This window comes from Beta vulgaris, chromosome 1, assembly GCF_026745355.1.
Source record: "Beta vulgaris subsp. vulgaris cultivar EL10 chromosome 1, EL10.2, whole genome shotgun sequence".
Classification (NCBI taxonomy): domain Eukaryota; kingdom Viridiplantae; phylum Streptophyta; class Magnoliopsida; order Caryophyllales; family Amaranthaceae; genus Beta; species Beta vulgaris.
Window position 1 is genome coordinate 62,257,978 of NC_079202.1, and position 120,100 is coordinate 62,378,077.

At 35.8% G+C, this 120,100-nt stretch overlaps 13 protein-coding genes and 4 non-coding genes across 26 annotated transcripts; 9 read left to right on the top strand and 8 right to left on the bottom strand.

The window, feature by feature from the left end:
• The first annotated feature begins 7,328 nt into the window (after positions 1-7,328).
• On the top strand, positions 7,329-7,435 carry LOC125494489 (small nucleolar RNA R71). Its single transcript, XR_007270737.1, has one exon. It is a non-coding gene; the product is annotated as a small nucleolar RNA R71 (small nucleolar RNA).
• Positions 7,436-14,351: 6,916 nt separating this feature from the next.
• On the top strand, positions 14,352-14,458 carry LOC125494488 (small nucleolar RNA R71). The gene has a single exon (XR_007270736.1). It is a non-coding gene; the product is annotated as a small nucleolar RNA R71 (small nucleolar RNA).
• Positions 14,459-18,151: 3,693 nt separating this feature from the next.
• LOC104900864 (probably inactive receptor-like protein kinase At2g46850) lies at positions 18,152-21,490 on the top strand. The gene is made up of 3 exons (XM_010688414.4): positions 18,152-19,283; positions 20,001-20,084; positions 20,314-21,490. Exons 1-3 carry the CDS (start codon positions 18,470-18,472, stop codon positions 21,348-21,350), a joined length of 1,935 nt encoding a protein of 644 aa, XP_010686716.1. The 5' UTR covers positions 18,152-18,469; the 3' UTR covers positions 21,351-21,490.
• Positions 21,491-23,770: 2,280 nt separating this feature from the next.
• On the top strand, positions 23,771-26,524 carry LOC104900786 (soluble inorganic pyrophosphatase 3). Its single transcript, XM_010688339.3, has 8 exons — positions 23,771-23,914; positions 24,113-24,141; positions 24,651-24,716; positions 24,879-24,986; positions 25,433-25,498; positions 25,591-25,711; positions 25,926-26,007; positions 26,290-26,524. The coding sequence occupies exons 1-8, from the start codon at positions 23,776-23,778 to the stop codon at positions 26,330-26,332; spliced, it is 654 nt and encodes a 217-aa protein (XP_010686641.1). The 5' UTR covers positions 23,771-23,775; the 3' UTR covers positions 26,333-26,524.
• Positions 26,525-28,036: 1,512 nt separating this feature from the next.
• Positions 28,037-41,587, bottom strand: LOC104900702 (endoribonuclease Dicer homolog 1). The gene is made up of 20 exons (XM_010688228.4): positions 39,933-41,587; positions 39,738-39,851; positions 36,647-36,857; positions 36,082-36,476; positions 35,754-35,985; positions 34,950-35,122; positions 34,744-34,866; positions 33,944-34,104; positions 33,604-33,837; positions 33,345-33,495; positions 33,053-33,235; positions 32,424-32,585; positions 32,248-32,343; positions 31,496-32,121; positions 31,050-31,150; positions 30,781-30,980; positions 29,763-30,683; positions 29,406-29,570; positions 28,935-29,308; positions 28,037-28,497 (listed from the first exon to the last, which is right to left on the bottom strand). The coding sequence occupies exons 1-20, from the start codon at positions 41,049-41,051 to the stop codon at positions 28,320-28,322; spliced, it is 5,919 nt and encodes a 1,972-aa protein (XP_010686530.1). The 5' UTR covers positions 41,052-41,587; the 3' UTR covers positions 28,037-28,319.
• Positions 41,588-48,246: 6,659 nt separating this feature from the next.
• On the top strand, positions 48,247-49,331 carry LOC104900556 (hypothetical protein). The gene is made up of 2 exons (XM_010688035.4): positions 48,247-48,791; positions 48,879-49,331. The coding sequence occupies exons 1-2, from the start codon at positions 48,287-48,289 to the stop codon at positions 49,244-49,246; spliced, it is 873 nt and encodes a 290-aa protein (XP_010686337.1). The 5' UTR covers positions 48,247-48,286; the 3' UTR covers positions 49,247-49,331.
• Positions 49,277-54,157, bottom strand: LOC104900633 (uncharacterized). Its single transcript, XM_010688145.4, has 11 exons — positions 53,777-54,157; positions 53,597-53,677; positions 53,402-53,497; positions 51,839-51,922; positions 51,668-51,737; positions 51,374-51,456; positions 50,783-50,862; positions 50,280-50,378; positions 50,089-50,191; positions 49,622-49,711; positions 49,277-49,495 (listed from the first exon to the last, which is right to left on the bottom strand). The coding sequence occupies exons 1-11, from the start codon at positions 54,014-54,016 to the stop codon at positions 49,457-49,459; spliced, it is 1,065 nt and encodes a 354-aa protein (XP_010686447.1). The 5' UTR covers positions 54,017-54,157; the 3' UTR covers positions 49,277-49,456.
• Positions 54,158-55,548: 1,391 nt separating this feature from the next.
• On the bottom strand, positions 55,549-58,898 carry LOC104900225 (WAT1-related protein At3g30340). Its single transcript, XM_010687636.4, has 6 exons — positions 58,712-58,898; positions 58,558-58,620; positions 58,318-58,434; positions 56,969-57,386; positions 56,333-56,484; positions 55,549-55,940 (listed from the first exon to the last, which is right to left on the bottom strand). Exons 1-6 carry the CDS (start codon positions 58,891-58,893, stop codon positions 55,766-55,768), a joined length of 1,107 nt encoding a protein of 368 aa, XP_010685938.1. The 5' UTR covers positions 58,894-58,898; the 3' UTR covers positions 55,549-55,765.
• On the bottom strand, positions 58,877-64,657 carry LOC104900316 (WAT1-related protein At3g30340). Of its 3 annotated transcripts, none has more exons than XM_010687808.4 (7): positions 63,850-64,657; positions 62,867-63,092; positions 62,720-62,788; positions 62,470-62,586; positions 61,977-62,391; positions 61,527-61,678; positions 58,877-60,930 (listed from the first exon to the last, which is right to left on the bottom strand). In XM_010687808.4, the coding sequence occupies exons 2-7, from the start codon at positions 63,046-63,048 to the stop codon at positions 60,816-60,818; spliced, it is 1,050 nt and encodes a 349-aa protein (XP_010686110.1). In that variant the 5' UTR covers positions 63,049-63,092; positions 63,850-64,657; the 3' UTR covers positions 58,877-60,815. The 3 variants fall into 3 exon arrangements, with proteins under 3 accessions (XP_010686110.1, XP_019106425.1, XP_019106407.1); XM_019250880.3 differs by having other exon boundaries at positions 62,470-62,523; positions 62,867-63,106; XM_019250862.3 differs by having other exon boundaries at positions 62,867-63,106.
• A 148-nt stretch (positions 64,658-64,805) lies between these two features.
• LOC104900480 (hypothetical protein) lies at positions 64,806-67,429 on the bottom strand. Its single transcript, XM_010687923.4, has 3 exons — positions 67,075-67,429; positions 65,929-66,192; positions 64,806-65,549 (listed from the first exon to the last, which is right to left on the bottom strand). Exons 1-3 carry the CDS (start codon positions 67,312-67,314, stop codon positions 65,067-65,069), a joined length of 987 nt encoding a protein of 328 aa, XP_010686225.1. The 5' UTR covers positions 67,315-67,429; the 3' UTR covers positions 64,806-65,066.
• Positions 67,430-74,419: 6,990 nt separating this feature from the next.
• Positions 74,420-78,232, bottom strand: LOC104900078 (hypothetical protein). Of its 2 annotated transcripts, XM_010687527.4 has the most exons (5): positions 77,490-78,232; positions 76,153-76,205; positions 75,486-75,677; positions 74,722-74,961; positions 74,420-74,635 (listed from the first exon to the last, which is right to left on the bottom strand). In XM_010687527.4, the coding sequence occupies exons 1-4, from the start codon at positions 77,943-77,945 to the stop codon at positions 74,748-74,750; spliced, it is 915 nt and encodes a 304-aa protein (XP_010685829.2). In that variant the 5' UTR covers positions 77,946-78,232; the 3' UTR covers positions 74,420-74,635; positions 74,722-74,747. The 2 variants fall into 2 exon arrangements, with proteins under 2 accessions (XP_010685829.2, XP_048500871.1); XM_048644914.2 differs by having other exon boundaries at positions 74,420-74,961.
• Positions 75,523-89,002, bottom strand: LOC104898078 (uncharacterized). 7 transcript variants are annotated; one of them, XR_007274481.2, is made up of 11 exons: positions 88,822-89,001; positions 88,448-88,563; positions 87,490-87,634; positions 87,231-87,358; positions 86,950-87,021; positions 86,069-86,272; positions 85,938-85,979; positions 85,527-85,739; positions 85,045-85,136; positions 76,153-76,205; positions 75,523-75,657 (listed from the first exon to the last, which is right to left on the bottom strand). XR_007274481.2 is itself a non-coding variant. In XM_048644721.2 (10 exons), the coding sequence occupies exons 1-9, from the start codon at positions 88,922-88,924 to the stop codon at positions 85,068-85,070; spliced, it is 1,092 nt and encodes a 363-aa protein (XP_048500678.1). In that variant the 5' UTR covers positions 88,925-89,001; the 3' UTR covers positions 80,039-80,608; positions 85,045-85,067. The 7 variants fall into 7 exon arrangements, 6 of the variants coding, with proteins under 6 accessions (XP_048500678.1, XP_048500710.1, XP_057251793.1 ...); XM_048644721.2 differs by lacking the exons at positions 75,523-75,657; positions 76,153-76,205 and adding an exon at positions 80,039-80,608; XM_048644753.2 differs by lacking the exons at positions 75,523-75,657; positions 76,153-76,205 and adding an exon at positions 81,346-81,754.
• Positions 80,567-84,638, top strand: LOC104890047 (stromal 70 kDa heat shock-related protein, chloroplastic-like). The gene is made up of 8 exons (XM_057395806.1): positions 80,567-81,095; positions 81,590-81,847; positions 82,159-82,238; positions 82,328-82,470; positions 82,599-82,697; positions 82,782-82,971; positions 83,507-83,905; positions 83,994-84,638. Exons 1-8 carry the CDS (start codon positions 80,567-80,569, stop codon positions 84,396-84,398), a joined length of 2,103 nt encoding a protein of 700 aa, XP_057251789.1. The 3' UTR covers positions 84,399-84,638.
• A 4,448-nt stretch (positions 89,003-93,450) lies between the features above and the next one.
• On the top strand, positions 93,451-96,476 carry LOC104898325 (F-box protein At1g30790). The gene is made up of 3 exons (XM_010685492.4): positions 93,451-93,656; positions 94,121-95,414; positions 96,033-96,476. Exons 2-3 carry the CDS (start codon positions 94,198-94,200, stop codon positions 96,034-96,036), a joined length of 1,221 nt encoding a protein of 406 aa, XP_010683794.2. The 5' UTR covers positions 93,451-93,656; positions 94,121-94,197; the 3' UTR covers positions 96,037-96,476.
• Positions 96,477-99,401: 2,925 nt separating this feature from the next.
• TRNAK-CUU (transfer RNA lysine (anticodon CUU)) lies at positions 99,402-99,474 on the top strand. The gene has a single exon. It is a non-coding gene; the product is annotated as a tRNA-Lys (tRNA).
• Positions 99,475-114,602: 15,128 nt separating this feature from the next.
• On the top strand, positions 114,603-114,675 carry TRNAK-CUU (transfer RNA lysine (anticodon CUU)). The gene has a single exon. It is a non-coding gene; the product is annotated as a tRNA-Lys (tRNA).
• Positions 114,676-114,754: 79 nt separating this feature from the next.
• Positions 114,755-118,520, bottom strand: LOC104890058 (amino acid permease 1). Its single transcript, XM_048644542.2, is given in 7 exon segments — positions 114,755-115,268; positions 115,649-115,870; positions 115,955-116,149; positions 116,151-116,325; positions 116,449-116,542; positions 116,632-116,865; positions 118,370-118,520. Coding segments are annotated over 7 exon segments (1,386 nt in total). The 5' UTR covers positions 118,404-118,520; the 3' UTR covers positions 114,755-114,836.
• Positions 118,521-120,100: the final 1,580 nt, after the last annotated feature.

Consider the following 120,100-nt stretch of genomic DNA (forward strand, 5'->3'; position numbering starts at 1 on the left):
TAAAGGGATCATTTATTCATTTTATAGTTCTATATTAGTGAGCCAATTAGAGCATATAATAAAATAAATTATTGAACATCCATCTGATTGAATATTTTGTGTAAAAACGAAGAAAATAGAACCCAAAAAAGACAAAATGAAAAGTGGAGACCTGGAGTGTAGAGGAAGCTTATATTCTGTAAGTCATACACAATCCAAAATCTCATTTTTTTGGGCAATTATCTTACATGCATTCCAAGATACTTCGTTTTTAGTATTAAACTTATCAAATAAATCTCGGAAACCATGCAAATACAAGTATTGGGTCAGACGGTCTGACCCAATACTAACGTATTGTGTCGGACTCGTCCGACCATAATCTTGGTCGGACGACTTTCAGGTGGTTCCAATTTTTTTTCAGGTAGTCTTCATTTTTTTTCAGGTAGTTCCAATTTTTTTTCCAGGTAGTCTTCATTTTGTTTTCAGTTAGTCTTCTTTGTTTTTCAGTGGGTTTTTGTGCTTCAGTTAGACTTACTTGGGTTTCAGTTGGTCTTTTATTTCTTTTTCAGGTAGTCTACATTTTTCTTCAGGTAGTCTTCATTTTGTTTCAGTTAGTCCATTATTTCTTTCAGTTGGTCCAACTGAAAGAAAAGAAAGTCTCAACTGAAAGAAAAAGAAAGTCCAACTGAAAGAAAAGAAAGTCCAACTGAAAGAAAAGAAAGTTCTAACTGAAAGAAAAGAAAGTCCAACTGAAAGAAAACAAAGTCTAACTAAAAGAAAAGAAAGTCTAACTGAAAGAAAAGAAAGTCCAACTGAAAGAAAAACAACACAAGCTGAAAGATTTAACACACCAACTGAAAGTCAACAGAAGACCAAATGAAAGAAAAATAACACAACCTGAAAGAATATACACACCAAACAAACTGAATAATCTTGCAAGTTAAACAAATTAATTTAAGAAATGGGGAAATGACAAACCAATCAATAATTATGGGTTGAGAATTTTCTTCAACTTGTTGTAGAATCTGATTCAGATGATCACAATCTTTAATGGGTTCCATTCCAACAGTATTGGGTTGGGACAAAAATCTAGCCATGAAGCATGTGCCTTAATCTCTCTGACAGGCTAAAGTCGTATCGCCTTATCAAAAGTAATCCTAAGTCCTCTAACAAACAGTAGTCAGGGAAGTAGGGTCGAATCCACAGAGAAACAGTGTTCTTTTCCTAATTGTCAGTCAAATCTAGAGTATAGGAACGAGCGTTTGTGTGTAATTATACTAAACTAAACTATAACTAATTCAAGAATTATCAATAATAAAAAGTCTAGGGCATAGGTTCACCAATGATCAATATTTCGGGATGAAACACTAAAATCAACAATTAATAATGCAGTTAAACAGATTGATTCGCTCTCTCAAGTCTAAATCAAGCATAGAACGATATTAACAGGCTCTCGCAATTTATTAACACCAATTCTACCTATTGAAACTAGCCTTAATATCAAGTTTATACCTCTCGGCGCATAACCTAATATTGCAACACTATAAACAATCAATCTGGCCAAATTGGATTGAATAGAATATAAAACATTCAATAGGAATCAACATGCATAATAAAAATCAATACTTTAATAAACATCCCTTCCTAATTGATCATGGATCCCCTAAACCCTAGAAATAGACTACTCAATCATAATTGGGGAAAACATATTCATAATAAATAAGCAAACATGAATTAATATAAAGGATTGAATAGGAATAAGAAGAGAAGAGAAATAATACCAATTGTAGAACCAATCTTGCAAAAATCAAAGCTTCTATTGAAAATTAATGTAAATGGGAGAAAAAGCAAAACTAGGGTTCTTCAATAATTGAGAGAAAAGAAAAATAATCTTTAATGAATTAATGACGGAAAAAACAAAATAGAAAATAAGATGGAAATAATAATATTCCCTTGAGTCTTTATACCTTTCTATTTCCTAAAACAACTAGAAAAATAGAGTCTAATTCGTCAAAAGATAAAGCCTTATCGACTAGGAAACCCGGAATAATCCGCGGCCGCGGATTTTCGGGCTGCAAAACAGCGTCAACTTGCAAAGACCATATCTCCCAAACTAGAAGTCGTATCGGGGCGTGTAATATACCGTTGGAAAGCTCTTCAAGTCTAGTTTCCAACCCCACTGGAATCACTGAATTCCGATCTCTGGATAATAATTATGATCAAAAGAGTGCACATGACTCAATTTCCATACTTCTTTTAATACGTTTCCGCTATGTTTGAGTTGCAATCCGACTTGAAGATGCCCTTTGGACTTCTCATTTGACTTAGCTCCTTCCTAGATGCTTCTCATGCTTAAGCTTGTCCAATAATACTCCAATTGTGTTCTCAATACCTGAAAACTATCAAAAACACCGAAAACACACACAGAGTAATATCTTCTCAACTTAAGTAATTATGCAATTATGGACTAAGAATGCAACTAAATGATCCTAAAATGCAACCTAAATGCATCATGAAATGCCTATATTAATATGACTCATCAAACTCCCCCAAGCTAAACTGTTGCTTGTCCTCAAGCAATCAAACAATAGACACGGGAAGAAAATGATAACCTACAATATGGGACTAAAACAGGGTCAAGCACACAATCCAAAACACGGAGATATCAATCCTACATGAACCAAGCATCGAGTATCAATGAAACAAAGCCGCATAGCACGTCATGTGACCAATCAACTCAACAATCTTACCACAGACCCTTTCCCCCAAGCTGGACTTAACAACACTTGACAGACCTCACTATAGGTATGTGAACTAATACTCTCTTGTGTTTAGGGCGAAAATCAATGACACTCAACGATCTCAACCTATATATATCAACTCAGAAGAAGCATACTCTTTAACTTTGACCTTTTGACTCACTTTCAACACGAAAAATGTAACACACAAAGATCAAGAGGACTTTAAGGGTTGTAATGAGGCTAGGGTTAAGGGTATGGATCATATTTTGGGAAATGTGGTGGAAAAGCCAAGAAGGGGAGCAAATATCAATGTAAAACGGCCTAACAAGGCATTCATACAACTTCATATAACACCATCATTACCACAATATCACCACAATATTTTCATGCATAGTAACCCATATATAACCTTTTCACTTTTCTTTCAAAATATGTTCACTTTCTTTGTTCTTTCATTTCTTTTTCTTCATTCTTTTTCATATTGCCAAAATCTCTTTGCACCACATTCAAATTCGATGATAAAGCTCATTAATAACACTTTCCTTCAACATAACCATGCATTAACTACATCCATGTAATACAGTATGACCAAAACTAACACTTGCTCCCCCAAGCTAGGCTTGGGACAATAATCAAATGAGGTTAAGGGTTGTAATATGGGTGTAAGTAGCAAGCAAGGGTCAAGAAAGCTCAGCGGGGCTAGAGACGGGAAATATGTAAACAAATAGAACTCTGGAGCTAAAATCATGAAATGAACGCCTCAATCATATCAAATAGTGTACACAATCAAGTATCAAGGATGTACCAGGTCAAAATCAAGATCAATACATCAACTGAGGAACTAATCACTCATGAAAGAACATAACTGACACAGATTCGTCAGTTTATTAGGCACAGAAGCTCACATGGGTCAATTTTGTCTGCACAGTAAAGTTAAAGCCAGCCAGAGAGATCAAATAGTCTTACCACATCCAATCAATCGTATCACAATTATGCTATGAAGAATCATGAAACCACTGTACAACAAAGCTGTAGAGCTGTAGTAGAGATATCCACAAAATTCTCGAAGGTGTGCCAACAATAGTCCCATAGATGAAAACTATAATGAAATGAGCTATCTAAAATGCAACTATGATGCAACTAAGAAAGCAGTACATTTTTTTGGTTACACGTAAACTCCCACTCCTAATAAGCAGTACAAACCGTGCAACATCCTATGAAAGCAATGAAATCTACACTAAAAAGCCATAAAAGATAGAATATTCCTCCCCCAAGCTAGAATTTGCAGTGTCCTCACTGCATAAACTAGTTTAGAAAAAGAATCAGAACCAACCCCGACAATCATCCAACACCAAAGTCTCCCACAAACACCGCAATCCACCACAAAAACCACACACAAATCCTGACAATCCGATGAACTAACAATTCAGTCAATGTGTAAGATTCTCAGCGAGATGGGAACAAAATAATCCAAGCAAAAATGCGAGATGAACATTAACAACAATTATAAGTGAGAAAAGATGCTTACTACCCAATGAATTGGGGAGAAGAGTCAAAATACTCAAAAATCATGTCATACTGCTTCACAAACGCGAACTTAGACTAATTTGATGCCTTCAAGAAGAAACCCCAATTCAATGAGAAAGGTTAGGGTTGGAAGTGTAGGTGAATGAGGAAAAAAAGGAAAAGGTGGCTTTGTGGTGGTTTTGTGTCAAGTGGCCGAGGGTGGCTCGTCGCTGGCGGGCGGAAACCGGTCGGACGCCCGCCGAAGAGGCGGTAGAGAAGAGAGGGGTCGAGTGGGGCGATGGGTGCTGGAGAAGGGCGAAGGGCGAGAGGGCCTGAAGGGTTTTAGGGTCGCCGCGTGGTCGGGATGGTCGGACGCCCGCCGGTCGTCGGGGCTGGTGCGGGGCAAGTGTGGGGGAAAGGAGTGGGTTGAGGGTTTGAGGGTGTGGGGTTGGTGGTTGGTTGTTTTTTTTTTTTTTTTGTGTAGGTTTTGTGTTGGGTCGCGATGGGGTGGGGAGATCGAAAACCCGCGGCCGCGGGGTATATCCCGCGGGCGGACGGGAGGGGTGGGCTGTTAGGGGTGTTGGGGTCTGCGGGCGCGGGTGGGAGAGAGTGCGGGGCGCGGGCTGGAGATCCCGCGGGCGCGGGTTGGACCCCGCGGGTGGACAGATGCGTGGGATGTGGGGGGAAATTGGTGCTGCGGGCGCGGGATATCGGGTAGGGGCGCGGGTTGTACCCCGCGGGCGCGGGTTTTACCCCGCGGGCTGGCAGAACATTGGTGAGGGAGGGGTCGTGGCTGGCCGCGGGCGCGTGTTTTACCCCGCGGGCTGGAGGAAAAAGGGTGATAGTGGAGCCAAATTCCCGCGGGCGCATGTTGGAGCTTGTGCTTTCACCTATAGTAAAAAATTATACACCAAAACCACTAAACAACACTTTTGCATGGTTAGTCTAATAAAAAAATGAAGCTTGAATTCAAGTGAATTCAAAAACTAAAAGAAACTACGAAAAGAAACTAAACTAAAAAAAAAAAAAAAGAAACGAATTCAAGTGAATTCAAAAACACAAAAAAAATAAAAATAGATTGAATTCAAGTGAATTCAATATGCAAATATTTTTGTGCTTTTTTTTTTATTTTTTTTTTTTGAAAGTTAGGAATAAAAGAAAAAGGAAGAGTTAGAGATTCGGGTTGCCTCCCGAATAGCGCTGGTTTATGTAGGTCCCGCACGACCGTTTACCGCTACATTGCACACAGATCGATCAAACCTCTTTACCTGTTGGCATCCATCAAGGTCAAATTCTTCACTTGCTAGCATCTTCTCTATAGCATCCACTTCATTGCTCCATATACTGCCATCACCTATGGAAGACTCAAGACAAAGTACCGCCTCCAAGGGGTCTCTATAGAGAGCTTGGGGCATGTTATCATGGCAAATTACATCAACCACATCAATACTCCAACACTTTTCCTCTAGCATAGGACTTTTCAAAGCAGTGCTCAGATTAAAAGTGACCTCATCATCCCAACAGATAGTGTAAGCTTACCATTTTTCACATCAATGACAGCACCAGCAGTATGAAGGAATGGCCTACCCAAAATGATTGGAATCTGCCTATCTTCCTCCATATCAAGTACAACAAAGTCCACGGGAATAAAAAATTTACCTACTCTAACAGGTACATCCTCTAAAATACTAGGGGGTATTTAACAGAACGGTCGCCATTTGTAGAGTAATATTGGTAACTTTCAAACTTCCCATATTCAATTTTGAGGAAACAGACAATGGCATAACACTCACACTAGCCCCAAATCACATAAAGCCTTATCAATGAACAAACTACCAATGTGACAAGGTATAGAGAAACTACCAGGGTCTTTTAATTTTGGTGGAGATTTATTTTGTAAAATGGCACTACATTCTTCAGTAAAAGCAACTGTCTCCACCTCGTTAAAAGCCCTTTTCCTAGTCAAGATATCTTTCATAAATTTAGCATAAGCAGGCACTTGAGTAATTAATTCCGTGAAAGGAACTGTTACCTGAAGATTCTTGACGACTTCCAAAAACTTACCAAATTGCTTGTCCAGCTTACTCTTGAGGTGACGATTGGGGAAAGGAAGTTTGATAGGAGGAACCTCAATAGCAGGCTTTTTGGCTTCATTGATCTCTTCATGTTCAGTGGCGCGCTTAGAGTTCTCCTTGTCATTTTTAGCTTCAGCTGGGACCTGTTCCTTATCATTTTCCACACTCAAAGTATCATCAATTGGCATGGGTGGTCCATTATAGTGAGAACCACTCGGAGAGTGATGGCATTTGCCGAATCTGTAGGCTGAACAGGTTGTGCTGGAAGAGCACCTTGTTGGCGAGTAGAGTTCGAAGTAGCCAATTGTGCCAACTGATTCTCCAACATCTTATTGTGAGCTAGAATGGACTCAATTTGTGCCTTGTCAGCTTGTCGATCCTTTTGCATTTGTAGCATCATGTTTCTCATCTCAACCATCATTGGATCGGCAGGAGGTGCTTGTTGAGATGGATTAAAAGGTGGTCTAGAGAAACCAGGAGGGTGTTGGGAAGGTGGTTGGTAGTACCTTTGGTTCAATTGTTGTGCTTGTGGTTGTGGTGCAGGAGGATTCAGGACATTAGTGCTCTTGTAAGACAAGTTAGGATGATTTCTCAACCTGGATTGTATGTGTTGGAGTATGGGTTGTTCGGCTGATATGTTTGAAAAGCATTAACTTGTTCGAGAGAACTCCGACACTCTTGTGCCCAATGTCCAACTATGCCACAATTATCACACAAAATCACGGATGTAGTACCCAAAGCAGCAACACTTGCAGGAGAGGAGAGTTGCATATTGTCAAGCTTATTGCTGATTGCATTCATTTGTGCAGCTAATAGGGATATATAATCGATCTCATGCTTTCCACCCTTGTTAGCTAGTCCTCGAGGATTACCATATTGAGAGTTGTGGATAGCCATCTCCTCGATCAAATCATGTGCAGCATCAATTTCTAGTTTCATGAATCTCCCATTTGCTGCAGAGTCAAGGATAAGTCGCGAGTTGTTCCCCAAACCATTATAGAACCCTTGAACTAGGAACCATTTTTGTAGACCATGATGGGGACATTCTCTCTGAAGATCTTTAAATCTTTCCCATGCCTCATGTAAAGACTCATCAGTCCCTTGGGTGAAGTTTGTAATCTGACTACGCAACCTAGCAGTCTTCTCTGGAGGGTAGTACTTTCTGTAGAAAGCTAGAGCCAAGGTATTCCAATCAGTGATCCCAAGAGTGGCTCGATTAATCCCATTGTACCACATCTTTGCCTTGTCTCGAAGTGAAAATGGGAAAAGAATCTCCCGAATCTGATCTTGTGTCACTCCCTGCTGCTTAATGGTAGAGCAATATTGGCAGAAATCTTGATAATGAAGATTGGGGTCTTCATTAGGTCCACCACCAAATTGTTTTCTTTCGATCATGTTTAGCAATGCAGGTTTGATCTCGAAATTTACAGCTTCGATTTCAGGCATTTGATTGCTTTTGGGAAGTTCAGCCAAAGAGGGTTGGGAAAAATCAGTAAGCCTCCGAGCCATCTCTGATTCTGGTGAAGCAACAGAGCAATGCTGGTAGAATCAGAGTCAGAATCCAAAGGATTACTTCCCTTGGATTATCTCGCAACTGTCTGGAAAAGTTCTTCTGTCTATGAAGGATCTTTCGATTTCAGGATCAAATTGTAGGCAATCTGAACTCAAACTCCTGCGCATAGAAGAACTAAAGAACAAACAATTAAGAGATTTTGTCCCAAAGAACAAGTGTTCTCTGAGACGAGAGTTATAATCTAGACTCTAAAACAATTAAAGAAAATGGAACAAAACCGTTTCCCCGGCAACGGCGCCAAATTTTGACAGGCTAAAGTCGTATCCCTTATCAAAAGTAATCCTAAGTCCTCTAACAAAGTAGTCAGGGAAGTAGGGTCGAATCCACAGAGAAACAGTGTTCTTTTCCTAATTGTCAGTCAAATCTAGAGTATAGGAACGAGGTTTGTGTGTAATTATACTAAACTAAACTATAACTAATAAGAATTATCAATAATAAAAAGTCTAGGGCATAGGTTCACCAATGATCAATATTTCGGGATGAAACACTAAAACAACAATTAATAATGCAGTTAAACAGATTGATTCGCTCTCTCAAGTCTAAATCAAGCATAGAACGATATTAACAGGCTCTCGCAATTTATTAACACCAATTCTACCTATTGAAACTAGCCTTAATATCAAGTTTATACCTCTCGGCGCATAACCTAATATTGCAACACTATAACAATCAAATCTGGCCAAATTGGATTGAATAGACTATAAAAACATTCAATAGGAATCAACATGCATCAATAAAAATCAATACTTTAATAAACATCCCTTCCTAATTGATCATGGATCCCCTAAACCCTAGAAATAGACTACTCAATCATAATTGGGGAAAACATATTCATAATTAAATAAGCAAACATGAATTAATACTAAAGGATTGAATAGGAATAAGAAGAGAAGAGAAATAATACCAATTGTAGAACCAATCTTGCAAAAATCAAAGCTTCTATTGAAAATTCAATGTAAAATGGAGAAAAAGCAAAACTAGGGTTCTTCAATAATTGAGAGAAAAAGAAAAATAATCTCCAATCAATTAATGACGGAAAAAAACCAAATAGAAAATAAGATAGGAAATAATAATATTCCCTTGAGTCTTTATACCTTTCTATTTCCTAAAACAACTAGAAAAATAGAGTCTAATTCGTCAAAAGATAAAGCCTTATTCGACTAGGAAACCCGGAATAATCCGCGGCCGCGGATTTTCGGGCTGCAAAACAGCGTCAACTTGCAAAGACCATATCTCCCAAACTAGAAGTCGTATCGGGGCGTGTAATATACCGTTGGAAAGCTCTTCAAGTCTAGTTTCCAACCCACTGGAATCACTGAATTCCGATCTCTGGATAATAATTATGATCAAAAGAGTGCACATGACTCAATTTCCATACTTCTTTTAATACGTTTCCGCTATGTTTGAGTTGCAATCCGACTTGAAGATGCCCTTTGGACTTCTCATTTGACTTAGCTCCTTCCTAGATGCTTCTCATGCTTAAGCTTGTCCAATAATACTCCAATTGTGTTCTCAATACCTGAAAACTATCAAAAACACCGAAAACACACAAGAGTAATATCTTCTCAACTTAAGTAACTTATGCAATTATGGACTAAGAATGCAACTAAATGATCCTAAAATGCAACCTAAATGCATCATGAAATCCTATATTAATATGACTCATCAAACTCCCCCAAGCTAAACTGTTGCTTGTCCTCAAGCAATCAAACAATAGACACGGGAAGAAAATGATAACCTACAATATGGGACTAAAACAGGGTCAAGCACACCATCCAAAACACGGGAGATATCGATCCTACATGAACCAAGCATCGAGTATAAATGAAACAAAGCCGCATAGCACGTCATGTGACCAATCAACTCAACAATCTTACCACAGACCCTTTCCCAAGCTGGACTTAACAACACTTGACAGACCTCACTATAGGTATGTGAACTAATACTCTCTTGTGTTTAGGGCGAAAATCAATGACACTCAACGATCTCAACCTATATATATCAACTCAGAAGAAGCATTACTCTTTAACTTTGACCTTTTGACTCACTTTCAACACGAAAAATGTAACACACAAAGATCAAGAGGACTTTAAGGGTTGTAATGAGGCTAGGGTTAAGGGTATGGATCATATTTTGGGAAATGTGGTGGAAAAGCCAAGAAGGGGAGCAAATATCAATGTAAAACGGCTAACAAGGCATTCATCAACTTCATATAACACCATCATTACCAACAATATCACCACAATATTTTCATGCATAGTAACCCATATTTAACCTTTTCACTTATCTTTCAAAACATGTTCACTTTCTTTGTTCTTTCATTTCTTTTTCTTCATCTTTTTCATATTCCAAAATCTCTTTGAACCACATTCGAAATCGATGATGAAGCTCATTAATAACACTTTCCTTCAACATAACCATGCATTAACTACATCCATGTAATACAGTATGACCAAAACTAACACTTGCTCCCCCAAGCTAGGCTTGGGACAATAATCAAATGAGGTTAAGGGTTGTAATATGGGTGTAAGTAGCAAGCAAGGGTCAAGAAAGCTCAGCGGGGCTAGAGACGGGAAATATGTAAACAAATAGAACTCTGGAGCTAAAATCATGAAATGAACGCCTCAATCATATCAAATAGTGTACACAATCAAGTATCAAGGATGTACCAGGTCAAAATCAAGATCAATACATCAACTGAGGAACTAATCACTCATGAAAGAACATAACTGACACAGATTCGTCAGTTTATTAGGCACAGAAGCTCACATGGGTCAATTTTGTCTGCACAGTAAAGTTAAAGCCAGCCAGAGAGATCAAATAGTCTTACCACATCCAATCAATCGTATCACAATTATGCTATGAAGAATCATGAAACCACTGTACACAAAGCTGTTAAAGCTGTAGTAGAGATATCCACAAAATTCTCGAAGGTGTGCCAACAATAGTCCCATAGATGAAAACTATAATGAAATGAGCTATCTAAAATGCAACTATGATGCACTAAGAAAGCAGTACATTTTTTTTGGTTACACGTAAACTCCCACTCCTAATAAGCAGTACAAACCGTGCAACATCCTATGAAAGCAATGAAATCTACACTAAAAAGCCATAAAAGATAGAATATTCCTCCCCCAAGCTAGAATTTGCAGTGTCCTCACTGCATAAACTAGTTTAGAAAAAGAATCGAACCAACCCCGACAATCATCCAACACCAAAGTCTCCCACAAACACCGCAATCCACCACAAAAACCACCACAAATCCTGACAATCCGATGAACTAACAATTTGCAGTCGATGTGTAAGATTCTCAGCGAGATGGGAACAAAATAATCCAAGCAAAAATGCGAGATGAACATTAACAACAATTATAAGTGAGAAAAGATGCTTACTACCCAATGAATTGGGGAGAAGAGTCAAATATACTCAAAAATCATGTCATACTGCTTCACAAACGCGAACTTAGACTAATTTGATGCCTTCAAGAAGAAACCCCAAGTCAATGAGAAAGGTAGGGTTGGAAGTGTATGTGAATGAGGAAAAAAAGGAAAAGGTGGCTTTGTGGTGGTTTTGTGTCAAGTGGCCGAGGGTGGCTCGTCGCTGGCGGGCGGAAACCGGTCGGACGCCCGCCGAAGAGGCGGTAGAGAAGAGAGGGGTCGAGTGGGGACGATGGGTGCTCGGAGAAGGGCGAAGGGCGCGCGAGAGGGCACTGAAGGGTTTTAGGGTCGCCAGCGTGGTCGGGATGGTCGGACGCCCGCCGGTCGTCGGGGCTGGTGCGGGGCAAGTGTGGGGGAAAGGAGTGGGTTGAGGGTTTGAGGGTGTGGGGTTGGTGGTTGGTTGTTTTTTTTTTTTTTTGTAGTGTTTGTGTTGGGTCGCGATGGGGTGGGGAGATCGAAAACCCGCGGCCGCGGGGTATATCCGCGGGCGGACGGGAGGGGTGGGCTGTTAGGGGTGTTGGGGTCTGCGGGCGCGGGTGGGAGAGAGTGCGGGGCGCGGGCTGGAGATCCCGCGGGCGCGGGTTGGACCCCGCGGGTGGACAGATGCGTGGATGTGGGGGGAAATTGGTGCTGCGGGCGCGGATATCGGGTAGGGGCGCGGGTTGTACCCGCGGGCGCGGGTTTTACCCCGCGGGCTGGCAGAACATTGGTGAGGGAGGGGTCGTGGCTGGCCGCGGGCGCGTGTTTTACCCCGCGGGCTGGAGGAAAAAGGGTGATAGTGGAGCCAAAGTCCCGCGGGCGCATGTTGGAGCTTGTGCTTTCACCTATAGTAAAAAATTATACACCAAAACCACTGAACAACACTTGTTTGCATGGTTAGTCTAATAAAAAATGAAGCTTGAATTCAAGTGAATTCAAAAACTAAAAGAAACTACGAAAAGAAACTAACTAAACTAAAAAAAAAAAAAAAGAAACGAATTCAAGTGAATTCAAAAACACAAAAAAAATAAAAATAGATTGAATTCAAGTGAATTCAATATGCAAATATTTTTGTGCTTTTTTTTTATTTTTTTTTTTGAAAGTTAGGAATAAAAGAAAAAGGAAGAGTTAGAGATTCGGGTTGCCTCCCGAATAGCGCTGGTTTATGTAGGTCCCGCACGACCGTTTACCGCTACATTGCACACAGATCGATCAAACCTCTTTACCTGTTGGCATCCATCAAGGTCAAATTCTTCACTTGCTAGCATCTTCTCTATAGCATCCACTTCATTGCTCCATATACTGCCATCACCTATGGAAGACTCAAGACAAAGTACCGCCTCCAAGGGGTCTCATAGAGAGCTTGGGGCATGTTATCATGGCAAATTACATCAACCACATCAATACTCCAACACTTTTCCTCTAGCATAGGACTTTTCAAAGCAGTGCTCAGATTAAAAGTGACCTCATCATCCCCAACAGATAGTGTAAGCTTACCATTTTTCACATCAATGACAGCACCAGCAGTATGAAGGAATGGCCTACCCAAAATGATTGGAATTTCTCCTATCTTCCTCCATATCAAGTACAACAAAGTCCACGGGAATAAAAAATTTACCTACTCTAACAGGTACATCCTCTAAAATACCTAGGGGGTATTTAACAGAACGGTCGCGCCATTTGTAGAGTAATATTGGTAACTTTCAAACTTCCCATATTCAATTTTGAGGAAACAGACAATGGCATAACACTCACACTAGCCCCCAAATCACATAAAGCTTTATCAATGAACAAACTACCAATGTGACAAGGTATAGAGAAACTACCAGGGTCTTTTAATTTTGGTGGAGATTTATTTTGTAAAATGGCACTACATTCTTCAGTAAAAGCAACTGTCTCCACCTCGTTAAAAGCCCTTTTCCTAGTCAAGATATCTTTCATAAATTTAGCATAAGCAGGCACTTGAGTAATTAATTCCGTGAAAGGAACTGTTACCTGAAGATTCTTGACGACTTCCAAAAACTTACCAAATTGCTTGTCCAGCTTACTCTTGAGGTGACGATTGGGGAAAGGAAGTTTGATAGGAGGAACCTCAATAGCAGGCTTTTTGGCTTCATTGTCTCTTCATGTTCAGTGGCGCGCTTAGAGTTCTCCTTGTCATTTTTAGCTTCAGCTGGGACCTGTTCCTTATCATTTTCACACTCAAAGTATCATCAATGGCATGGGTGGTCCATTATAGTGAGAACCACTCGGAGAGTGATGGCATTTGCCGAATCTGTAGGCTGAACAGGTTGTGCTGGAAGAGCACCTTGTTGGCGAGTAGAGTTCGAAGTAGCCAATTGTGCCAATTGATTCTCCAACATCTTATTGTGAGCTAGAATGGACTCAATTTGTGCCTTGTCAGCTTGTCGATCCTTTTGCATTTGTAGCATCATGTTTCTCATCTCAACCATCATTGGATCGGCAGGAGGTGCTTGTTGAGATGGATTAAAAGGTGGTCTAGAGAAACCAGGAGGGTGTTGGGAAGGTGGTTGGTAGTACCTTTGGTTCAATTGTTGTGCTTGTGGTTGTGGTGCAGGAGGATTCAGGACATTAGTGCTCTTGTAAGACAAGTTAGGATGATTTCTCAACCTGGATTGTATGTGTTGGAGTATGGGTTGTTCGGCTGATATGTTTGAAAAGCATTAACTTGTTCGAGAGAACTCCGACACTCTTGTGCCCAATGTCCAACTATGCCACAATTATCACACAAAATCACGGATGTAGTACCCAAAGCAGCAACACTTGCAGGAGAGGAGAGTTGCATATTGTCAAGCTTATTGCTGATTGCATTCATTTGTGCAGCTAATAGGGATATAAATCATCTCATGCTTTCCACCCTTGTTAGCTAGTCCTCGAGGATTACCATATTGAGAGTTGTGGATAGCCATCTCCTCGATCAAATCATGTGCAGCATCAATTTCTAGTTTCATGAATCTCCCATTTGCTGCAGAGTCAAGGATAAGTCGCGAGTTGTTCCCCAAACCATTATAGAACCCCTTGAACTAGGAACCATTTTTGTAGACCATGATGGGGACATTCTCTCTGAAGATCTTTAAATCTTTCCCATGCCTCATGTAAAGACTCATCAGTCCCTTGGGTGAAGTTTGTAATCTGACTACGCAACCTAGCAGTCTTCTCTGGAGGGTAGTACTTTCTGTAGAAAGCAGAGCCAAGGTATTCCAATCAGTGATCCCAAGAGTGGCTCGATTAATCCCATTGTACCACACTTTTGCCTTGTCTCGAAGTGAAAATGGGAAAAGAATCTCCCGAATCTGATCTTGTGTCACTCCCTGCTGCTTAATGGTAGAGCAATATTGGCAGAAATCTTGATAATGAAGATTGGGGTCTTCATTAGGTCCACCACCAAATTGTTTTCTTTCGATCATGTTTAGCAATGCAGGTTTGATCTCGAAATTTACAGCTTCGATTTCAGGCATTTGATTGCTTTTGGGAAGTTCAGCCAAAGAAGGTTGGGAAAAATCAGTAAGCCTCCGAGCCATCTCTGATTCTGGTGAAGCAACAGAGCAATGCTGGTAGAATCAGAGTCAGAATCCAAAGGATTAACTTCCCTTGGATTATCTCGCAACTGTCTGGAAAAGTTCTTCTGTCTATGAAGGATCTTTCGATTTCAGGATCAAATTGTAGGCAATCTGAACTCAAACTCCTGCGCATAGAAGAACTAAAGAACAAACAATTAAGAGATTTTGTCCCAAAGAACAAGTGTTCTCTGAGACGAGAGTGTATAATCTAGACTCTAAAACAATTAAAGAAAATGGAACAAAACCGTTTCCCCGGCAACGGCGCCAAATTTTGACAGGCTAAAGTCGTATCCCTTATCAAAAGTAATCCTAAGTCCTCTAACAAAAGTAGTCAGGGAAGTAGGGTCGAATCCACAGAGAAACAGTGTTCTTTTCCTAATTGTCAGTCAAATCTAGAGTATAGGAACGAGGTTTGTGTGTAATTATACTAAACTAAACTATAACTAATTCAAGAATTATCAATAATAAAAAGTCTAGGGCATAGGTTCACCAATGATCAATATTTCGGGATGAAACACTAAAATCAACAATTAATAATGCAGTTAAACAGATTGATTCGCTCTCTCAAGTCTAAATCAAGCATAGAACGATATTAACAGGCTCTCGCAATTTATTAACACCAATTCTACCTATTGAAACTAGCCTTAATATCAAGTTTATACCTCTCGGCGCATAACCTAATATTGCAACACTATAACAATCAAATCTGGCCAAATTGGATTGAATAGATATAAAAACATTCAATAGGAATCAACATGCATTAATAAAAATCAATACTTTAACTAAACATCCCTTCCTAATTGATCATGGATCCCCCTAAACCCTAGAAATAGACTACTCAATCATAATTGGGGAAAACATATTCATAAATAAATAAGCAAACATGAATTAATACTAAAGGACTGAATAGGAATAAGAAGAGAAGAGAAATAATACCAATTGTAGAACCAATCTTGCCAAAATCAAAGCTTCTATTGAAAATTAAATGTAAAATGGAGAAAAAGCAAAACTAGGGTTCTTCAATAATTGAGAGAAAAAGAAAAATAATCTCTAATCAATTCATGACGGAAAAAACCAAATAGAAAATAAGATAGGAAATAATAATATTCCCTTGAGTCTTTATACCTTTCTATTTCCTAAAACAACTAGAAAAATAGAGTCTAATTCGTCAAAAGATAAAGCTTTATCCGACTAGGAAACCCGGAATAATCCGCGGCCGCGGATTTTCGGGCTGCAAAACAGCGTCAACTTGCAAAGACCATATCTCCCAAACTAGAAGTCGTATCGGGGCGTGTAATATACCGTTGGAAAGCTCTTCAAGTCTAGTTTCCAACCCCACTGGAATCACTGAATTCCGATCTCTGGATAATAATTTATGATCAATAGAGTGCACATGACTCAATTTCCATACTTCTTTTAATACGTTTCCGCTATGTTTGAGTTGCAATCCGACTTGAAGATGCCCTTTGGACTTCTCATTTGACTTAGCTCCTTCCTAGATGCTTCTCATGCTTAAGCTTGTCCAATAATACTCCAATTGTGTTCTCAATACCTGAAAACTATCAAAAACACCGAAAACACACACTAGAGTAATATCTTCTCAACTTAAGTAACTTTATGCAATTATGGACTAAGAATGCAACTAAATGATCCTAAAATGCAACCTAAATGCATCATGAAATACCTATATTAATATGACTCATCACTCTCCCCTCTTAACTCTTCTGTAACTTCTGCTGCTGTTATTTCTGTCTTCTAATCTAAACCGAGATGGTTTTAGAAGAAACAAACACCACCCATTATTCCATTTTTGCGAAAACTGATCATTTTCGAATCTTAGCTCCTTCGAACTCGATAAATCAAGGATGTTACATGCTATGTGTATGCTTATCAAAAGCTCAACGATAGTAAGGCATTCTGAGTAAATAAATCGAAGTTGTAAACAGAACTTGGTCATCTTTCTACAATGACAGCATCGTTATATCTTGATATCAGTTCATTAGAGCACATATGGAGCAGAGGAAGTGTTGGAATGGTTATAAATTTTCATTGCCGTGTTTTTGTAAGGTCGTCCGACGGAAAGTATTGGGTCAGACGGTCTGACCCAATACTTTCACACACACACACACACACACACACACACACACACACACACACACACACACACACACACACACACACACACACACACCACACACACACACACACACACACACACACACACACACACACACACACACACACACACACACACACAGATATATATATATATATATATATATATATATATATATAATATATATATATATATATATATATATATCACTATTTTACTCCACTATGATAAAATTGATAATAATTACAATATGCATAATAATAAGGACTCTTAATCGAAATTTTATGATATAAATTTTGGCCTAAATAAGATTCATAAGTCCGTTTACGTTGTATGAATATTCTCAAAATAAGTGTTCTAGCTATAAATGTGTCACTATTTATCTAAAATGAATCATTTTTCTTTCACTAGTTTTCAGTTGGCCTATTTTACTCAATTCGTAATATAATACATTATTTTTGTAAATCAACTATATATTGCGAGTTTGCGACCTATGCAATTTGTACACTTCTTGAGACCGTCCTACAGTTCATGCCCTTTCTCCGCCAATCTTTGCTTACTCATAGGCCTTCCATTATCACTTTTGGAGCTCGCACCGTCGAGTTTTATTCATAGTTGATCCACTTTTTATTTCACTAGCTTTCAATTGATCTATTTTGCTCAATTCGTAAAATAAGACAATCTTTTTTTTTTCTTTGATTCGATAATTAACTAGCCACTCATGAGCTAGTAGATAAGAAGGGGATCCTAACCTATAAGAAAACTGAGGATTTATATCCAGAAGCAAATATCTACACAAATACCCCAAACATAGAGACGATGAAAGTCGAACTCCCCAACATAATGTTGAGAGGTAGGAGTTCCAACCATTAGGCTCCCACATAATTCTCTAAGACGGTCTTTTATGGTGGTTGTATAGATTGTTTTTTTTTTTTGATCCATATGAGCCACGAAAGGCAATACAAAGTACAAAGAAGAGAAGAGGGATTCGAACCTGTAGCCTATCGTTCACAACACCTCAGTCTTAACCACTAGGCTAAGACATCCTTGATTTGGTTGTATAGACTATAGTATACAATAATAAGAGTATAAAACTTAGAATGTATAATGAACTAACAAAACTTATACGACCCTCCAAATTAGTACACCCCACGAGGGGGTGAAATGCACAAACCCAGATAGTATTTGTAGGCCAAAACTGAGACAAACAGTCTTTCTTTCCCTAATTTCAAAGGGTTAAACTCCAAATGCAATTCTCTCTCCTCTCCAAAACACCAATCTCCATGGCCTCTTCCCACTCTTCAACACTTGCTACTATTCCCACCTACAACTACAAGGATAATACCTGGTTTTTCACTCACTACTTTGCAAAATCACATACTACTACTACTACTACTATATTACCATTACTAACTTTCAACAACTCTTTCTTTTTCCCTCATTTTCTTCTTCATCTTTCTTCATTAGTGGTAAAAATTAAAGATGCCCTTTTTAAGTTATGCACTATTTTTCACTTTCTTTCTCACTTTTAAACAATTGGGTGGATTACCCATCTCTCAATTTCTCCAAAAATCACACTTTTATCTTAAAGATGAAATCTTTAATCATCATCAATATTGCAATGAAAGTTGTGGTACATTAAAAGTATCTTTCCCATTTTACATAAATAATTCTTCATGTGGGTGGTTTAATCCTCATTTATCTGATTCATTTAAACTCACTTGCCTTAATTCAACTTCTCTTTTCTTAAACATTGATTCCCAAAACTATAGAGTAATTGAATTCTTTTCTGATGGAGTTTTGGTGGATTTTCCTGGGATTTCCAACACTTGTAGATCTTATAATGACTTAAATTCATTTGGGTTTGGTGGAAATGATTGTTTTGGGATTTCAAATGATAATGTGATTGGATTATATGATTGTGAGGATTCTTCTTTGTGTAAGGCTAATTGTGAAGCTAATGATTTGCCTGGATGTGATAAAAATGGGAATGAAAATGGGCCTGTTTGTTGTTACCCTTTATCTGATCATAGTGTATGGCATATTGGAGATAAATTTAATGTGTTTTCTAAGTTTGAATGCAGGGGATTTTCTTCTTGGGTTGTACCAAGAGGGATGAATTCTGGGAAAAGAGGGGTTAAATTAGAATGGGGTTTACCTATGAATTCATCTCAAGAAGTTTGTGTTGTTAATGCATATAAAGTTAATGCTACTACTGTGAAGCATGGAATAAGATGCATTTGTGATGGTGGTTTTGTTGGTGATGGATATGTCAATGGAACTGGGTGCTTGAAATGTGAGTTGTTTTACCTACCTATATGATTGTTTGTCGATTTACTTACTTCCTCCGTTCCAAAATAAATGAAACGCTTTTCTTTTTCATGTGAGCTTTTTGCTCTTTTAGAAAATTATATTTTTTGTTCTTTTCCTTGTTTGTGTGTATAGTTGGAGTCTACTCAAGTAAACTTTCTTTTTATTATACCTTTGTATTCTTTTATTATGAATCGTATGTTATTTTATAAACGAACATGACATGTGTTATTTATTATGAACGGTGTATGATTTTAAGGGGTGCATTTTTTGGGAGGGATTGAAATTCTTTTTAATAATTGGACCGTCTATTCATATCTCTGATAGTAATTTCTTTTTCTTTCTATATCTTATTTATGAAAGTATATTTTGGGTCTTTACTATACGTTCATGTTCTTTTATCATACTATAGTATGTTACATCACTGTTGATCTTTTATTATAATGTGTATTATTTTATAGATGAATATGAGATATTTTTTTGGATTTTGATGTATGTGCTTTTAGAAGCATGATGCCATGTGTGAACATTGGTGTTGAATAGAATTGCAGGAATTTGTTTCTGAAAGAACATTTTGGTGTAAATTACATGGATTCTTCTGTTGCTCATTGTTTTTTCTAAAATCATTCTTAACCTTAGAACATCTGTTCCTATAATGGAAGGTATAATTAGTTTCCTGAGGTAAAAATTTTATTTTTTGTAGCATGTTTCAAAGATGGAAAGGAAGAATTTGGCAAAGACTGTGAACCAAGGAGGCACAGTAAAAAGAAGATGATAATATTAGCTGGTAATACTCTGACTTCCATTATTCGAATTTTGGATGATTCCTTATTCATAATGATTGTAGACTCGTACTTTAAAATCATTCTGAACTACTAGATATTCCATGGTCCGTCAAGATGATCACCTAAGAATTTTTACCTTAGAATTTACTAAAAGATTTTCCCTCAGAAAAACTGATACTTTTCTACATTAGTATTCTTCTGAGAACAAACTTCTTCTGTTGTAAATTGCAGGAGTTCTGACATCAGCTTTAGCCACTGCCTCATTGCTTGCCCTTCTTTGTCTGATAAAAAGGTCAGTGAAATCTACCGCGTATGGCTCTTCCCACAAGCCGCAATTTCGCAGCACATTATCATTCCGAAAATCTTGTAACACGAGGCTTTTCACCTTAAATGAACTAGACGAAGCCACCGATGGATTCAGCGAGGGCCAGAAAGTGATGGACAGTACTTGTGGTGGCAGTGTCTTCACAGGAACTCTTAAGGATGGTTCTCAGATTGCAGTACAGAGGGTCAAATGTGAGAACGAGAAGGATCTGATGCAAGTTTTAGCCCGGGTTGAACTTTTATCTACAATTATGCACCGTAATTTGGCTCATATCTTTGGATGTTGTATCGATTCAGGTTACACTCCTATGATAGTTTATGAATTTCCTGAGAATGGAACCCTTGAAGATCATCTACACAAAGGAAAAGGAGAAAAAATCAGCCTTGATTGGTACAAAAGATTAAGCATTGCTGCTCAAACAGCTAGTTTACTTGCATTTTTACAACATGAAGTTTCTCCTCCTATTTCCCATCATAATCTCAAGACTAGTACCATATTCTTAGACCAAGAATATAATGTCAAAGTTTCTTGTTTTGGGTTGTTTAGTAGTGTAGAATTGTATAATAGTGATGTTTATGAATTGGGAGTGTTTCTTTTAGAGATAGTCTCAGGCTCGATGCACGAAGATTTGCCTACAATCGCGTTACAGAAGATCCGGGATGGTAAATTAGAAGAGATAATTGATCCACTACTTTACTACCATGAACAACCTCCTTTCAGAAGGGAGCAGATTGATAGAGTTACTGATATTGCTACAAGATGCATTCTATTTGGTGGAAATGGCAAGCTTAGGATGTTGGATGTTGCAAGAGAACTTGTGCATATCACTAAAGACAGCATTGATGGTGGTAGTAGAAGAGGGCCAGCATTGGAGGAAACCTTCTCAAATTCTAGTCTTCTTCAGATGATTTCTGTGTCTCCTGATTCAATTTATGTCCCATAAATCTTAACCTTTTATTAAACTACCTATTATAACTAAAAAATGGTGTATGATCTCTTGTGTGCTTATGTCTGTTTCTATATCTTGGTAAACTTGTATTATGTATATGCTTTTAAATAGGGAAATGATGTGTTCATTCTATATACATCTCAAGAAGCTACTACTATGATATAGTACTATGGTTGTTTTCTCTGCTAATATGAGTAAAGCTATTTACCTAATCGTTTTCTCCAAAGCAAAGAGGTATATTGACATTCTTACTACTGGCTTTATCGTAGTTCATGAAACAAAAGGGTGAGAATGTTAATATAAGTCTTGTTTTGCTGGAGAAAAATTGTCGAAATAATATTTTTCTTGTATGCATATGACGACCCTTTTATAAACCACATACGCATTAGTAAGTTAGAATTTAGATAAGGTATTAGTAAGTTATATTAAACCTTTTTTGTTCTAATTCCATAGTTTGATTCAGCGGGAGAAGAGGCAAAAATTAGAACAAAAATATTATTTGATTCATCGATCCTCAAAAAAAGAAATAAGCAAAGTAGCATCGTTGAGTACTAAATGGAAAATTCATAGAAAGTTACAATCTCTACCACGTAATTAGCGTCTTAGGGACTACACTAGAGACCTAAGTTTAATTTGGAACTTGTCCACATCAATAAGTTTTTATATTTATGTAGTACCTTCTATGCACAAAAAAAGGGGAGAATCATGCAAGAAAGGGGTAAAAATAACTTGTGAAGAGTCCTACAAATAAATTGTTGCAACTTTAAGCAAAGTTTTTCCTGATATTTCTCTCCATGTACTATGTTTATTATTTGTCACAATTGTGTATTTAGACACTTTGAACTCTGGTGAAGTGGTGATTGCCTGCATTTGCAAGTTTGGACCACAAAAAGGTTGGAAAATTCCAATGTTCATCAAATTTAATGATCCTAGATCATTGTATCAAGGAATGACCCCTAAGTAGCCCAAAATTCAGTAGTCATCGGCATTAAAAATAGCATCTAAATTTCAAAGATTTAAACTTTATACAGGATTTAAGAAAACAGAGCAAAAGTTGATTATTTTGAAGTATTTTGGTTTATTGTAGAGTCTTTTGTCCCTTTTTCTTCTTATTCTACCTTTTTGGATGTAGGCATAGTTACTACACTATTTTAGGGCCGGTTCGTTATCGTTTTTTGTTTTTAGTTTTAAGTTTTTCTGAAAATTAAAGACAAAAAACAAGAAATTAAAAAAAGTGGTTTTGACTTTTTAGTTGTCAGTTTTCAAAATTATCATGTTTCTAATAAGTTTGACCAATTTTTAATCCATTATATGACACATATCATATGACTTTTAAATACATAAAAACCCAAAAACTGAAAACCACGGTGATACCGAACGAGCCCATTCGATGAACATATATTTTCTACTAATAAGAAAAATAATATGTATCTAAAAAGAAATTTTCATGACTCCAAGCTTGTAAACTAAAGTCTTAACTAACAAACCAAACGATGTTTGGTGTCATTATTTTAAACTAAAATATTAATAAATGAAAAATATAATTACTCGAGACATACCGCCCTGAATCGTTCAAGCCGAACCTAAAAACTAGTAAAATTATTAAAATTGAAAAGAGAAAGGAAGAAGAAAATTTAATGCAGTGCAATAGTGCATGGGTGGAAAGTAGAAACCCACTAAACATATGACTAAAATTGCAAAGCATTCAGAAAAAATTGCACGCATCAACAAACTTAGCATACTCCAAAGATTTTGACATAGTCATATTTATTAACAAGATGAGAGGTGTTACCTTATTTCTATGGCCTATAATTTCTCGTGTGATTCCACATTTGATTCAACTACTCTATTAAGCTTTCTTTAACCATTAATTAATCACCATTGTTTTCCTTGCTTATCTCTTTTTCTCTCTACATAAAATCTCATTTTTAACATCAAAATATTAATCATCCTAACATTTTCTCCATTTGAATTTTCTAAGTTTGCAGGTAATCATTTTTTTTCTTTATGTTTTAACATTATGCAAGTTCTTTTTCATGTTAGTATATGATCATTGATCAAGTTTTCCTTACGACGATTTAAGTCATAATGTTTATTCTTAAGCTAGGTACATTTTATTTTAGTGGAAACTAAATCTCGGCCACATTAACGTGTTGCAATGAGCTCACACCAGACACCAAGTATTGATATAAGCCAAATACACCAATTTTAAATAGCATATTAAAGATTATAAATCCCGACTCTTATAATAATCTTGAAAATCTATTCATAATATCTTTTAAGTCTAAGGACACATAGTTTTTGATGTAATTAGATTCAAAAATAAAATAGAATAATCACACTAAAAATTTACTTAATCCACAAATTATAGAAATATAATGAAAAACTTTAACAAGGTTGTTATTGTTGTTTATTAGAGATGAGTGAAGAAGCACCAAATGAAAATGAAGAGATGGTGACACAATCACCAAGGCGACCTGCCAAATTGAACGAGCGAATCCTTTCATCCTTGTCTAGGAGATCTGTCGCAGCACATCCATGGCATGATCTTGATGTTGGTAAATTTTTCTTTGCATGTGCAAATAATAGCTAGAGTTAGAGAAATGTGGTTGCTCCGTTCTGAAATAAGTGAAATACGTTTCTCAAAAAACTTTCACATAAATTGATAAAAGAGATAAGCGTTTCACTCATTTAAGAATGGAGGAGGTATATGTAAAAGGAAAACTAATTGAATGATGCAAATTTTCTGATTGCAGGACCTGAAGCACCAAACATTGTCAATTGTGTAAGTTTTAATAAAATAGGTCACTTTTATTAAATGGTTAAGATGCAAAAAATAGTCATATAGACATCTGTTCATTTTTCAAAAGTATGGCATGACCCATATCAGCCCTTGTTTTGGCAGAATTTTGGCTCACCAGGATATTCTGTAGACCATTTTGATTTTAAACCCGTTGATCCAAATTTTTTATCATACATCTGGGTATAATGTGAGTATGGTACATCCAAGACTATATTTTTGCTCATTTTGGTAAATGAGCAAAATGTATTACAAAAGGAGAGTTCCAAATAAGGAAATAAGCAAAAATTAGTTTTAGGTGTACCATACTCAAGATATATCCGGGTGTATGATGAATGAGCTCTACGCTGATCCTATTTCTTTCGGGTCTGGACAAAAATATTCTACCAACAAATTGTTGCTTTTGTATTTTAAGTGATACCATCGTAAAGTGAATTGATTGTTAAGCACATTTATGCTGTTTTCTCTTATATGAAGGGTTTATTTGTACACAGGTTATTGAGATCACAAAAGGAAGTAAGGTCAAATATGAACTTGACAAGAAGACAGGAATGATAAAGGTAGTAATAGTTTAAACAAAAAATGACGGTCTAGATTTAATATAAAAGTAAATGGATTAAACTAATTACCGATGACGTATCATAATGTGGACTTTTCACTTTTCACTACACCTTTATGATTTATGAACTCCTTAAATTTGTTACTTTCTCAAACTTTAACAGGTTGATCGTATCCTATATTCATCAGTGGTTTACCCTCACAACTACGGTTTTATCCCTCGCACATTATGCGATGACAATGATCCCCTCGATGTCTTGGTCCTCATGCAGGTAGTTCGATCTGCTTGGTATAGGCTTTAATTGTTCATGCATTGTCCTAATTCCTATATACCAACATTACCTAGTCTATACCTCCGAAATTACATGACTCGACCTGACCCAAAAAGGTTACGTGACTATGGACTAATATTGATTAGTTTTTTTTCATGGTAAACTAATTGAAGATTTATAACCGAATATTACATGACACGACACGAAAATAAAACTGAATATGAATAACTCGAACTAAACGTCCCATTTGCCATCAATAATCAACAAAACTTCTTATAAGTAAATAACCATGAGTGCATTACCTTTTAGCATGTTAAAGCATAACACTTAGAACATGTTTTGATGAAATTTCGCCAATGTTTTTTTATGCATACATAAGAAGAATCATGTTTGCATTGGTAAAATTTTGCCAGCATTTATCAGCTATGGATTTTGATTATGAACAGGAACCAGTTCTTCCTGCTTGTTTTCTGAGAATAAAGGCCATTGGGTTAATGCCAATGATTGATCAGGTACTAATATGAACTCAAATAAACTCAGAAATGCCTCAGCTAATTCTGACTAAATTCTAGTAGTGTTAATTAACATTACCTTAATGCTGCAGGGTGAGGCAGATGATAAAATTATAGCAGTTTGTGCTGATGATCCTGAGTACAAATTTTACTCAGACATCAAGGAACTCCCTCCCCATAGACTTGCAGAAATTCGCCGTTTCTTTGAGGACTGTATCCTTTTGAACTGGCCAACGATTTTTTTTCATTGTCAGATGGTCTAACACAAACATTATAATTAAAGCAAAATATGTTGAAGTTACCAGATTTCAAAACAAAGAGTAATTAGTGTGACCTAATACTTATGTTAGATGGTCTAACAGGAGACAAACTGTTTCTTATCTAAGATTTCTTTGCTATGTTTTCTCAACTATATGTTGCAATATAGACAAGAAGAATGAGAACAAAGAAGTTGCTGTCAACGACTTTCTTCCTAAGGAGGCGGCCTATGAGGCTATCCAGCACTCAATGTAAGCACTAACACACCCTACTAGATTGTTTGCTAAAAGTTTACATTTCTGGTTAGCTGATCATGGGACAAGCCAGGCCACATCTCAGGCTGAAAATACATCATCAGTCCAGTAAAATCAGGTTGGCCAGATTGCTCAAAGATGAACGCGGTCTAATGGGGTAACATGCCCAAATTATGGCACACACTGCGAGTGGCCTGGGCCAAAGTGATCAGCTCTTTCTCTCTTCTTTTCCTCCTTTATTTCACCTCGCTCACGAGCTTTTGTATTGGCTGCAAGCAGGGATCTGTATGCTGAATACATTATGCACACTCTGAAGCGGTAGATCATACAAGTTCTTCTACAAAGTTCAGCAAATAGTGTAGATGTTGGGTTAAAAGGCGAAGGAGCTGATAGTTTCTTCCTCCCAAAATGTTAGAAGAATGCTTAGATACTCCTCTGCTTGTCGACTTCCAGAAATCAGACGTCAGATATCAGAGTCTACGAGTTCTTTCTATATATATATATTTTGTGTATCTTTATCGTCCCATTATTTTTGAGGATAAGTATTTAGGATTTGGAAGCAGAACTTATTAAAACTATACTAATTTGGTGAGAGCTAGATTTTCGTTCTCGTGTTATGCTTGCTTCATCCATGCTATTTGCCATAAGGGCAGGCTGCAGGAGATGATTTTTCCAATCATCCATGTAATATATAATGCTTTCTAATTTTTTTTGCCGAGTATAAGGAAATCATAGGTATTTTCTAAACTAAATATGGGGATGTTTTGAAAAGAAAAATGGCATATGAGCGGACTCAACTAAGGAGTCCACATATAAAAATGACCAAAATTTATTTGATTTCAGGACAACTCAAATATGATGTGAAATGCATATCAATTAATAGTTTTGGGATTATGATTCATTTGTTTCTCAAGATATTGTTCATAGTATAGACTATAGACCAATAACGAGCGTGTTGTAGGCTTGTAGCAATGGCCATTGTCATGTATATACGTGTTTGTATGTCTAATTGATGCAAAAACAAATCAGACATTTGACCTTCTGTTAACGTTAGACTTATCTTATACTACCTCTATTTTTATTTAATTGCAATATTCACCTTTTTGCACAAACTTTAAGAAATGAGAAAAGAGGGTATAATTCACCCACTTGCCCATGCTACTAGTACTGTAATTAAATGGGGACTGGGGAGAGTAGGTAAAGTAAGGGTAATATAGTCAAATTATCCCAAAAGCTTTCCTAAAAAGGGAAATGTTGCAACTAATAAAAAACACCTAAAAGTAGAAATTGTTGCAACTAAATAAAAACAGAGGTAGTTCTTCCTCTATATAGAAATAGTTGCACCATTTTTATTTTGTGCATTATTCACATCTTACACTTAGATTGTCTTTAGCAATTCATATTTTAGGAAAAACATGGTCATATGAGACCTTGTTAGATATGTCTCGATGTAAATTTTTTTTAGTATAAACTTTTTATAATTTTTACTTATTGAAAATTAAAGATATTAATGGTTGAAATTATACATCGACATGCGAGAAAGTTAGAAATGGTGCAACTATTTTTAAACGGAGGAAGTATAACGTAATTCCTACTTGCTTACATGAAATCAACACATATAATGGACATTGAAGGGCATGAATAAAAAGTTACACGTGAAAAAACATATTATTTGAACATACTGGGTCTTCCAAAAGGCTTAAGTAACTACAGCCAATGCAGCGAATACAAAACATAGTTTTAGGAAGGTGATTGCTTTCCTAATTGACTAAACTAGTAGGCCAAAAATTATACTACAAAACAGCTAAAATTATAACCCATTTATAACCAACCATTTCGATCTCTTTCCGGCAGGACATTGCAAATTTCCAATGTTTATTCCAAATTCTTCGAGTCTTGCAGCAATCTAAATTGAGATTGAATATGATTTGGATAGATCTTGTAATATATATATCTTCAGATATAAATGGAGTGAAACAATTAGTACAGTTTTTCTAAAGCATAATGAAGATGATAACCATCTGAGTGAAAATGTGAAACTACGAAAATGTGTGTATATATATATACATATATCCCAAATACCCGAAAGAATATTAGAGGTGAGGTTGATCCAATTTGGATTCATTCATAAAAATGAAACCATAACCTATTCATTTTCTGTGAACTAAATTAACTTTGACAATAGGTTACATCGAGGTTTGATGCATTACAAAATAGTAACAATTCGTTTACCTAAGGTAATTGACGCCTAATCAAGGTAATTATTAGCTCCAATACTATGCTTTCTTTAGTGCAATATGCATCAAAAATCATGAATACCATTTGTTCAGGAGTTCTAACAGCAGTGTGGCAGCAGAATCTTTGGCTTTCTTAACACTTGGCATAGGCTCTCCGATGCATTCGTCCGTCCAACCTTTATCACTGGTATTCACCCGAACTGCAAATGTAAACCTCTTGGCATGTGCAGGACCACCTTCACTCACACACCTACATGTGCCAAGGATTATACTATCCCTTAGTTCTCAATTTTATGATTCTTTTGGAAATATTGACACCAACATCCCTAACTATTGATTATTTAACTCAGAGTAGTCTCAATATTGGGAGTATCTTCCTCAAGCAGTAATATAGACTTATAACCAGTTGAGCATGTAAAGCAATTATATTCTATCTTAGAGAAATTTGATTCTCTCTCTCCTTTCTTTCCTCCTATGGTTATCACTGCATTTTTATTACCTGTTGAACAGGTTTGAAGTTATGCAAGACTGCTTCAGGAAGACGACCCCAAAGTTCAATCAATAGTTGGGACTTAAGATTAAAGACCATAAAAAGAAGTGGGGGCGTAGTTAGGACTCTCGGTCCAACTTTTCTATCTCTTTTTTGTTTCTATGGGTCTGGGAGAGGAAGGAGGGACTGAAGTTTACCTGTAGAGTGGCATGGGCCAATTCCTGCGCAAGCAAATATCATTTAATGTCTGCCTAGTGAATGTTTGTCCACTGTTCCTTTTCTTTTTCTCGCCCTCCTCGGTTTTATCCAAGGCTTCAGCAGTCTCTTTTTCCTTCAAAGCAAGAAGGGCATTCCGAGCAGCCAACTTTTGTGCCATCTTTTTCTGAGGATTTTGAGCCACCCCAATCTGGACTCCATCAACATAAACTTCAACAGTCGCCACATTCGCATCTCGAGTAGCCTTGTATTCCAAACCTTCAGCCTGCTGCTGACATCGTTCTTGTAGCTCTCTTACGGGATGCATTGGAAGTGTTTCAGGAGTAACCATTGGTTGCAATAAAGGCTCAAAAACCTGAGGATTGTACAAAATGAAAATTAAAAACTTCAAGTCTTTAAACACCCCAAAGTGAGTTAAATGATCATGAAATATGTTTATAAATTGAACTTACTCTCCAAACAACTGCAGTATCATGTCCACTATCAAGAAAAATGGCACCTGCAATAGATTCAACAATATCACCAAGAACTTTTGGGGCCTTGCAATCTCCTAATCCAAAGGAATTAAATCCAGGTTTTAACAACTCATTTTGAGCTTCCTTTACGAAATCCCGTATCTGAAACAGAAGGCCAAAGATGACCCAGAAAAGGAAAAGGGTGAGGATTGAGAAAGACCAAAAAGCCTTAATAATATTAAATCAGTAAGGCGGAAGAAAAGAGAAAGGCTAAACATCTAATTATAGAGATCCAAATGTGAAATAGAAAACGATGGGGTATAAAGTTGCAAACAGAAATTTGAAAATGAAAACCTGCTTCTCCAAGGCAGTAGATCCATGTCGTAAATGGACATGAAGCCTATGTTTAACAGCAACCCGTGCAAAATTTTCATTGTTAACAGCTGCAGCACGCAAATCTGTCAAACGGCCAGGGGGGAGATCTGTATACCTGAAGAACAGATGCCTAGTTATAAGATGATCCAAGACAGCATCACCCACAAACTCTAGCCGCTGGTAGCAGGCAACTCCAGAAGAGGGACGCGAAGCATGAGTGATTGCTTCAATCAAAAAGGTCCTATCTCTGAATTTGATGTTTAAAGCACCTTCTAGTGTATCAAAATCCACACTTCTAAGAACACCTTCTGGAACATTACTTGGCCTCTTTGGACGATCAATATCTTCAGGATTGAACTCTATATCGATTCCAATCCATTTCATAAAGTGGTTGGCAGCAAGCTTTCCACCTTCAACATAATGAATTCCTATGAGTGCTTCAACAACATCTGCCAATGTCTTGCTAGAGAGGACCCTGTAAGAACTTGAATCACTTTCAACTTCACCATCTTCCATCTCATCATCATCATCATCATAATTCTTGACGTCTCTTTCAGGACCAATTTTTCCATTAGCTTTTGCAAGATCAAATAAAGATGATTCCTCTTCTTTGACGTCCTCATCAAAAACTGGAAGAACACCAGGCGCAGCCCACCTGGAGGGTGCAAACCGGTCCGCCTGGATATATGACTGAAGCCCCTTTTCCAGTGCATGGTGGTATAAGACCATATTGCTTACCATTTTCTGTCTCATTCGTGTGAGCTGACCCTCGTGTTTTTGGGGATATTTCAGAAAAAGAAATCTACTCACAACCCATTTCAAATAAGCATCTCCCAGGAGCTCGGCTCTTTCATAGCAAAATGTCTCTTGACAAGAGGCTGCAGTCAAAGCTTCCAGAATCTGTAAATTTGCAAACTGGTTAAATGGATACACATAATAATCAATTTTGGGTGAATCATAAAGGAAAAGAGTGAAAGAAGCCTGAGAAAGAAATGACCTTAGAAGCAGGGACAGGATAGTTGATTATATTCTTAAGTTCGATTGCAAGTAACATGCTTTCAACCCGTCTCATTATTGACGGCAGTCTTTGGGCCCCTCGAACCAGCTCTCCAGGAAGCGGGTGTACAAAACATAATTCAGCAGGTAGAAACACATAGTAAGTTTTGTCAAGGATCTCCTCAGACTCACCCTCATATTCTACACCAAAGTAAACCAGTTAGTCCAGACATATGGATAAAATAGAGGAGTACAGAGAAATCAACATACCTTCAGAATGTTCAAATCTCGGGGAAAGGAGATTCTTGCAATATGAAACACCACGACCTCTAAGCAATGGCTGTTTCTTATAGACCAATTCAACTCCATACCTATTGACAGAGATGAAAACACAGAGCACCAAATGCACCCTGTTGTGCTGGACGAAGCAAAAGCTTATCCAATTTATTAGAAGGAATACAAACTACTGTCACATATAGCTCCAACATCTGAGAGTAGTCAAGTATTCCTTCATAAATTGGGTAAGGAATTCTGCTTCTCCGAGCACAGCTCCAGGTACATTGTGGCATTCAATCACAGCTCTCCATTAGAATAACAGACAATGATTAGAATAATGACGTTAAAATAGGAAGACCAAAAGATAAAGAGCTTATATGTAATAGAAGTTCTTGGTCAAAAAGGGGTTTGGAAGACGAAGATGTTAGTATGGACCATACTTCTGCTTGTAATAGTCTGCATATGAACTATACTCCAGCGGACCAAGATACCCTTCTTTCCTTGGGAATGAGTTATCTGCAGTCATATCATAACGTACAGAATCTACATAAAACCTCTTTCCAGAGTGAGCAGCAGTCACAATTTTTCCCACCAAGTCTTCTGCACTAATGTAGATATCTGCCAACATCAATTTTCCTTTAGGGAGTTCGATGTCAACATGTGAACCGCAGTCTCGGTCAGGAACCAATCCAGAAGCCTTCACAACATCATACTGTGCAACTGCTCCTCTGATACCATAAGTAGGATGAGCTTTTTGACCAAAAGCCATCCCATAACGCAATTTCCCAAACCCATACTCTCTTCTATCCCCACCCAGACTCCGCTCATTTGTTCCCAAGTAAACATCTGGCCGAGCTCTTTGTAAGGGATTGTTCCACACATCTGCCATTGTAATTCTCTTAATCAGTTCCCAGTCAATTTCCTTTAAAGGATCTACTGATTTATCGCCAACCATAGGGACAAATAGATAAGCCTTTGCAGGATCCCACGGAGTTGTTGAGGGTTCAACATCCACATCCAGTATGATGCTCATCATCCTCACGTGGAAACTCTTCAGGGATGCTAGCTACACATGACCACAAATGAAAATTACTCAAAGCACCACTAACTTCAAGCTTTGACCATAAGTTTAATTTACATGAAGGCAGAAGAAACACTATGACTTATAGATCCAAAAACACATGAAACACACCTGGCTTTCTGAGACATCTATTATACCCCTAAAAACAAGAGATGTCTTAATCTTCATGGTTCGAGCGATAAAGAGATCCATCGACATCGATAACACCTGATTTCCGAAGATACGTTATCTAATGCAACTCAAACTACAATTTATGCACCAATGAAAAAAGAACTTCAAGGAAGTACCTCTGCATCCAGCTCACTGCCAAAAACTACCGAAAAATCTGACACTTGGGTTAAGAATGGATCCTTTGAGAATCCTACATGTTCCCATTTCACAACATACATATGAAGGTGAACATATTTTGAGTCATCACAAACATCTCTACCAGACAAGATCCATTCCCCCTGCACAGCCAGAAACAACAATTACATCGTGTACAAATTCCAAACCAAACAGCAAGAGTTACATGCAACAAAGAAAGAAGGCATATAATCAAACAAATTGGGCATATAACTATAGTAAAGGCAGCAAAGAAAACCATGCAGCATCGTTCTAAGAGGATAAAACCCTAAAATGATAAAATGCAAACAACCATATGGACTGAAGTAAATTATAGTTTCTGCTCCACTTCAGTTTGTCAAATTACTTTGCGGGGGACTCTGACAGAACATGTCTTAGCTGCCATGGAGTTTTTACACTACCATGTAACCATTTCATCGTGTGATAGCATATATGAAATAGATATGAAGGAATTACCAAATGGTGCATTCTAAAGAGAACAGCACAAGGCTAAACAAGACACTGTTGATCAAACGAATATGACTTCAAAACAAAAATACAACCGCATATGAGTTACGCTGGAAGTACTAACCCGAAGGATCGAGGCTATGCCTTCAGGATAGAATTCTCTGTGTCTGGCAGTTCCTGGAATTGGATCACCTTCATCATTTGGCTCAACCTTTTCTCCATCTTCACCACTTCCCTTGTCAGGCAAGAGCATGTCAGTAAACGCCCCCATCTCGTGGAGCTTCTTGCAAGCAGCCAAACAAACAGCCTGCACACGAAGTCCATAGACAAACAAATAAACAATAGATGCGTTCAGCATGACGGCAGAATACAGTCAGTGATACATATACTTTCGAGAGCACCTAAGTACCACTAACCTGTTGTGCAAGACGCATTGAACTGCAAACTGGGCCCTCAAGCTTTTCAAAAGGAGCATTACAAGGGAGTTGAAGCCTACAAGAATATTCTGTGGATCCACCTGGCTTCTCATGCCGCTCCATGATAAATTCTGGACGGAGGATTGAATATCTGGATCGAAGATGATGTCAACATATTATGATTTTCAATTCAACATCAGAAAATGATCATAATAAAAGGAGACCGAAAGCACCACAAGTCAGAGGAGGAAATCTGCACCTATCACTGGGCAGCTGCGAACAGTAAAAATGGACAAGGCCTACAGCAGAATTCAAGCTCACAGTAGCACCAGTTGAAGCTACCTGGTACACAGAGCCAGGAACAGTATCTGCTGAAAGTAATCTTGAATTACCCTTAAGATGACTTATATCAGTCCTCTCAATTGCTTCTTTCCGTAAAGTTTCTTCACTATTCCTCGCATTTTTTAGGAACGTTTCATGTGACAAATTTCCCCTGATCAGAGTAGAACGGAATTTAAGTATCTCTTTTCCTTTGACCTTTCTGTATACATCTACTCTCTAGAAAATAGTAAAAAGAAACATGAAAAGGGCGTAGATACCTCTCAACCATCAAGATATAATCTGACCCTGGCTTTCTTGCACGACCCCTGGATTGGATGTAGGCCAAAACAGTTTTTGCAAGGTCAAAGCGAATCACCACATTACATTGCCGAATATCCAGGCCTTCCTCAGCAACACTAGTGGCAACTAGCAAAGTCACCTGGAGAAAATTCCACGGGATAAAAGTGAGGTCATTTTAAATATATATACGAAAAAAGAATCCACGAATTTCTATAATGGAGAAAAGGTCCAACGTATACTAAAACAAAATTTTCAAGTTCTCATTCCAATCTGACTTCCCTGTTAGAAACAACCATTTGATCATTATTCTAGTCTTACTATTACATGTGCAACTATAAAACACTTAAATTTGCAAGCTTGACAAATATAATATTCAATTATATCATGAATCAATGTCTCCTTGCACTAAGCATTAGAGCTGGATATCAGAGGCAAAATACTTTAGAAGACATTTACAATAAAAACAGACCTTAAGCCGAAAACCAGTTAAATCAGATCATAGTTATAGAAGAATAGAACCACGTCTAACAAGACCCTTAACATAGTTTTGAAATCTATCTAAAAAACTATATATAAAAAAAAGAACACTGAAAACTTCCCTGAATGGTATAGAACTATTAGAAGTGAATGCTTAGACCAATATTACCAGATAAACCCACCTGAAACCCCTAATTCCCCCCCCCCCTACCGGCTCGGTGACAGAGGCAAAGTGTGTTGGAAGAGATTTCTTAATCACGTCAAAGACAAATTCTCAGGTCTAAGCAAGGTAGAAACATACACGACCATCTCGGAATTTAGCAATTGCATCCTGCATTTGTGATGTTCGCATTTCCTGACTATTATTATGTCCAATCAAACTTGCACACTTGATAAAACCTAGAGATGGAAGCTCAGCAAAAACCTGCGTATTGCACAAGCCATAAACATTATAGACGAGAAGAGAGAATATTCATAACTGAAAGGGACATTTACGAAAAGATGAACCTTAGGTAGAACCAAGGCAGCCACAACTCTCTCAACAAAGATGATTGCACGAAAGTCATCCGTGTGCTGATACTTCATCAATACTTTTATCAGCGACTGCACCTTGGGTGTGACCTTCCCATCAGCCACAGCAGCTCCAATGACGATATCAACATGCTCTCCACCCGAGACAACTGTAAACAAGACAATTGCATAAAGATCAATGCCAGGAGGGTATATTCCACAGTTCCCTAAGAGTCATGGAAATTTCTGTTTTAACATTGCTCTAGTGCCTGATATCAGAACTCATAACTGATTACCATGAAAAGAAGCTGGATATACAGATTACACACATCAGTTCAGACATTAATTTTGTACCATACCAAGACACCAGTGTATATTTATGTTATATCAATTATAGAAATAAATTCGACACTGTTTACTGTAAGGTTATCTAAATCTTGATCACTTGTTATTGCACAAAAGTCTAAATTTGGATTATATCAAGATATCCGAAATTAGAAAAATAGCAAATAAATTGATATAGAAGACACTTTCACAAGGAAGAATTCTCTAACTTAACCCAATATAAACATTTATCACAAACATTTTCTAGCCACCACAGCAATTTATCACATATACAAAGATAACAGAAACTTAATAGAGCCAGAAAAGCCATATTGCCTCCCCAAACAGAGATGAAAACAAGTGTATGGGATACGATAATGGGAAATTGTTGCCCATTGCTAGTACTTAGTAGGTCACTCTGTCTCCGTCACTGGCATCTTGACCAGATTACTAGGACACATTGACCATAATACTTACCATGACAATCCGGAAGCTCACCCTCCTCGATCTCATCAATACTGCCATTATCTTGACCAAGGCCACTATCTTCTTCTGCACTACCGGGATCCTTGTTCGAAGCCGCTCCCTCTGATAGCTGACACTGTAAAAGTGCAACGACTTTGCTCAAATAGGATTCTTGAAACTTGACATCAAGCTGGTAGTTTGCCCTCTCATCATTTTGCAAGGCTACCAAAAAATTGTGTGCAACCTGCAGGCAGCACAAACAATCCATGGGTGATTAGTTGCATAGAGAATCAAAAATAGAACACCGACAACAGATGTTTGCAGATTGCATATCAATAACCTTGTAAGCACACCACTGTCCCAGTTCACTAAGTGCATAGTTAACAGCCCTTAATTTTTGAATCAAATTAGCAGCACCATCACTCTCAGTTCTTTCTGAGACACCATAGACTTGGCGTAGCTCTTCCTTGGCTCCTGCATCTCTAGCTCCCATAAACTGCCATTTGCTTTTTCTTGAACTTGCTCGTGCAGCTTCTTCAACTGCTAATTCCATTTGTTTGATTTGTTCATGTAGATACAACAAGGACGCAGCTTTGTCATATTCCACAACAATTTCTGATGGCATTGGAACATGTTTCTCCAGCTCTCTTCGGTCTTTTATTGTACAAACTACGGAATCCAACTTAGTCTCGAGATTACGTATTTTAATTGCACAATCCACTTGGCTGGAAACACCTGCATCACCAGAAAAAACAAAGAGCAAAACGAAATATTAAAGACATCCCATCAACATTTGTCAAAGTAAACATAGTTGTCATTGTACATGGAACTTAGACACGACATTCCGTAAGGAGATTTATACATTCCATTTTTACTACATAAAAAAGAAATTGTTAGCTATTCACCCTTCAAGTTAACTGGGGAAGCAGTCATGCCAAAAACAGCAGGTCTTTTCTCCTTCGGAGTTGTGTGATAAAATTCAGACATCACTAGCGAATATGGATGTTTCTTGACCGCATGGTGACACTCATCAAGAATAAGGAGATGTATACATTCCATTTTTATTATGCTATGCCTTAGAATGTTCAACAAGATCTGAGCGGTCATGACTAAAACCTGCAGAAAGGAAAATTCCAAAGCTTATCATGGAGAGCAACCTAAATGTAGCAAACAAAAATACACAGAATCACTCAAGCAGAAGAATTCAATCATTCATAACAGGCATAAACTACAAATGCACTTCCCCGGAAAAGGTAAGTAGTACATACTAGAAAAGCTAGCACAAATTCCATGACAACTTCTGATACTGATGTAGTTTTTGTTGGCGGTTTCAAACTCTTCTTGTGTTTGATAATTTTATGGACGAACAACAGTGAAAATAAAGGGATAGTACTCCTAAATCTAGGTTTAAGAGGGTCTGTTATAAGTCTACGCTCCCAGATCACACAATAACTTGTGTATTTTGAACACTCAGTTTCATGCAAAGCACAAACGCTTAAAACTTCAATTCTTTATACTCAAAAGTGATTTTTATTAATGAAAACATAGCCTTATATAGGCGTGTAATGATAAATCCTAAACATACTAGAGTTAGGAAACTAACAAGATAACAATGAAATAACTAAGTTCTAACCAAGTGGAACAAGCTCCAACTTGGGCGGCAGGCAGCCTACAGAATCACTCAAGCAGAAGAATTCAATCATTCATAACAGGCATAGACTACAAATGCACTTCCTCAGAAAAGGTAAGTAGTACATACAAGAAAAGTTAGCACAAATTCCATGACAACTTCTGATACTGATGTGATTTTTGTTGGCGGTTTCAAACTCTTCTTGTGTTTTATAAGTTTATGGACGAACAGCAGTGAAAATAAAGGGATAATACTCCTAAATCTAGGTTTAAGAGGGTCTCTTATAAGTCTAGGCTCCCAGATCACACAATAACTTGTGTATTTTGAACACTCAATTTGATGCAAAGCACAAACGCTTAACACTTCAATTCTTCATACTCAAAAGTGATTTTTATTAATGAAAACAAAGCCTTATATAGGCGTGTAATGATAAATCCTAAACATACTAGAGCTAGGAAACTAACAAGATAACAATGAAATAACTAAGTTCTAACCAAGTGGAACAAGCTCCAACTTGGGCGGCAGGCAGCCTACACAGGTACTATGCTTATTCTCCTATTATCATTAAACTCATAATGCTACTATAATCCTACTCCAATTAGGAATCCTAATCCAACTAGGATTTGGATTTCTAACTCAACTAAAATTACAAACAAACTAAAACTTTTAGACTCCTAACAGAACTAGGAGTTCTAATCCTACTAGAATTAGGATTTAAAGAGTCTCATTCCTACTAAAATTAGGAAAACAACACAAATCCTAATAGAACTAGGATTTGTAGTAAATAACAACACAAATCCTAACAGAACTGGGATTTTGTAGAAATGACAACACAAATCCTAAAAGAACTAGGATTTTGTAGAAACGACAACACAAATCCTATCAGAAATAGGATTTTGTAGAGATGACCATTTCTCATATGGATCAGATACATGATATATAAAGGCTCTTTTCCATCATTGCTTTTGACATGGATGATGTCTCAATAGCTAATATGCATGAGCACCCATCCAAATGAAAGGCAAACATCAGAACAAAGGAGACAAAGGATAAGGCTTGGAGCAAAGACCAGAAGTATTGGAATCCAAGGGGTTTCAGCGTACAAGCATATATGCAGGTACAGAAACAGAATCCAACTTAGGGTGCCCTCTCTTCACATTGAAAAAGTTAAGGAAGAATAGGTTCGGATAAAGTTCAGTGAATTCCAATAAGTTTCAATTAATAATAAATTCCAACAAAGTCAGATAAGTTCTGTAATTATAAGGTAAAGAGAACACAAACTTAATCCTGGGACCTTTTCTTCATTTGTCTCACTTCCCATATAAGTCTAATTTACTGTCTCTATATAATTACACCTGCTTAAGTTTTAATGTCACATTTCTACCAAAGAGATGGTTGAGGTAAGCTTAAGTGAAAACTAAAAACTTTAGTCCATTTGCATACAGGCAGAGTTAGACCAAACTTATGTCTAATAGACTCTCCTCTGTCCTTACAGACTTCACCTAGAGGCTAAAGCGCCTTAAACGGCATGCTTATTTTTGTAAAAACACAAATATATCTCTATTCAATAAGGGCAGAGGGGGCACCCAGAAAAAAATGCAAACAAACTAACTACTTTATTAAGGAAATACTTTATGTGGAAGTCAGTGACTTCTAAAATCAACATTATCAACTATAATTTTAAAAAAACGTAATTTAATGGCACAACTCCCATGAATAATTATTACACACATTTCACAGTTTTTTTTTTCTTTTACAGCCTTTTCAATCTCCTCCTCTTCTCCCTTCCATAATCTTCTTCCTCTTATCTCTTCCAATAACTGTTAGTCTGTTACCTAGTGTATTTTTGTGTTTGCACGCATGAATAAATATATCATAGCAAATGTTGGTTGTTTAAAAATTGTACTCCAAAATTACTCCACCAGAAAGCAGTTGGTCAAAAAATGTCAAATAAAGAGAAAATATAACCACGTGTGGACACGGACAAAGAATAAATTACATGAAACATGTGTCAGCTACAAGTTTTGAATTCCACAAGAAATGGATTTGTAATTGTGTGCAAGCCAATATTGTTAACCCACAAAAACTGCACTCTGCCACAGGGAGAACAAATAAATAGACAAAAAACCAGGTGCCACAGAAACTCCCAATCAAAAATCAGATATTGCTGGCATAAAATATTAGGTCACCAATGGTTTAAGATTATACACCATAAAATGTTTGATTCTCACAAAACTCTCTTAGCATAGTTGACATCAGTGCATAAGACACGAGCGTACAACTGCAACTGCCAACTTGTACAACATAGAAGAATATAATCTACTACCATTTAACCTCCATTATAAAGGAGAACAATGTGGAGATACCTGCTTAGTTTCAAACTCACGTTGCCATCTTCGGGTGTCCCAGAAATCTTGACCCATCTCACCACAGTAATGGCCAACACTGTAACCAGTTTGCTCACGTATAACTTCTGCTTGCTATAAATTCCATAAAAACACAATTAATCTCTAAATTCACCATTATAGTGATCAACATATTATAAACCAATTACATTTTACCTGATAAACTAGCGGAACCTTAGGCACCAGAAAAACAGCAAGCACTTTCATATTTTGCTGTAGCAATCTATCACGGATGCTTTTAATAAGTAAAACAGCAATCAGTGTCTTTCCTGCTCCAGTCTCAAGGAAAGCAATAGTATTTTTCTGTTTTGCCTGCTCGAGTACCTCCAACTGATAATGGCGTGCTCTCTCCTCCAAATTCTTCTCCTTCTTACTTCCCTCATCCTTCTCCACCCTCGCATTGTTGTCTTGGTTCTTCTCACACTCCACCTTGTTTGAGTCTCTACTTCGAGCAGCTTCATATGAGCCATTACGATACACAATTTCCTTGGAACCCGGCTTTTCCCTCTCCCAATAACCCTTTGCTTCTCTATCTCTCCATTCCCTATCCCGACCCTCTCTCCTCCCATTATAGCACTCCCTTCTCCTACCACTCGAGTCCATCTCCCTATCCCTATCCCTGCCCCTTTCCCTCTCCCTCCAGCCATTATCCTCAGATTCTCGATACCTCTTCCTTCCATTACTATCCCAATCCCTCGTACAACTCTTCCCACGACTCAAATATCCCCTCTCGTCTCTAAAATCATGACTTAGACGAGCCCTTTTACCGCTTCTCTCCTCATTATCCCGGTCTCTACCACTCTTATGACCCTCTCTAGTACTCGACAATTTCGAGTCCACATTATTCTCTCTAACATGATGAAGCAAACCATTGCTCCCATCCCCACCATTCCCACATACATTCCCATCACCACCACCTTTACCAACAACATCCTCCATTTTGTCATCATTTACAACTGAACTTTGAACCTCAACATCACAATTCACAACAACATTATCAACTTGCATTACTTTAGAGGGAGTAATTTCCATACCATCATTATCATTACCATTAGCATCGCCAGGCAAACCATCACCATTCTTAATACTATCAAGAATATGATCAATCCCACCAAAGAAACTCTGATCAATGCCAACTATATCAGTCGGATTACCGCCCCCGTATTCGCTGAAATCGCCAATAAATTCACAAGGGATGATATCATCTTCCTCCTCACAAGCATCAAGCCAGTAATTTGGCCTCGCATCAACAGAACCCTTATTTCCTCCCTCCATTTCACACTTAATTTAACAGCACAGCAACAAATTCAACAGCAACAAATTCAACAACAACAACAACAGCAACAACAATAACAGCAATTATAATCAATGCTACAATAAATTAAGCAAAAAAAATTGAACAAATTCAGAATTAATTTATGGATTTAGAAGGAGAATGTAGAACAGAGAAAGCCTTGATAGACCGTACGAAGCACGCAAATTGCAGAAGCTCAGTGAAAGATAGATAGAGAAGATAGAGAATGTTAGAGAGAGAAAGTTAGAGTGAGAAAGTAAGAGAGCATAAAGCAAATTGTGTGATTCAAAGATTCCACGGTCTATCAACGCGATTCTGCTTTTAATTCTCAAAAAAGGGGAATTCGATCGTAATAGAGAGATAAATAATTAGTTTCGATTTCTTAATCTGGAATTTTTTTAGGGTTTTGGGGTTTTTTTTGGGGGTTCTCTCTCTGTTTTTCTACTCTGTGGGAGAGGAGAGAGAGAGAGAAAGAGATGGACCGGAGAAGAAGAAAGGCGGTTTTGTATAGAATCAGGATTCAGGAATCGTAAGTGTTACGGTTTACTCTTTTAGTTCACTTCAACTAGGTTAAGGGCCTGTTCTCCCCAACTTATTTTCAGTTCAGTTGAGTTCAGTTCAATTCAGTTCAGTTCAGTTCAATTCAGTTCAGTTCAGTTCAGACCACTTCAGTTCAGTTCAGCTCTTGACAATACTTTTACTCTCAGATATCACTATTCATTTCAGTTCAATTCAGATCAGTTCAGATCAGTTTAGTTCAATTCAGTTTAATTCAGTTCAGTTCAGCTGTTTTATGCCGAAGAGAACAGGCCCTAAAAATAGACCAATAATGAAATTATATTATTTTGGAATATATAAATAATTAGTGTACGTTTTTTTTTTTTTTTCATTGACTACAAAAAAAAAACAAGTTTGTTCAATTAATAATATAAATAAAATTAACCATAAAACAAAATTAGTGTTTATTTTTTTTTATTAGGAAAGATGATTGGTCCGAGACCAACCCTGTTAGGCTACTAATCTGCCGGGCACACCAGTTCAGAGGCTGGGTAAAAGGCTAAACATCTTAGAAGTAAATGTCCCAACATATTATTGTGATGAGAATTCAAACCCTGACAATGCCTTGGAATTCGGGGTGGTACTCCACTGAGCTACCACCTCTCCCTCAAAATTAATGTTTACTTTTGTTTAAGGAGAAAGAGCTATAAAATTTTATTGTATTCGTGCTTATTTTTGTTATACTTGACTGTACTTATTAAATCGTGTATGAGCAAATAGGAGATGAAATTGGCACTATGAAAATAAGAAATTTGAAACTGTATATGAAAAATATGATCTTGTTTGCTCTTATTAAAAAAAAAAATGTGCAAAAGGAAGTGGATCTCCAAAACAGGAAAGTACATTATGTTTAGAAATTGAAAATGGTTTAGAGTCTGTTCGCACTTCAGTGTAAGATTTTGAGTAACTTTTAGTTTTGTGATTGAGTCAAAACACTAATTAAGAAAAATAGGAGTGTTTGATTAGGTAGTGATATGTGTATCTTACTAGTAGAAGTAGTATTTCAAAAATATTTTGTCAAAAGCTACAATTTGTAACTTTTGGAGTAGTTTTTAGTGGTGTATAAAATTTATTGTTTTATTTTTTGGCCTAGTTATTTGTAAATGAATACTTTAACAACTTCTTATACCAAACAATAATATTTTATACCGCTACTTCGACAACTAATAACTAAACATTAACCACTAATAACTACAGACAACTACTTTCATAGTCAAAAAAACTACCAACATAAATACCGTTGCTCAAAACTCCCTTAACACATCCCCAAACTAGCAAAGTTCTCCATATTATCCTTCTTAATTTATTGTTAGTTACCATCTATCACTCACAAATGTCTACTAGAAATTTTCTTTTTTTTACATCTCTTATTAATGAAAAAAATGGATCCATCATATTATGTTCTAACAGTGAAGAACACACAAAAATTTCCATAAGCTTGATTTCGATCAAGCTTGAGCAAACTTTTCTGCAAAATATGCAATCCAGACTTGACTTGATGGCAAACATTTTTTGAGTTTTAGACATGCATCAATTGCATCTGAAACACATTTTAAAACTATTTCGGCCTAAAGGTCATTAAAACTAGCTAGTTAGAATATGTGGGACGGATTGATGGGCCTGATCCCGTATATGCAACATAATATATTTTTTTCATAGTTTCCGATAAAATTTTTTAGCCATTAACATCTTTTATAAAACATTTTTTTTAGTAGTCTTTTATAAACATTAACGAAAGAAATAAAAAAGTTACATTTTAAAAGCATGTATTATGACCTAATAAAATTCTATCTGATAATATTTTGTTCAACATATCAATAAAATTTGATGGTCAAAATATATGAAATTTAACCCCAAAAAGAAAACTAACTTGTAACTTCATAAAACCGTGTAAAAACTAAATATTATCGGGTAAACAACACACTAGAAAAGCACAAATGTGAGTATGTGACAATTCAAGACAAGTCAATATGCCCTTCAAAATTTAAAGTTTAAGGGGACCCTTAGATTCTCAAGAACTCCACTCCCTCATATCATCATTGGGCTGGTACTTGTAATTGGACTATTGGTATTGGTATTATTCTCTACCTAAAAGAATTTTGGTATCTACTTATAAAAATCAAAAAAAGACCAAAGGAAAAAAAAGGGAGGCGAATGTTTTTTTATCCCTTAAGAATAAATCTTGAATAGGAGGTCCAAATATTGTAAAAATGGTGGTGACTTTGGGAATAATATCCGAATTAATTCATGTGATGTCTCTAAAAAGAGGCATAACTAGAATTTAGAGTATATTATTTTTTTTTTGAGCTAGGAAGCCTTGTAAGTTAAGATATGGAGAAATATTTTTTTAACTTGGTCATGATATTGTGCTAGGGGTGACAAGTCGAAGTTGCGCCAATGCCATTGATATCGATGCCAAAAGTACAATTATAAATAAAATATATGAAACTCGAAAAGTTAATTCAAATACTACATATTTAAGAAAAAAGTTTTTATTAATAATAACGAACTTTGGTAGAAAATAACGTTATTTTACTTGAAAGAAACTTGATCGATCTATCTAGTACGTCTTATTGTAAGTTTATTTTGTTGTATGAAGACCATATATAATTCAAAAAAAAAAAAAATCTACAATTTGTTGACATGATAAAAGAAGGATTATGTTCTAAATTATAAGTAATCAAATTCCGAATCATTTTACCATGAAAAGTTGCAATTTTTCTAGATCTTAAAATTTGAGGTATTCCATATTAATATTATACAAGTATATTCTAGCTAGCTATAACCAAGCAAGGCTTGGCCTAGTGGTAAAGATTTCGCCTCATGACTTCAAGATCTTGGGATCAAATTCCACTAAGGGGTACTTTGGGGGTGAGGTTACTTGCAGAACCTCACCTGTCCGCGAACAGTTCGGAACCGGCTCAAATTCGGACTTGGCTTGAGACTTTATTGAGCCGAGATGAGTTAGGCAAAGCTCGGCTCGAGAACTCGTGAACAGGCTCGATTATACTTTTATATAGAAATAATATGGTTATATATATAAATAAATATATTAACCTAGATATCACACAATAATAAGTTAATAGTTTCATTATCTAAAAAAAACCTGTAAAACTCAAATATTAAACAAGGAAAAACAAGAAAACATGTAAAAATTAGGGGCGATAAAGAGTCAAGCCTGTTAGTATACAGTTCGAGCTCAGCTCGTTTAAATTTTGGTAAAAGCTCGGTTCGAATAAAATTCGGCTCGTTAAGCTTCAGTCTCGGCTCGAGCTCGAATAAACTTAAACAAACACAAGCCAAACAAGATCACAGTTCGGGCTCGACTCGACCGATAAACAACCCTAGCTAGAAGTAGAATGCTTTGCTTGTCTTAAAGCAGCACTTTGTAAAATTCTGGTCAGTTTATTCCATTCCATCAGTCTAAAAATTGCATTGATTGCTCATATGAGTTCTTCTAAGTAATAAAGATGACATATTGCAGAATCAAAATCCATATACCAATATGCTCAAATTTATACACTTGGTACAGAGGAACCTGAAGCACGTAATTGCCGAAATAGAAATGGAATTAATGACCATTCATTTCGAGAAATCTTTGCTAAATTGTTGTAGCATGCCATCATGGCCTGAACACCTCAAGTCTTCAACCACCACAGCAAGAAGTAATTTCATGTCATATCTATTTATTATTGCCTTCAGTTGATTTTTTGGATGTTGGGTTTAAAAATTCATGCTTAAAATCATGACCTTTTCACTTAATTTTTTGGATATTGAACTAATGATTTTTTTAAAATTGAAGGATATTCTGATTTGCTTAATATGTTTGTTGGTTGAAACTGATTTTTATTATTACATTGATTTTTTATTACTCTTGTTTTTCATACATTATTTACTGATAAGTATTAATCAGGACTGATTTTATTAATTAAAACTAATCTTAGAATATAGTACTACTACTCTCAAAGTCTCGAATGATGCATAATAATTATTATTCAGTGATATTTTTGAGTGAATCTAATCATATTTCCTTACCAAAAGGTTCTGCAATATTATTCTGCATATCAAGACTTTGTAGTCTTATAGCATGGATATTACCCTTTTCTTTCATCATGTTTTTCTTTTCAAGGAAAGATAATTGGTGCGAAGACCCATCCCTGCTAGGCTACTAGCCTACAGGATACACCAGTTCAGAGGCTGGGTATAAGGCTAAACAACCCAGAAGTTAATGCCCCAATAATGTTGAGATGAGGATTCGAATCCTGGGCAATACCCTAGAAATCGGGGTGGTACTCCACTAAGCTACCACCTCTTTTTCTTTCATCATGTGAGTCGAAAAGAATCTTATTTTGAAGCAAAAAAGTCTTTGTTTATAACCACAAATTCATTTCGATCTTTCTTCGCAACTCGTTATCACTCTCTGATTTAAACAAATTTTAGTAGTGTTGCATCTATATATTTATTAAGCGGTTTTCCCAAAAATTAAGTTGAAGGTTGATTTGTGATCATACATCGACTAATAAATGATATAATATTGATGAAATGAGGTGGCAGAAGAGATGATAATTATGATCTTTTAATAGTCGTCATCCAGCCTTACTATAAAAACTCTAAAAGATTTCACAAGCTCAAGGCAAGTACAGTTGTACAGGCAAACACATATATAACACCGATACACTAAAATGTCACTTGAATTAGCAACCCTAAGATGCCATAATGACTAACATCTTAAATGGTCAAACCTCCTAGTTCTTTCATGCGATTTTCAATCATATCAGGAGTCACAGACGCAAATGATATAACAATCTCTAAGTTTTGAGCAATGATTGCAAACTCTTTGTTTTTCTTTTTTTCTCGAGGCAACTAGTACTCGAAAACTGGTATGTAGCTCGCATGATTCCTCGAGATTTGACCTTGAATAACACTTATATGTTTTTTGAGCTTATATTTATTTTTGATTAGTTTGTTACATATATTTATGTTTCAAGTTATATATATTTATGTGGAGCAAAAAGCATATCTTATAGTTAGTTGAGATAATGAGATGGTAATACTCCTACTTTACAATTTGCATGTTCCAATCTTATCATACATATTCCTTGTTAAGCATATGTCATGGTATGTTTCTAATGCATAAAGAGTTCCACGTGACAAGTGACAACATATACTTTATTATAAACGCCTCCCCTGGTTGGATATAACACAAGAGAACGAAAGCGAAGTAGACCCTAAGGTTCACATTTCTCCCTATTAGTAAACCAAATCCCACAAAAAGTATAAGACCTTTTAGTCACTGGCCAAAGGTGAAAATAGCTCAGCATAGTCATCACCTTGTAGGCTTGTAGTGTACTCCATCAGGTTGGGTTTCATTCTCAGCACATCACTTAGATGGGCCTTATCACTCAACTATGTTTGGCCTGTGATAGGCAGCCAATAACAGGCCCATCTTAACCACCCAAAACAATATTTTGTAAAAAAATTTCCAACATACAAAAGTCAGACAAAATATTCATCGAAAATACCACACAATTCAATTAGTCCCTACCACGTAGATTCAAGTATATTTACTAATTTACTACCAAGTTGAATTAAGGTTTAGTTTAATGCTAAACTGCAACTTGACGCACAAATTAGAAAATGACGGAGCAACAAAGAAGCAGTAAATAACTATAGAAAATTAATATACTGCAACGACTAAATTTTATGCGACCTATTAATCTTTGCTAATTAAATATCAGTTTTGTGTAAGAATATCCATAATTGGCTCATTCTTATGATCTTATCCACCAGCTATAATACTATAAACGCTTTCCAACAACTTCAAAAGCTACAAAATCAGTAACAATCATCAACCAACAACATCCCTTCCATAGAAAGGTAAACACTACCAAGGATTTAGCCAAATCCCCAACCTCAAAAAGCAAGGAGACAATTAATAGTAAATGAAATGCTATCAAAAGATTCCGATCTATTTGTTTACAACGTATCATACACTCAAATGATGATACAACAGTATGACACGAGGAAACGAGTGTCATACACTCAAATGATAGTGCAACATTATAACACGAGTAACCCAGTTCATAATGACATAGCAACATTATTAAGCTTATGCTCATCATAATCTCATATAAGTATGTCTAACTATAGCCTTATAATGCTTACAAGAGTCCTATATGTATCAGTAACCTCATCTATATCCATCAACAACCTAGTTGCACCATCAATTAACGATGTGGTACGTCGCATAAAAGAAATTATAGTAACATTTTATATCGCCAATCCGAAAATTCATATATATTGTGCCTTAATTTATACCCGGATCCAGCAATAACCAACCTCAAGAAGTCTTACCGTATAACTCACAGCATATACATGTAAAAATAATATCATCATTGTCAGATTTCTCAATCTGAAGTCTCAAAGAGAAAAAAGATTTGAATAATCTCCCCATAAGTGACCAGGCCCTTTTCAACAAGTTTTTGCTGTTGGTCAATCCTCATCCAATTCTCATTCAGCAAAAACAACTGCTCAACAATTTGAGGTAGGCCCACCTTTCCCTTGAGAGTTAAAGCTTGATACCCCAGCAAAGTCATATATATTAAACTTAGAAGACATCAGATTAAAGCTCTACTATGAAAAAAACTCCCAACAAAATATGTATAACCAGCTCCTACCCTCCAGAAATTCAGCATTTCTATCTACTATACAGGAGGGGGATATCCAAAGGATTTTCTTCAAATGCACAAAATGGCAGCTGGAAGAAACGCTCGATCCAATCAACTGCCCGTACCACTACTATTGCAACAACAACTATCCCGGAGATTACCCATCTTGGGTTGACAGCTTGGCAATTTTATTCATCACCATCACGTTCTTAGCAACTGCAGTTTTCATGGTGGTAGAGATTATAAGAGGGAGGAAGGGAGCAGGTCCCTTGACTCGACTCAATCAGTTGAGGAGATACTTTCTACCATCAGGTCCAATTTTCCTACCCATCATCCTTCTCATCATGGGAAAGGGACACAGGATAAACTCTGCATTCCCTCTGTCATATAATGGTCCTGCAATACTCCATCTGGTTCGGATATCTGCTCTGGCATTCGACACTGAAACTGAAAGCGACGTCAAGTATGTATTCCTTGAGGCATCAACTATATCAGGTATATTACATACAGCACTATACTTGGACTCAATAATCTTGCCTTACTACACCGGTCTTGATGCCCTAATGTCATCCAAGTTCTCAGGTGAGTGCTCGTCCTGTGTATGTCGGCAGCAGGTTCTAGCTGTGGGAGGGATGCTGGTCTATAGAGGATGGTCGGTGACCACTGCTCTGGTAGTCGGTACTCTAATATTCAGGATTTTCTCAAGGGTGACAACAGAAAGCAAAAGGAGAACCAAGTTGATGAAGTCTACCATGGAAAGTTTGAGTTGGATCTTAATGACTGTAGAATGTTTCTATCTACTAATCATTCCTCCACCTATAAGAGCTTGGACAAGAGCAGCTAGTTTTAGTGGTGTGTTTGTATTAATGTGTCTCCAACTTCTAAAAAGGCTTACTACTTCTATTGTTTCCTTATTCAATGACACGCCGCAAAATGCAGGGTGGCAGTAGATAATTTTGCAACAGGAAAGAGGAAAAATATTTGTTCAAACAAACAAATTAATTGTATTTCATCAATAGAATATTTGTTCACAGGCATGATAACATTCATAAAGGGGGCTACAATTAGGGAAAAACAAAATCCAATGACAGACTTGACAAAATTTGAGACTTTACAGTTACCCCATGGGCCAAATATTTCCATAGGAATCCAGGGGTAAATCACAAGAAAAATCTCCTTCGACTGGTGTCCATCTCCGGCTGTTATAGACAGAAAGTAAACCATGGCAAATTAGTACACAACTTTGCCACAAAAAGAATGTAGCTAAATTACAGCACTTTTTTTTTTTTTTTGTTTGTACTCAAACAAAAAGAGCAGAAAACTACCTTATGAGTCCATTCAAATTCACCGCCTCGAGGATCAAATGTTCCATGCTGGAGACTAATTAATTTCAATACAAACCGCGGGCCGCATTCCTGCATGGAAGAATAAACAAATGGTTCATCCTAGATCCTAACATTCAACAAACAGGCGCATGTTGGCAAAATATCCTCATCCATAATCAATATTTTTTTTTCCGGGGGGGTAGAAAATTGTTACTATTGGTACAAAAGGCAGATATGCCAGGACACGGTACACAGCCATATCACCTGGATGGATGAGCAAGGAAGCAAAAGGTCTCAAATGAAATGAGGGAACCATGAGTCCATGACCCACATTCATTCTTTTCACATGCATCATCCAGAATGAAAAGCCAATAGTTTATTAGCCCCAGGTTTATTTTTTTTTTGGGGGGGGGGGAGGGAGGGAAGAGGAAAGAAAAAGAATAGCCATGAAACCAGAAAATACACACCTGAAGACGGGCCTTGACTTTATCTGAGATCTTTATCTCTGCCGTATCCTTGTCTTTATTTTTGGAGTCTGCACGCTTTTTATCTTTGGCTTCAAACACATACCTTGCATAGTATCAAGATATAAAAGTTAATACAGCATAATCTATATAAAGCTGACATATCATATAAACAGAAGAGGCACAAGGTGTACCTATGATGGCGAAAAAATATATAATCCCGTTGATTGTGAAAGGTAACAACCCGGCGACCACGAAATTCTGGATTTTGTGGAAACAGCGATTGTATCATCCTGGATGAAACAAACAGGGAAAACACTGTGAAAAACCAATCATAAAAACTACAAATGCAGAAGGGAAGAGTAAATGTAATAAATCAACCTAATGAGTGGGGCACTCTTCTCATTGCATAGTTAGTTAGTTTTATTAGTAGCTTGAGGAATAAGCTTGAGAGTTAATAAGGAAAGAAATTCTATAAATAGAGGAGAGTAGGAAAGAGAAAGGCGTGCTAGTTTAATTTTAGGATAGAAACATGCCTCTCGGAAGCTTGTAACTATCTTTATTTTGCTGTAAATTTCCAGATTATCAATCAAAGTCTTTAGTCTCAATCTTCGTCTTTAATCTATTTTTGAGATATCGGTTCATTACAGTATCACAAAGATCAGAATACTAATGTAAAAGAGGAAACAGAAGAGACCTTCCAACGCGACAACCAAGCCTTGTCGTGAAGTTATTTAGCACTAGCTCAGGCGAATGACTGGTGGGCTTACCATGATTCTGCACAACATAATAACCATATGAGCATACAAAAGAAAGCAAATCAAAAGATACATCACTACACATTCAAATAATAGCAATTGCTGGGAGATATAGCCGCAGCATAAGTATACTAATTTAGCAGCTATGACACCACTGATGGCTTGATATTCTCTTAAAGTGCATAATGCTTCCTCACCACATCAACCTTATATCTATATTTGCTAATCGCTTACAGCATATACACGAAGGTCATCGATATATTTGGACACTATTACAGTGAACAAAGTACAGACAAGAATTACACATAGCATGATCATCAAACAACAAAACTGTGTAATACAGAGCAAAGTGGATTTTTTTTTCCAGATAGAGTGAGTACATATGTATGCATGCGTTGTATCTTGACGTGCCATCAATGGCATAAATCAACACAAGGGGAGAATGAGAAGAGTACAAATTTAGTTGAATAACAAGATATAGCAAAGTGTCAGACAGTTCAGGAATAACAGGACCAAGAATTGTGACTGACTTTAATATCCTTCCGTAGCACAAGTTTTGAAAGCTTGAAATGCGCAGTTGGTCCATCAGGTAGGCCAATAATTAAGAGAGCATCTGCAATACCACATCAGAGCAATATAATTAAAGATGCCTAAAAATAAAAAAAATAAAAAAAATAAAAAAATAAAAAAAGTTACGAATATAATGGAACTATGTGATTTTACAGTCAACATGTAGTCACAGAGGCTAAAGAGAAAGAGATCAAGGATCAGATTGAATCTTTCACCAAAAATCCTTCAGTTGATTAGAGAAAATGGCCACTGACCTGGTTCTCTTCTATTAGTATGGACAACCATTAAAGAAGTAAAATCCTTTTTAGTTGCATAAGTAATGATCTGAACCAATGTCAAAGAAAGCAGAGAGATGAGACATTCTGCAAGAAGAAAATTAACATGCTTTGTTTAATCAAACAGTGCAAGAGGTAATAAGTTCTGACCTTCTTCAGATCATAGGTCCCTCTCTTACGGTAAGCTGAATTTGGGATCACTTCAAGTAATTCTTTAATAAAATCAGGTCCCCTCTGTAGACAACGTAACAGAAGAAATGTTAATCTGTATCCATTTGAAGAAAATCACGAGCAATGTTAAAAATGGAGCAGTACACATAATTATATGGTTGTACATCATGAAGCAGTTAAAGACTTGTATGTTTAGCATGACTTTATTTTTTGACTGTATCACAATGGCAAAGATAAAGCCGGCTTTTTCCTCAAGGGCTTGAGTGAGGCAACCTTACACCTCAGGAGTATCCTGATTAGCAGCAACCAAACAAGGAATTGCTTACATTTTTTTTGGCTAGCAATGATGGAGGGAATGAGAGGGAAGAGTGAGCAGTGAGCTTCCATTTTCCTTCCCAAACTGATTTGTTTTATTAAAAGGGAATTAGGATCCTCTTTATTTCTCTTTTCATCCATAACCTATCTTAAGATGATGACACCTAAGCTACTTTTTCCCTTTATACATTCTCAACCACTGATTTAGCAAAAAAGGACCATCCATTTCTTTTAGAGGAAGGAAAATAAAGTCTTCCATTTCCTTTCCTTTCCTTTCCTTTCCTTTCCCTTCCCTTCCCCTTCCCCCTTCCCTATGTTGTATCCAAATAAAAGAAATTTAATCCCTTCCTTTCCCTTTACCTCCAGATTCCCCTATCCAAAGAACTATAAATTTTCAACACATAATGAAGAACAATAATTTCAATAAATGTTTCATACTCCTCTTGACCCTCAAGGCGTCAACCAAACAACCAAAGCAAAGAATATAACATCTTCTGCCCAGTGCAGCTGCCAACCCAACCATGTGCCAGGGGATACAATTTCTGCAGTATTAAGCATACAATCGATCAAAGTATAATATACTTTTCCTCTTGTTTGCATAATAAAACTTAAGGACTTCACTAGCAAACTTGTGTCAACATCAATTGTGGCTCAACATATAAAAGCATGTCATTTTTCTATGTCCGAATATTGTTGTCACTCTGCCCAAACACCTCATTGAGAAGGAGGGTCATGATTTGACTGAAAAACTCTTCAACCCCTTATAGTTCATCCATCCTACGACCTTTTCCATAACCCCATATATCTAGGGGCTTCTTGTAAAGTGCAATCATGAAACACTAAAACCATTCTAGAAAACTGAAAGTTTTTCAAACATCCCAAAATGGTATACGTAAGTATATAGCGATCATTTCTGAATAGAAATATCAACTTGAAAGAAAAGAAAGAATTTGTGATGTAATCATGTATTCTGAATATGTTTGGCCCTATCCTGAAATGACTTGAAACCCAAAGTACATACATTAAAAAGCAAAGGTAACAACATTCCAGCTCAGAACAAGTTTTAGTTTCCAAGAGCTCATCAGTCATTACTTCATTAATCAAACGCATTCGCAGCAACAGCTTAATAACTTACAAATCTCTAATAAGCTAACATCATGCTCCAACATTTTCATACACTAACCAAGACTGAAATTAATCATAATGGCGAGAGGAAGGAAATCTCACAGTGGAATTAAAACGGCATGTGGTGATCAAAACTTTCGGAATCCGCTCGGTTTTCAGAACTCCACTGAATTCATCAGTTTCCAGTTCCGCAAACAACTTCAACCAAAATAACACAGAAATTATCATCAATTCAACCACATTTCGAACAATAAAACCAGAATTAAAGCATTCAATAGACATTTTTTCAAAATTAACCTCTTCATCACCAGGCTTACAAACAGTCTCATCAGCTTCCCTAGTATTCTCAATCGTACGAGGAATCGGCCTCGCCGGAAGCTACAACACATAAGAACCAATAAAATCTCAGCCATTCGATCAAATTCAAATCCAAATCAAACGGTTCACATGAAGAGAGAGAGAGAAAAAAAATTAAACCTCTTCGCCGAGCTCAAGCGCGCGTTTATCAGCAGCATCGCGAGATTTAAGCTTCTTACGCTTCTCAAGCTTCTTCTCGTGCTTTAGTTTCGCGTGAATTTCAGACCTTTTTGCTTTGTTTTTCACCATTGAAGGTAGAATTTGTTCCTTCTTTCTTACGCCTGAAGTTGAAGGATTCGCATCTTCTCTTTCGCCATTGTCGGATTCTTTATTCTCTCTTTTTTTACTGTTGTATCCCATTTCTTCTCACTTTCTCTCTCCTCTTCTCTGCAATCGTTAGCTATAGCTATGGCAGTGACGAAATTAGGGGTTTTCGGTTTAGTTTTAGGGTTTTAGGGTTTTGGTTCGAAGAAGAAGATGATGTTTTGTTTATGATGACCCGATACACTTTATAGCTTGGGCCGGGCTCTTAACATTTAAATTTTGTTTTGGATATCATCTTGTACTAAATATTTTATTCTTTTTCAGTCATTTTTTATTTTATTTTGCATTTTTACTATTTTGATGAAGCTCAAAATGAATCTATAATAGAATAAGTATAATCAATATTAACTTAGTAAATAAAGAATGCAATAATACATTTAAAAATGAAAGAAGATGAATTAAGTTGAAGATCGATTCAAAGTTTAGTGAGGCTAAGATAGTAGAGTGCATTCATCATACATCTGGGTGTACCATGTGCACGGTAACTGAAAGTCATTTTTTGCACATTTTCTCATTTGGAGCTCTACCTATTATGTGATTATTCTCATTTGGAGTTTCAAATGAACAATGAGCAAAAAATAGCATTGGATGTACCATAAACATGGTACCATGGTACACCCGGATGTATGATAAAAATTCTCAAGATAATATGTCGTCAAACTAAGCTTAACATGAATATTCGACCTAATTAATTCGATCAATATATTTGTAAGTCTTACACTCTTACAAGAACAATGATCTAAATTAGTTTTTCAACATAACCACATCATAATACCATTAAGTCATCTATGTTAGACCAAGAACAATGACCTGTATTGGTTTTTGAGTCAATTCAAGTTACTCACACTTTAGTAGGCATGTTTACCTTACTCAAAAATTGTTTTTTGAGTCAATTCAAGTTAATCACTCTTTAGTATTCAAAGATAGGCTGATGGATGTCCTGATTCTATAATGGACATTGTATCGAATGATGCTTGTTAGTAATAAACAATTCCCACGTTGATTTACTTTTCTTTTCAAATAAAATAAATAATCCTAATACCGCAAAAATTAAAATAATGGAATGTATACAATCTCACCTCAAGTTGTCAAATAACCAGAGTTGATTTTGTGTAAATCTGATATATAAACATGATGAGTGTTTTTTTTTTTAACATACTTACTAAACTCTTTTTAGGCTCTTTTTAATCTTATTCTCCCATATTCTCATCTCTTTCTTCTCCTTTCTCCCGTCTATTCCACTCACCTTATCATCTTTGATCATTGTGACATTTGCAATTTTCGGTCGTCTTTTATCGATTTCCTAACATTATTGCTTTCACCTTGTTTTGTCGTGTTTTCAACATAGGTGGGATCCTCCAATACAATTGCAAGCTGGAAGAGAAGGCAAATAAAGCAATGAAAGATACTTGAGTCGAGCTATGATGCGCTCACACCATCATTCCCCATGTCCGCTCGCACAAGAAGAGAAAACAAGCTTCAAGGCAAACTCATAGGTTCTCCAGCACATGTACAACATGCTCAATGCCTCAATTGCCCCAAATGATATAGAAGTCAATTCCATAAAGTGGTGATAAAAATCTGTGATATGGGATGACTAAAAGCCTATCATATAGAAGTATGATGCACCCGTTACATACATTACCATGAACAATTATAGAGAGCTTTCAAGCAGAGAACCTTCTTTATTGGATCTTTTGCTAGAAAATTACAAAATAAAGGTGAATGAATCCAAAAGATTTCAATGAGCTTAGTACTATTATTTTCTGTGTCTACAATCAAAAGCTAAGAGGGACGTTCGGAATCGGAGGTGACTTGAATAACGTTCATGGCAGTTGCAGAACTTCCATGAGATTCCACTGCTTCAGCTGGCTCACTCATGTTATGGACCGCCGCTTCATAGCTTTTACCCCACAGAAGTGTATATAGACCACATATAACTATGATGGATCCTATAACACTGGTTAACAACCCAAAAAGTTGGAAGAATAATGAGAATTATGAAACTTGAAAAACAATGTTCTGATTATGATTTATGTACAAGTAATACAGTATTCTCTATTGACTCGAAATAATATCCCTCAATTACTTTCTGAAAAGAAATATATACATGATCAGTTCGACTTAGCATACTCATTTTTGCTTCCCCACCAATTTATCTTGTTTGGTAATAGTAGTTTACAGAAATCTTTGGTAAAATCAACTGTGGCTAGGCAAAACAAACCAAAAGCTAGAGAAAACAAGCTGCTCGAGTCGGCTTCTTTAGTGAAAAGTCACACATGTAAAAACCAGAAGCGAAGAAAAAAGCTGGCGAATTAAGTATTATAATGGAACAAAGTGATAAAGACAGACCTTCCAAGGTAAATTTGTTCATGAAAGAAAGCGAAATCCATCATAGTCACGTATATTGGTATCGAAGGGGTGAATGCTGCAGTAAACACTGGACCCCTCTGTTCAACACACCATGACATCCCAACATAGCATAACCCTGATCCCAATATTCCCTGCATTTTGAACAATAATAGTTTCATGTTCTAAAAGTACAATCTCATTTAAATATACACATGCATCTCAATAAAAATTCTTAGCTTAGTTACTGTAAAGAATATCTTGGAAATTGATGCCTAGATTCTGAGATTCCTCCCAAGTAATCCCTGCACAAATAATTTGTGGGACCGTTGATAGTGTGATATAACTTACAAGGTTTACCTCATTCGCAATACCTATAAATATATATATTTTAAAGGTAAGATGAAGGGGGCTCACTTGAGGGGGATAAGGGAATTCCTCAAATGAGTCCCATGAGGTTTGTACACACACACACAAACACAGTCAAAAGATTTACAAACTTTAGTATAGAAAAGTCCGTTGTTGCAATTAAAAAAACGGAAAAGCATTGATTTTCGATTACGAGACCAAAAATTATGATATGGTACTTGATATAGTGGACTAGTGGAGTAATTGAACAAGATCAAAACCCATACTTACAGCAGATAACACAGTAAAGATTTGTAGCTTTCCCCTTAGAATCCAAATAGTAGTGTCTCTGTTGATGGCAAAACATAAGATTGCAGACTGAGCAGCACCAAAAGTTGACATCAAGGCTGTGCTAGAGTATTTACGTCCGTATATCTTGCCAATCCTTGATTGCATAAGAAACCATCCAGACCAGCATAGGATGCTTAACAAAAGGTAAATTGATCCAACAATCCATTCTTCCTTGCTTCCAACTTTTGTAACCATACTCAAGTTACTAGCATTATATGTGGGTTTCCCTGAGTAGTTAGTTGCTTTGTTTAGTGAAATTCCTCTGTAAAAGATGAGCAGTATAACTCCACCAATGCAAGTAAGTGAACCTAACACTTTAGCCATCCCATGTTTGGTTCTCAAGTTCACACTCTCTTGCCTGCAAAAGCTCGATACAGTAAGTGAACCCAACACTTTATTACTCAGATTCTTCATATGTCTTCATAACTACAACATATATGGATAGAGATGGCAATGGGTAGGATCTGGACAGGGTCCTCTAGGATCCAGATCCAGATCCGTTTTTTAGGCAAAGATCCATATCCTACCCGGATCCGCTGGGTAATAAGAATGAGGATCCAGATCCGTATGGATCCTACGGATCCGGGTCCTAAATGGATCCAAAACGGATCCTTGCTTATTGTCTTCAAACTATCTTAATTTTCACAATAATTAAAGATTTTAAACAATAAATTCATCTAATATAAACCAAAAAATACATTTTATTTTTGAAAAATAACCATTGTAACTACTTACAACTATTCAATTATCAAAATGTAGATTAGTTATCAACCCAATTTCCGAACTTAACTATCCAGTGAATTCGCACAAAAATCGCACATTAATTGGAACAAATCCAAAATTCAAGCGAAAATCCGTTTTACATGTAATAACTAATTTTATCAAAATATAATATAAATTATAATAATATTATAAAAACGGGTAAACGGATCTGGATCTGGGTAATTATTTAGGACTCGGTCCAGATCCATATTTTTCAAGGAGGATCCAGAATTCCAGATCCTACCCAGATCCATAGGGTCCAAAATTTGAGGATCCAGATCCGTCAAAAATGGATCTGGATCCACGGATCCGGGTAGGGTCCATTACCCACTGCCATCTCTATATATGGACAGTTTGGTACTTTATTTTGAGCCAAAATCACAGGAATTTTTTGTAAAATATACAAGTTAGACACTTGGACACGTACCCATGTGTCCAACATGAGTATCGCAATCTGAGTAACATAGCCTAAGAATACTTTCTTTACACCAATCGGAAGTACAGATAATGAAAAGAAAACATCTCACCTTAGTGGCAAAGCCAAAAGAAAAGTAAATACAGGATTCATATTGGTGAATGCACTGGAAAAGGCAGCAGATGTGTGTTGGGTCCCGAGAAGGTTCAGGTACTGAGTGAGCGTTGCCCTGAAAAATATCCATCTCTTCAACATTTCTATGATTTTAAACAGCTAGTTTAAAGAAGTAAACAAACTGAGGGGAGGGGGAAACCAGCGATTGATAAGTTAGCAACTGTGTTTTTCATCTCACCCAATGAGAGCGCTGAAGAAGATATAACATAAGATTGGAATTGTGAGCTTTGCTCCGTTTTTCCTGCAACAAAGTTCAGACCTTAATACTTGCATCTTAGTTCTTCAATATTTTTTTCCCGCACTTCTCTATTTTACTTAGGAAGGTGTATTACCTTTCACAAAAGTGAGCAATGGGAAACAAAAAGATCGCAGCCGCTGTCAATCTGTAAGTGATCATGACCAACTGATTTGTACCCTCATCAAGAATCTTCTTAAATAGGATGGTTAATAATGCCATCACAAAATAAACAGCCAGTATTACAACAATGAGCTTCCAGTTCTGACATCCTCCCATAGGAAAGGTTATACTTCCTCTTTCCTTCTTTTTTTTTTGTGTGTACTACAGAACAAAGTCAGCCAGACTGATCTAGGAGCAGCAATAAATAAGCACTCAAAAAGAAAGGAGCAGACAAGCTCAAACCAAACGGTCACATCATTTGCTTTTTTAAGCAAGAAGTTCGTACAAATATCTAAAATATTCTATTTGTTAACTTTTGTGTTGATCCTTCCCAACATTTCATATTGCAGTGAATGTGGTTGCCAAGGTCACACGCCTTCGTTATCATCTAGTAACCTCATACAGTGATCAAGACTTTGGGTTGTGCACTTTACACTTACCGAAATTGGGAGGCGTTCTTCGTTCCCATTTAGAGTATGATGCAAAACAAGGCATATCCTTCTTTTGAATGGAATCTAATTCTTACTACAGGAAAGTAGAGCGACCAGAAGCCTTGTGAGCACTAACACAAGCAAGAATATTATGTCATATCATCAACAACATTTGCAGTGACACAGCACAATTTCACATCTACAATTGCTATTAATATAAGCTAAAAAAGCAGTCTTGAGACAGAATTCGTAGGCACAGATGTACATGCTGAAGAACATAGAAGCTGTGCAAAAGTAGGATTTGACATATCTATCATGGAGAAAAAGTTTCTAGTAACCATCAGAAAGCCTGCTGTCAACAGAAAACAGACAAATGAGAGAACTTATCCCTTCAAGGAGAGCAGTAAGCAACAAAAATCTCCAATGTAAATTTTTTGTATAAAAACTGTTTAGGGAAATGTTTCCAAGTATTTTCAATCAGTGAGTGCCTCAGAGCAAATCTTTTTGTTTCTCTCTTCCATTTTCATGATACAAGTAATCGTCTCTGAATAACCAGATCGACTCATAATCTTCATGCAGTCCAAATGCAGAGTTTGGTAAGGACTAAGGAGAACTTTGAACGCTAAGAGCTTTCATAACTATAGTTAAATGTGTCATCACTGGTGCCATACTTCTAAATTCTAATAAATGATTTAACCTGTCTGGAAACAATCTTTAGACCATTGCACACAATCTTCAACAGACATCTGAATATCTGATATTATTACTCAGAATGTTTTTCTTATCTTATTAACCTCCTACTTTCACCTAGATAATTTGCATGAATAAGTTTTTCCAAATTTCTCATCAGAGATTGTCAGATATACCATCTAAGTAATAAAGACATTACTTAGCTGCTCAACTCTATATCAGGGCAAGGACAAGAAACTCGTATCTGGTCCAGGATGTCTGATAGTCATAAATTCGTTGGGAGATGATAATCATTAATGACATGTAACATGTTATAATTAGCCAGGACCGTAGATGGCGTGGCTGTCCTGGACTATCTAATAATATCTCTATTAGGAGAAAAGTAGACATTAATCCACAACTTATATCAGCACTGATTAGCGAATAAAGAAAGGGAAAAGATAGTCATTGTGGTCCAAGGCACTAATTTGAAGGATAAATATAGCTAGGGAGGGGAAGCCGCAAAGAAGAGAAAGTAAAAGGAGAATAACCATGGATGACGGTTATTCTCACAACTAGAGCTTGTCAGTGATATATAATTTTTGTTTCTGATTTATGCTAAACTTGTTATAAAATATACATCAATATTCAAGATACATAGATATAATTTATATTAGAGAGTTTAGATTCATACTTCAAGGTTCATTTTGGAAAGAACAGACTCAAACTTCATATTAACTGTAAAAAGTTTAAATTCAAACTAGGTCCACAATTGGCCAAAGTAAGGATTACTTATGGTGATTTTTCCTTATTTGACTAAAATAGTCACACCCTGTGAGGTATTTTCTTTATTTTACCAGCACATAGATGCATCAAGCTAAACTAATGGAGACATCCTCATTTAGTAACATGAATAATGTCAATTGCAGCTGCAGAGCTTCAATTGCATTGCACTGCCTCAGCTGGCTTAATGACGTTATCCCGTGATGATTCACTGCTTTTACCCCACAGAAGAATATAGAGACCACAAATTATCAAGATTGAACCTATAACACTGTTGACAACCCAGAGAACAGAAAAAGAATGAGAACTATCAATTTAATCAAAAGGAAAAGCGAAAAAAGAGAAAAATAAAGTTCAGCATTCAAGTTACAAAATATTCTTCTTGTCTCAATCAGCATAACAACTTGAAAAAAGACCCTTTTTCTGAATTGTTTTGGCTTTTGTCCTTCGTCAACGATTCTTGTGCTACCTTTCTGCTATGATGATCTACACAAACTGACTTCATGCTTGCGAACTCACAACTTTGACCACTAATATATTTAAATGTCATTAAGAAAAAGTTACAAAAAGTTCATAAATTAATAGTTTATATTGACACACATTTTAGCATGCCCCTAAATGATTTTTTTTCTCTTTTTGTATAAATCACCAACAATGGTCAAAGTGCAGTATGTGAATAGTGTAAAAGTACAATGTGTCGATCAAAAAGATAGCATGGAGTAGATGACAATTTTCAGATTTTGAATAGTAAAATAAAGCAGTCATTTTTACCCCTTTTTCTTCTTGACAGCCAAAAATGGAGTTTACTCTTCTTAGGGAGAGAAGTATCAGTCTGGGGAATTAAGAAGCAAGGTTAAAGGATCAAACCTTCCAAGGTAAATTTGTTCATGAAAGAAGGCTAAATCCATAATTGCTATAAATATCTGTATGGAAGGGGTGAATGCTGATGTGAAGACAGGTCCTCTCTGTTCAACACACCATGACATCGCCACATAGCATAGTCCTGATCCAAAAACTCCCTGCATTTTGCACAATCATGATTCATCAAGCTCTAAAAACTCCAGTCGCATATATTTAAGCACGATGCATATCAACTAAAATTCCTAGCCTAGATGCAAAAAAGAATAAGTTGAAACTAGTTCCTTGGGTGGCGCAAAAAGGTAGGTTTCGTGACTCCATCTAAGTCATCCTTGCAAAAGATAGATTATTCCAGCTTCACCATTGAATAGTTAATTTATGTTAAAAGTTTGTGAGCCATAAGACTAAAGCTACAATTTGAAGGTTTACAATAATAAAAGCAGGTCAAACCATACTTACAGCAGAAAGCACAGTAAAGATCTGCAGCTTATCATTAAGAATCCATACTGACATATTTCTGTTGATGGAGAAACATAAGATTGCTGACTGGACAGCACCAAGGGCAGACATCAAAGCGGTGCTTGTATACTTGCACGGGAATCTCTTGCAAATCCTTGATTGTATAAGGAACCAGCCAGACCAGCATAGGATACTAAGCACAAGAAAAATTGATCCACGGATCCATCTTTGCTTGCTGCCAATGTCAGCAATCATACTCGAAACATTAGACTTGTATGAAGGCGATTTCGAGTAAGTTGTTTTGTTCAGTGGAGTTCCTCTGTACACTATCAGTACTACAGCTCCCCCCATGCAGATAAGTGAGCCTAACACTTTAGCTATCTTTCTTGTGCTTCGGAAGTTCACACTCTCTTGCCTGAAAGAATCTGATTGTAGTTAGACTACTGTCTTTTCAGGAGTCTTCTACTAGACAAAGCTAACGAAATCAACTTACCTTAGTGGTATCGCCAAAAGGAAAGTGAACACAGGAGTCATGTTGATGAAGGCACTGGCAAAGGCAGCGGATGTACATTGCATTCCAAGAAGAAACAAATACTGGGTGAGTGTCGCCCTGAAAACATCCTTGTCTTTTAAACTATTGTTCCATATCTTAGTAGCAACTTCAAAGAAAGAAACACCTTCCCATCTGAAAGGAAAAAACAGCAGCAAAATCTAGTATCTGAACACAAGTTTTTCTTGCTCACCCAATCAGAGCACTGAAGAATAGGTAGCATAAGATCAGAGGCGTGAGCTCATCATTGACACCTCTTCTCCTGCAACAACAGTCAAGAGCTTAATTCCCTGCATCTTGCTTCTTTGATCTTTTAAGTTTTTTTAAATCATGCAATTACCTTTCACAGAAGTAGGCAACAGGCGTCAAAAAAATTGCACCAGATGTTAGTCGGTATGTGATTATAACTAAGTAGCTCTTCCCTTCATTGAGAACCTTCTTAAATAAAAGGTTTAAAACAGCCATAACAAAGTAAACAGCCAGCATAACAACAACAGGCTTCCACTTTTGACATCCTGCCATCTGAATTGTTATGCTTCCTCCTTTCCTCTTTGATATTTTTTTCCCTACATCAACAAAGCTAAAGCAGACTGACAATCATGCAGTGATAGCTAAGCTCGTAAAAGAAAATGGAATACATATGCTCAAATTAATGGCGTCACATCATTTGCTTTCCTAAGTAAGAATTTTTACTTACACTTTTATACCATTTGATTACTTTTACTTTGATTCTCCATACATTTCAAAATCAAAAAAAGTTTGACAATGTCACCACGCTTTTGTCAATCCACTGACCTCACAGGATGATTATGACTATCGGGGTTTGCATTCTACAATTCGAAATCCGAAGATTTCTTTTATTCCCATTTTTAGTGGGGATGCAAACGAGGCATATCCTTCTTTTGAATGGAATCTAATTCTTAGTACTAGACAACAGGATGAACATAAGCCAAGCTAGAATAAGACGTCATATCATATATGGGCAGCCAATATACAGCAGTGTTACAACATTTACACTTGCTAAAAATGTATATTAAAAAGAAACTATAGTTTATCAATCATCATCAAATATAGCAAATACTAGAACTGTTTGGTTCCTAAGAACACAGATGGATACACGGAAACTAAATACAACTTCTTAGAGTTAGAGATACTGCCTGATTAAGAAGGAGAAATTTTCCTGGTAGCCAGCATAGAACAGTTACAAGAAACAGAGAAAGTGTGACAGTTTGGAAACTTTACCCCTTGGTGGATACGAATAAGCAACTTAGATATAATGAATTAAATATTAGTTCTTTGACCAAGAATATGTGATAGAGCTACCTAGAAGTGGCCAGCATTTTAAATGGCAGACTCAGTGATATATCTCTCCAATACTGTTGTTGATTTTGTTGTCTGAACCAAGTTAATGTCCTTGAACAGCCAGGTGGCCTTGAAAATTCTAATACAGTAAAATGAATTCAAATCAGTCTAGTCAGATCCTGAGCTTATGCTCACACACAATTTGAGAATAAAGATGACGTAACCGCAATTAGAGAGCTTCAACTATGTAAGATTGCTGTTGGCCGCATAATATTTAGAGGACACTAATAAATCCTGTTCAATCTATTTGACACAACTCACAAAGAAATATCCTATAGCAACGGGGCTGATTTCTAATGAAAGTACTTAAATTTCCAAAAAGAATGTCTGCTACAAAATATGTTTCATATTAATACTTGAATGACACAATTATTACAGGTACCTATCCATATTTGATTATTTTCACAAAATGTATCCACGGCACCATCCTAAATCCTTGCTGAAAATCTCAAAGCCACTATGCACAATCTCCACTTCGAGCATCTAATTATGTTCTCCCCATTTATCAACATCCTACTGTCATCTAGTTGATCGCAAGATGCAATTTTACCTAGTTGGTCAGAAAGTCAGTAAGACTCACAGCAGTAATACTCTATCGAACACAAGTACTTATCGATACAACAAATACCATAACCTAGCAGGTTATGACCAACATGTTTATTTGTCCAAATCCATAGAGGAGCCCATCATACATGAAATATGATAGCCGAATCAATGATCAGTGGGATCAACAAAGAGCGCAAAGCAGATGGCATTCAGTATCTGGAGATGAATTTATTTGATCACACCAACAACAAAACAACACTCAAGTGTGATGTCGAGAACTAGTGCCTATTAGCTCAGCCCTAACCAACCAAAGCTATCATGTGTTGATTTTCAGCCTGCTGACTTCATTAGTAATGAGAGTGTACAAGAAGTACTAGTAATTTCGGATTTCTCATTTCACTTGTTTAACACTTGCCAGGCAAGTTAAGATAAGAATAGAGCTCAACTGATTTATACAATTGCATACATTAGATTGGTAGGACAGGAGAGAAAAAATTAGAATAACAAACACAAGAAAACCCTCTATCAAGAAAGAAACATTCATGAGACATGATATAACACAGCAAGTTCCGAGGAGGGACAAGAACACACAATTACATAGCAAAAGTTCGGCAGACTCGAACAATATCAAATTAATTGGTCTTATCTTTTGTCTCTTCAGGGGATGATGATTTGAACCATGGGATCCAAACCGAGGTCGTCTTTTGGTATTGTCGGTATGCTTCAGCTCTGAATGGTTGCTTTAGCATTCTCTCCTCAACCAAAGCAGTCACATAAGCTAAGCATAAGGTGTTAACAAACGCCCCTACAAATGTCCACCCTTGCCCGAGGCTCCATGCAAAGATACCAAGTCCCCACCACCACAACTGCTCCCCCAAGTAATTTGGATGCCGTGAGTACTTCCACAAACCGCTCTCCAAAGTGGGCAAGATTGGCTTTCCACAAGCCTTCAACTCCGCATTCTTCGTGGCAAACTCATGGAGCTGAGTGTCAGCATAGTAAGCAACAATTATACCAGTCATGCACACAACAACAGCCACAAAATCCCAAATGCTCCATGCTGCTTCAACAGTGTGTATGGTGTAGAAGGGAAGGCTTAGCCCCGCCAGAAAGATCTGAAATTCATTAAAAAGGTTTCCATCTCTTAGTCTCTCAAATCATTAAAGAGAGCGCCCATTCAAGCATTTCACCAAATAGTTTACTCATCTGAAGACATATACCATCACTTACCATATCACTTCATGTCAACATATCTACTGCATTTTGACACCATAATAAATTCTTACAAACCTAATAACCAAAGATACTCCTACTTCTCTATTTTCCTCAAGATCACTCAATTGAAAAGATGCTTGAAATTCAGCCTTGACTAGCAAGATCCACATGAACAATCATATTATTGCATCAGAAATCACATGTAACAAGTAAGAGCTGTTTCATCTGAGGGAAAAAAGAAAAATCATCTCAAAGAAAAAAGATCACGGACTAGTATACCTGCTGAGCAAAATAGATGGCAAAAAATGAGACCCACCACCAATTCTTGCCATACTGTTTACGCATATCAGTGAAGCGCCAATCCTCCCTAGCACCCCATTGCCAATTTTCACGGCGAAAATAGTTATGAGAAAGCCTTAAACTCCACATAAATGTCAAAAGGATCACAATTCTGGACCTCCACAGGTTAAATGATGCTAATGGGTGAGTTGCATAGTAGCAAACTAGCATCAAGGGAATCACTGTCCAATATGGATCAATCATCTGCACCCAAAATTAATCCAACAAATATTCACAAAAATTAATATCCTATACACTATTTAACCAATAGTATTTAAAAATCATATTATATTTCAATTGCTATAAACAAGATCCATGTTGTACATCCAACCATTCTCCAAATATAACCTAACAAACATTCCCAAATACAAGTAGTATACACTATTTCAACCTATAATTTAAAAAATCACCCCAATCATAAATGAGATATGTTAACAATTCTCCAAATATAACCCAACAAACGTTCACAAATACTAGTATTATACACTATTTCAGCCTATAGTTTTAAAAATCAAACAAACTTTCACACCCTAATAATAAATGACATGATATAATCAAGACCCATAATGGACATCCTTCAATTCTCAAAGAATAACCCAACAAACATTCACAAATACTAGTAGTATCCACTATTTCAGCCTATAGTCATAAAAATCAACCAAATTTTTACACCCTAATCATTAAATGACATGACATGATCAAGACCCAAAATGTAACAACAACAATTCTCAAAGAATAACCCAACACACATTCACAAAAACTAGTAGTATACACTATTTCAGCCTATAATCAAAACAATTCAACCAAATTTTTACACCCCAATCATAAATAACATGACATGATCAAGACCCATAATGTACCAACAACAATTCTCCAAGAATAACCAACAAATATTCACAAAAACACACCAATTCAACCTATAGTGTAAAAAATTCAACAAAATTTCACACACCCAATAAAAAACGCCACGATATAATCAAAACCCATAATGTATATCTAACAATGCTCCAAAAATTAAGTACTTTATCAAGTTAACATGATAAATTATTCTTCCAATGAAAAGTTTGAAGTAGTGATCACACATACCCAGTGACTGGATTGAATATGGCCAATGGCCCAAAACATGACATTGATGTTAAGAAAGAAGAAGACATTTGCAAGGAGGATTGGGTGGTGATAACACCATGACCAAATGTAGGAGAGAGAATGATCAGACTCTGAGTAATTACGAAGGAAATACAGGTAGAAGAAGATGGAAGGAAGAGGAGCTACAAATGCTATGATTGCATTTTTAAGGTTATTATTGTTGGTTTTTAGTTTACCCATGTTTGCAAATTTTGGTTTTTGAGTTGAAAATTGGTGTGTTTTTTCTCACCAAATTGAGGTTTGGAGTGAGTAGTTGCTTAGTTTGGAGGGGTTTTTATAACTTCATGCTCATACTTTGAGAATTTAGATGTTGAGAATTAATTGATTGTTATACATTTCTATACAAAATAAAGGGGTGGGGCCTTGCTAATGTCACTCATTTTTAATTTTTTTGAGCAAGGAAAGAAAAATTATGCGGAGGTCAACCTAAAATGTCTTTTCTGATTAACAAGGAAAAATCAACAAATTATAGGGAGGAAAGAAAATAGTAAGAGAGATATAATGATGCCCGTTTGGCGCCATAAAATCCATACTCTATTGCCATCTCTACCAATATGACGAAAGCGAATCTCTGAGAAATCTACCGCCTCTTTTCCTACATCAGCAACCCACCTAATGTCACTAATTATGAACTAGATGAGAATTTCTTGACAAGGAAAGAGAAATTAATGGAGGATTAACTTCAAATATTCTTTTCAATGGTATTAAAAAGAACTTATTGGAAAATTGACAAGTGAAGTCGGATTAGAATGACTATTATTAGTTAGATGAGTTATTGTGCAATTTGGTTGACTACCTTGAAGTTGAAACCATAGTTGATAGAGAAGTGAAGAAGTCGTTGTATGTCCAATAATCCAACTTCATTTCCTATGTACTGTAGATTGTTCATGTAATATTCATTGCCTTGTAATTATTTTTTTTTTTGTTTTTTTTTTTTTTGACAATGGTGGATAGACAAAAGCAAAGGACTAAGGGATATCAAAATAATCGATGGTGAATTGCGAACAAGTTCAGGCACAGAGTTGAGCCACATCATGGGCAGTCTGAACTTGTTGGCGATTCACCTTTAAAACAAAATACCAGGGGAAAGTTATTGCGATCCTCTTGATTGCGTTGATAGTCCAAAAGATTGCTGATGGTATAGCAAATGAGGATTGAAATGCTGTAATTATGTTGATGGTAATCAAATTATCAACTTCTATAAGGAGGTGTAAGATAATAATAATAGGCGTGTCTCTCACACCTTCACAAAGAGGCAATAGTTTAGGCGTTTAGCATGAAATATTTTGCTTTTAAGGTTATGCTTAGAGCCTATCGAACTAACACGAGTCAAGATGGTTACAAAATAACATATGTGAACCTAGAGCTATCAAATTAATTCGAAATGATCTAGAGCATGTAGAGACCAAAATCACGATTGGGATTAATGCTTGGAGGTGGTTAGACTAACTACAAGTGATGAGAAAGAATGAAATTCTAAGAGATAAGTAGATTTTCATCTCTTTATTCATATATTTTTGGTTCACTCCTCTTTCTTTTTACATGGTCAAGGTTTATACATCTAAATTTAGACTTCACAAATACAAGACACATATAATCAAGTAGTACTTAGGGCCTGTTCTTTTCGGTATAAAACATCTGAACTGAACTAAACTGAACTGAATTGAATTGAACTGAATTGAATTGAATTGAACTGAACTGAAATGAACTGAACTGAACTGAAATGAATAGTGATATGTGAGAGTAAAAGTATTGTCAAGAGCTGAACTGAACTGATCTGAACTGAACTGAACTGAAAATAAGCTGGGGAGAACAGGCTCTTAGTCTAGTGGTTTGATTTGTATCTCACAACAAAATTGTGGAATCAAACCCCACTAGAGGCACTTTGGGGGTGGGAATTTCCCTTTACCATTCCTCCTTACTTTTAAGGGGTCTTGTATGCGAACCCGGGTTGGATTGACCTGTGCGAGGTCCCAGTCCAATTAGGACGCATTTTCCTTACCTTAAAAAAATACAATACAAATATATGGTCCATAGCCTAGAAATTTAGTGTTGGCCTTATGATTGGCTTACTTGTTTGCTCTTCGTCTTCATATAATTGGCAATCAATCACTTTACCATAGAAGTTGGTAGAAAACACACATAGGTAATTATAATTCTTCTTAAGACCTCTAATAGAGTAATTAATAGAAACTAGAGCTAATTTATTCTATTTTGGAGCTAAGATAAGATAATTAATCAAGTAAAACACCATATAGTTTTAAAGTGTATTGCTCTTTCATTTGCTTTAGATTCAAAATCGATTAGTTTATCAACCCTTTCATTAGGCTTTTGATTAACTTTGATGCACAAATGCACACATAGACAAAACGGCGCAAAGCATCTCCAAATTCTTTTAGTAAATATTTGCCTTTAGAACTTTTAGCCGAAATGAATCCAAAAGCAATCATTGTTAATATCATGCATTACCAATTAACAAATTAACCATTGAAGCTTGAAAATGCACATATGACATATTCCCATCAATAACTATGATACTCTCAAAATTTTCATTGTTCTTTAAACATATGGTTATTTAGAGAATTTCAGTAAGAATGAAGGAAAATAAAAAAGTAAACCAAAAACATCAACATTCGAAAAAGATGGTCAACCGAGTAGTCTCTTCAATTTCTTTATAAGATAATTTTTCAAAAACGTGCTTATATAGTCATAGGGCACATTTTTAACAAAAAAAATATTATTATACAAATAAGAATATAGTATTCTCGAAAACAGCTAAGAATTAACAACGCACAACGGAAGATAACTACTATTTATTAGATGCATTATTGACTTGTTATGCATACCCATGTAACAATAATCAATTTACAACAAAATTAGGAATTTATTCATCATTGTTCACGTACCTTAATAATTGTCACATTATCTAAAATCACATAAAGTGGGGTCTAATACTACCACTATTTTTTTACTAAACTCAACATTTGATTATTTTAATCCATTCACTAAAAAGACAAATGTTGCATCTAAAAAAACAGAGGTAACACGTTATAAGATGTGCATATAAGAAAAAGCTTGACCAGAAAGAAAAACATTTAACTAGAAATGAGCTACAAACATTTGGTGTAGTAAAATGAAAAGTGATATGAATAATGATGATTAGCAACATGTTTAAGGAAAGATAGTGTGGTGTGGCTAATCATAAAATCTGAGACCAACATGCGCCGAATCTCCCTTGCATGCAACCTTCGACCCCCCGCGAAGGCGCCAACCCAATTTCATTCATGTGGGCCGTTTGATTCCCCGCAATCCATGCGGTATCCACTATTCACTAGGCCCTAGGGAGGGGACCAATACCATGCGTCCATGCCTTTAAGAACTACTTGAAATTTTTTAAATGAACCATTTGACATGTAAAATATTCTCATTTTTACCTTTTTAAACTAAGGTGGTAAGTATTGGCGGTAAAATTTTATCATACACCCGAGTGTACTACTAAACTGTAATTCTGTAAGGATGGTACATTCAATGTTATTTATTTTGCTCATTGCTCTTTTGAAATTATTCAAATGAGCAAAATGTACTAAGAAATAGAGTTTCAAATGAGCAAAAAGTTAGTATTGGGTGTACTATGCACATGATACTCCCGGGTGTATGATGAATGAGTCTAGTTGAGGCCGAATTTGGGATAATTCAGCTTGGCTAGGCTCATGCCTTATAATGCTTCCATTAATCTATGAGAATTTGAAATTTTAATTAGTACTTTCTCAGTCTCTTTATTCCATAAAATTCTTCATTCCTATTCATAATATTGGCACAATTAATAAATAAAGAGAATATTTCAAATTTATCAACATACTTCCTCCGTTTTTTTATAGATGCTACATTTCCCTTAAATGGAAATGTCATAATAGATGCTACATACCATAAATGGATTCCTTCTCACAATAAAAATCTTAAAATACTATTAAAAAGTTGGTGGTCCCCCACCTTCTCTTTTAAAATACTCATACTTTTTCCTTAACAAATGGTTTTTTAATCAAAAAGTGGTGGTTCCCTACTTTCTCTCTCTACCTTTCTTAAAAACCCCCCACTTTCTCTATGTAGCAAGAATAAAAACACGAAGGAAGTATAAGAGAAAATATAGTCAAGTTGGATGCCTGGTATACCAAAGAAAAGTCTATGTAAATATAGTCAAGTTGAAATATGTTAATAAATAAAGAGAAGTATATGTTGTTGACACAACATTTATATCTGATTTCATAAAAATTTCAGCAAAGAACCTTCATTTATTTGTCCTTTTGGGCAATAACAAAGTGTGTAACTTTTTTTCACCTCAAAGCATGCAAGCTAATGCAGTCATCATGATGCTTCTTGTAAAGAATCAAATTAAAAATCATATGTAAAAGTAAAAGAATGCAAAGTTGATTGACAAAAGTAAATATAGAAATGATATATGCTGAAAGAACAATACTGCATGCTTGCTTGACAGCCCATAAATATTGTTTGCTATGCACTCTTGCTATTGTTTTAATCTCCTTTTTCTACTACTCACAAGTCAAAAATTTGGACTTTTATCTTTGTTTAAAAGGTGTAAAAAAGAATACTATTGTACGTAGATAGGTAGCGAAATCATGAGCTTGCTAGACTTGCACTCGAGGAACCCTAGTAATCATATAACACCAACGAGTTGTCTTGGCAATGTATTGAATATCTTGAACGGCTCATTTGAGTACGTAGATAGGTAGTGAGATCATGAGCTTGCTAGACTTGTACTCGAGGAACCCTAGTGATCATATAACCACCAACGGGTTGTCTTGACAATGTATTGAATATCCTGAACGACTCATTTAACGGAGATGTCGCTATTCTTGGGGAAACTGAAATAGTTAACAAGTAGTCCAGGCTGTAGGCTCATATCTCATATTAATCATTATTCTTGCTTGACATACCGCATGCTTGCTTGACAGCCCATTAATATGTTTGCTATGCACTCTTGCTACTGTTTCAATCTCCATATTCTACTTTTCACAAGTCACAGAATCCTTATTAGCCTCTCATATATATATATATGATCATTCACTAGCATTTTTCATATTATCTGTCGCATAAAATGATAAAATATATATCAATCCGCTATGATTTATTCATTTGAAGTGATCATGGATTGCATCGGACTTTAGCAAAATAGATCGGGTCATTTTGATCCAAATTCACCGTGATCGAGTCGGATGGGACTAGCCCTATGTCCGGCTAAGTAACTATCCGTAGATCAATCCATACTGAATCACAATGCTCTTATATTTTTTTCCTAAAAAGGTACATATATATATTAACGCTCAAACAAAAGAATGTGTACAAAGTCGAAGCCTAAATTGACACCATAAGTAAAGTATCCATTGCAAATTTACAACCTAGATTAAACAAGTAATACAAATATAACTTTAACTAATTTACATAGACTTTTTTTTGGCATAAAACATGGGCACGTGTCCAGGTATGATCCTGAAGTATGCTCTTCTTTTTTCTAATTTTTTTTACTAGGAAAGATAATTGGTCCGAAGACCAATCCCTACTAGGCTACTAACCTGCATGACACACCACCTCAGAGGCAGGATTTGAACCCTGGACAATGTCCTGGAATTTGGAGTGTTACTCGAGCAACCACTTCTCCCTCACTGAATTATGCTCTTCTGATTTATATGAAAATTTTAATTACCAATAGAATAACTAAACAGTACTCGATATCTTATATAAAATGGTAAGGAATTTTGGCTTATGAAGAAGGGAAGAACCAACTTCTTTGGGGACCATAGGATAAAAATGCGTGGAAAGTTCGATACAACCACACTGCATTTGCACTTTGGAAAAAAAGTTCCCACCATTTGCAATATAAACAGATGGTACTAATGATTACAAGCAGATAACTAATCTTGTAAGTTGTACCAGAAACTCTCTGTTGCATGTGTGATTTTGGGTTGTGTACATGTGTTTCTTGAGAGAAAGCAACACCATTACACCAAAACTCCGGGTTTTGCTCTCTCTGTGTCCTTGATTGCTTTCTTATTTGTTACAAATTTAGCAAATAATGTCATATGCTTTTCGCAAATTAGATGGTAGACAAGAGTCTACCATGAAAATGATGCGCATCATTCCATACGACGTCGTTTCGCATTACAATATAATAAACAAAAGAATATCCTCAATGAACAAACTAAACAACATGAAGATGAAAGTATAACAACACACGAGTCTCGATGAACATTTGAATCAGCAATGAACATCTGAATCACCAATGAACAACAAGAAAAAAAAGGTGAACATAAGAGGAAATATCTAATCGATGTTCATTGGAGAACATTTGATGTTCATTGGTTTCGCGGTACTTTATTGGAGAACAGTTGATGTTCATTTGTTTCATGCATTTTATGTTTTTTGGGCTGCGTTTTGACTCGTGTCTACCATTAGGATGGTAGATCCCTAAACAGCAACAAAATCAAGAGTAATTTAGTGTTTCGGCCATACGTTTCAAATATTAAGTTTTATTCAATTGTTCATTTGGATGGTTCAAAAAATAGTTTGTAGGTGTATCTGAAAACATAATAGACATGCTGATCGGAACCTTATTATGATATTCTTATATTACTACCACTATTGTCATAATGAAAAGTTAAAGAGGATTGTGAATCATGATTTGTTATCTTGACTTTCTTGTATTTAGTAATTAGGCAGCTGTAACATAATTTGACATCTTTCTTTGGCCAATAATGACTTTTCAGTCTAGATTTGACCCGGTCCGATTTTGATCCGAACCGGCTCATGATCACCTCTATCTTAAAATATGAGATAACATGGCTAGTTGAATAAAAATAATTAATTTTAATTGATTTGAAGGGTAAATACAAAATCACATCCCTATTCCCTATCCATCCTAATTATATAAGATGTTGAGCAATGTCTTAGTTACTATATTGGTATAAAAAATTTACAAGTAATAGATCACTTCCAAAACTGGCACGATTCGCGGTAGTTGCCCAACCTATTTTGTATCAAGTATCAACCCTACCAGGCTTGAATTTGCCAAATTTGGGTTAATTAACCTGAATGAGCTAGTCTTTTATGCTAAAACCCGACCCAATCTATGATCAGTTCATCACCTGTATTGATATTTCAGTATTAATTATTGGACCTACGTAACAAGTTTTTTTTTAAAAAAAACCTCGTTACCATGACTTATGAGGCAGAGTATAGCCTAGTGAGCCCAATAGCTTTTGCATCAATACAATTTAATTAAAGAAAGAAAAGAAACAAAGGTGTATATACATGTGATTTCAATTTTCATTTGGGTATGCTTTGCAACTATAAAAGATTGAAACTAAGCCAAACTTTACTACAAGTTAATTTGGAGAAAAGAAAACACATAGCATGATCTTTACCATTTCCAAATCAGTACTATACAATGCTTTCCAACCTCACATTTCTCCAATGGATGAGGCAATCCCTACAAAGTATAAGCAACAGACATTTGACGAATGAAAATCGAGACACTCTAATTTGATGAAGTGTATAAGGCTGTGTATTTCTTACTAGAATCGGAAGAGAAGCTAACAAAACTAGCAACATCTTTTGGTCATGAGTATTCGACGTTTTCTTCCAATCCAAGTGACCCAAAGAGGGTCTCTCCATACTAGTTTATACCCGGCATTGGTGTATAATGAACGAGCGCCCCAATCATCCTCGTAAGCTCTTAGCACTAGATACTCATAACCCCACAACACTGCTATTACCTCACAAGCTTTCAGCAGCACAGTTGCTACTTTCTGTCTCCTACACAAATTTGTTAAAAGTAGTATTAGTGAGTTTATGGTCCATGGATCGAGTTTTTAGACTCCATATCTGGTAATCCTCGAAAAATTCTTTACCAGTCAACCCACCTGATAGGCTGATATATACCCCCCTTCATCCACAAATAAATGTCCTGTAGGTCGAACTTACAAATATTTGGTTGTAAATTTGCACCAATATTATCTATATATTACTATGGCTTGCTTAGCTTTACTAGATTTATTCCAATGTATAAATTCATATATCTAAGTTTGATAATTTTTCCAAACATATGGATAAAGCTATTAATGGTCAAAGTAGTGCATTGACGACTGTAAAAGTTAAATAAGACCTTATTTGTGAATGAAGGGAGTATTAACCTAATGTGGGAGTATACTAAAAATCGACTTAGAGAGGACATCGTCAACAAGTGTCATTGTAAAGTCACTGAGGGATTGTACCACCAAATTCAAAAAGACTCAAACGATCTTCCATAATAAACATCGGTGAGCTGAAGACAAAAAAACCTGAAGTCATTGGAAACGGCAATTCCCGAAACATAGAGATACTCCTCAGCTCCTTCAAGGTGTTGGAGCACATCATTGTCTCTTAAAACAGTGACATCAACTACACCCACAAGTTGATCTTGTTGTGGCTGAGACTTTGTTGAAGTATCCTTATCATACTCCTTTGCAGGCTCTGCCACCAGACATGCATACCTGTTTAGATATTCTTATTAAAAATGAATCAACACTAGCTTTATGTATAACTAGGATTATGAGGAAGAGCAGTTGCACTCTTCCAACAACCCGATTAGTAGATAGCATAAACTCTTTAGGGCGTTTGAGGTGTTTAGCGGATGACCTTTAACATGTGTTGATCGATTTGAATAAGTGAAAAGATGCATTATACAGGGCTATCCATGTCTCTAGTTGTCCCTATTTGTACGCAAAGAATCCTAAAGAGCTTCTGGAGAATTAGCATTTGTGAATTGTGATGTACTACAAGTTACCAAAAGTCCAAAACTGCCTCAGTAATTGCTTTACTTTGGGGTAACTGATGCTTCCTGTGTTCTAAGATATATGCACCTCCTGTACTATTTTAGATTCCAGTTTAAAATCTACATGTCAAATTTATTGGGGGTTGCTCTCAAGTTAGAAAACAATTCATGTTAGAACGAAGAACAACGCGCACCTGTCTGGAGGAGAGTTGCCTAATCTATAAATAAGTCCAGCAAGAACTTCAGCCTGCAAAGAAGGATAATTATATGATGCTTATTACTCCACATTACATTATATTACACTATATATTATGACAAATGAACTTCAGCCTCAGGTACCATACATTTCATGGCGAAATAATGATAGCGATTTTCATGAATTCGTAGGTCTGTGATTTAACTCGCTTATCCATCCTCAAATAATCCTTTACTACAAGTCTACAACTATTATGCATAAACTCCCATACCATCAATCAGTATACTTCATCTGTTTTCTCAGATGCAACATTTGCCATTTTGATGGGTAGATTAAAATAATCAAATGTTACATCTAAAAATACAGAGGTAGCACATCACTTCTATTCATTGTTCCCGGAATTTATTATCAGTAACTAAATACAGAACAATGAGATACTATGTACTTCTATGACTTGTGATACAACCTGACCCTATTCATATGTTGTTGAAGCTATAATATATGGCGCATTATCTAAAGAACACATATGAGTGTCCCATTGATAAAAGAAGAAAGACGAATTTAAAATACAATCTTCTTTATTAGTCTTATAAAGTAGACCGGCTCTTCAACTAATGGGTGCAGTCCAAACCCATATTTAACCTACAAACTTAATTCTCAAATAGATAGCTACAAGACTAAACAGACCTGAAGGCCCACAGCCACCACGAGAGTAATCTCCAACATATTGGTCATGTTTGGTGGCTTTTTATTGGCTTTTGGCTTTTCAATTTGATTAAATAGCCAAAAAAAAGTGTTTGGTTAGCAGAAAAGTTGGCTTTTAAGCCAAAATGAAAAAGCTGCCTGAAGCGGTTTTTGGATTAGTTTTTGGCTTAATGGCCCACAAACTCTCTAATAAACAGTCAACAACCACAATTAATTTTGCCAAATACTTTTGCAAACAGCTGGCTTAAACAGCCAACTTAAAAAGTCAATACATACTGTCAATGCTTTCAGCCAGTCAAATAAGCCAACTAAACCAGCCAACAACCAACAACCGATTGCAAACAATAATGACGATCCGAACTCTAGTCAATATCCTAAAATACGAAATGATACCTCATACTCCAGTGAGCTACCACTTCTCTCCTAACTACGCTAACTTATAAGACACTACAAGTCACCGCTAAAAGTCACCAAAAAAACCACTTCAAGTTATCATGAAATCGTTTCCATATTTCATTTCAAGAAGAATCTTAGTGTCAAATTCTCTTAAAAAAACATTGAAAAAACTATATATTATCTAACAATTCTATACATTTTGAAGTAAAATTATAGAAAACAAAGAAAACTTACCTTGAAAAATTGAAAAAACCAATCATCAAAAAAAGGAGCAGGATCATGAAAAGCTTGAGCTTGAATTAGAGCAACTTTTCTCATCTCACCATTTATTTCTACCATTCTCCTTACATTCCACCCATACTCTTTCACCAAATAATCAAGCTCTCTATTATCATCAAACTCATCATCATATACACCAGTTTTTCTTCTACTTTCAATCTCAGCCGTCTGATCAATCATCATCATCTCTAAATCCTCATTTGTATCAGGTACACACTGCTGCACCAGAGCACTGCTACTATTATCACTAACATTACATTCTATTTTTAGTAACCTACTTCTAAGTGTAAGACACTTTTGTTGTTGGAGATTTGATGTTGTTATTAAAACTGGGTATAATAATAACTTGGACTTACCAAATATAGAGATGTAATTGATAATTTGATGATTTGCTTGTAATTTTGCCATCATAATGTTATGATTATATTAGTAATAATAATGTTGTTGATGATTTTTATTCTATGTTTGAGCATGTATGCATGTGACATATGCAGCTTTACTGTTGAGACTTTGTGAATGGAATTATGTAGAGTGTAGAGGAGAGAGTTTAAAATAATTTATTTGAGGTGGAAAATAAGATTAGGGATAAGTGGCTGTGATCAAGAGTAGAATTTGGAAGTGCCACGTGGGAGAAGTACAACCTGACATTTGGCTTACCTTAGATTTTGTGTGAGTGGTTTTGCATGGACTTAATATTGAATTATTAACGTACTTCCTCCGTTTCATAATAAGTGAAACACTTCTCTTTTTTATGTGAGAGCTTTTTTAGAAAAGTATTTCATTTATTACAGAACGGAGGAAGTATATGAAGACGGATGATCGTAAAGATAAATAAAGTTCACAAATTTTAATATAAAATTAGATAAATTTAAGACTAAATTTTTCTAATAAGTCCATTCCATTTCACTCTAATCGAACACTATACTAGTCATTCCTTCTCTTCTCATTCCTTTTTTTTTCTTGATTATCGAACTATAACAGATCATTTCAAAAAAAAAAATAACTCGATAGTTTTACCGAACGTATTAAACTAATTACTAAATGGATTAAACTAGTCACTGAATGAATAAAGGAATGTCATTACTGAATAGATTAAATTGATCACAAAATAGATTAACTTGGTCCTTAAATAGATTAAACTAGCTACTATATTAAAAAAAAAAAAAGTGGCATGTTCTCCTCTTAATATTGGGCTTGAACCGTGCCTAATTTTAAGTTAAAATTAAATGGTCTCTTACATGACTAACCGAATAAAGCTTTACTTTATCCATTCTTTTCGAGTTTTCATGTTTGTTAATGCACAAGTTTAACTATTAATATTTTTGATTATTTTTTAGTAAAAATTATATAAATTTGATATTTTGAAAGAATATATCGAGACGAGTCTAACAAGAATTCACCTGACTATTTTTTTTCCTACATAAAAAAATCACAATAGATAATTAAAGGAAGGTAAGTGAATAGTGTAAAAATTTCATTATTGCGTAAAAAAAAAGGGAAGAATGATAGTCCGCTGGATATTAATGATATTTTAGCCTAATGCATAAATCAATGAGTATTATTTGGAGGTAAAACTCAAAAATGAAAGGTAATATTTAAAGGTAAATGACTAAATGTATCTTCTTTATAAAACGACACTTCTTGCGTATAACAAATTTAGCATAACATGATGACTAATGTCATGTACTCTTGACTTAATTTTTTAAAACTAAATCAAGATGAACCTCGATTTTTTGCTGATTCTCCAACCTCATTGAGTAGTGGAAACATAGTAAACTTGAATGATTTTAGAATTTGTCAAATATGAAAAATCATGTAATTTATAGCCCAAATGTAAATATTCTTGTCTATCTGATCTATTTTAAAAGTATAATAATATCTGTATGCGTAATGAAACTAATAATAACAAACAATCATGTTTAGATCGATTTCGTTCATTCATATTTAAACGACGAATCTCTCCATTTCGATTATGGGTTAGGCGCCCATAGTTGAAGCTTTAGCTTGTTGTTAGTTCAATCAATATTATAAGAGACTATTAGTCATGTAAATTCTTGATTAGGGTTGTATCGTGTAATTTAGGTTGAACATCAATTTTTATGGAATTAGTTGGTTTTGTAAAAAACCGCTTAATTTTAACAAAAAATTAAACACGACTCAGGTCCAATATTAAGAAGAGAACATGCCACTTTTTTAGTTTAGTCTATTTAGGGACCAGATTAATCTATTTCGTGACCATTTTAATCTATTCAACATTCTTTAATCCATTTAGTGACTAGTTTAATCTGTTTGATAAGACTACCGAGTTAGTTTTTCGAAATTATATGTGGTAGTTCTGTAATCAAGAAAAAAAAAAAGGAAGGATAAGAGAAGGGATAACTAGGATAGTTTTGGGTTAGAGTGAAATGAAATGGACTTGTTAGGAAAATTCAATTTTGAATTCGTCTAATTTTTATGTTAAAATTAGAACGCCTATTCTAATAAATTGTTATGAGATAATCAGATACGAGTAAGTTTTGTCAAATATATCCGAGAAGAGCAAAAGTATAGACCAAATGTTTTGTTAAGGACCCAAAAACCCATAAAACAAGTACTTCTACCAAAAACTGCCAAAATAGAATTCTAGCTGCTTCTCCCTCCAAATTTCTTTTTCCAAAATAGCAAAATCCAACTCCTACTTACATAATACATATTCATCTGACTCATCAATACCCATCATATATCACTTATCATACATACAGATATTCAAACTTTATAACTCACAAAGTATTTCCATCTGACAGAAACTCCTGGACTTTCCTAGATTTTGCATATCAGCCAAACACATCCAAATCTAACGGTTACCACACTCTTGCATCTCAATCCCAACCAATCCAACGGTCAAGAAGCTAAGGAACAACCTTCTAGAATACTCTCCCTCCAAAAATTTCACTCTTTTTATAACTTGATCATCTTTCTCACTTGTTACTAACCCAAAAACGAAAGAACTGTAATAAACACAAAAACTTTGTTCTTAAACTTAGTACGGTTAAATGATCATGGCAGCAACCTCAGCAACAGCCCAAATTCACATCCTAGGAAACAACAATAGTTCTTTTTTAGGACAAAAACTTGGGTACAAAAACAACAGATTTCCTGTACTAGTAAACTTTAGGAGGAGGAATGAGCATAATCTAGAATACTCTAAAAGGTTGAGTACTCTAAGAGTGGTGTGTGAGAAGGTGGTGGGTATTGATCTAGGGACTACAAACTCCGCGGTGGCAGCTATGGAAGGAGGGATGCCAACCATCATAACTAATGCTGAGGGGCAGCGAACCACGCCGTCAGTGGTGGCTTATACCAAGAGTGGGGATCGCCTCGTAGGACAGATTGCCAAGCGACAGGCGGTGGTTAACCCGGAGAATACGTTCTTCTCTGTTAAGCGGTTCGTAGGGAGAAAAATGGGGGAGGTTGATGAGGAGTCTAAGCAAGTGTCTTATAAGGTTGTTAAAGATGAGAATGGAAATGTTAAGCTTGAGTGTCCTGCTATATCTAAACAATTTGCTCCTGAAGAGATCTCTGCTCAGGTAGTATTATGCTGTATTTTTCTTCTCACTTACCTGTTAACTCTTTATACCTATGAGTTGAAATAGCGCTTTCATAATTACGAAAGCGCTATTTCAACTGTATATATCGAAACAATTCTAACAAGTTCTCATGTAACTATGTAAGTACATATAAATCACAAATAGAGTGAAAGTTCTCTAACTGTTACCTTTAATATCCTAAGTAGAAGAATAGATAGTAGAAATAACGTTAAGCAAGTAGAAACTACAGAGTAATAGCTAGAATTGAGATTTAGTGAGAAAGACTGTTTCTGAATTGTTATGATCAAATAATACATGTCACAATTTATATCTAACATGACCTTGAATGAAGAGAAAACGGCTGTAAATTTTAAGTGAAGTACTTGTGAAGGATACTAATACAGAAAGTTGGATTCTTTTTCTGGGTTTTGAGATGTTCAGTACTCCTCTATAAATTACTAGCTCTAAGTTCATATAATGTGAATTAACCTCAGGTGTTGAGGAAGCTTGTGGAAGATGCATCAAAGTTTTTGAATGATAGTGTTAATAAGGCAGTGATCACTGTGCCTGCTTATTTCAATGATTCTCAAAGAACTGCTACAAAGGATGCTGGTCGAATTGCTGGACTCGATGTTCTTCGGATCATCAATGAACCTACAGCTGCGTCGTTAGCTTATGGGTTTGAAAAGAAGAACAATGAAACAATCTTGGTGTTCGACCTTGGAGGTGGTACTTTTGATGTTTCGGGTAAGTTGTTCTTCATTTCAATAATCTCTATTCTCTGACACGACAGAACTACTTAACCAAAACGAGTTAACGACACAAAAACTTCAGTTACTAAGACAAAACCTGAACCTGACACGACATGAACATAAAATCAACCCGAACCAACACAACAAGAACACAAAATCAACCTCAGGCCCACTTCACGATACATTTTATATAGCTTTGATGTAGTTTGTGAACCCAAAACTGACACAAGATCAAACTATCATATACTCAAATTGCCAGCTCTAAGTACGTCAGACTATCTTATACTGCCACTTCTGTTTTTGCAGTTCTTGAGGTTGGAGATGGAGTTTTTGAGGTGCTATCTACATCAGGAGACACTCATTTAGGAGGTGACGATTTTGATAAGGTACGAATTGTAACCTTGAAGACTTGCTAGCTATAGATTTCTCCATTTGTCCAGCGGAATGATATACTTATTCATTACTGTTACTGCAGAGAATTGTTGATTGGCTGGCTGACAATTTTAAGAAGGATGAGGGTATAGATCTTCGGAAAGACAAACAAGCTCTTCAACGTCTAACTGAATCTGCCGAGAAGGCAAAGATTGAGCTTTCGACTTTAACTCAGACTAGCATTAGGCAAGTACATATATATATATATATATATATATATATATATATATATATCATCCATTTCAATAAGTTCTGGTTGTTTTCACATTTTTCTAGACTTAATTAAGCTCATCATCAATGGTTTGTCGAAACAGCCTACCTTTTATTACTGCAACACAAGACGGCCCTAAACATATTGATACGACCCTCACGAGAGCAAAGTTTGAAGAGTTATGTTCAGACTTGCTTGACAGGTATATGTTCAGATTTTACAAGTTGTCTGCTCTATTTTTGGTTTTCTTTGCTTTCAATACTGACGGTTGATCTGGATCATGCAGATTGAAGACACCTGTTGAAACTGCTTTAAAAGATGGAAAGCTTTCATTTAAAGACATAGATGAAGTTATCCTTGTTGGTGGATCAACAAGGATACCTGCTGTACAGGATCTCGTGAAAAAGATGACTGGCAAGAATCCAAATTGTAGTGTCAACCCTGATGAAGTAGTTGCCCTAGGTGCTGCTGTTCAGGTGTGTTGTCGCTCTGTGATCGATTTAAGAGACTTTTGTGTGTGTAGACTTGGACAAGTTGACCCATATCTGATTATGCGAACTGAATTATCCGACCCTAACAAAAATCAACTTGAGACAACCCGAAAAAAAGTATTCAATAGACCAAAATATGACTAACCATTTAAAAAGGATGGGGACCTAAATAATCTAGATTGGGCCCTGAACCAGCAGTTTGTCCGTGTATCTGTGTGGATGTAGTTGTTCAACTCTTAACTACCATATAGTGGCCCAAGCACGACCCAACCTGAACAGGAACAACTAACTAAGCACCCAAATATGTTCTGAACCAACTTAGTCTCGAATTCTGAACTGCATCAGATCGGATTCGCCTGTTGGTCATCACTATGAGTGTGTGTGTGTGTGTGTGTGTGTGTGTGTGTGTGTGTGTGTGTGTGTGTGTGTGTGTCTGTGTGTGTGTGTGTGTGTGTGTGTGTGTGTGTGTTTGTCAGTGTGAGTTATTAACTCTTTCTACTCAAATGATGGCATGTTTCAGGCTGGTGTGTTGGCTGGAGATGTTAGTGACATTGTTCTATTAGATGTAACTCCATTATCTCTGGGGTTAGAGACACTTGGTGGTGTTATGACAAAAATCATACCAAGAAACACGACATTGCCTACTTCGAAATCAGAGGTTTTCTCAACTGCCGCAGATGGGCAGACAAGCGTCGAGATCAATGTTCTTCAAGGAGAAAGAGAGTTTGTGAGAGATAACAAGTCACTCGGGAGCTTCCGGTTAGATGGAATTCCCCCGTCCCCTCGTGGGGTACCCCAAATTGAAGTCAAGTTCGATATTGATGCCAATGGGATTCTCTCTGTGACTGCTGTCGACAAAGGAACAGGAAAGAAACAGGATATTACTATAACTGGTGCTAGCACCTTACCCACAGATGAGGTATGTTTTTCAATAAATAGAATGATTTGTAGCATAAATAATCCAATTAATCCAATCACTATTCACACAAGTGGAGTCATTATTGCAGGTAGAGAAAATGGTTCAAGAAGCTGAGAGATTTGCAAAGGAGGATAAGGAAAAGAGAGAAGCAATTGACACAAAGAACCAAGCAGATTCTGTAGTGTACCAAACTGAGAAGCAGTTGAAGGAGTTGGGGGAAAAGATCCCTGCCGCAATAAAGGAAAAGGTTGAGGCCAAATTAAAAGACCTCAAGGATGCTATTGAAGATGGCGTGACTCAGAAGATTAAGGATGCTATATCTGCAGTAAACCAGGAAGTACTGCAGATAGGGCAATCTATGTACAGTCAGCCAGGAGCAGCTGGGGCGGGTCCTACAGCTAATTCGGCTGCTGGTCCAACAGAGCCTACTGGAACCACCAGTTCTGATGGTAACGGAGATGTGATAGATGCTGATTTTAGCGAAAGCAAGTGAGGAAATTTTCTTGCAGTACATTTATGATTCAGCTTGTTAAGTTAGCATTGTAATTTTAATTAAAAAACATAGTATAGCATGTGTATAGATTATCCGTGGTTCTATGAAATATTTGAGCTGTATTACTGTATATGAGTAGGAATTAGGTGAATGTGAAAGTGATTTCAATGATAGATCACAGTGGTTGTTTCTGACAGTTATTACTCAGTGCAAAAAAATGAACTCTGTTCAAGTTTATTACTCAGCGAGTCAGCGTAGCAACACTTGGTTTTTTTCTTTTAGTAGGTACATGGACGAGCCCGCAATAGGCATCTAACTCGGGTTGACCTTGTTTTGTAACTGGGTTGGGGTCAGCCTGAGATAGGTACCCACCCCAGGCCTCCCATGTAACTATAATTACTGTGTTCAATCTACCAGGTAAGATTCCTTAACAAACCAAATAGAGTGAACAAGGTCCATGGAGTTTCAATATTATATAGGAAGGATCTCAGCATGAATCAATGGGCTACCTGGCTACAAGAGAAGCAGCGATGCTACTTAGACAAATGAATATGCAATTGGAGATTATAGTGAAGTTCTTATTGAGGTACATTGGTATCCTCTCTCCCCTCTCCCAGGGCCTGATCATGTGAGGAGGAGGTTATACCTGTTATTTGGTAATGAGCAGAATCAGTTCACAAATTGTACTCCTTTAATTGAACTCATATTATGAATTTGAAGCGCAGCGTCGCCTACCACCTGCAAGTTTGTTCTTTTAAAATCAGTACCAGAAAATCCATGATACTTGGGAACTAAGTCTGGAATAATAAACAATAAAGGGTATTCTCAGAATTCAAAAATGCTACTGCAGTACTGCACACATCCAAAAGGAGTAAACTTAGAACTCTCTCCGTCACAAGCAGGCCACAATTGAATATTCAATCGAGGATAAATTTTTTAGGAATTGCGTCAGCTGTCCATGTCATAGTTTAGATTTCTTTTTGCAATTCTACCACATCGATAGAGTCTCTTCAGTATTCTTAGTTCATGATATAGCTAATGGGAAGTTACCAAAAATTTCTCGATGAAAATCACATTTGAGAATAACAAAACATCCAGGTATTTAGACTAAAAGATTAATTCATATACCTTCGACATGGCTCTATAAGAAGATTCTGTAACCCCAGCAACATGAGGTGTGATTAGAACATTTGGATGCTGCAAAATTGGATCTTTGGGATCAAATGGCTCCGTCCAAGCCACATCAATACCCAGACCTCCCAAGTGACCTGACTGGAGACCTTGAGCAACAGCATCATAATCTAGGAGACCTCCACGTGCAACATTTATCAGATAAGCGCCCTGCACAATAAAGTGAAATGAGCCGATATGATTGGCGATTATCAAAATGAACACTCCAGAAATAAAAGAAAAAAAACTGAACTGAACTACAAGTTTTCTCATTCCAGAGCCTCTGCTTCTCAGTAGAAAGTGTTGACATGTCGATTATTTACAAGAGGGAAAGGATCAGCTAAGTTAAGTCAAAGACAGGAATTGTACCTTTTTCATGGATTGTATGAATGAGTGGTTTATGATTCCAGCCTAAGCATAGACAAAAGCTTGGTCAACACTTCTTCGTGACAAAACAGAAGTAGTCAATGCAAGCAAGTTGATATAGAAGGTTATCTTACTGTTTCACGGTTCATATTTAGACAACAAACAACTATATCTGCCATGCTTGCATACTTATGTATATCATTATGACTACCCGTTTCATCAACAAGATCATCCTGAAGAGAGGTCCAACTACGTTTTGTTGCAAGGATTTTTACATCAAATGGTCTCAAGCGTTTTGCCAATTCACGCCCAATATTCCCATAACCCATAATGAACACCTGCATTGATATATATAAAATTTACGTGAGATTGGGATTTTTGTGTTATTCTTAGAGATAGCTGAGAACAGATAACCAAACAAGAAGAACTAAGTAGAGTAAAGGAAGAAAACAGCACTAAGCAATCTTCTTTACATTCTGCTACTGAAGTCCATAAAGACTAGTTTAGTACTGAAACAAGCTTTTGTTGAGCATGTTTATTATAGCCATCAGAACCCAGCACCAACAAACGAGCTGCAATTTCCTCCAAAAAGAATAAGAATCAAACAAACGAGCTGCACCATGTGACATTAGATGATTAGAGTCTAGGTACAGACTTCAGCTCATATCTGAACTCAAACATCGGAATATCTCATGGTTACGTTCAATTATTCTTCACTATTTAATTACAAACTGTCTTATACTCACACTTGTGTTCACACTTCAAACAGTATCTAGTATTAGCTCTAATGATCACAAGCACCGATCAGTTCCTATTTTCAGCTAGGCAGCAGACAAAACATTGAGATGCTTTCAAACAAACCCTTCAAAATTTTCAATCCAGCAAGTCCTAAGATTCTTGACAACGCAATGACTCGTAAATGAAGTAAGCGGAGCAAATACGAAGGAGATGCTGTGCAGTAATTAAACAGCAATCCAGGGGTTTGTTCATTTGTTATAAGGGGAGGGGACCTTACAGTTTTCCCAAATAAAGTTCCACCAGCAGGCTCGCCAAGCCTTTTAAGCTGTATTGAAATCTCCATCTCCTTCTGCGAAATGCACTTTGACTAAGAAGAAAGATAGCGAGGAAGCGATAACACAAGACTAGCAGAAAAGTGACAACATAAATTCCAAAAGCAAAAATTGAAAAAGATGGAAGTTTTCAGATTGGAACTGCATGGACGCTTTCGAATCAAAGGCTTGGATGAAGTACGGAAAAAGATAATAATATGTAGACCATATAGCTAAAAAAGCCTACTTGTTTTCGTAAAAGGCCCAACATCAGGTATATTGCCATCTCCCCACACGAGGCAGCATTTCCAGTGCCATCCGCTGGAATTCTAGCAACTTTAATTCCGTGTTTTGTTGCTGCATCCACGTCAACACCTGCTCACAGAAAAACCCAGACAGAATGACAATGGGGGTAGTAAGACCTGCCTCTTCCCTTCAATCACTCAAACATAGAAAATACGAGGAATTAATCAATAACATAAACAATGCCAGATCAAGAGAAATACCCTCCAAGCCAACACCAAACTGCACTATGAGCTTCATTTGCTTTGCACTAGAAATAATTTCTGAATCTAGTCGCGTCATCCTAGGAATGCACATGTGGTAGTTGCCAATTACATTGGGTATATCACTTAATATTACATCATCAACCTACAATAGAAATTCAAATGAGAAGATAATTTCATCGGCCTTTATCAATTGTATAATTATCATACTTGATCTACTTAGTCAATTGAGCATCTCAAAAAAGCTCAATATCCAATTATGATAAGAAAAGTTCAAAACGGATCGAGAAAAGATCCGCGACATTGAAATTCAAACAAAAAAAACCAAGGAACAAGCACGAGCAACACATAAGGAAGGCTTTAGATGATCAATTGTCAAATATGGCTCAAAATCGATGGTCTACGGAAAAAGAACACCCAAAACAGTCGCGTGGAGTACAACTTCTCAAGTTGTATACCTATATGCTAATCACTTGTGGACAAGATATCTCCACATGAAAGTAGTAGAAACTTGCTCTTGATCATTGTCTCATTGATCAATTAAAGCTCAATAAGCTGCTAAGATCCCTCCCCTCCCTCGCCCTCGATTTCTTTTCTACAACTGTTAGCATGAAAATGTGGCTATATTCACTTTCATGAAATTACTTGCATACTTTACTAATGTCAAATCATTCTATCTCCAGTGTTTGTAATTCTCAAACAGCCCAAATTCATAGTTGAACCCAATAACCTTTCAAATCAAAAGAAAAATTAAAGACATAAAGGGAAAGAAAAATTGGAGATAAAACATATAAAAAGTAACATAGCACATAAACATTCACAATCCAAAGACTACAACTTTCTACCACAACTAAGAAATCTTCCCCAATAATTATACACAGATGAATATGTAGAAACAACAAAATCATGCTATTGCTTTTTTTTCTTTGTTTTTTTTAACCCCATTGCTTTAATTTACCTGGATATGAGGATAATTACTCAAGTATTCTTTGGTATAATCATAAGACGCAGAAAATTGTTGCCCACAAAATAGAACTCGAGTAACTTGTTGTTCACTTCCACCCATTGAACCTGCTTCAAAGAATATAAAAATGGGGGATAACCCAAATATGATTTTGGATAACATAAACAAAATTCAGAAATATAAACTCTAGAAAGACCCGATTTTGATTTGGGTCAAATTTGATCAGTTTAAGTTTCAGTTATATCAAGAATGATTAAATAAATACATTAATTTGTTCATAATGTTGGCATCTCTAATTTGACTGTAATATGAAGGAAAGAGTCAAAGAGATATGATAGAAAACTAAGAAAAGAGAGGAGTTTGTTTACCTGAGTGTATATTGAGAGAGGGAGAAGCAACAAAATTGAGTGTACTCCTACTAATTCGCCTAAATGAAGGAATTTTCACTCTTCTACTTAGACTGAGGAACATATTTCAGAATTCTCATCTCTTTCAGTCGTTCTCATCAAAATAATTAAAATGACTAGTAGTAAAATGAAAGATGATCAAACATAAGTCACATACTCACATCCAATTATTCTAAGATTCTTTATTCCCTTTTCACTGATAATCATTTTTGATCCTCTCTATTATATATCAACGCCTAGATGTGATGAGGACTGGCTTTGGTAGGACGGACCCGTATTCGAATCCCTTCAACACTATTGGAAAAGGAATGGAACCTAACCACCCCGAACTTAGCCTCGATCCGGATGTAGCCCGAAGGGTGAACCGTGTGCAAACACCCAAAATATATATATATATATATCAACGCCTAGATGGTGTATATACGCTTGTACGTATAGTATAGTGCGCACATATACATATCTAACAAGTCAAATTAACAAATGTACATGGCTAACAAGCCAGATGAATTTATATACATCTCTATTAGTAAATGTTTATTGGTATTGATCTTTGTGTTCATAATCTAGTAATTATGTTTATTGTGTGTTTCTCATTCTACAAGTGTATGTACTAATTTGGGTTTATATATGGAAACTAGGACTTTACTAATTTGGGATTATACATGGGAACCGGGACTTTAGTATCCATCTTATTTTGACCAATATACATCTAACTAGAAAAGTAAACTACAATACTCTGTTTAAAAATAAAAAAAGAAAAAACAATCTAACAAGGTGCAAAGCAGTTATCAGTCATCCTTCAACTAAGCACACATCGCATACATATAAAGGCTAGTCTTGTATTAACCAAAACAAACATACTAACTTGAGAAATGAGATTTTGTCGGATTTTGTTTTAATATATAGAATTTTCTATGTTAAACCTATGTGTTTTTTCAGTTTCGACTTTATACCCCACTTTTTAAAAGTCTATACAATATTATTATTTTTAATGCAGATGCCTCTATCGCTATTTATATGCTCTTAATTTCGTTTTTTTGAAAATAGTGGTACTAATTTAACTTATACTTATTTTAACCCTTTGAGAGAATATTTACAAATTAGATTAATTCCACTGAATTATACAACTAAACAAAATTAATGACGTATATAATTAATGGTATGAGCATTGTGCTTTAAAAAAAAGATAAGTTTGAGGGTGTCTTGTGGAAGTTTAAAAGGATACGATGTAGAAACTGTGAAACACAAGGGTATAACGTAGAAAAACCACAATATATTTTTCAAAATATTTGTATTTTATAATCTTTACTTATATTTAATTAAGTATATTGATGCATAAAGTGGATTGTTGTCAAATGCGTAAATGGTAAAATTAAAAAATAAAAACGAAGAAGTATTTATGTTTTAATGTGGGTGCATGTTAGGCTTTTTACTTGGTAATAATCTGAGTTATGATTTCGATTTCTCATCATTATGATGATTTAGCATTCTTAATGCAATTTTTTTTTTGAGATGCAAAATACTGAAATCAATCTCTATTATATAAGCCAAGGAGGAGTTATGGTGTCCCCTCTTGAAAATACTTATATATCCTTGGTCTCACAAAAAATAATAAAGACAATATTTTCTTAATTCTTTTCTCATTTAGACATATCGATAATAAAGAAATTTTTACATTACCAAAAAGAATACATAAAAATGTGTAAAAAGAAAATCACAATTGAAAATATAAATTGATGACTAGATCAATTTTCAAACAATTATAAAAAAAAAATTCACAGAGATTCTTACTATCTAAACTTTCAGTTACAATAACGATTTCAAATAACATGTATTAACAACCCATAAAAGAATTAAGAAACTTAATTAGAGAATATTCATTTTTTAAATTTTTTTGGAGATTACAATTAGTTAGGATAATAAATAATTAAAGATATAAACATACATCATTAGATAATATCAATTTATAACATACTATTTTTATTGAAGCACTACTCACCATAGTATGCCTATAATCCTCTATTACCCAGTGAAAATTAATTGCACTACTACTCATAATATAAGTCTATAATATATATAACATAATCTAGATCATTCTGTAAAAGGATAGTTGTTGAATATTCTACCAAATACAACATAACATATCATACATCAACTTAGTCCTTTCTGGAAAACATTACTCTTTACACTAGAAATGCAAATAAAATCATAACGCTCATCAATATTCACCATAAATATCAAACTATTAAGTTAATTTCTTAACACTGTTTGATGTTACTATTAATATGAATATACTGTCGCACGCATTGCGTGCATATATCACTAGACTATAAAATAAGGTAAGGCATTAGTCATACCTAACCATTTATTGAAAATGAGAGGAAAAAAAAAAACATATGATGGAAGTGAGGTATGAAATACCTAGTTTCAAACCAATTAATGATTATATGCCAAGTTCACCTAATTCTATGTTCCTATTAGTTAAGTGATTTTCAAAGTTAAGACTTTCTAAAATGGCGAAATGGTAAAAATGGTTAAAAATATCTTGTAATTTGTATTAAATATGTATATAAAATCTTGTAGCATAACAGTTAACAATTCATTTTAGACAACTTTTCATAAAGTTCTTCCAATAGAAAATGTTTCCTTATATTCTCATAAGGTAATATCGTTTGTGATCCTTGCAAAATGTGATCCACAAATTCCATTTACTTGCAAGAGATCTTTGTCTTAGCCAAAAAAATACAAAAGTCAAATCTGTCCACTAGCTCCATTCATAGGCCCACTTAGTGATGGCCACTAGTGCGGGTTGTGCGGGCCGGATTGTGGGTCGTAGTGGGCTGGGCTGAGGTTTCACGGCCCAGGACCGGACCGTGAAATTCATGGGTTGGGTGGACTGGTTTGCGGGCTGAAAAAATCTTGGCCCATACCGGTCTGTTACCGGTTTTCACGATTCGTGGGTCTGGTGGACTGGACCGGGCTGACGGGCCGGCATGAGAATTTTTTTTACAAAATTATTTAATCATTGAAATTATTCATTATTGTTACATAAAATCTTTAAAATGAATTAGAAATATATACAAATATTAATATTAATGAATAATTTCATTATTTTTAAATTTGATTGAGTTATAATATATGCAATTTGATTAGAATATATACAATTTGATTAAAATATACACAATTTGGTTCAATATTTACTTGGATTGCACTGGTATGATTCATGGATCGGGTCGGACCGGTTTCATGGTCCGGGCTGGGCGGTTTTAGTAAGTTGGGATCAAAAAATCTGGTCCACGGCCCACCCACCAATTTCACGGTTCGAGCTGGGCTGGACTGGGATTTTTACTGGCCCGACCCACACGACCCACGAGGTGGATTGGGCTGGATAGGCTAGATTGGCCCACATTGTTGGCCATCTCTAGGCCCACTTGGCTCAATTTACAGGTCCTTCGTTTGGCATTTTCGAGCAAAATAGAAAAAGCTTTAATATAACTATAGGCATATAGCATTAGTGCATTGATAGAATGGAATTACGGTTAACAAACTAATAAAGTTTCTAATGAAATTTCAAGTGTGTTATTTGCTAACAATGTCCTAATAGAAATATCATAAGTATCTATTATTTATATATGTAGTTAATCTAAACATGACATCAGATAGGAGTAGTTCAAAATACAACACGACCTAATATACAATTACAATGTTGTGCACGATGGGCCATAGGCTGTTTAAGCACCGCGTTTATAAATGAGAAAGTACTAAACAAGCAAAAGCACGATAATTTTTTTTTAATCTATCGGGTTGAAGTGGCGGACTCGTAAACCTTGCGGGTCTTGCCTTAGCCAGACCTCCAGCACGGTCTAGCCAGTAACCACACAAAACACGAGTTTTTTTTTAAAAAAAATTAACATTAATTCATAATTCAAAATCATACGACATCTACAATAAAGGTCAAAACTAAACAAATACATATCAAAATAAAATAAATACAATTCTAATATGACAAAACCACGATCATTGAGTAGATATAACCTCTTGCAAGGGGATCGGTCGATCTTTTGTAGTTTTGAAGTAGAACTGGATTCAATTCAAGTGATTGCAAACGAAGTCTTGATATTGTTGCAACTTCGCACAAATTTCGATCAACAAATTAACATCTTGAATTATGCAAAAATCCAAAAACAATTTTTCTAAAATTTATGTGGAGAGAGATAAAACCCAATATATGATTAGAAAAGCTCTTTATTAGGGAGAAACTGAAGTTTATTAAAAACATAAACATAAAAAAAATTAGTACTCCCTCCGTCCCAAAATATAGTTCCCAAAAATAGAAATGAGAACTATATTTTGGGATGGAGGGAGTAATAAAAGAAGAAAAGAGCGCGCCAAAAAAGATAGTGGTAGCCTCTAGGGTTTTGTTTTGATCCATATGAGCCACGAAGGTGGTACAAAGAAGGGGAAGGGAGATTCAAATCTGTGACCTATCGTTCACAGTACCTCAATCTTAATCACTATGCCAAGACATCTTTGGTAGCCTCTAGGGTTTTGTGGGAGAGAAGAGAGACGAGAGACGAGAGACGGAAAGATTTTTGGAATATACAAACGATGAGTATCTAAACACGAGTTGTTTAAGTATACCCTAAACGTCGAACGAGTGAAAGATTCCGAATTATAATACTGATAAAGGATATCAACGTCAAATCATACAAAATTTGCTGTGAGAAAAAGCAACTGTTCTTGTGTTCCTCACCTTCAGTCTCATGTCACTATAAGTCTATAACACTATTACCGTGGTATCATATCATCTTTTCCTCTTAATTTCACTATGTTTTTTTAAGTTTTTAATTAAAAGTTTTTCTCTTTCTGTGTACTTACTTGAATTTTTCTTTGATACTGATCAATTAGTTGCCTAATCAGTAATCATTGATGTGGGCAATTATACTTTCTATAATTATCTGGGGGATATTGTAATTTTTGGTTTAAATCACATGAAGTATAATAGCATTCATGTCTTATATTGAATTTAATTCAAGATATATTTTTTCTCCTCTTCTGAGTTATGTAACTAATTCTATCTGGATTTCATTGAATACTGGATAATTTCATCACATTCTTTGATATTATATATATTTTTTCTATCTTATGTTTTTGTTGGGTTATGTTTTTGTTGGGTTAATTGGTGTTATAAATAGTATTTTTTTTTATCAATCTTATTGCTATTGATAATGATAATAATTTTCTTGATCACTTAAATCAGGGAAGATGAAACAAAAAGGAAATGTTTGATTGAAGAAAGGTATTATGGGATAAAAAAGAAGCAGAAGAATTTTGTAAATGTTTGAAGAAAGAGCTGCTAAAATGAAATCTTGGGTGCCATTTTTACCTGATGATTTGTTTTTTAACGTCTTTCTTTTCCTTCCAATCAAATCCCTTTTGAAATTTACTTGTGTGTGCAAGACATGGTATAAGATGATACATTGTGCTGAGTTTGTTGAGTCTTACAATGCTCATGCTGAAATCACCCCAATCTTATTTAAAATAGTTGTTAATGAAAGACCCAACACTTTCCATGTCGAAACCCAACTCGAACTATCCAAAAATTTCTGTTTCTTCCCATCTAGCTCGGGTTTTGAACGAAAGAAGTTCATCCATTTCTTGGAGATCGAAAATGAAAAAGCGAAGATTATTGACCTCAATATTAGTTTTTCTGGCTCAGTTGTAGCCACTTGCAATGGATTGATTTTGATCACCTCTATGTATGGAGTTCAGAAGCATTGGAGTCACTTATTGCAGGAGCCTTTGTTTGGCAGTCGAGATAAACCAGGGCAATTAATCGTTATGAATCCTATGACTAGGAAATTAATCGGGTTTCCTCTTGGAACTCTTCCTCACGGATTGGGACGTTCCAAAGAGTCTTATGGATTTGTATATAGCCATTCAAAGGGTGTTTATAAAGTGGTGCACTTGTTCAAGGATAAGTCTGGATTTATTGCTTGTGAGATATTGAGCTTACAGACAAGATCATGGAAAGCAGTTGATGGACCATCTGGAGTAGTTTTGAGTAATTTAGACCATGCACCGATTTCAGCAATTGGAGCTTTGCACTGGCTTCCTTGTTCTGATACTAATTACATAATCTCTATGGGGGTTGATGATGAAAGATTCACCATCATTGACCTTCCATTGAATATGTGCATTCACGACAGGCTAATCGAAATGGGTGGTTACCTGAGCTTTGTGAAGAGTTTGAACATGAATCACATAGAGGTTTGGGTCTTGAAGGAGTTAGAAGGAACAGAATGGGTCAAACAGCACACTATTCGCGTAGATGCTATATTGGGTTATGCAGATATTGAGGAGTATTCAGTTCCTTCTTTTGCTCTGAATGCCAAAGTATTGGTGTTTAAGAGAAAAGAGAAACTATTTTCATATGACTTTGAGCTTGAAGAAATCAGAGAGATCGAAATGGAGCACGGAAGCATTACAGCATATGAGACTATCATGCCTCATTCCTGTAACCTTGCTACCTGGGAACCTCTTGAACATATGAGGTAAGTTATTTCTAGGCTAAAATTGTCAACTGTTAGTAACTCCTAATACTAGAGTCTGAGGCTCTGAGCTATGTGAAAGTTTCTCTCAGTTGATCTTGTAGATTTTTGGCATCTAGAAAGTTATGTCTTTTTAATTGCATTTCTCATGAATCGCAACATTTTAATAGACAACTAGAGTGCATTTAAAGATCTTGTTTTCCTGAATTGACAAAGTCTATATGTTATCTAACATGTATGGGGTTTACTCATTCTTCAAGTCTTGTGCTCTTGCCTACTTTTAAGTTAAGACATGTAGTTAATAGTCATGATATCTGTACAATATTGTCTATCCTGTATGACTGAGTCATGTATCATCTCTGTTTTATGCCATACCAATGCACCGGAGGGAATAAGAAGTCCTGGAAGGCGAAAAGGCAGGGTTTCTTCAATTTTAAATGTACAATGTCTAGCATAGCTTGCATTACGCGATTGCTTGAGCACTTGAAAGTGTAAAACATTGATTCAATGTAAAAAGAAAGAGAATTTGTCAAATTAGGCATTTATAATCTGTGTTAATAACTTACATGTTTGTGCATCGGCTAGAGAACAATCTGACTCGAAAATTATGTTCTTCCACAGTTGAACTTGGAAAAGTTTTTGCACCGTGCCTTGAAGCTCTTGACATCCTGAAGCTGCTCGAGAATTGTTGAATACGCATCATGCGAACATATTATTATTTTTCTTCATGCAATTGCTAACATAATATTATGACCGTGTTCATAATTTACAGCCACAAACATGGTTGGATATCTTGAACTCTATTACAATTTGGATCAGCTTATGACTTGGTTGTATGGGTTATGTGGTCTGCATACTGCTTGTTGGAAATCTTGAAATCTGTTACACTTAAGGATCAGCTTATGACTTGTTTGCATGATCATGTGGTTTGCTTACAGTTATGCAGACCCCGCACTGATACTTTTGTAAATTTGGAAGAATTGCAGCTAGTCAATGTCGTATAGATATAGTATTTGGTAACAGAATTTGATGATCCAAAATTGTATGTAATGGTTGCATCCTTTACTCTGCTGTTTCTGATGTGTGATTATGCTCATATGAGCAAAATTGCTGATATATACGTATTTGTCGGTGTACCGTGAGTTTGTGACCAGTGTTCTTGGTGGTGTATGATAATCTAACTCATGTCTTTAGATTGCCCTATTCTTCAATCTAAAATCCCATAAAATTAGTTGATTATTAGAACTCTCTAATTTGTCTGAAATTATCCCTAAACTGATTACGCTAAAGTGACCTTGGATATCTCAACTTAACCTATTTGAATTTATTTAGGCTTTATTCTCTTCACCTTAATTAGTTAGGTCAGGGAATTGTTAGTTCTGAACAAATAATAAGGAAACTTTGAAATAAGTGAAAATAAGGCGGAGGGGAACATCGCCTAAAAAGCAAACTTGAAAACAAATTGTCTTTTTTTTTAAGATAAAAAAAAAACACTCCTGTATTTATATAGCTTGCTGTAAGAAGAATAGATGCTGAGGTTATGCTAAATCCTAAGAGTAAGGCCTGCTTCTGAGGAGCTGGATTGTATTTGATACTTCTTTCGTATCTTTTATCCAAGTTGCAACATAGGGTGATGCATTCATGCAGAGCATTTTATGATAACCATATGATAAAGAGAGAGAGCATGATGAAAGAAGTGTTACGTGATGACTGACGAAAAGACTGCGGATGAGAACTCATGCCAAGAAGGTCACATTGCAACTACTCTTAAACATTCAAATGACAAATGTTGCAACTAAAAAAGACTAACCAATATCGAAATACTTCGGTTAGGAATTTTTGTTTTCCAGCTTGTTTTCTTATTTAAAGCTAACAATTATTATTTCCTTTTTCCCTTCTTATCCAAATCCTTTCCATTCCGTTTTCATTAATCATACCAAACGCCCTTAAGGACTAATGGAATGGAAATAAATAAAGAAGAAAGAATGGTAATAAAAATAATTACATTTATTAGGTGTGTAGTTCAAGCCACAAAATGAAAATGGAATGATAACCATTACCACCAATTAATGGATTTGTTACTTATGGAGGAGGGGAGGTAAAAAAAATTGGGGGACCCCATTACCACCAAGTAATGGTAATGGATTGAGGGATAAACAAAAATTGGGGGACCCCATTACCACCAAGTAATGGTAATGGATTGAGGGATAAACCAAACATGAAGAAAGGGAATCGGTAATCGATTCCGTTTCCTGGAACCTATAAATAGTGAACCAAAAGTTGAATTGATGGTGAATTAGTGACGCACCCTGTGACTCAATGCTCTTTCTGTAGGAACCAATCAACCATAATGTTTCAATTAATCAAAGTAATAACAAAACAGATGTATACAGTAGGATTCCAAATTTCCAATAGACAAATGTGTAATAGAATTGTATACACCTAAGGGGAAAAGGTGAGGATAGAAGAGGAATGGCTCTTTAGCAAGGATACAGTCGTCCCTCGAAACGCCCTTAATAACATCTAAAACAGCAGCTACATACTCCACAGTTACAACACTTCATTGTTATCTCCTTCTATACCACATGCAACAAGAGAATGTAGGCAAGCAAACATGCAAGATGCAGCCTCCGAAACGAATCGAGTAATAGAAATTGCATCGCCAAGACACCGATACAATATTGTTACCTAGTTAATGTTGTACTTGTATAGGTCAAATTAAGGAAGCATGTAGGTGCATACAGGAACCAAGATTTAGTTACAACCCAGCTCAAAAACTAGCTTTCTGATTCCTATACCAGCTACCAAAAGAACCTCCATTTTCATTTTCATTCCTTCCAAATTCCATCAACAATCCAAACTTCAGCAAATCTCTCAGATATCTAGACACAAACCCAAACCTACATCATACACCCGGATGTACCAATAGTCCAATCTCAAGACCGAATTCTGTTCATCTCGAGCTCTCACATTTTACTTTTTCGCTCATTTGAAACTCTCCAAATGAGCAACGGAACTAGCCTTACAATCGAAAATAAATAAACCCGTAAAAGCATATCAGCTAAACCACAAATAATAGCAAATCTGGCAACAATATAGATACCACCTGTGTCCTAAACCAGCTTAATCAATATCCAGAAGTACAATCTCTCTTCCTAATTAAAAACATCAACAAAGATTCTATAAAACATAGTAACCATAAACATAGAACAAATTAAACTCGGAAACTGAAAAACAGATACATAACACAGATTAATATCACCCAGATCATCCAACAAGGTTAATCATATACATATAACATATTATTGTAACATCTCAACTCTCAACAATCAATTTTTAATTTCAAAATTTGACGATCAATCAACGAATCGTAAAATCGATCCCCTTTTATATTCTATACCTGACAATCAGAGATAACAATTAATCAATCACTTGCACGAATTAATTTGCAACGCTACTACTCGAACCAGCATCATGCGAGCAACAATCATGATTATGATGTTTATCAGAATTAGATTTATCATGATCATCATCATCATCACTGGTATCTTCATCGAAGGGTTTCTCCTTGTGAAAAATACAGCATTTCTTGGAGCTCTTCTTGTTCATGAATTCGTTATTAATTGTGCCTTCTTTCCATGAAACCTTCTTTTTGCGATTTAGGCGAAGAACTAGGGTTTCCTGCGATTGTTGATTTGAAGATGGAGTGTTTTCTAGGGTTAGGGTTTGAGTGATTGAAGGTGTCGCAGATCTTGCGGTGCTCATTGTTTAAATTGGGGTTGTTGAAGATGAAATTCAAATCGATTTGGGAAATTCTGGGTTAGGGTTAGGGTTTGTGTTAGAGAGATGAAGATGAAGAATATGTAATTGAGTGAGTTTGAGAAATTTTAGTGTGTTGAATCGGTTTTTTCAGTATCATCTGAAATTGTTGGGTGTATTCTTTCTTATGTAGCGGAAAAATCTCACAAAATATATAATTTAACAAAAAAAGCCCGTCTAGCTCAGTTGGTAGAGCGCAAGGCTCTTAACCTTGTGGTCGTGGGTTCGAGCCCCACGGTGGGCGTTATATTTTGTTGTTTTTTACACCCTTACCCTCACCTTATGCCATTTTGAGTCTGCAATATGGGATTCTTGCCTTAAGAAAATACTTTATCCGTTTAGAAATAATTGTACTATTTGTATAGTGTTTACTATTCGCATTATATTTTGTAGATTTTTACACCCTTACCCTCACCTTATGCCATTTTGAGTCTGTAATATGGGATCCTTACCTTAAAAAAATACTTCATCCGTTTAGAAATAATTGCACTATTTGTATAGTGTTTACTATTTGCATCTTACACTTTGATTATCTTTGGTAATTTATGTTTTAGGAAAAATATAGTCATATGGGATAGATTCGTCTTAACGTATATATTTTTTAATATTAACTTTTTATAATTTTTACTCATTGATAATTGATGATATTAATGTTTGAAATCATGCATCGGCAAGCATGAAATGCAACTATTTCCAAACAAAGGAAGTAATAATTAAGAACCATAAATGATCTGAACATGGCATGGGTGAGATTAAAAAATGAATATCTCATGGATGGGTATATATACCTATGAGTTTGTCTAGACTCTGGAGATAATTTTCTTTTATCTTACATAGTATCCAAGTATTTCGTATTTTTTTATCGTATTTTCTTTTATTCTATCTCTATCAAACTTTAGAACTTCCCAATTGCTACAAAAAGACTAGCACATCAAGAAGTAATGACTTAAACTTCTCTTTGTGTAGAAAAAGATAGGTAGACAAATCACCAATTGCTGCAAAAAGAAAAAACGATGCTCAATAGCATTCATGTTTTACTCTAAATAGAGGTGAGGAGTAGTAAAATTAAGGAGTATAAACTATTTATAAAAAAATAAGGTTTTGTTTATTTTTCTAACTTATGTTGGAATTTAGTGTTTTACATAAAATCATTTCAAAACATAATAATTTAATTAACCAAGTCAGAAATGTCATACTTATAACCAACTGGGGTTGGCATTAGTGGTTAAAAGCATCTCGCTTCTTAATCAAGGTCTGGAGTTGGAGCCTTGGGTATGGAAAAAATCCCAACTGAGAGGGATGCTGCCTTTTAAGGTACCCATGCAAACTCTCGCAGGAGATTAGTCCACTCGCTAAAAGCAGTGGGAAACTCTTCATAGTAGGACCCCCCAAAAGATGTCATACTTATACCCAGCCAAACTCTAAGTAGAGGTAAGGAGTATTAGGCTTTGTTTTCCAATCAAGGTGGGACAAAATGAAACTCTAAGTAGAAGTTAGGAAAAGTAACTCTTTATATAGAAAATATGGATTTTGTTTGTTTTCTTAAGTAATGTGCGATTTTAATATTTTACGTAAGGTCTAATTTGAATTAAAGACCAATATTGAAGATAGTAATTTAAAATTTATCGAATAAGATAGTAATTCAGGTTCGATTCATTAAGGTATTAAGCCGATTCGAGCCGAATTCAGATAGTTTTCGAATTGTCTGGGCTGGTTAACAACTTTAGTTCTGACAAAAGCTGTAGCAAGTTGTTTACGACGTGCTGAAAATCAATAATCCAATTTGGAGAGGCCCAATATCTATCAAACCTTTCATAAATGGGGTTTTTCTTAATTTTATTGAACCAAATAAATTAACTTCCAAAAAGCCCAAGTCTGAAAGATAGCAGAAGTCCATATATAGTGGATTTATAGGCCCACATTCTAAACTGCTTAGGCGGGAGTAACTCCCGATTTCTCATGAGCAAAAACAATCTCATTAAAGTCTCCTAGAACTAACGAGTGATATTATTTGCCATGCAATTCAAATTGTCCCACATATCCAATCTACCTCTATATACAGTATTTGTATGTAAACCTGAAATGAATTATGGAAACGCTTTCAAGAATAGGGATTAGCTCAATTGGTGAGTTTTTCCATCTTTCCTAGCAAGGTCTAGGATTCAATTCCTACACCAAGTATTTGCTTGGGATTTAAGGGGAGGAGGGGGGGGGGGGGTTAAAGAGTGTCTGGCTTGTAATGGACTTCTGGATAGGGTCCTGTGCAAGGACAGTCTAGAGGAATTATTCTTACCCGGATCGATAGGGTCCAAAATTTGAGATTACCCACAGATCCGAGTAGGGTCCATTACCGATTGCCATCTCTAATCACAATATGCCGTCAGTATTCCTTTGAAATTTGAAAGTAGTTTTTTTTATTGGTTTACTATTGCATTTGTTATATGAATAAACTAATTGACACTAAATTTAAAAGAAAAAACCAAACTCATCGTTTGTTTCTCCTCGACTCACTGTAAGATAATAAACATCCCATTTATTTATTTCTCAATCAATTATTATTTATGGCCTGATTATAGATATCGAATGGGAAAATATATCAAATATGAAAATGGTTGTAATTCATATACTTCTAGAGTAACATTATTGATAACAGGTCCTTTCAATTGACAATTACTATGATAGTATGATCTCATGAATATTATAGATGCTATATTACAAAGCTTCTAAGAAAATATCATGGGAAATTTATGTAGATAGAATTAAGAAAATATATTGGGAAATTTTTGGTAGGTGGATTTTCAATTCTGGGTTATTTTTAAGTATTAAAGGTCGATGATCAAGTTTGGAATTCTTGATTTTTTTGGGGGGTGTGGTTTTGTTGATAGAGTGACATGGTACTAAGTTGTTTAGGTGAGTTGTTTGTGGAAAAGAATGGCATCACATTTGTTTTTTTATATTTCATCTTTCATTTTTAATTTTTTTGGATTTAGATGATGTAAAGTTGTGCATGCGATCTAAAGTTGTGCATGCAAATTTGATGTCATTATTATCTGATTATCTCCAGTATTATTGGGAATAAAAATGGTGTGATTTAGCCTTCTATCTTTCTTTCTATATTGTTGGATGATGGATTAACCTCGAAAATTCGAGATTATGTGATTATGTGGTTTGTAATGGTTGACTTGGATAGTTGGATAGAATTATTGCATTACCATAACAAGCTATATTACATATTATGTTGTTTGTTTTACGATTTAATAGTCATTCATCTTATGTTCTTGATAGATCAAAAGTTTGGTTTGATGTGGTGGTGAATTTGTGATGTTAAATATCATTTCAACATCTTTCTAAGATGTGGTGACTGGGTTTACAACTTACTAAGTGCACAAATAGCATGCTATGACAATTGCACTACATAAATAACTTGTTAGAAATGGAATTGAGGGTGACAAAGATGATTACTAGATGAACTTTCAATCTTTTAGGCGTGTTCGGACACTGTTAGATTTCAGATTATATGAAAATGGGCCTGGGCAACCCAATAAGAAGGAGGAGAGTTTAGCCCACTTACAAGTTAGGAGGTTCCATTCTAAAACCAATTGGTGATAGGAGGAGTCACTCCTAATCTTATAAATTGGTTTATTATCTCCTCCTAGCTAGGGGCTGGACATCCTGTTAGGAATCAAATACCCAGTTTAGACGAGACTCGCAACCCGGGCTCTGATGCCATGTTAAAGGACCAACTTAACCAAAAGCTTAAGCTGATGGTTGAGGCCCCGGGAATAGATATGTACTCTATCACGCCCCCTCACACAAGATCCCTTTGGGCTTGAAGTGTGGATACAACACAGGTCTCCCTCATACCTGGAGCTAAATATTCCATTGAGAAATGAGAGGTGGATGAGATTCGAACCCGTGACCTTTTTGTCACACTGGCTCTTGATACCATGACAAATTTGGCTCTTAGCCACTTTTTTATGTTCTTTTCATCTTCATTATTTTGTCTCATGTGAGACTTATAATGGATTAATTAAAATATTGATGTTGGTTTACTTTTTATTAAGGTGTGTTATTATTACTTCATTTTATTCATCACTTCAAAATGAATCTGAAAAAAGCACCACTTTGGTGGTATTGTTTCATTTAATCTTAATTTCAAATCTGTTTCAAAACATATCAGTTTCTTTTTAAAAATGTCGATGATGTTCATTCCATCGAAAATTTGTTCTTTTGTTTCTGTGATGATGATCATTCCATCACAACTTTCACAAAAATTGATTCTTTGGTCACAATTTCAGATCTGTTTCAAAACAGATTGTGAGACATGTTTTAGCTCTCCGTGTGTCGTGAGACACGGTTTATGGGTTCTCCTTGTACCTTGAGACGAGGGTTGTTCATTGAAGAATTGAAGATTTGAAGATTTTAAGAATTGAACAATTGAAGAATTTGAGTTCGATTTTATTTTTAGTGGTGTTTTTTTATTGTTATTATTTGTCCAATTGTAACGTTCGTTTTACTGGCATTACAATTGCGGGAGGGTGTTAGAGGATATTGGACCATATGTCTATATCTACGGGCAAGGCCCATTAGGTTAAATTTATTAGGTTAAGTTTATGTTATGTTCTATATATAAGTAATGTAATTATAGTTAATGGAGACACGATAGTACAACATCTCTTCTCTCTATATTTGTCAGACACTTTCCGAAAAGCAATATTCCTACCCTACACTAAGCACGGGTTACAAGGAATTCACTTCCGAGATATATACAAAGAAGAACAACGAAGATCACACTCGATATGAAATTCGTCAAATGAGAGAAAGAGTGTAAGAATTTGTAGTAATGGTGATAACTTGTGCTATGGAACTTTGAGAGAGTTTTCTCTGGTTTCTTTTCATTCACATATGAAACATCTGAACAATTAGAGCCTTTATAACGTTTAAAAGAACGCAAACCACAACCGTAACCGTCACTCGAAAAGACGCAAAACTGAAACCGGGCCACATGGAGCTAGCGCTCCTCAAAGGAGCGAGCGCTCCTTCTCCCATTTCGTCTCTTTGCGCGTTTCCTCGATTCCCTGCCGTTTTCGTGCGATCGCTTCAAGCCCGAGCGAGCGCTCTTTCACTAATGTATTACGTACATTAGTCAACTCTAATTCATATTACTTAAGTCACGACACCTTATCCTATGTGACTTAACGTAACGAAACATGAAAACTGATACTCCGATACTCTAAATATCCAACAAAACTTGCTATGACAATTGCCAACTGGTCCTGTCCTAGAATGGGGTGGTGGGTTAGACTTAATAGAGAGACAACGAGGCCTTTGCACTAGATGATATAGAGTATTTTTATGTATCTAATTATTTTTGAGTATAATGTTAAAATTATAGTTGCTAATTTTTTTGTGTATCTAATTATTTATGCTTATGCTTCAATTGAGCACAATATGCTTAATAAAATGAGGATTTGATATATACTATTGATTTTGTATCGATTAATAATGAAAAGATGAGATTTTTTTTTTGGTATTGAGGTTGGTCAACGGTCAAAACCGGAGCAGTTAACTTGCTTAACATCTCCGATTTTCACCAAAAACCAAATCGTTAAATGATTAACTGTTTCGATTTAGGACCATATCGATTAATCATTGCGAACTGCTATGAGGCCACCTGATTCGGGATAAAGCGGATGGATAAGCACAATTTTGACCCGATTAGATGAGCTTTTTTCCGCTAGTGTAATACAAAAACAATAAAGATAATCAAAGAAAGAGACAAGAGTAAGTTGTCATTTTTACCATATGAGATAAAAAAAACAAATACAAATTGCTGAGTTTGTTTTATAGTTCTAACACAAAATACTAATAGCAAAAACTCATTTTAAATACATCCAAATACTATATAATAGCAAAATCTCATAATGAACTCATCTAGATTCTACCTAGAGGTGATCATTTTGGTCCGGGCCGTTTTTGGGCATATTTTTTCAGCCCGAATTTTTTTGGGTTTTGGGCAGGCTTTAGGCAAGCCAAAAATGACTATTGTGACAATGTCTCACTGCTAACACATTTCATCATGATCGTAGCAAACATATTGACGTCGATTATCATTTTGTTCGCGAAATGGTTGCCAAGGGAGGTTTTATAGTACGACATATTCCTACTCAGTCTCAGGTTGCTGATATTTTTACTAAGGGTCTATCTACTGATTTGTTTACGAAGCATCGTACCAATCTATCCGTTTTTTCACCCCGTACAGATTGAGGGGGTGTAGTGGATAATATTATATATAAAGGGATAATATTATATTATAAAGGGTAGATGATATTTTACTAATCATAGCTCTGTATTGTAAACATTATATATCTTGAATGTCAGGTTAACCTACAACAAGTTAACACAATTCACAATTATTCTCCACACTTGTACGGATAGTGATGAAGATGTGGAAGACGGTGATGAAGAGGGAGATCTGATCCCAATCTTTTTGAGGAATGGATTTGAGCTCGAGTTTCTTGGTAACCTCTCTCGAGGTGACTGTGCCGAAATAAAAGATTTCTACGATGTGACTTTGCTGGTTGATGATATTGTGGCTGGTCTAGGAATTGACCTAGGTGATGACTTTTTCAACGACTGCGAGATCCCATTGGAGCAACATCAGTCGGACGAAGGTTTTTTCAAAGTCCCATTTAACTTTGCTGAGACTTTGATAGCTGTCACCAGAGTTGTCATCAGGCAGGATGCTTTTGGAGCTGACGAGGGAAGGCCTGATGGGGGAAGGGTTGAACATGTTCCCGACGTGTAAGGTCTTTCATTCAACAAACTGAAAACTTATATATCTGCAAGATTCATAAATTTGTTTCGTACTCGTTGATTATAGTAATTTTTTTCTACTGTAGATATTATCCAATATATAGTACTCATAGAGAATAAGGAAACAATCCCTAGGAAGAAAAGATTGATTACAAGTAAAGACAAAACAAATTAAACTTAATCCAAATATAAATTTCATATTAGTGCTCCAAAACATATTAAAACTTTTGGTCCAATATTGAGACAATTTTTGGTCCCGTGTTTGAGACAATTTTTGGTCTAGTGTTAATAGAATAAGTAAAAAAAAATTTAACAAAAGTATTAATATACAAAACTTAATGTAAAATAGTTCTAACACAAAATTTAATAGCAAAAACTCATGCTAAATACATCCAAATACTATACAATAGCAAAATCTCATAATGAACAAATCTAGATTCTATCCGGATGAATAACTCATCAATACAACAATACTCACAACAGGAAGCACAACACACAAAAGACATGCCGCATCGAAAAAGGCACGGATCCACTCATCAGAAAGTGCAGTACGAACCAAATCTCTAGAAACCTCCAAAAGCTCGGGAAGATCATCACCAACTCGTGCATCAACAACTAGTCTCCTACTGTCTCTAACCGTCATTGGCGCTGTCAACCAATGATGTAGCGCTGGAATTAAGACGTCCTGAATGCTGTAAGAGAAAACCACAATGCCTCCAACCGACTCTGGTTCTCCATCCCATATACAACAGTCCTAGCAAAAAAAAAAGAAAGTTCAGTATGTGGAACCATGTAATCATGCGTCGACATAATGATCATCTGAACACAAAAGAAATACGACGAGAAACAAAGAATGACCCCCAATGAATATAAGTCCGATGATTCATCTGACGAACTCCCATTAATCGTACAAGCCAAATGAATCACCGCGGTTAGAGTGCAAGTAAAGGCCATGACGAACAGGTTTGGTCTCCTCCTAACAAAAGCGCATCTCCGAATGTATGGTGTCGCAAACAACAAGCAGATGTGTATAATAACAAGACTTGTCATATATTAAATCACTCCTAGTTTTGATCTAAATATTTACGTGTTAATAAGTTTTAAACAAGATAATAGGTTGGACAAATGGATGACAATAGATCATGTATCCGGATCCGTTTTATCCAATGTCAAGAAAAACTTATCGGCGTCTCATTTGTTCATTTACACCACCATATCTGATCTCATGAAACTTGAAGTACCCTCATTACAACCTATGTTAAATGCCATAGCTAATTTCTTCCAAATATAAGGTCATCGTCTTCAACCCGAAACAAACATATTCTAAAACTTCGTCTAAATATAAATTTCATATTAGTGTTCCAAAACATATTACAAAACTTTTGGTCCGGTGTTGAGACAATTTTTGGTCCGGTGTTGAGACAATTTTAGGTCCGATGTTGATACAATTTTAGATATGGTGTTTAGAGAATGGGTAAATAATTTTAACAAAAGTATTAACATATAAAACTTAATGTAAAATAAGTTACATTAGATATCTTAGTACAAAAACAATAAAGATAATCAAATAAAAGTCAAGACTCCAAGCAAACAAAAAGTTCAGGATGTGGAACCATGTAATTATACGTCGGCATAATGGCCATCTGAATACAGAAGAAAGCCTCAATGGTTGCATCCGACTCTGCTTCTCCATCCCATATACACAACAGTCCAAGCAAACAAAAAGTGTAGCATGTGGAACCATGTAATCATACGTCGGCATAATGACCATCTGAATACAGAAGAAATCCGACGAGAAATAAAGATTGACCCCAATGAATAGAAGTCTTATGACTCATCTGACAAGCTCCGATCAATTGTACAAGCCAAAGGAATTACCGCGGTTAGAGTGCAGGAAAAGGCCATGACGAATGGCTTTGGTGTCCTCCGGACTTAGGCGTTTCTCCGAATGTACGGTGTCGCAAACAACAAGTAGATGTGTACCAGTGACATTGTATCGACCAATAATATATAAGCTGCTAAAACCCGACGATCATGTATTTAAATTTACTCATATATAAATCACTCATACTTCTCATCTAAATACTTTAGTGTTAATAAGTTTTAAAGAAGATCATGGGTTGGACCTATGGATGACAATGGATCATGTACGTGGATCCGTTTTCTACAATCCCAAGAAAACTTTTCGACGTCCCAGTTGATTATGTTAAATGCTATAGCTAATTCCTCCCAAAGATAAAGTCATCGTTTTCAACCCAACACAAATATATTCCAAAACTTCGTCCAAACAATTTGTAGAGGCATTCACAACAGGTTAATAACATTTGGTCTCGTACCAAGTTGACACTATACTAAGTAGGGTATGATAAAGTTAGCCAAGACATACCTCTGTCATGATAGCAAGGAATGGTGAATCTTCGAATAAAAAAAAAATGAAGTTGCAGCGAAAAACACAACCGCTACTGCTACTCATATCTTGACGTAGCGGTTGTGCTGCAGCTATCCTCTTCATCAATCTGAGTTGTTCAAACGCACCAGTTGCCATGATACCAAGATCAATCCTGAATATTATTGGGTCCAGGGTAAAATTTAGAAAATAGGTCTCTAACGCCCGAGAGATATAATAAAATGTACAACACAAAAATTCTAATACAAAGTTTTAATCAACTCCTTTTGTTAAAAAATTATTATTCTTCTCATAGCTCTCTATTGTAAACATTATATATATTAAATGCCAGGTTAACCTACAACACGTTAACACAATTCACAATTATTCTCCACACTTGTACAGATAATGATGAAGATGTGGAAGACGGTGATGAAGAGGGAGATCTGATCCCAATCTTTTTGAGGAATGGATTTGAGCTCGAGTTTCATGGCAACCTCTCTCGAGGTGACTGTGCCGAAATGGAAGATTTCTACGATGTGACTTTGCTGGTTGATGATATTGTGGCTGGTCTAGGAATTGACCTAGGTGATGACTTTTTCAACGACTTCGAGATCCCATTGGAGCAACATCAGTCGGACGAAGGTTTTTTACAAGTCCCATTTAACTTTGCTGAGACTTTGATAGCTGTCACCAGAGTTGTCATCAGGCGGGATGCTTTTGGAGCTGACGAGGGAAGGCATGATGGGGGGAAGGGTTGAACATGTTTCCGACGTGTAAGGTCTTTCATTCAACAAACTGAAAGCTTGTATATCTGCAAGATTCATAAATTTGTTTCGTACTCGTTGATTATAGTAATTTTTTTCTACTGTAGATATTATCCAATATATAGTACTCGTAGAGAATAAGGAAACAATCCCTAGGAAGAAAAGATTGATTACAAGTAAAGACAAAACAAATTAACTTAATCCAAATATAAATTTCATATTAGTGCTCCAAAACATATTAAAACTTTTGGTCCAATATTGAGACAATTTTTGGTCCCGTGTTTGAGACAATTTTTGGTCTAGTGTTAATAGAATAAGTAAAAAAAAATTTAACAAAAGTATTAATATACAAAACTTAATGTAAAATAGTTCTAACACAAAATATTAATAGCAAAAACTCATGCTAAATACATCCAAATACTATACAATAGCAAAATCTCATAATGAACAAATCTAGATTCTATCCGGATGAATAACTCATCAATACAACAATACTCACAACAGGAAGCACAACACACAAAAAAACATGCCGCCTTGAAAAAGGCACGGATCCACTCATCAGAAAGTGCAGTACGAACCAAATCTCTAGAAACCTCCAAAAGCTCGGGAAGATCATCACCAACTCGTGCATCAACAACTAGTCTCCTACTGTCTCTAACCGTCATTGGCGCTGTCAACCAATGATGTAGCGCTGGAATTAAGACGTCCTGAATGCTGTAAGAGAAAACCACAATGCCTCCAACTGACTCTGGTTCTCCATCCCATATACAACAGTCCCAGCAACAAAAAAGTGCAGTATATGGAACCATGTAATCATGCGTCGGCATAATGACCATCTGAACACAAAAGAAATACGACGAGAAACAACCCAATGAATATAAGTTCGATGACTCATCTGACAAACTCCTATCAATCGTACAAGCCAAATGAATCACCGCGGTCAGAGTGCAAGTAAAGGCTATGACGAACGGGTTTGGTCTCCTCCTGACAAAAGCGCATCTCCGAATGTATGGTGTCGCAAACAACAAGCAGTTGTGTACCAATAACAAGACTTGTCATATATGAAATCACTCCTAGTTTTAATCTAAATACTTACGTGTTAATAAGTTTTAAAGAAGATAATAGGTTGGGCAAATGGATGGCAATAGATCATGTATTCGGATCTGTTTTATCCAATATCAAGAAAATTTATCGGTGTCCCATTTTATCATTTACGTCACCATGTCTGATCTCATTAAACTTGGAGCACCCTCATTATAACCTATGTTAAATACTATAGCTAATTTTTTCCAAATATAAGGTCATCGTCTTCAACCCGAAACAAACTTTCGTCTAAATATAAATTTCATATTAGTGTTCCAAATATATTACAAAATTTTTGGTCCGTTGTTGAGACAATTTTTGGTCCGGTGTTGACACAATTTTTGATATGGTGTTTAGAGAATGGGTAAATAATTTTAACAAAAGTATTAACATACAAAACTTAATGTAAAATAAGTTACATTAGATATCTTAGTACAAAAACAATAAAGATAATCAAATAAAAAGATAAGAGTCCAAGCAAACAAAAATTGCAGTATGTGGAACCATGTAATTGTCGGCATAATGACCATCTGAATACAGAAGAAAGCCACAATGGTTGCAACCGACTCTGCTTCTCCATCCCATATACAACAGACCAAGCAAACAAAAAGTGTAGTATGTGGAACCATGTAATCATACGTCGGCATAATGATCATCTGAATACAGAAGAAATCCGACGAGAAATAAAGAAGGACCCCAGTGAATAGAAATCCTATGACTCATCTGACAAGCTCCGATCAATCGTACAAGCCAAAGGAATTACCGCGGTCAGAGTGCAAGAAAAGGCCATGACGAATGGCTTTGGTCTCCTCCGGACTTAGGCGTTTCTCCGAATGTACGGTGTCGCAAACAATAAGCAGATGTGTACCAGTGACATTGTATAGATCAATAATATATAAGCTGCTAAAACCCGACGATCCTGTATTTAAATTTACTTATATATAAACCACTCATACTTTTCATCTAAATACGTAAGTGTTAATAAGTTTTAAAGAAAATCATGGGTTGGACTTATGAATGACAATGGATCATGTATGTGGATCCGTTTTCTCCATACCAAGTTGACACTGTACTAAATAGAGTATGATAAAATTAGCCAAGACATACATCTGTCATGATAGCAAGGAATGGTGAATCTTCGAAGCAAGCAATGAAGCTGCAGCGAAAAACACAACCGCTACTGCTACCCATATCTTGGCGTAGCTGTTGTGCTGCAGCTATCCTCTTCATCAATCTGAGTTGTTCAAACGCACCAGTTGCCATGATACCAAGATCGATCCTGAATATTATTGGATCCAGGGTTAAAGTTAGAAATTTAGAAAATAGGTCTCTAACGCACGAGAGATTTAATAAAATGTACAACATAAAAATTCTAATACAAAGTTTTTAATCAACTCCCTTTGTTAAAAAATTATTATTCTTGTTGACTTCCTGTGGTGCTTGATGATGAGTTAAATCTATTCATTGATAAAGTTTTTGCTGTGTTTGACGTGTGAAATACATAAATATACAATAAAATATGTAAAATGATAATAAATTTATCACTACTTCCTTCTCTCATTTTGAGATTTTTTAAAATATATTGATCAAAGTCTTGCACATTAATGAACACTAGGGAAACAAGTGACCTCATTGTAATTAGATCGTATTAAGCATTTCACATCTCACCCAATTAAAACACCAAGATAAAAAATAAAGCATAAAATCAACAATAACAACATAGTAAACCTCTTCACAAACATCTGTCTTGAGGTTGGTAACATTAAAATTTGAATGACGGCTGCACATTTATTATTATACTAATTCTCTACATATTAAACTTTTGGTCCAGTGTTTACACAATTTTTGGTCCAGTATTGAGACAATTTTTGGTCTAGTGTTAGAATAGGTAAAAAAAAATTTAACAAAAGTATTAATATACAAAACTTAATGTAAAATAGTTCTAACACAAAATACTAATAGAAAAACTCATGCTAAATATATCCAAATACTATACAATAGCAAAATCTCATAATGAACACATCTACATTCTACCCCGATGAATAACTCATCAATACAACAATACTCATAACATGAAGCACAACACACAAAAGACATGCCGCCTTGAAAAAGGAACGGATCCATCATCAGAAAGTGCAGTACGAACCAAATCTCTAGAAACCTCCAAAAGCTCGGGAAGATCATCACTAACTCGTGCATCAACAACTAGTCTCCTACTGTCTGTAACCGTCATTGGCGCTGTCAACCAATGATGTAGCGTCAGAAATAGGATTGTCCCGAATGCTGTAAGAGAAAGCCACAATGCCTCCAACCGACTCTAGTTCTCCATGCCATATAATCAACAGTCCCAGCAAAAAAAAAGTGCAGTATGTGAAACCATGTAATCATGCGTCGACATAATGACCATCTGAACACAAAAGAAATACGACGAGAAACAAATAATGACCCCCAATGAATATAAGTCCGATGACTTATCCAAATGAATCACCACGGTCATAGTGCAAGTAAAGGACATGACGAACAGGTTTGGTCTCCTCCTGACAAAATCGCATCTCCTAATGTATGGTGTCGCAAACAATAAGCAGATGTGTACTAATAACAAGACTTATCATATATTAAATCACTGATACTTTTAATCTAAATACTTATAAAACTTCGAATGTATGGTATCCAAAGATAAGGTCATCGTTTTCAACCCAAAACAACCATATTCTAAAACTCCGTTTAAATATAAATTTCATATTAGTGCTCGAAAATATATTACAAAACTTTTAGTCCGGTGTTGAGACAATTTTTGGTCCGGTGTTGAAACAATTTTTGGCCTGGTGCTTAGAGAATGGGTAAATAATTTTACAAAAGTATTAACATACAAAACTTAATGTAAAATAAGTTACATTAGATATCTTAGTACAAAAACAATAAAGATAATCAAATAAAAAGACAAGAGTTCCTCTTCCTTTGTGGATGATTGAGACTCTAGGCTCCTTTGACATAAAGGAAGAGGAACTCTTGTCCAGTTGCAGATACAATGGCAAAGATGGGTCTAACTAGAGCTGATGAGTTTATAGCCTGGATCCACTAATGTAATGGCAAATTCAGTAAAGTATTAGTCTTTGGTTGTAATGGGCCACGGGCCAGACTTCCCTATTAATAAAATAACCAAATTATAAAAAAAACAAAGAAAAGACAAGAGTTAGTTGCTATTTTTACCATCTGATATAAAATACAAATATAAATACAAATTTGCTGAGTTTGTTCAATGGTTCTAACACAAAATATTAATAGCAAAAACTCACAATAAATACATCCAAATACTATACAATAGTAAAAAAAACTCATAATAAACCCATCTAGATACTACCCAATGAATAATTCATCAATACAACAGTACTCATAACATAAGGCTCAGGGTCTGGGTCCAGGTGGATTTTTTAGGTTCTGGGTCCGAGTCTTAAAATTTTGGACCCAGACCCGATCCTTATACACTAAACTTATTTAATATATAAATTTCAACTTTTTTTTTAAAAAAACAAATCGATTTTCTAAAAGACTAAAACACCATAACACCCATTTTGAGTAAGTTGTGTTTGTTTCTTTTTCTTCAGTTTGTATGTTTGTGTTTGTTTCATTTTTTTTTGTTTATATGTTTGTGAATTGTGTTTGTTTTGTTTCTTTTTTCAGTTTATAAGTTTGTGTTTGTTTCGTTTTTTTCAATTTATATGTTTGTGTTTGTTTCATGCGAATTCTCGTGTTTGTTTCATGTGATTTTTTGTGTTTGTTTCAGGCAAATTTTAGATGATTATTGATATTAATAATGCTGAAAATTTGGCAAAATAAAGAATTTAGGGCTGGACGCAGACCCTCTAGACCCTAATGGTTTGGGTCAGAGTCCAATTTTTTCAGACCTTTAGGGTCCAATTTGGAAAGTTGAAAGGGTATATGATGCAAAAAAAATATTTGTTAGGGGTATATGGTGAAAAAACTGTTGATTAAACTATCCCCTAAATGGATTAAACTAATCATTGAATGGATTAAAGAATATAAGAACTTATGATTAAACTAGTCACTAAGTATATTAAAATAGTCATTAAATAGATTAAACTAGTCACTTATTCGAAAAATTGGTCGATTCTCTTCTTAATATTGGGTTTTTGTTGTTGTCCAATTTAAAAATAAAAGAAGGTCTCTTAGAAGATCAACTAATTTGTAAATAATGTCAAAAGTGAAAATGAGTGGATGAAAATGAATTTTCTTCCAACTTTGAACGTGATCAAATTATTAGAAAAGCAAAAATCATGCATAATGTGTCAGTTGTGCAAATCCCGTCTAGCTCAGTTGGTAGAGCGCAAGGCTCTTAACCTTGTGGTCGCGGGTTCGACCCCCACGGTGGGCGACATCTCCTCCCCATTTTTTTTTTAAACCTTCGATGAATTAAATACACATTATAATCAACCACTAAACAAGATACTAGTATACAAATTGAAGCAATGAAGATTCAAGATCACTCTAAGTAGTTGCATTATATAAAATTTGAGTTTGTAATTAATCAATCAACTACAAGTTTGCACTAAAGAGCTTGGCATGGCTAAGGCGGTCAACAATATCAGCAACAGAACCCACAGCAGAAGTGAGGGATACAAGCAAGGAAACTAAGCACAATGCTTGAAGCATAAACCACTTAAACCCTCCTTTCTTAATGGTGGTCTGAGTCATGTACATTCTCACTGGCAAGTAAACTGTCAATGGAAAAAATGCAATTGAACCCAACAAACCCAACACAGCATTGAAGAAAGGGAACATCATTGCAGTTAGCACGGTGATAACGACAACGAGAGGCCGTAGAAGAAGCTGGCAAAGCGTGAATTGGTAGCTCAATGGCTTTATTCCTGAAATGTTAATGGTGTATGCATTGTGGATGAATGACGACGAGGGCCACCTCATTGCCAGCCACTTCTCATAAGTTGCAAAAATAGGTTGAGCAAATACCTGAACAAGTAGTAGTGACTAGTGTTATATTCATCGCAAATTCTTATATCAAATAGTCTAACCCGTACCTAGTCAAATCAGTATTAGTTAAACGACATAAAACAAAAAAACAATATGCGCACAAAAGTGGATAAAAACTAAGGTTAGTGTATTAAGAAAAATCTATCAAAAATTAATACTTACTCTATTCTATATTACTTGCAACACTGGTCAAAAGTTCACACATTTTTGGTTAAAGTGTAATTGCAAGTAATTCAAAACAGAGAAAGTAATATCCTTATTAACTTATCTATGTATACTGATAGAGTATAAATCTATTCCTGGGGCCTCAACCATCAGCTTAAGCTTTTGGTTGAGTTGGTTCTTTGACATATACATACCTGAAATGCTGCAGTTAGATGTATAACCACTCCAATATTGGCAAGATCAACTAGCCAAAAGGGTTCATGGAAGGCAGTAAGAACATTCCCTGGAGCTTGATTTCCAAAGGCAAGGTATCCCATACAACCCAAAGAAACATAGAAGGTTGTTGTCAGTGCAATGCTATATAAAGTTGCCCTTTTCATGGTTTTATTTTCAGCTGGATGTGATTTTAGCGTGTCCTGAAACCAAAGAAAACTTACCATATTACTGTCAAAGCTGAAACTAATAAGCTCGAATTTTATTGATTACTAGTCTATACATACCTGAATCTCAATGAGCAACTGAGCATAGGTGTAAGAGAAGGCAATGTTGCCAAGAGCTTGAAAAGATTGCCAGAGTTTAGAAGTCAAAGTGAGGCCATTTCTCCCAATTTCAACACCAGTTAGGGTGCCTCTAGGCTTAGGATGAGAAGCGAACTTGGCTACACATAGATATAGTGCAACAAAGGAGTAACAGAACTGACATTGTGGCCGCGATCACTGAGAGGAATGTCACCTTCTCGAGGTTGGGAATTTGAGAGAGTACAATATTTATGGCTCCAAATATTAGCAGGAAAGTGTTGCCTGATGATGCTTCACAATGAACTACTGCTTCAGCTGTTCCTGTGTGGTAGCAATTTGTTCTTTTAACAGACCTTAATATCATATCGAGTAAGTTGGATTTTGGTTAGTGCACTTGTTTGTGTTATTAGTTATTATGAATGAATGTGATGAACAATTGAACAAATACATGTTGAAACTGTAAGAAGTGTACTTACACCATGCTAGTTGCTGCTGTGATTGCATAACCAACCATTGTTCCCCATAGCAAAGAATACTGAGCAACAGCACAAATCAACACCTCCTTTTTCCCTGAGATTTTGAAGCCCAAGAAAAATAATGATCAAGGTTAACCAAGTAGATAAACTCAAGTGTCGCATTCTTTTTGGAGCGGGGTTCACCTAAGGTAGCTCGAACAGCATCCATGTAGGTGCGGTTTCTCTGGCCCTTGATCGGATCAGGAGTCCGATAACAGTCGCAAAGCAGACGGGCAGTAATGTAGGTAATGACAGCAAAACCAAAGAGGGAAAGTGGCCCAAAAATCCAACCCATCTGAGCAACACTCCATGGCACTGCTAGCACTCCTGATCCTATCACTGCAGTCACCGCGTGTGCTGTTGCTGTCAATACAGTACCTGTACATTGTACAATTGTACATTGTAGTTGAAGTTGGTCAGATTGAATAATTCTCTTGCATATGAACAACAATTGACATTATTCCCTTAAAACAACGACATTAATTAATTAGTTACTCCTGTTTTCTTGGGAGAAACAGTACATTATATTTAGAGTTGATGATGACCCAAAGCCTAAACACGGCTCGAAATAGGTATGCAAGCCAAGCTAGACTTAATTAGCTCTTACAATTTTAGAGAAAACGTTTGCGTATTTAATGTTATTAATGTAGTGTTATGTGTAGATGCCAACTAACTTAGATGATAAAGTCCTTATAAGGGTGATACTCAAGACTTGAGATCAAATCTCGTCTATATAAATATAACTGTGATTATTTATAAGTGATTTATGATCCATATGCTACCAAACACCATACCATAACAAAAAAAAAAGGGAACGATCCATATAGTAGTAATAGTACCAAGCTAGTCGCTTATATTCTTAATTCTCATGTGTAATTCTATATGTCTTCATTTTTTATTTTTCTTATTTGTATTGCATCACTCAGTATCCTACTTTATTTGGAAAAGAGTACTATACAAGAGGTGCGCAACACATCAGAGTGCACTAAAACACCAACCAATCCTTTCCCCCAAAAAGAAAAAAAAGAAGAGAAGCTGAAGTACTCAACTCAAGGGCAATTATTACCTTTCTTTGTCAGTTAATTTGACCCAATTCATGACATAAAACCTATGTTACTCATATACGGATTGAGTGTCTACTTGGATACGAGTGTTCAAGTATTCGACTCGACTATTTTATAGAAAAAAGTCAAGTTTTTAGTTTAAAATGAAGTATCCAAGTAAAATATCGTGTCAGACTCGACACACCACAACACCCTATTTTTGAGATAAATAAATGTATCGGAGTAACACTGCATAGAACTCTTTCCTTAAATTTCTACTTTTGTGATGTAACTATAATTTGTTTCTACTTCCCTAGCAAGGTTCAAAAAAAAAGTGTTGTAATAGCTTCCGAGCTCATTCTAAGACAGTTATACAGGCTTACAGCTACAATAATGGTGTTTTGTATGCTACTATAGAATTCTTCAAAGGTCCATGACCGAGCTAACTAAGTTTAATTAACATGATATGATTACAGGAACAATACTCAATGAACTAAAGTTATGTAAAATTTGAACTTAAGAAAAAAAATCTACCTATCTTTCGAGTTTCAAACTACTTTATAAGTTCAAACAGGAATTATTATATTTTTTATTATAATGTGATTTCCAACATAAAATTTCTTACACTTTACGTACCAATTACCAAACGACATAATCTAACAAGAAGCTAGTTATTAACAGGGTAAGATGAGTAAAAAATAGTGCTGATTAATTATTAATATTAAGTGAAACTTTTTTTCCAAACTACCAAAATTTAGCACTTAAAGCAAATAATATATGTGTATATAAATATATAAAATGCAACATAATGCAAAACCTCAGGGAAGAAGTGCAAGTACCTGTTCTAATGCGCTCAACATCATCGATATTCATTAGTGCTGATGAAGTTTTGCTGATGCAGTATTAATATGAAGTAAACTTTAATTAAGGGTGTTTCAAGTGAGAGAAAATTGATCTCTAACTTTTTCCTTAGAGTCACTTATATACTGATGTAGTTGTAAGTTGTAACATAAGTATTCTATTTATGCCTTGGCTTGTCTGGCATATATATACTTCATATAATCATATATTTTCTTTGCTTCATAATAAGTGAAACATAGAGAAAGTAGGGAGTTATCAAGAAATTCAGAGAGAGAAAGTTGAAACCAAGTAGTCTTGGCATAGTGGTTGCTCACTTTGTCCCTTAACCAATTGGTCGGGGGTTCGATCCTCAACCTTTGGGAATGAAAGAGATTCTTGGCCAACCCTTTACCCTTAAGTGGAGGACCCACGACGAGGGGATTAGTCACTGCTATCTGCGGTGGATACCTTAGTTGTTCACCAAAAAAGGAGAGAAAGTTGGAACCACAATAAAGTAGAGTGATGGAAAAAAAGAGTTGTGGTCCTCTCTTGCTTTTTGGTGACAAATTTGTAATAAGAGTGGATTTTTTTTTACCATTTAGAACTTGATTTCACTTATTGTGACTATTCTAAATAAGGAAAGTGTTTCACTTATTGTGAAACGGATGAAGTATAATAATATTAATGAAATAATGAGTAGTCCTTCTTGCTGACTCAGATAAGGTAAAGTGTTAATTTGTGGGCTAGGTTAAGCACTGAATAATCATAAGGTTAGTGGTTGATTGGGTTGTCTCTGAAAGAACTTTTGAGGTTACAACATTATGGGAAACAATGTGGGTCCTCACTAATCAGTCATGGCTACAGAAAATCAATCTGTATTCCACTTTCAAAATGAAGTTAATTGTAAAATCTCACCAACTTAAGACTATAAGAGTGTATCACTGAAGTTTGTTCCTTTCACCTACTACACTAGAGCCTTTATAAGATGCTACATATCTATCTATTTATATATATCTATACTAATATATTAAAAGGCGTGTCTAAACTAGGAACGGTGCTCTGTAACGCTCTCCTTAAGGGAGTTTTACTTCATGTAAATAATAAAAAAATAAAAATTGCATAGGATAGGGTTTGAAACCGGACCTCAATAACATATACTAAAGTCTTAACTACTAGACCAAATAATATTTAGTGTTTTCATCTTAAAGTATAATATTAATATATAAAAATTTTCCTTATCCAAGGTGTTGCCCGAGCCTAGTAACTAGTTATATATAATAGTGTGCACACATGCGTGTCAAAAAACATTTAATTAAATCAAAATAACATTTGTAATTATTTAAATTAAAGGAGACTAACTTCAACCTATTCAACAATGAAAAATAGAGAATCAACTAAAAAAAACAAAGTAATTTCCACCTTTGAATAGAAAGATAAGTTGAATAGCTTAGAATGAAGTCTCATTTAAATAACAATATCAATGTTCTTTTAATCGAACCAAATGTTAATTGTAAGCACATAGAGCATAATACTAGAGCATGCATTTTCTAGTTTGCAAGGAATGCTATTCTTCTTATATATAGATCAAAGTTTAAGTGTGACCCTTCCTTATTTTACTTCCTTTCTATGTTATGAATCACATTTTGACTATTGGATTGCTTGAATCTAATGATCACTATCATTCTTATGATCATTAATAACATCCTATATACATTTGGTTCTGATACTAT

What these genes read in the sequence shown, in the direction of transcription:
- LOC104900864 (XM_010688414.4), top strand. Translation starts at nt 18,470, where the DNA reads ATGCCCTTTTTAAGTTATGCACTATTTTTCACTTTCTTTCTCACTTTT. An exon ending in TGGAACTGGGTGCTTGAAAT is followed by an intron (nt 19,284 to 20,000) that starts GTGAGTTGTTTT and finishes TATTTTTTGTAG; the next exon opens with CATGTTTCAAAGATGGAAAG. An exon ending in GAAGATGATAATATTAGCTG is followed by an intron (nt 20,085 to 20,313) that starts GTAATACTCTGA and finishes TGTAAATTGCAG; the next exon opens with GAGTTCTGACATCAGCTTTA.
- LOC104900786 (XM_010688339.3), top strand. Translation starts at nt 23,776, where the DNA reads ATGAGTGAAGAAGCACCAAATGAAAATGAAGAGATGGTGACACAATCA. An exon ending in ATGTCTTGGTCCTCATGCAG is followed by an intron (nt 24,987 to 25,432) that starts GTAGTTCGATCT and finishes GATTATGAACAG; the next exon opens with GAACCAGTTCTTCCTGCTTG. An exon ending in GAGGCTATCCAGCACTCAAT is followed by an intron (nt 26,008 to 26,289) that starts GTAAGCACTAAC and finishes GGCTGCAAGCAG; the next exon opens with GGATCTGTATGCTGAATACA.
- LOC104900702 (XM_010688228.4), bottom strand. Translation starts at nt 41,051, where the DNA reads ATGGAGGGAGGAAATAAGGGTTCTGTTGATGCGAGGCCAAATTACTGG. An exon ending in TATATCTTGATGGTTGAGAG is followed by an intron (nt 33,838 to 33,943) that starts GTATCTACGCCC and finishes TACTCTGATCAG; the next exon opens with GGGAAATTTGTCACATGAAA. An exon ending in ATACTGCAGTTGTTTGGAGA is followed by an intron (nt 29,309 to 29,405) that starts GTAAGTTCAATT and finishes TACAATCCTCAG; the next exon opens with GTTTTTGAGCCTTTATTGCA.
- LOC104900556 (XM_010688035.4), top strand. Translation starts at nt 48,287, where the DNA reads ATGTATAACCAGCTCCTACCCTCCAGAAATTCAGCATTTCTATCTACT. An exon ending in TGAGGCATCAACTATATCAG is followed by an intron (nt 48,792 to 48,878) that starts GTATATTACATA and finishes CCAAGTTCTCAG; the next exon opens with GTGAGTGCTCGTCCTGTGTA.
- LOC104900633 (XM_010688145.4), bottom strand. Translation starts at nt 54,016, where the DNA reads ATGGGATACAACAGTAAAAAAAGAGAGAATAAAGAATCCGACAATGGC. An exon ending in ATATTTTTTCGCCATCATAG is followed by an intron (nt 50,192 to 50,279) that starts GTACACCTTGTG and finishes ATACTATGCAAG; the next exon opens with GTATGTGTTTGAAGCCAAAG. An exon ending in AATTTGAATGGACTCATAAG is followed by an intron (nt 49,496 to 49,621) that starts GTAGTTTTCTGC and finishes TGTCTATAACAG; the next exon opens with CCGGAGATGGACACCAGTCG.
- LOC104900225 (XM_010687636.4), bottom strand. Translation starts at nt 58,893, where the DNA reads ATGGGAGGATGTCAGAACTGGAAGCTCATTGTTGTAATACTGGCTGTT. An exon ending in TTCTTCAGCGCTCTCATTGG is followed by an intron (nt 58,435 to 58,557) that starts GTGAGATGAAAA and finishes GATATTTTTCAG; the next exon opens with GGCAACGCTCACTCAGTACC. An exon ending in TCTTTACTGTGTTATCTGCT is followed by an intron (nt 56,485 to 56,968) that starts GTAAGTATGGGT and finishes TTCAAAATGCAG; the next exon opens with GGAATATTGGGATCAGGGTT.
- LOC104900316 (XM_019250862.3), bottom strand. An exon ending in GTTGCCTACTTCTGTGAAAG is followed by an intron (nt 62,789 to 62,866) that starts GTAATTGCATGA and finishes CTGTTGTTGCAG; the next exon opens with GAGAAGAGGTGTCAATGATG. An exon ending in GAACAAATTTACCTTGGAAG is followed by an intron (nt 60,931 to 61,526) that starts GTTTGATCCTTT and finishes GGTTGTCAACAG; the next exon opens with TGTTATAGGTTCAATCTTGA.
- LOC104900480 (XM_010687923.4), bottom strand. Translation starts at nt 67,314, where the DNA reads ATGGGTAAACTAAAAACCAACAATAATAACCTTAAAAATGCAATCATA. An exon ending in ATATTCAATCCAGTCACTGG is followed by an intron (nt 66,193 to 67,074) that starts GTATGTGTGATC and finishes TTTTGGGTGCAG; the next exon opens with ATGATTGATCCATATTGGAC. An exon ending in CCATCTATTTTGCTCAGCAG is followed by an intron (nt 65,550 to 65,928) that starts GTATACTAGTCC and finishes AATGAATTTCAG; the next exon opens with ATCTTTCTGGCGGGGCTAAG.
- LOC104900078 (XM_010687527.4), bottom strand. Translation starts at nt 77,945, where the DNA reads ATGATGGCAAAATTACAAGCAAATCATCAAATTATCAATTACATCTCT. An exon ending in GGCAACTCTCCTCCAGACAG is followed by an intron (nt 75,678 to 76,152) that starts GTGCGCGTTGTT and finishes ATATCTAAACAG; the next exon opens with GTATGCATGTCTGGTGGCAG. An exon ending in GCCGTTTCCAATGACTTCAG is followed by an intron (nt 74,962 to 75,485) that starts GTTTTTTTGTCT and finishes AAATTTGTGTAG; the next exon opens with GAGACAGAAAGTAGCAACTG.
- LOC104890047 (XM_057395806.1), top strand. Translation starts at nt 80,567, where the DNA reads ATGATCATGGCAGCAACCTCAGCAACAGCCCAAATTCACATCCTAGGA. An exon ending in TGGTACTTTTGATGTTTCGG is followed by an intron (nt 81,848 to 82,158) that starts GTAAGTTGTTCT and finishes CTGTTTTTGCAG; the next exon opens with TTCTTGAGGTTGGAGATGGA. An exon ending in GCACCTTACCCACAGATGAG is followed by an intron (nt 83,906 to 83,993) that starts GTATGTTTTTCA and finishes TCATTATTGCAG; the next exon opens with GTAGAGAAAATGGTTCAAGA.
- LOC104898078 (XM_048644721.2), bottom strand. Translation starts at nt 88,924, where the DNA reads ATGTTCCTCAGTCTAAGTAGAAGAGTGAAAATTCCTTCATTTAGGCGA. An exon ending in GTAATTATCCTCATATCCAG is followed by an intron (nt 87,635 to 88,447) that starts GTAAATTAAAGC and finishes TTTCTATTGTAG; the next exon opens with GTTGATGATGTAATATTAAG. An exon ending in TAAATATGAACCGTGAAACA is followed by an intron (nt 85,980 to 86,068) that starts GTAAGATAACCT and finishes GTCTATGCTTAG; the next exon opens with GCTGGAATCATAAACCACTC.
- LOC104898325 (XM_010685492.4), top strand. Translation starts at nt 94,198, where the DNA reads ATGTTTGAAGAAAGAGCTGCTAAAATGAAATCTTGGGTGCCATTTTTA.